Source organism: Carassius auratus, unplaced genomic scaffold (genome assembly GCF_003368295.1).
Source record: "Carassius auratus strain Wakin unplaced genomic scaffold, ASM336829v1 scaf_tig00030951, whole genome shotgun sequence".
Classification (NCBI taxonomy): Eukaryota; Metazoa; Chordata; class Actinopteri; order Cypriniformes; family Cyprinidae; genus Carassius; species Carassius auratus.
In genome coordinates, this window is record NW_020525886.1 from 1 (window position 1) to 144,179 (window position 144,179).

Here is a 144,179-nt window from a genome sequence, read left to right on the forward strand (position 1 = left end):
TGTGAAACTTCATTTTACTTTTTAAATTGAAATATTCTTTACAGCCAACACTGATTGCTTTCTCTACTGATTTCTCTTCACAGACTGGACCGTGAACAGCCTATTCAAACATTAACTCTTTTCTTAAACTTCTTTAAAAAAAAAAAAAAAAGAATAATAATCATGTGCATGAATGATATTTGATATTGAATGGTTATTGTTGGATTAGTGTTTATATTCATTATTAATTGTTATATTCACAGGTTGTAAGGTTTATGGACATATCTCTCTGTGTTTTTTAGTTTTGTTTTTTCTGTCTCTCTGTGATCCAGTTTCTTCCTCATGTCGATTTGTTAATTTGATTCAGGTGTGTATCCTTCTTCCCCAATTATCCTGTGTTTAAAAGCCCCAGTCGTTTTAGGGGGCTTTCACAACTGGCGGTTTAATGCCGAAGAAGATGGTCTGAATTCGGTTGCTCCCGAACTTTGGTGCGGTTTGCGTCAATGTGCAAGCAACACGGACTCGGGTGCGCACTTGTTCAGGAAGTAAAGTAACCTGTGCATGCATAACACTGTCGATATCATTGTTCCTCAACACACGAGAGAGCCGAGGTTGATTCCACACACTCCTGAGAGTCAAAATTAAATTAAATAATTAAAATGTATTAATATGCTGTGCATAATAGCACCAAAAAAAAAAAAAAAAAAGAAAATACAACTATGCTCAGTTGCGTTGTGTTCTCGTTTTCCGTGTGTGCGATGATGTAAGTTGACTGCAAAGGCACCTGGGTTTGATACAACTATGAGTGTGAAAGCAGACCAACAATCCGGGTGACGCCGGGAAAATAACCATGGTTTTATTATAGTAAAAACTGTAGTAACCCATGTTTTTTTGGCGTGTTGACTACCATTTGTATAACCACAGATTTACTACAAATACCACGGTTAAACTATAGTTTAATATAGCAAAACCATGGTTATTTTGTGGTTACCATGGTTTAACTATAGTAACCATGGTTTTTTTTGGTTTTATTTGTAGTAAAACCATGGTTAATTTTCGTAATTGCGCTCGGGCTCGGACCACAGCAAACAAGCCCAGTGTAAAAGCCCTCTTAGTTTGTGTTTGTTGGTTCTGAAATTCCTACCATATATTCATATGGTCCCTTTGTGATTGGAAGACTGTGATATTGAAGAGCTCCTCGTTTCCTTGTCGTCCTAAGTGAGTTGTGAGTAAAAGTGGAGCAGTGAAGGGTGGAGTCAGTGGTCAGAGCAGAGAGGATTCTGGGTCTTCAGTATAGAGTCTATAATCATAATGATTTTGGGATTAAACTGCGATTAATGCTAATCATAATTCTAATTAGCACATTTTGACTCTGATATATTTTTACATTTAGATATTTTTTAAATTTTGTATATTTTATAATGTGAGACAAAAGATGTGTTTGCTGTAAACAAAGACATGATAGTTTGCATGTCAGTTGTACTTTTGTACAGTTGAGTTTGAATACAAGTTTGAACTAAATACTAAATTGTGTTTTGTGTATTTCAGCAAAAATGCAGAAAAAACACATAATCTCAAACATTAGCATAAGGAAATCAAATGTCAAATTTTTAGTTTTATTGTTCTATGATATAATGGAAATGTTACCCACAGTTTCTCAAAATCGCCATGTGAAGTTTATGACCATCAGCCGTAATCAAAAACTAGAGAAGAATGAATATGCAGAATATTTATGTATTAAGATAGGTAATGGAGGTAATGCATTTACAATTCAATTTGCAAAACTGCAAGACCTGTTAACCTCAATCAACTTCAACAAAAAAGTACTGGTTTTCACATATCTGAGAAAGGGGCACTCTAATTAATGCTATGTTATGCGTCATGAAGAAGAATAAAACCGGTTTTGAAACGCCAGAATATCCACGCTCCTGTTCAGTAGGTGGCGGTGTAAATCTGTTAACAAAGAACCAGTAAAACCCACGAGGAAGACGGAAATGAAAGTAAATGTGTTAATTACGAAAACGCATAGGGATGGCAAGAGAAATGGTAGACGGCTAGCACTTTTAGTGAATGTCAAAATGTTACTCGCTGGATTTGATCCATTTGATGTCCGTCCTAGAAAATCGTTTTAAATATTTTAAGTTATCACAGCCACAAGTTGCAGTATATTTAATCATATTTAATCCACAGTCCATCAACGCTCATCTCAGGTCATCCCAGCTAACAAATTTATGTTGTGAGAACGTTTTGCTAACGTTCCCTTTTGGTTGTGGAAACGTTATTTTGAACGTTGCAAATAACGTTGAAATGTCCAGTTTGTTTAATGTTCCCAGAACGTTTTTTTATGGTTAGTATAACGTTCCTACAACGTTCTTGAAACTTACATTTCATAAAAAATATAACGTTCTATGAACGTTTATTTAGAATGTTCCAAAAACGTTGAAATGTCCAGTTTGCTTAATGTTCCCAGAATGTTTTTAATGGTTAGTATAACGTTCCTACAACGTTCTTGAAACTTACATTTCATAAAAAATATAACGTTCTATGAACGTTTATTTAGAATGTTCCAAAAACGTTGAAATGTCCAGTTTGCTTAATGTTCCCAGAACGTTTTTTTATGGTTAGTATAACGTTCCTACAACGTTCTTAAAACTTACATTTCATAAAAAATATAACGTTCTATGAACGTTTATTTAGAATGTTCCAAAAACGTTGAAATGTCCAGTTTGCTTAATGTTCCCAGAACGTTTTTTATGGTTAGTATAACGTTCCTACAACGTTCTTGAAACTTACATTTCATAAAAAATATAACGTTCTATGAACGTTTATTTAGAATGTTCCAAAAACGTTGAAATGTCCAGTTTGCTTAATGTTCCCAGAACGTTTTTTATGGTTAGTATAACGTTCCTACAACGTTCTTGAAACTTACATTTCATAAAAAATATAACGTTCTATGAACGTTTATTTAGAATGTTCCAAAAACGTTGAAATGTCCAGTTTGCTTAATGTTCCCAGAACGTTTTTTTATGGTTAGTATAACGTTCCTACAACGTTCTTAAAACTTACATTTCATAAAAGAATATAACGTTCTATGAACGTTTATTTAGAATGTTCCAAAAACTTTGAAATGTCCAGTTTGCTTAACGTTCCCAGAATGTTATTTTATGGTCACCATAACGTTCCTACAACGTTCTTGAAAGTTACATTTCATAAAAGAATATAACGTTCTATGAACGTTTAATTAGAATGTTCCAAAAACGTTGAAATGTCCAGTTTGCTTAACGTTCCCAGAATGTTATTTTATGGTCAGCATAACGTCCCTACAACGTTCTTGAAACTTACATTGCATAAAAAATATAACGTTCTATGAACATTTATTTTGAACATTCCAATAACGTTAAAATGTCCAGTTTGCTTAACGTTGCTAGAACGTTATTTTACAGTATGGTCAGCATAACGTTCCTGCAACGTAATTTTCATTTAAACACAATATTCTATTAACATTTATTTGGAAAATTCCAAGAACGTTAAAATGTTGGAACTTTATTTTATGGTCAGCATAATGTGCCTACAATGTTCTTTCCACTTAAATTTTATTAAGAATAAAACATTGTATAAACTTTAATTTGAACATTACAAAGTGTAGCTTAATAAAATTTTATTTTCAGGTTAGCACTGTTGCAACATTCTCTTTCAGCATAACATTTATTAACACAACATTCCAGATCCAAGCAAGCATTCAATTACATGTGCATTTCAACAGGTATCTGAATTATTAAAGATAATCACTTTCACTTTCAACACATTGAACAGACTGGTGAAAATTTCATATCTTGTAAAAAAAAAAATGTAAGTCCCCTGTAGTCAAATATTAAATCTAATTTTTTTGCTATAATTTGTCTTTAGCTTTGTGCTTGTGGGCTGGTATTGGCATGCTATAGGAAATTATTCTTAGATGTGATTGGTTATTGGATTGTGATGTAGCAATATTTAATGCCACAAAGACAAAAAAACAGCATAAAAACTTGATTTTCACTACAGAAGAACTTTAATATTTAGTTTAATATTTATGACAATAAACTATTGCTTCATAGCTAAATATAAACTATCATATGAACTTTTTATTATTAAAAACTTCTATCTGAATTTGTGTTGGGGGTGTGGGTGCTGAAAAACTAGCACTGTGGGAACTGTCCGGTCTCTCCGCGCTCCATCTGTAAAGTAAACAGATTAGCTGATGTTACAAACTGTGTTATTACAAAATTCCTATGAAATAATAAGTCTACTGCCTAGACTTTCAATGGAAAGACAAAAATGATGAAAGATTATAAAAAAATACAAATAATTGTCTAAATGGGTGTGAACAACATGAGGGTGACACAGTTAAACTTTCTACTTGGACAATGCAGCCACACTGCTCAGTTTAAATATGCAGTAAAATCAGTGCTGTTAAGTGTTATTACCGTAGCCTGGTAATACCAGACTCTGCTACTTCACTTTGCTTCGTAGACAGAGTCTGGAATGGCATAATAGAGAAGTGTTTTCTCTCTCGCTAGGGGGCGCTTGTCTGAAGTTTAAAATCATTGGTTACCCATAAGCCAATCAGATACGTTTAGTTAAGACGTATGTTATGCGCCTGTACAGCCGCATCGAAGCACAGACATCATGCATCGAACTCAAATCTATGATTGAACTTCCACTGTAAACCTGTTGTAAACACATGATGATGCGAGCGAAATACCAGAGTGAACATGGCTGTAAACGACTTTTGCAGATTATGCGAAGTTAATCTACGCATCTACGTCACGGCTCTCAGCCCGCCCTCTGTTCGTTGATTGGCCCGGCTGTTTCCAGACCGGTGGCAAACAGAAAGCTCTGACGCTGTATCAGACTGAGTACAGAAGCGAAATGAAATTGAGCGGAAGTAGGAAGTCTGACGTAGTCAGGCTATTATTACCGTACCAGCGTAATGTTATGCTAAACTTATTTGATATTAGAATTAGGGATGGGTCACGATTTTTGAATATTCGATTAGTTGATTTAATGATTTAAGGATGTGAACCGTGCCCGAGCATCTCTTACCCCCAAAGCCCAGTTCGGGTGACTGTGATTGCTCTGTGCTGCGCTCGGACGCGGTTGGTTGGAAGAAGTGGGCCAGAACGCGGTTCAGTTTAATTAGTGTGCTGTACACCTGCAGTGTGAGCAACCGCGCGAGGGAACTACTGACACGTGCAGCATGATTAATTGAAAATTTTGGAGGGGCAAACGCCATAGAATTATAAAGCAATATGTTGTGAGAGGGTCTTCTGTCTCACCGCATCCCAAACGACTCAAAATAATGAACCACAAAGTTAACAGAATGATGCAGTCCACTAGTGTTCTCAAAAGACCCGGTACTTCGGTACCAAGTCGGTACTAAAAAATTTAAAAGTGACGGTACCAGGTTTCTTTAAGTACCCGTAGTCCCGAGGTCCCGTTCAAACCCAGTTCAGCGCTATGATTTCCGCGAAGCAGACAATCTCAATCTCAAAATTGGAATCTCAAAATCCAGTCATGAAAATGAAACTTACATTTTAATATGGACAGTCATGGAATTTGTCAAAGTTAGCATAAATGAATCAAATCAAATCTCCATATGGACCAGTGTCTGTAAATGTTAAAACGCAAATGTTGCTTGAAATATGAATCCGTGTTCTGCGCGTCTCTGTGTGTATTAATGAATGGCAGAGACGTGCGGGTTTGTTTACTACATAGACTGAAGCGCATAATTTCAGCATCTGAGCTTCAGAGTTCTCTCTCCATCAAGAGATCTTTTCAGTTTCTCACACATGCAAAAGAGAGAGCGAGAGTCTTACCACGCTGAATCGACACGCTATATGTAAACTATTCTTTATTGTCTTTTCCTGTAATGGAGTAAATTTAGAATTATTCATATTCATTTTTGAACAAGCAGAAGACATACCGGTTTCTCCGGTAGTGGGCGGAGCTAATGCGCAAATGGCAATTTCATTGGCTGGCGCTGATCTAGTACCCTCCCCTGTTTTGATTTCAGCAAATCAGTTTGACCGAACGCAGACAACGTGATTAATACTCATGAACCCAGCAGCTCATCAATTCATAGTGCATTGTAATACATTAGTATGATAGTAGAATTAGTAGTAGTATTATCTTTTAATAATAATTAATATGATCTATTACTATTTTTTTTTACAGAAACCATCAATGACCAAAAATATCTTAAGCATCACCACCAGTCTTAAGTTCAGTTAAAATGACAAATATGCATTCATTAGGCCTAAAAGTTAATTTTTACATAAAGACATTGTGCTAGAAATATTACTATTATTTAGTAAAATGTATGTGATACTACTACTACTGTTGAAATAATTTATAAAACTTAATTTTTTAAAGAAATAAATCACAATATTTCTTCCACGTTTTAATTTGACTAGAAAATCCCCTTTATTTACCAGAAATAAAATGTGTTTACATTTCATAAATTAAAAGACAAATTAAATTTGGGTGAAACTTGTTTACTGTTTTTCATAATTATATAAATTGTAGAAAAACTTTAAACCAAATTGTAAATAAGTAAAAAGAATGGCATTGGTTTTATTTTTAGTGCTAAAAAGTTATTTTTTTTTAATTAGAATATTTTTGTGTTTTGCTTTGGTACGGATAACCGTGGATTTTCACTGGTATCGGTACCGAATACTGAAATTTTGGTACCATGACAACACTCCACTCCACTGTGCAGAGCGAGAAACTTCCTGTCTCCCACGTAATTCGTGATTACGAGCTAGCTGCTTTAAAATTATTTGTTATTTGTTGAAGGACTAAAATGTAATATTCCACTGGTTTGATAACCATAAAATGTTTCTAAACCATTTAAAAATTTGACTCGTTATGTTGATTTTTACATATGAACATGTTATGTTTTTATGTTCACATAACACGTTATGTGACTATTCGCAAGCTTTTAATTATGGTAAGCTTGGAAATAATATGTAACGTTTTAATCTAGGCCTGTAGCTATCGAATATTTAAGTAATCGAGTATTCTACCAAAAATTCCATCGATTAATCGAGTAATCAGTTAAAATGCGTTTTTGCTTAATTAAAGTGCAATATTAATTATGCAAGAGAAAATAAGACTCCTGGGTCTCTTAAAATGAACAACTAAGTTTCCTTTTATATAAAAAAATATTTTTATTTTTTAAATGCATAGAATGCAATGCATACATAAAAAATAAACATTTAATCACTACCCATTGTTTCTCTGTCTGTACTTGTACTGTGAACAATGACAATAAAGTTATATATAAAGTTAAATTAAGTGCATTTAAGTGCCATTCAATTGGGGTTTTAAATAGATGCACATTAAACACATAAAACATTAATTTAATTAATCTTTTAATTATTGAAAATTAAGCAAACTTAACTTTTCAGTACTAACCCGCAATAACTTAAATAAACTGGACTTTTATTTTGACGGGTTGACATACCTTTACAGTTCTGTGTATGTGATGTGACGCTAGTTTTAATCAAATCAAATGGTCAAATGCTCATGAAGTGATTTTCAGTGCAGTTCTTGAGATGTTCTTCATGTGTTCACGTCCTTATTTGGTGAGACAGCAGACGCTGAAATCACCGCTAGCGTCATGCGCGCTTCCGTGTGTTTAATGAATGAAGACGCGCTTCTGCTCCATTCATTACCAGAGACACGCAGAACATGCAGGATTCATATTTAAATAGACTGTTCCGGCTTAATATTTACAGATATTAGTCCATACTATGATTTGATGTAAGTGCAATGACCTATTTTCGATTATTTCATTCAAAATTTGGCAAATTCCGTGCCATTCCGAGTTAAACTGTAAAATCTGTTTTTATGACTGGATTCCGTGATTCCCTCCACGTTTTCTGCGTCGCGGAAATCATAGGGCTCTAGTTGTGGTATGCCAGCTCTATCTTGCAATGGACACACGCCACGACGTTCTCTTTACGTTTGCCCGCGCCCTCAAATCAAAACACTACTGACTCCTTGTGTCTCCTTTCGCTTTGTGGGTGACGTAAATGCGTTGTGTCACATAAAAAAAAAATAATTGAGAAAGAACCTGACGTGAGATTTTAAAATAAATTAAAAGAGGCTTCGAGGCAGAGGAATTTGCTTCGATAATTTTTTTAATCGAGTTACTCGAGGAATCGTTTCAGCCCTATTTTAATCGCAATAAGCTTTGGGCTTTGTTACTTTTTATTATAACACAAAGCCTCAGGCTTCTGTCAATTTTAAGATAAAATACAAACAATAAATGTTTTTTACGCTCTTTAATCTGTAGTGAGATATTCGCCTCCTTTCATGCGGCATGCATGTGAATCAAATATTTGCAGCATGAAAATAATAACGGATAAATATTTGAGTGCATGTTGAAAAAAAAATATAGAACAATTTAATACAAACCAGTGTCTCTTGAAATAAATCAATTTGAGTTTAAAAAATCGTCAGTAAGCCTATTGCTGTTTTTCGTTTTTAACGTGAAGCATGACAGGTGCCACTTCCTTTTTTTTAAATTACAGGTGTAATATTCAATTTTACTTCATGCAATGTAACATGATTTCATTGTCGTAGTTTTGACTTAATTACTAAAATATTATGACGCTAATCTTTTTTCTTTTTTTTTGAGAAGGATAAACTGATCAAAACTGCTCAACTCACGGTCTTGAGCTGGTCGCTTTGTAGGCTATTTAAAAAACAAACAAACTTGAATTTAACAAACATAAAATGTTCCAATCATATTTCTGAATTAAATTAATAAAGAATCGAAACGACCAGCCATGTAAGGCTCTATAATTAGTTCTCTTGTTTCAATTAAAAGCTCCCCCTCGGTTTGTCGGGCCCATATAAGTACTACCTACTTTTTTCATGGAAGAGGACAGAATCTGACAGGGTAACAGAGATGGACAGAGCAATGGCCCGGAGCGTGAAGCGCAGTCTACAGGCCAGCGGGGAAAGGGAGACATAATCAGAGGGTAGTGCTGCCAATAACTAGAACTGTGGACATGCTAATTTTTTTTTAATAAAAATATGAAATAGGTTATTGTTATAAATACATACATTACATTTAATATTCAAATTAGTGCCTTCATTCAGGCTGTTCACAACATGTTTTAACGCATACCGTGTTTTATGACATTCTGTTTAACACGTAATGTGTTTTAAGCCTAATAATCATGTCTGAATTAATCTGTTCTAATCTTAATCTGTAAACTTCATTTAAAAATGCTATGAATGTTCATGCTCATTTTAAAAAAACAGAAATGTCATAGGCTCCTACAATCTAGTGAGCAGTTGATAATAGACGGACTGTTATGTTATTAATTGCCATCATTCGGATTTATATTAATATGCTTTAGCAATCATACAACCATTAATTGGCTTGGGTTAGGATAGACCTTTCTCTAATATATTCAACAGTTTATCATCATACAGACTAAAGGCCTGAATAGTCTCTCTCCCTCTCTCTCTTTTTATGTGTGTGTGTTTATGCGTGTGTGGGTGCATGCGCAGGAGGGGGGCAATTATTGACCACTAATCGAATAATACAAAGCGATTATCGATTATTACTTTTGCTTGAAATGTACATCCCTAAATAGAATGCAAACTAAGTACATAATAAATATTATTTATTCAAATACATTGTGAATATGGAAACATTTTAATTTGTGTTGAATAAATACATTTAATTGAAATGATTTGTTGGGGAGTGAGGGGAACTAAAATAGCCTTTAGGCCTATTTCTGAATGAAATAATAAGTGACTTGTGTTTTTTTCTCTCTCAAAAAATAAAAATAAAATAAAAATTATACGAGTAGCATATTTTAAATATGCAGCAAACCTTTTAAAATATTTTTTAAAAAATTACTTTGTAATTTAATTTTGTCAAAATCCCTAATGGTTGGTTAACGTTTAACCGGTTAAAATGAACATCCCTAGATCAACTATTCAGTAATTTCTGCTGATTTCAGAAAAATGTTGCCAAGTAAATATAAAGTTGTCCTGAACTGTGTCCTACCTAGTGTGTCTTGAAAAGATCTGCTGAGTCTTCTTTTCAGGAAGTAGATCTGCCAGGATCATAGCTTGAATGACTGATAATGTTCCTGAAGACAAAACACAAAATTAGAGAAATTTAACTCACAATTAAGTAACATTTATGGACAGCTTATTTTTATAATCATGTGTTAAAACATGGCAATGTGTAATTACTTATAGGAATTAAATTTATATTATCTATATATATTATATAAAATATATAAAGATATATATTGAATATCACAAAAAATTTGCCAATATCAAGATTTTTTTACATATCGCTGAGCCCTAATCTGAATCAAACATGACTGGTTCTTAGATGTCATGATGTCATTCTTGTTGGACTTTAGTTGGTTTGTTATTTTTCATCTGTGTATTAATGATTTGATTAATCTAATATTCAATTAGATTAGAAACATAGAACTTATAAAACAAAAGTATAGAATTGCTTCAGAAGACTTAACATTTGTGCTGCTGGTCATTTCTGGTCACCATTACATCTGCATTAATAGCAAATCATCAAAAAATAAAAACAAAAGTACAATGTATTTAAATAACTGTTTTTAACGTGACAAATTACATCTGGTACAACTCTAAAGCCCATCAATTTGTTTAATGTGAATAGTACTTACCGGTACTTCATTTCAGGCCCATATTATTGCAGCCTTCTTGCTGCCAATACCACCACACCTTCACTCTCTACCTTTGCACTGAAAACATTGATTTCAAAGTATGACAGCAATTTGTTAGTATGAATTTTAAATTAGACAACGTGAGGAGCAAATAACTGTAAAATGTTAACTAACGTTAATCAGCCATTATAAACGGTCTCCAGCCCATTTGTTAAACATTCGGCGGATTTAATAAACTTGATCAGCATCAGATGGGACATTCTAGATGAAACCTACAGATATTCAGTAATACTGAACACAAAGGTTAAAGGGGTTTTAATGCAGTGAATGTGTGTTCGCTTTACCTCGCTTCAGATCTGAGGCTGGAGTGACGGTTAGAGATCAGCGTCTCTCTAACGGTAACATTAGTTTGAAAATAACGTTACACTTTTGCGGGACTCGTCTTACGCTGTGTTAATGTGATAAACCACAAAAATACTTCTTAATTTACCAATGACGAACTGTTATTTAACACTTAACACCGTTGATAACTTTTATATAACTTAATGGTGCGTTATCACCTTGCTCCTGTGCTAACCTTAGCTAGAGTTACACACATTTTGATAATTAAGCTTGTTAATTTTCAGATAAAGTTGACTTTAGAGTGCTTTAAATGGGATTAAAGAAGCTCGAAATGCTTAACGTTAACGTACCTGTATTTTTTACCATGACCGCGTCGTGTCTCGCGAATAACGTTAATCCTGCTGTGATCCCATCAGCGAGTGAGTGAGCGTGGTAGTGTGGATGAGCGGAGTGCACGTGACATGACTGACTGAAAAATGCGCGCGGTTTTTGAAAAACACACCATAGACAGTAAAAGAAATGGACACAGCGACCCCATTGGAACTCAATTGAGACAAGTGAAGTCCATTTTTAGCGTTTTTTAGCACTTCCGTTTCTGACGCGCAGACTCAAACGAAGCTTGACGATGTCAGCAACCTGTCTGACAGATGTAAATCTTCTAAGTGGCTGTGCGTGCAAACTGCCATCGTTAATCTTGCAGAGACGGCGAGCTTGAGCGGGGATTTCTTTGGCGTGAGTGAGCAGGAGTAAGTATTCTGATTAATTATTTTGTATAGTATTTTAAAATGTAACGCCACTACGCCATATTAAGTTAATTGCCTGCGAGCTTCTCCTCCTGTCTGTACGGTAATGCGACAGAGAGACGAGTGGTTATGACGCAATCGTTAGCCTATTTTTTACAAAAACTGTTTATACGGGGCCATAATGTAACATAGAAGGTAATGGAGCCCTTTATACATTGTCGTGTATCTTTAGAAATAAATAATGGACAAACGGAGTCTTTAAACGTCTCAGATGTAAAGTTATTCGCTGTCAAAGTGACGCAAAAATGAATGGGAGTCAATGGGAATGCTAACGCAAGTGAAGTTCTGCTAAAAGATGGCAGCCCCCACCCGACTTCAACTTCCGGTCGAGTTCCTTGCCCCCTGAAACACACAGATATTATTTTGTCGAGTAAAATAATTACTTTTTTACTCTGTTTGAAAACACGAATTATGTTCATTATTCTTTTAAATATTTTGTGGTCAGCCATTTATACTTAAAAAGAATAGATTGTATGGTAGATTCAATAAATTAATATGTATTTTTTTAGCTTGAGTTCTGCTTAACCTAAATAGCTTTTGAGTTCAAATCACAAATTAAGATGAAATAATCTTTTACATTTTTGAGTTAAATTAATTAACTTCAATTGGCAAATTTCACTTTTACAGTGTATGCCATTCACGTAATACCCCGAAGTGACTTCAATAAATTCAAAAAGATATATAATTAATAATTATAAATTACATTCAGGCGATTAGCCACCACATACTCAAGGTTGTAGTTTCATATTTAAATACATTTATTTTTCTATCCTAATGTATTCCATTGTATTCTATTCATGTTTTATATAGCCTATAAGAAAGAAGTTTCTCTCAACATTATGATAACGTTCATAATAACCTGAAAATATAAGGACATGCTGTTATCATAATATTTTAGGATAACACCATAACAACATTTAGCAATTAATTAATTTAGAAATTACATTAATAAAATTGAAAGCTCTAAGAATATTGTTCTAAAATTGTTTTCTCTCAACATTGGGAAAATTAATTGAGTACAAATAACGTCTTAAAGATGTTCAGATATCATTGTGCTAAGAACATTATCTATCAACCTTACAAGAACATTAACAACGTTATAAGAACATTCATCAAGTACAGATAACGTCCTAAAGCCATTCAGAGAACGTTGTTCTAAGAACGTTTTCTAGAGACCCTATAAGAACATTCATCAAGTACAGATAATGTCCTAAAGACGTTCCGAGAATGTTGTTCTAAGAATGTTTACTGTCAACCTTATAAGAACATTCATCAAGTACAGATAACGTCCTAAAGACGTTCCGGGAACATTGGTCTAAGAACGTTTTCTAGAGACCTTATGAGAACATCCATCAAGTACAGATAACGTCCTAAAGACATTCCAAGAACGTTGTTCTAAGAACGTTCATCAAGGACAGATAACGTCCTAAAGACGTTCCGGGAACATTGGTCTAAGAACGTTTTCTAGAGACCTTATAAGAACATCCATCAAGTACAGATAACGTCCTAAAGACGTTCCGAGAACGTTGTTCTAAGAACGTTTTCTGTCAACCTTAGAAGAACATTCATCAAGGACAGATAACGTCCTAAAGACGTTCTGAGAATGTTGTTCTAAGAATGTTTACTGTCAACCTTCTAAGAACATTCATCAAGTACAGATAACGTCCTAAAGACGTTCCGGGAACATTGGTCTAAGAACGTTTTCTAGAGACCTTATGAGAACATCCATCAAGTACAGATAACGTCCTAAAGACATTCCGAGAACGTTGTTCTAAGAACGTTTTCTGTCAACCTTAGAAGAACATTCATCAAGGACAGATAACGTCCTAAAGATGTTCCGGGAACATTGGTCTAAGAACGTTTTCTGTCAACCTTAGAAGAACATCCATCAAGTACAGATAACATCCAAAAGACGTTCCAAGAACGTTGTTCTAAGAACGTTTTCTAGCGACCTTATAAGAACATTCATCAAGTACAAATAACGTCCTAAAGACGTTCCGAGAACGTTGTTCTAAGAACGTTTTCTGTCAACCTTAGAAGAACATTCATCAAGTACAGATAACGTTCTAAAGACGTTCCAAGAACGTTGTTCTAAGAACGTTTTCTAGCGACCTTATAAGAACATACATCAAGTACAAATAACGTCCTAAAGACGTTCCGAGAATGCTGTTCTAAGAACGTTTTCTGTCAACCTTAGAAGAACATTCATCAAGGACAGATAACGTCCAAAAGACGTTCCGGGAACATTGGTCTAAGAACGTTTTCTGTCAACCTTAGAAGAACATCCATCAAGTACAGATAACATCCAAAAGACGTTCCAAGAACGTTGTTCTAAGAACGTTTTCTGTCAACCTTAGAAGAACATTCATCAAGGACAGATAACGTCCTAAAGACGTCCCGGGAACATTGGTCTAAGAACGTTTTCTGTCAACCTTAGAAGAACATCCATCAAGTACAGATAACATCCAAAAGACGTTCCAAGAACGTTATTCTAAGAACGTTTTCTAGCGACCTTATAAGAACATTCATCAAGTACAAATAACGTCCTAAAGACGTTCCGAGAACGTTGTTCTAAGAACGTTTTCTGTCAACCTTAGAAGAACATTCATCAAGTACAGATAACGTCCTAAAGACGTTCCAAGAACGCTGTTCTAAGAACGTTTTCTGTCAACCTTAGAAGAACATTCATCAAGGACAGATAACGTCCTGAAGACGTTCCAAGAACGTTGTTCTTAGAACGTTTTCTAGCGACCTTATAAGAACATTCATCAAGTACAGATAACGTCCTAAAGACGTTCCAAGAACGTTGTTCTAAGAACGTTTTCTAGCGACCTTATAAGAACATTCATCAAGTACAAATAACGTCCTAAAGACGTTCCGAGAACGTTGTTCTAAGAACGTTTTCTGTCAACCTTAGAAGAACATTCATCAAGGACAGATAACGTCCTAAAGACGTTCCAAGAACGTTGTTCTAAGAACGTTTTCTGTCGACCTTAGAAGAACATTCATCAAGGACAGATAACGTCCTAAAGACGTTCCAAGAACGTTGTTCTAAGAACGTTTTCTAGCGACCTTAGAAGAACATTCATCAAGTACAAATAACGTCCTAAAGACGTTCCGAGAACGTTGTTCTAAGAACGTTTTCTATTAACCTTACAAGAACATTAACAACGTTATAAGAACGTTCCAAAAACATTATTTTAATAACGTTTTGTACTAACATTTACACAACTTTTAAAGAACGTTAGTGAATGTTGTGGGAACGTTCCCTGTTAGCTGGGATGTAGGATCATACTACTATGACAAATGAGGACGTCAGAACGGCCGCTCGTCGCTGTTAATCGTTACCAAAGTCTGCAAACACACAGCAGTCTAACAACAGGAAATCTTTTACCAGAGACTTTACTTCTGAATCGCACCGCGAGACAAACAAGCAATAATATAGGCCTACTTCTAAATATCTGCTGTAGTAAACAAGACTCGAGGTAAGTTTTAATACATTTTCCGATTACACTCAGTAAAAAAAAAAAAAAAAAAGGATTTATTTCATACAGTAAGCTTGATTTAAATATAATTTGTGTTCCGAAGATGAACAAAAGTCTTACGGGTTTGGAACGACATGAGGGTGAGAACTTAATGACATTATTTTTATTTTTGGGTGAACTTTCCCTTTAAACCTCAATTCAGAATATAACAATTAGGGGTGTAACAATTCACTTGTTTTCTCGATGCATCGATTACAAACCCTGACGCTGCATACTCATCGATCTTGAAACATGGATTTTTGAATCGTGAATTGTTGAAAAATATATACACATTAAATTACTACAAGCACAAATTAATTAACAGCCCTAAACCAACTGGGTTCAATTTTCACACTCAAAAATGTAAGCAGATTGTAAATGACTATTCCCAAATGAGCTTATATTTTGTGCCACCTGTCAGACAACTTGGTTATTCTTTATGGCAATATATTTGTTTGTTAACAACTTTAGTTTATATAGTGTATATAGTAGTTGAATAACTGCCTTGTTATTGACCTCAGTAACATATTATCATATCCAGGTGATACTGATCATCTGACTATTTTCACAAAACAGTGTTGAAGCTTGAACTGAGAGTTTAGCTGAAGTATGTCAGAGGAACAAGGAAAATACTTTCTGTCTGAGATGAGTCTCTCAGAGAAACAGAGGTGAGTCTGAATCTATTTTCAGAGAATCATCTTAAACACTACTAAAATTTCTTTCTTTCTTTCTTTCTTTCTTTCTTTCTTTCTTTCTTTCTTAATTTGCAAATACATTTAAACTATACATGAAACAGGGGCTTTATGAAGAATTCAAACTTAATAGAAACTAACTAATAAACAGAGCTTCTACCACGACTGCAGATGTTTTGGGACTAGAGTATGAATTAATTTCATCAGTGCAATTTAACAGATTTTTGAACATTCAAAAAGTATCCAGTAGATGCTAAACATTTAAAATATGAAAGGCAAAATCATTATTAATGTATTTGCAAAAGTACAAATTCATTCACTCTCTCACAGCATTTTTTCGGTCTGGGTGATACAACACTAGTGTTATTGTAACAATAAAGTGTTATTGTACACAACTTTTTAAATTACACTGAATAAAATGTTTGTTTTGTTTTTTTAATTGTTGTGCAAATGCCACAGTCAGTCAGTGTTGTTCTTTCCCCTCCTTTGTCTCCTCTGTATCACTAGTGTGAGACCAGGCTCTCATGTGTCCAGCTCTGCGTCTGTGAAGAGTGACCGTTCAAAAGATAACATGCCTTACTTCAGTGAGAGAAAAACACCACCTGCCAAAAGGTATTTCATTTATTTTATTAACATAAAAGTCACACATAAACTGTGATATAAATGTTATAAGCGAATATCTAATTTGAATTTATTTTTTAGTTTGTATTATAGAAACTCTGAAAGGTTTATCAGGGTGTTTAACCTTTTCACACATGAGTTTCAAATATTGCAGCAGACCCCCCACAGCTTTTTAAAATTATTATTATTAGGTGACTGTTATTTTAGAATGTATCATCTTATTGTTTACATGGCGACATGTCATGCTTGTCACGTGACTCACCACATTCCTGAGACAATAGCTGAAAATCAGTGATGTATCAATTTTATTTAATTGTTCCTGTTTTATTTAAAAATATTCACAAATGTGTTAAGTATATTATGAAATAACTGATATTCCAATTCTCAAATATGTGTTAGTACATGTATTTGGTAGTTCAAACACCTTTATGATAACGTACCATATTAGTTGATCTATAACGGGTGATGAGTGCCACCATGTTAGTTTGTGCTGAATCCGAGCTGTGGGAATAACATCACTTAAATTCATTCTCTCTTCCTAAAATTAAAGTAAGTTTCTGGTGAACAGAGAGAAGAATAGAGAAAACTTTATTGTTAACTACACTGTGTATATGATATCAATAAAATGAGTTGTCAAATTAGTTTCGTAAGGATCATTTTTGTCGCTTACCCATATGTCAGTGTGTATTATTTTACAAACTAGAAATTTATATTTTGCTAATACTTATATGAACTTAAATGCCAAGTGCTGAGTGTGTCTCTGACTCAGTGCCAAGAAAAAAACGAAAGCAGATTTGAATTCAGCAGCTGATCACATGAGCTGAACATTCTAATCACACTGGTGTGATCCTACGTACTAAAGGTTTACTTCACTACCAAAATCAAAATTTCCTGATAACTTATTCACCTCCATGTCATGCAAGAGGTCTTTCTTTTATGGAAGCAAAATAATGACATATGTCTTTGAAACAAAAAAGCATGCTGAATAGCACAAACTGAAAAAAAAAAAAGAATTGCGTTAACAGTTCTTGCATTTTAATGCCTTGTATTTCCATAGCTTGCATTTTAGGTCCTGAAATTTAACATAGTTGTTCATTTAAGCTGTCAATATTTAAATTCAAAATATTTCACACACCTTTTCATAATAATAAAAAAATCAATAATTCAAATTCACATTCCAGAATCCACTTCCAAAATATTCAATCTGTTTTAAAATATGATGTATAATATTCGACAGGCAGATTTTGGTCCATTTTATTTCACTTTCCAAATTCGCTTCCACAAATTCAGTGGTTAAAATTCGGCAGATAATTCGCCATTTCACATCCGGGAGCTGCAGGAATAGCAGTAGAGCACAGAGGCATGATCTCCATCTGCTGTCAGTCGCTCACCAGCAGGTGGTGCAAGCCGCTGTTGATTAAGACCAAAACAAGTAATTCAGTTAGTTCAGTGTATGTTTAATTCAACATCTTCGCTGTTACCACAAACGAGATTATAATGGCGTTTTACCCAACGCTGAAGTACAGAACTGACATTACATTTAAGGAAAACATATATTGCTTTGGTTGTTTAGTTTCCGTAAATTTGAGACATGGCTTGTGTGACTCTGTGCTGTAATACTGGGGATCCCCTCAGGTCACACTCCAGTATTCCCCAATGATGAGGAACACTCCTCAATCAATTAATACTGTGATATAAGACGTCAGATCTCAGAATACACTTTATTGATGATTATGCGAACTATATACAGGCAAGCAAATGAGGTCAATAGAATGCAACACGCTGCATTTTCTTTATAATTGCTTTCCATTTCCACCGATCTATAAGTCGACAGTCCCACAAAGATATCAATACCATGATTAGTTTTAACAATATGCGTCCACTTTATATCAACATTAAAGAATGAGTTATCGCACCCAAGGGGCTGTCTGACAATTCCACTGACTGAGTTAAAAGGTCCAATGTGTTTTAATTAAAATTTTAAATGGCACACTGTAAAATTCTAAACCTTGTATTTCTCATAGTGATTTTCTACACGTGAGATTTTGCCAATACCTCCCTTCATATATGTACAGTACACAATTATATACATATTAAAGAACCCTGGAAAGGGTTTTTCATGTTCCAACAGTTGTAGTGCATTGCTAAACACAAGACTAACTTACTACAGGTTAGATTTAGCCAATATCTCCCTTACATTACGTACAGTACATACTTTTTTTTTTTAAACATTTACCCAAAGGGATTTTTTCATGTTTCACAGGTTGTAGTACGGTGTTTATCATGTATTTCATGTACATTGCTAATATCTGCCTTAGTGTATGTGCCATTCACAATTATTTAAAACAAAAAAAAATGTGTAAAACCCCAAAAGGGATTTTTCATGTTCCAAAGATTGTATTCTAAAATATTGATGTACTTTATTTACAGCAAGGGAGGTATTAGCAAAAATTTACCTATAGTATGTAGTGTTGTCATGGTACCAAAACTTCAGTATTCGATACCGATACCAGTGAAAATCCACGGTTCTCGGTACCAATTTCGGTACCAAAGCAAAACACAAAAATATGCTAATTAAAAAAAGAAAAAACACTTTTTATCACATTAAAATAAAACCAATGCCATTCTTTATACTTATTTACAATTATGTTTAAAGTTTTTCTACAAGTAATATAATTATGAAGAACAGTAAACAAGTTTTACCCAAATTTAATTTCTCTTTTAATTAATGAAATTTAAACATTTAATTATTTTTTTGTAAATAAAGGGGATTTGCTATTCAAATCTAAACATGGAAGAAATATTGTGTGATTTATTTCTTTACAAAATAAAGTTTTATTAATTTTTTGAAGAGTAGTAGCAGTATCACATACATTCTACTAAATTATAGTAATATTTCTAGCACAATGCTTTTATGTAAAAATGAACTTTTATTTTGATGGGCTACTTTTATTTTGACACTGGTTTTACTCATATGAAACGGTAAAATGCTTGTGAAGTGACTCAGAACAGTTATGGTAATTAGGACTGTCACTTTTAGTTCGAAAATCGATTGCACAATCGATCGGACCAACCAAAATATGTTTCAAAAATGAAAATAGGAAATCGATTTTAACCAAATATGTACACTATTCATTTTAAAATAATTAAACAATTAAAAAATATAGATGTAACAAACTCACAAACAAGGATAAAAAGAAAATAAAGAATTCCGAAAGTGCAGTATGCGTTGCGAAAGCTAGACAGAAAATACCAGCAATTTTATGTGCCTATAAGACCCAGTGGCGTCGAAAGTCTGGAGGTCTCACGACACAGTAGACACGAATTCGCCTCATTTGTGCATCTAGTTACAGGAGATTCTGAGTTATGAAAAGGACCATTGACCACTTTTGTGGTGGAAAACTGGCAGTAATACCCCCACCTTGCGCAGCTGTACCTGAGTGTCCCTGAGACATCAGTGTGGTCAGAGCGCGTTTTCTTTTTGAACAGTTGTTTGAAATGGATTGAATCATTATTTAAAATAATCTTGGAGATTTTTGAATTGCTTAAATCATAAATGCAGTCGGGTTGAAGCCTGCAGTGATGTTTTTCTTTTGTTATGGCAGCCGTCCCCTCTGCATATATATTTTTTCCAGAATGTTGCACTCATGTTGCTGTTTGTTATTCAGCACGAAACTTCATGCCAATAAATAAGAAATATTGCTGACTTGTGCGTTTCCAGCGCTCTCTTTACGTTTGTCCGTTATTTGACGTTGAAAAAGGAAACGTCTTTTTTTTTTTAGACAAGGAAAATCGATTTTACAATCGATTCAATGAACACTTATGTCTTAAAATCGAAAATGATTTTTTCACAAAAGTGAGAGCCTAATGGTGATGTTGTTTATGTATCTTTGTCCTCACTGAGACAGCAGATGCTGAAATTACCGCAAGCGCCATGCGCTTCAGTCTATGTAGTAAACAAAACCGCACATCTCTGCCATTCATTCATTCACACAGAGACACGCAAAACATGCAGGATTCAGATTTCAACCAACTTTTGTGGCTTAACATTTACAAATACTGGTCCATATGGAGATTTGATTTGATTAATTAATGTTAACTTTGACAAATTCCGTGACTGTCCATATTAAAATGTAAGTTTCATTTTCATGACTTTATTTTGAGATTCCGTCCGCGTTTTCTGCTTTGCGGAAATCAAAGCGCTGTATGCATCAAGAACCGGGTTGACCGGGTCCTCGGTACCACCAGTACTTACAGAAACCTACACTGTAAAAAATTTTGCCGTTAAATAACAGTAATTTTCTGGCAGCAGGGGCGCCAGTAAAGTACTGTTAATTTACAGCTCTTAACCATTAATTTACCACTCTTATTTTTTAACAGTATTTTACCGTAAATTCTACCATGGAAATTAACTCCACTCCCACTGCTTCAAACAGTTCTAGTTTTTAAAACTAGCATTCCTATGATGTTAGTACTATGAACTTATTTCATTTGAGTCCACTGAGAAGGAACATTTCTTAATATAACGATGCAAACACTTAATGTGCAGTAATAAAGTAACTAAATACATGACTTTTACTCAAATCACTGCAGCTCATTGTCATCTACACCGCACATGTATGTGCTGAAGTACTTAACACAGAGATCGTCACTGTATCAGCAACTCCACATTTACTGCCTTTATATAAAACAGCAGAAAATCAGAATTTGTGGCTCATCATTGACTGAAGCACCGGCTCTACTCTCCAGCACAATGGTGAACAACAAAACTACATTAAACTAACAGATCTCTCTTGTGCAAACACACATTAATACAGTCAAGTTCAGTATTTACTCTCATTATCAGTGTATGACTTTGCCTAATTTTTTTTCTATGGATGTTCACAATTATTTTAGTTAAATTAACTTTTTTTTCATTTGGTAAATCTGACGTTTACATTTTACAGTATATTACTGTTTTTCCTTGACTTAACGGCAACAAACTGTAGAAAAACACTTTTTTTGCTGGCAACCATTAATTTACGGCAAGAAACAGTAGAAAAACAGGTATTTACTGGCAGCAGGGGTGCCAGTAAATAACTGTTTTTCTACAGTTTGTTTCCTGTAAATTAATTACAGTTTATTACTGTTAAATTATGCTTCATGCCGTTTTTTCTTCATCTTAAATCTTTAACCCTTTAAACCCCACAAGAAAATCCTCAGTTTTAAATGAAGACTTATAATGTGTGCACACTACAGAGTGCTTGAGTAACACTGAATCAGTGAAGTTAATGAGATAGTTCGGTGATTAATTGATGATTGAGCATTAGTGATAAACACCTGCAGAATCACTGAAGGAAAGAGAAACACAAGATCTACAAATGACTTCAGCCACAGGCTTAGATGAAATCAACTGAATAAAAGAATACATAAAATCTCTCAAGATCTGATTAAACAACTACTAAAACAGCTTCACCAGATTCACATTACTAACCAGACTGACTTTATTTCTGTCAGATGTCTACAGAAGATCTTATGGAGAGTTAAATAGGTTTAGGTGTTTTTTTTCACTACCATGATGGAGATCAGTGTTTACTTTAGTTGGGCTCTTGAACGTGACTTTTCAACAACTAAGGTTTTTTTTTTTTTTTTTACATGCTGTAACAATGCGCCTTTGGAATCTGTTATAGCAAAACAAAAGTACACAGAAGAGAAAAAAATCTGATATTGTTGTTTATAGATTGACAAGAACAAATACTATTATTTCTGATCTACTCCCGTGTCTCTTCTCTTATTGATACTACAGCATAAGAAGGAGCAATGCTGAGCCATAAGTTATGAAAGACTGTTAAGAAAACTTCACTCATAATAAAAAAAAAAAAAACCTTTGCTGAAGTTTAGACAGAAACATCAAGAATCAGCGTATGAATCACAACAATGGTGACAATCCACAAAATAAATAAACATATCAGTTCTGAACATCACAACACATGCTACTAAAACTTAAAACAAATGCCAAATGATAAGCACATAAGAATTCAAGAAAATAAGTGAACAATTCAGGGGCATAATTTATTCATGCCGCAATGCATGCTGGGAATCATGGATGAGTTTTATCCTGCGCTGGTACCCAGCATGCATTGCATCATGAACCTTTTGATTGTCACCATTGTTGAGATTCATATGCTGATTGTTGATTTCTCTCTTTGAGTGTTGTGGAGACTGCTGCCCGAAATATTTTTTAACTAAAACTAGTCATTAAATCCATAAATACTGGTTATCACACTACTTTTCAATCTTACAAAATTGAAGAAACAAAAAAAATTGTGTCATTCACTCAAGTATTCCAACACCAAATTAATATTTGATATATTATTAATATATATATATACTATAGCAACACTTTAAGTCAGTCTAGTAGATCATGCCTGACAGAAACAGCCATAATCACTTGACTATCAAAATTAATATTGCTGTAACAGATGTATCACGAAGATACAAATACAGCAATGAAACAAAATGTAAAGTGCAAAAGTCAAGGGTCAGGAGACCAACTACAGTAAACACTGATCTCCACAATGGTAACATCAAACGAAACAGTAACATTATCATCTAAATCTCTGTAATTCTCAGTAAGATCTTTCGATCTCTGATCTCTGATCTGATAGAAATAAAGTCAGTCTGGTTAGTAATGAGTGAAGTTGGTAAATCTTCAGTTGATTTCATCTAAAGCTGTGGCTGAAGTCAGTTGTAGTTCTTGTGTGTGTCTTGTTTCTTTTTTCTTCAGTGATTCTACTCATTAACAGCAGCTGTTGATCAGTGTCTGAATTCACTCATTAATTTTCATTCTCTGTCAGGTGGACTATATTAGTTAAATCATGTAGGGAATAGTGAATGAGGGTGTAGGGTGTGATTTGAAACACAGCCGCTGAGTGTCGACTTTGAACGTTGTTAATTTACGATATATAGCAGCAGGCTACCTTCTCGAAAATGATGAATATTACCCAGAATGCACTGTTTTAATGAAAAACAGTATGTTACTGTCGAAATTTGGCCGTTTTTTTACAGCGATTTTTAACAGTGTACTGTCACATTTTCATTTTTTTTGTACCGACTTGGTACCGAAGTACCGGGTCTTTTGACAACACTAATAGTATGTCAGTCTAGTCACTAGGGATGTACTACAACCCCTTGGAACATAAAAAAAAAAAAAAAAAAAAAAAATGTGAATTACAGTTATTTCTTAAGATTAATTATATACTGTATATACACTGAGCAAAATGTAAACTGTAGCAAGTCAGTCTGGTCACTAGCAACATACTAGTTACATACAACATTTTGAACATGAAAACCCTCTTTTTTTTCCTTTTTTTCTTTTTTAAGTATTGTAATTTTTTTCTCAAAAAATATTTGTGTAGTGTCAATACATACGGCAATAAATGTCGAAGGCGAGTTATTGGCCATATATATGTAGTCAGTTTGAGTAAATAATTAATTTACTGTAAACTGATTAATTTGAATAAATTATTGTACTTTGTTTCGTTTTGAGGTAAATTTGCAGATGGTCCCTAAAGCAGCTTAGGCGAATATGCATCAAATATCAAACATAAAACTACTGCGCTTGGTTTTCTTTTTACGAAAAAATGGTTTGGTGAAACTATGTGGGTTGTTGGCTCATATACTGGGCTCATGTGCTTAAATGTACATAATATACAGTAATATACTGTATTTATTAGATGCCGAATTTAAGAATTTAATATCTTGAGGCAATAAAAGATGTTCATGTAATTTTTTTTTTAAGGGGAATATTTTTAATGCAATTTTTCTTGTTCCGTAACTTGCGTTCATATGCTCATCTGTATGTAGTTTGCAACATCAGTATGATCTGAGTTTGGTCTTTTAATTGCTGTCACTGCATTTGTGTGCTGAGCCATGTAATGCGTTTTCTTTTCTTTAACAGATTTCGGAGGGAAACAGCGTGAAACCTTGAGCGTTCGTTCATATCTGTGTAACTGTCCATATAGTTCGCATAATCATCAGTAAAGTGTATTCTGAGATCTGACATCTTATATCACAGTATTAATTGATTGAGGAGTGTTACTTGTCATTGGGGAATACTGGAGTGTGAACTGAGGGGATCCCCATTATTACAGCACAGAGTCACACAAGCCATGTCTCAAATTTACGGAAACTAAACAACCGAAGCAATATATGTCTTCCTTAAATGTAATGTTAGTTATGTACTTCAGCGTTGGGTAAAACGCCATAATAATCTCCTTTGTGGTAACAGCGAAGATGTTGAATTAAACATACACACAATCAGCTTTTCCACATGTCCTGATAATCAAAACTTCTACTTAGCGCTTGCTTCATTTCAGCAGATCAGTTTTTGTAACTGTATTACTTAATCCACCTGTACTGAAAGCACTGTTAATGCAATGCATTATTTTTTCAGTTTGTGCTATTCAGCATGCTTTTTTGTTTCAAAGACATATGTCATTATTTTACTTCTATATTCTTTCTTCAGGCAACAAGAAATTAATGTTTTTGAGGAAAACATTCAAGGATTTTTCTCCATATAGTGTACTTCAATGGTGCCCAGAATATATATTTTTTTAATATTATTATTCTGGAATAATAAAACTCTATTAAACTCTTTTAATGTAAGGATGCACCGAATTGAAAATTCTTCACTGAGTGGAAGACTGAATACCAAACACTGCTGTTCTAATTATTTCTCCATGTATTTTACCAATTGTTTTTTTTTAACCATTGCATAAATTAAATAGCCAAAATGTGCTTTTTACAGTTTTGTCTAGCTTTTCAAAATAAATAAATAAATTACAAAACAACTTTTTTTCTTTTTTTTACTGTACAAAGGGAGCCTGACTTAGCAGAAGATAATTATTTTAAAACATTAGTTACAAGTTAAAATATTACAGATCACAGTTTGAACACTATGTGTAAATGTGTTATAATAAATGTATTAGCTGTGGTTATTATAATTATCATTATTTTTATATTACTTTATTTTATTTTGAAAATGCATACATATGTTACTGAGCAGATGACAAGTAACACAGTTTCATCTCAGATTTTCGTTGCGCTTTGGACTTTGAACCCTGCCTAACAAACAGATCTGCGGAGCTCAGCAGCTCTGTTTGAATTTCTGCAATTTGTGTGTGTATTAGAAAACATAACGTTCTGAATTTTATTTACTAATTGTATGAGGCCATTTCATTATTTTAATCATCATAGAGTAACCAGCAACAACCACCATTCTTCTTCTCATCAAGATATTCAATGCAGTATATACAGTCTTTCTCTGCCTATGCTTGTAATGATTTCTGAGTCTTTCTCTGACAGTTTTAAATGCTTCCACACTGCTGACATGTGTGCTGCATTAGTGCATCTCTGTATTTGATCATGTCATGTCATTGCCAATTTATTCTGTCTTTCTGCTTATTCGGCCGAACACCGAAAGAGCTTTTTTGTTGTTGTTATTTTTGGCTGAATAATTTTGGTTGTAATATTTGGTGTATCCCTATTTTAAAGCTAATGCTTTCTTTTTATCATTGTTAAATTTTTTTACAAGAGATTTCTGTAATATTTTGCCTGTAAATGCAGTATTTTATTTTATTTATTTGTTAACAGGCTTCAATATGAAAATTCAGATTTCCAGACTCACAGGAAGCACGAGACTTTCAAAGATCATCTTCTAGTGATTTTTCAGGTAAGAAAACATGGTAACACTTTAGAATAATGGTCCATTAGTTCAAGTTAGTTAACTACTTAACATGATCTAAGCAAGATCAATCCTTCTACAGCATTTATTAATCTCAGTTGATGTTAATTTCAACATTTACTAATGCATTATTCAAATCAAAAGTTGTGCTTGTTAGCATGAACTAACAAAGAATAACTGTATTTTCACTAACTAACATTAACAAAGATTAATAAATACAGTAATACATGTATTGTTCATTGTTTGTTCATGTTAAAGCTGCAGTAGGTAACTTTTGTCAAAATATATTTTTTACATATTTGTTAAACCTGTCATTATGTCCTGAAAGTAGAATATGAGACAGATAATCTGTGAAAAAAATCAAGCTCCTCTGGCTCCTCCCAGTGGTCCTATTGCCATTTGCAGAAACTCCATCGCTCCCGTTAAGAAACAACCAATCAGAGCTGCGGTCCGTAACATTGTTTGTGTTCAAAATGTAGAAAAATGTATATAATAAGCGAGTACACCATGAATCCCTTTTCCAAACTGTGTTTTTAGCTTGTCCTGAATCACTAGGGTGCACCTATAATAAGTGTTTATATTCAGGCTATTTTAGATTGCTTCGGGGTACCGCGGCGGAGTAACCCAGTACCTTTGTGATTCTTCATAGACATAAACAGAGAGAAGTAGTTCCGGCTACAATGTTCTTCCGCAAGACGCAAGCAGTTCTGTTTATTAACCGTTAGAGCATCAAAAGTTAACGACTGAAGCTTTTATGAATAATTAACTAAAATTAACTAATGGACCATTATTCTAAAGTGTTGCCGAAAACAAGTGTTTAATGTTTCTAAATGTTATCAAACACACATTTTTTATTTTTATTTATTAATTTATTTTTGCTTTCTTTGTAGGATCTTGAGAGCAAAGTAATCACATTCTTGAAGAATGAGTTCGAAAAGTTTAAGAAAATCTTAAAAAATGAGAACTTGCAGTCTTTAGTGAAGGCCTTTAATGAGAACAGATGCATTATCAAAGAAGCAGCTCTTGATCTCACACTCTACTTCCTGAGAGAGATGAAGCAAGATGAAGCTGCTAATACTCTAGAAGGTAAGAGACTCATGACCATCTGTCACTTATGAATCTATTAGAGAAAGTGGACTGAAACTGGTTTATTTATTTTTTTCCTGTTTTTAGATGATCTTATCTTCATTCATCAGCTAAAATGCAGCCTGAAGAAAAAGTATAAGTGTGTGTTTGAAGGAATTGCAAAGCAAGGTGACTCTACACTTCTGAATAACATCTACACAGATCTCTATATCACTCAGGGTTGTAGTGAACAGGTCAATACTGAACATGAGGTAAGACAGATTGAAGTTACTGCCAGACGTCATGAATCCCAGGAAATACCAGTTGATTGCACAAAGATGTTTGAAACACCTGGACAAGAAAAGCAGATCAGAACTGTACTGACAAAAGGAGTTGCTGGCATTGGAAAATCCATCTCTGTGCAGAAGTTTGTTCTGGATTGGACTGAAGGAGAAGAAAATCAGGATATCAGCTTCATATTTCCTCTTCCATTCCGAGAGATGAACTTAAAGGAGAGCGAATCACAAAGTTTGATGAGCCTGATAACTCAGTTTTTCCCAGAGACAAAAGGACTGAATCTTTCAAGGAGAAATAATTTCAAAGTCATGTTCATCCTTGATGGTTTGGATGAATGTCGTCTTCCTCTGAACTTTGAGGGTAATGAGACATGGTCTGATGTATCATCACCAGCATCTCTGGATGTTCTCCTCACAAACCTGATCAAGGGAAATCTGCTTCCTTCTGCTCTCATCTGGATCACCACCAGACCAGCAGCTGCCAGCAAGATTCCTCCTGACTGTATCGACCGAGTGACAGAGATACGAGGATTCAATGATGCGCAAAAGGAGGAGTACTTCAGAAAAAGATTCAAAGAAGAGAATCAAGCCAATTAAATCATTGATCATGTTAAAAAATCAAAGAGTCTTTTTATCATGTGCCACATCCCAGTCTTCTGCTGGATTTCAGCCACTGTTCTCCAGAACATTTTAGAGGAGAAAAGGAGTAATGATGTGAGAAATCAGGCTGATGACTCCTCTAAAACACTGCAGAAATCAAATACTGAAGACACTCCTAAGACTCTGACACAAATGTACACACACTTTCTCCGCTTTCAGATCCAGCAGAGCCATCGAAAATATGGAGAATATAAATCAAATATTTTCTGGGATGAAAAGGCAATTTTTTCACTGGGAAAACTTGCATTTCATCAGCTGCAAAGAAACAACCTGATCTTCTATGACACAGATCTGGAAGCCTGTGGTATTGACGTCTCTAAAGCATCAGTGTATTCAGGCATGTGTACCCAGATCTTTAAGGAGGAAAGAGGAATCATTCTTGGTACCACTTTCTGCTTTGTTCACTTGAGCATTCAAGAGTTTATTGCAGCCCTTTATGCACATCTGTTTCTAGACATCCAAAAGCAAAGTGTGTTTGTTCAAGACTCTATGAAACAGGAAAATCATGGAACCATGATTGATTTGCTAAAGACTGCAGTGGACAAGTCACTTGAGAGTGACAATGGACACCTGGATCTTTTCCTTCGCTTTCTTCTTGGTCTGTCACTCCAGTCCAATAGACTTCTCTTACGAGGTCTGTTGACACAGGAAGACCACAATGATGAGAACTATAAGAAAATAGTTCAGTACATCAAGGAGAAATTTGAAGCTAATCTGTCTCCAGAGAGATCCATCAATCTGTTCTACTGTCTGAATGAACTGAATGATCAAACTCTGGTGAAAGAGATTCAGACCCACCTTAACAAAGTAAGTCTCTCATCTTCTGATCTTTCTCCTGCTCAGTGGTCTGCTTTGGCCTTTGTTTTGTTGACATCAGAGGAAGAGATGGAGGAGTTTGAGCTTCAGAAATTCAAGAAATCAGACGAGTGTCTCATTAGATTATCATCAGTCATCAAAACCTGCAAAAGAGCTCTGTAAGTAATTAAAAAGTTTTTATTTTTTATTTTTATTTTTTTATGATGATATGTTATGGTTTAATTTGGAATATGCAATCATCCACATTTCTCTATAGTGATTCTTTAGTGATCATGCTTTACATATAAAATATGTAAACATGTTTCATGCTATATTTTTTCTTATTTCTATTTTAAGCTTGTTTTATGGGTAAAGGGGAATTTAAGTGCAAAGCTAATTATTTTTAAATTTTTAGTAGCAGTGCCATCTTTCCATCTATGTAGAAATGTATTATTGTTTTCAAATGTTTTCAAACATTTCATTGAACTCTTAGACAAAATATAAAAGAGGTGTAAATTTTTTTTATTATTATTTTTTATATATATAACAGGCGTTTGTTTCCAATATAATATAACATATTAGCTCATAGTCATATTTGAGAAAGAAAAAACATCAGTTGTATTCAAATGCCTAAACTAGGGGTGACCCCAAATAGTTGAAGAGTCAATGCTTCGATAGGAGGAGCCCAATTCGACCTATCTCACTATCGAATATTCACCAGCTATTATGATCATGCCATTTTGGCTATATGGGGGTGCTCAACCGTAAGGTAGATTTTTCAGGTGGGGTACAAGTGATTTCAAAGCATTTCAGCCAGTTTATATTTATTGTGTATATACAGTCCAGGCTATTATTTATGTAGTATACGATGCATTTAATTGAGTTGTGCTGCAGTAAAGCATTGTAGTGCTACAGTGATTATCTCTTCAATGCGAAGTATGAGCAGGATGAACAATAATGCAGAATATTAATAACTATGTCTGAAACTGTCATACACTCTTAAGCAAAATACCAGAAAAGGGTTCTTCAGCTTGTAACAATAGCAGAACCCTTTTTAGTGATAAATAGAACCTTTTTTATAGGATTCCATATAGAACCATGCTTTGAAAATGCTATATATGACCTTATTGGTTTTATAAATAACCTTAATGATTTAATGTTTTTCATTAATATTGATATGTTAATATTAGTAATATTAGTATTATGATATATATAATTAATTTTATTCATTTTTCCCCCTCTATCTGCCTGGTCTTATAATATCTTGAAGTGTCTATTAAGGTTTTATGCCTAAAAATAAACCCTTAATAATAAGATCAGCAACAATGAGTCAATTAGGTACTGTTTTTAATGACATAGAATTGTAACAAAAATGACAGAGTTCTAACAACAGTTAATAGCAGAATACATTAATGAATGACTATGAACAGAAATAAATGCTTAAAGAAATAAACAAAATAGAACATAAAATAGTGTATTGATCAAGCTCCAGTGAAACATCTTCACAATCCTCTATGATACCTTTAAGTTAGTATTTATCTGTATTTTGGTGTGTTTGAATGACAGTTTCTCTCTGCAGATGACAAGGTTGTAGGATGTGACAGCATCTGAAAAGCACAGTTGAGTTTAGATATAAAATGTGTCTCCTTTCATTTGTTTATGTGAAAACAATTGTTTATGAAGGCTAAAAGTAGCATGTGAGCACTTCATAATGTTAAAAGGAAAAAGTGATATAAATTCAAGGGATAGCTGGGTATGTTTATGCATAAACCCTAGTAATAAAAAAATCTAACAAAATTCAATTTCTTTGTTACTTACTGTACTTGGTGAAGAAGAGGAGAATATCCTTAACTGAATAGAGCTGGTCAAAAGAGAAGAGACATAGGAAACCAGTTAGCATTTGGAAGTTATAATTTATAGACATTTTTAGAATCAAATTATTTACCTTTTGAGAGTGTGTTGACAGTCTGTGTAATTGAATGACTGAGCTCCAGAAAATCAGTAATGAGGCATCTTAGAGTCGAGCCTCGGTTATGGTTTACATTAAAATAACAACAACCACAATAACTACAACAGCAGCATGTTGTGTGAATTAGGTGTGATTTTATTGACATGCAAATTTGTCAGTGCTCTTAACAACAGCTATTATCTGAATACATTAATGAATGACAACACTGAACATGAATAAATACTCTACATAAAGAAGTAAAACATAAAATAAGAAAAAAAAATAGATGTGATGAATATAAACTTTTAGCAAAACAATCCAATCCATATGGTACCCCCATCATTTGGGTGTAATTATGTAGCGACCTTTCTCTGCAGATGATGAGGTTGTGGGATGTGATCTGAAATACACAATTGAGTTTAGAGTTAGAGTGTGTCCGTGTTTATGTAAAAACAATTATGTTTATGAACGTCAAAAACTAAAATGGACAGTATGTGAGCCTTTCACAATCTTAAAGTAAAAAGTTATATAGAGTCATGGGATATTTTTAATATTTTTTTTTTTTTGTGACTGGGTATGTTTATATCCAGTCACATAAACCCAAGGAATAATTACAAAATCTAAAAGTATGAATTATACATTTATTATCTCTATCACTTAGTGGAGAAGAGGAGATAAGTTTCCACTGCTTAACAGAGCTGAACACACCTATATATGACCAAAAACTAAAGAAAAAAAAAGACCATGTTTGTTTGGAAGCCAGTTACATATGTTTTAAGTTAAATTTGTATTTAAATTTTAATAATGAAATCATTAACCTGTTGAGAGTGTGTTGACAGTCTGTGTAGTTGGATCTCTGAACTACAGGAAATCAGTAAAAATGTCAGTTTGTTTGAAAAAACAAAAGGGTTAGATAAAGAACCCTAAATTCTAACACAAAGAACCATTTCAGAATGAAAGGGTTCTTCAGAATGTAAATAAAACCATTACTGCATGTAAATAACATTTAAAGACCCATCTTTTTGTAAGTGTATACATAACAATTAAAATGAGAGCAATATCGTAAAAACTTTTTACATGTTTAAAAAACATTTTTCCCTGTGTTTTAATGTAATTAACTGTCTTGACCCTTAGTAATATATTTTGCCCCCAAAACATATGATTTGACTATCAGTTGAATAGCTGCAAGATTTAAAAATGTCAATTCAACTATGAAAATCCTAAGTCAGGGAGACCCTCTAGCCTATACTAAAACAATGTTATTTCAGTATTTCCTTTTTCCATCTGTGGTGGCCCATAGACCACGCGCCCTCCCCACCCAAGAAATACTTGTACTCAAACTAAGAAACTAATTTATTTTAGCAAAAAAAAAAAAAAAAAAAACACAAGCAAATAGTAAGTAATAAAATAAGAAGAAATAAATAAATGGCAAGCAATAACACAAACAATAACAATATACAAATGAAATAATAAATTATACAACAATACATTATTTTTTTCGGGTAGGTCTAACTATAATATTTAGGTACATAATTACTTCAGAAACGGAATAATCATCATCCCTGGCTAGTCTTCACTGTACAAATAAACAGTAATGACAGACTGCAGCAGGTTTATTTAAGCTGATGTCTCTTTAAGACCTCATGCATAGTTCTAATATACTGTTAATGGTTTACATTCACTTAATAGCCTATATACCAACCATTTAAAAAAAAACAAAAAAAAAAAACAACTATCTACACGTAAACACTTGCCAAGACGGGCGTTTTGGGAGTGGGCACACAGAAAATGGTCTATAAAGAGTGCGAGAGTACTGTATTGAGTTCTCTTTCACTTTAAATTGGCAATGCTCAAAACCATGTGCAAATTATACATTCTGTCATCTTCCTGTCAGAGCAGCACCTGCAGGAATGAATAGAACTATATGCAGTAGCCAAAATCCTTTGCTGAAATTCAAGCCCTGCTCTGTCTCCTCAGCTAATTCCTCAACTGGGAATGAAGTGAGCAGGGTCACTTTGATGTCACTGAGAAAGCTGCAGCCGTAGCAGGGATGAAATTTGGTGTGGTGGCCCACCACGGCAGAATGAATGCAGCAGAAACACTGTAATTGTATCTACAGTAAATGCGATTGAATAAAAAATACTAATATACAGAGATTACTGGTTTTTGAAAATATATGTTATTGTGGGTCACCCTATCCATGTAAAATAATATAAATATATTAATTATAATATAAAAAATGATTGTATACATTCCACCTAATTCTTTGATGTGATTTATTTTCCCTGTAGGTTAAATGATTGTAATTTAACAGACAAAAGCTGTTCTGCTCTTGCTACAATTTTTGGATCAGATACCAATCTGAAAGAGCTGAACCTGAACAATAATAATCTGCAGGATACAGGAGTGAAGCTGCTCTGCTCTGGACTAAAGAACATACAGTGTAAATTGGAGATGCTGAGGTAAGTTCTATGACAACAGACATTCAGCTTAACCAGAATTTACAAGTTGTGTGGCAACAGATAATTAAGATATTTTTACTTTATAAAAATTTATTATTCAGGTGCGGTTCGTCTATATCTATAGTTAAGCTAAAATCAACTAACTAATAATGATTAACGTCATAAAACCAGGCCACATATTACAAACCCAATTCCAAAAATGTTGGGACAAATTGTGAATAAAAACAGAATTCAAATGATGTGGAAGTTTCAAATTTCAATACTGAGAAAATGTATCATTTTAAGGGGAAAATATGTTGATTTTAAATTTCATCAACACATCTCAAAAAAGTCACTCACTGTCAAACAATTTCAGAGATTGTTGGGTCTGATGGCAGCTGCGTCCAACGTGATACCTCTTGGCCTGCTGTACATGAGACCCCTACAGTGGTGGCTCAAGACCAAGGGATTTTCCCCGAGGGGCAACCTACTTCGCACTATCAAGGTCACGCGGCGCTGCCTCCATGCCTTAGACATGTGGAAGAAACCTTGGTTATTGAAACAGGGCCCGGTGTTGGGAGCTCCTTGTCGCCGTGTAACACTAGCGACGGACGCATCCCTCACCGGCTGGGGTGCAGTCATGAGTGGCCACCCTGCCCGTGGTCTGTGGAGCGATCGCCATCTAACATGGCATATCAATTGTCTAGAAATGCTAGCAGTTTATCGTGCACTGAAGCACTTCCTCCCAGACCTAAGGGGTCACCATGTGTTGGTGCGCACCGACAACACATCGGTGGTCTCTTATATCAACCACCAGGGAGGTCTGCGTTCGCGCCCTTTGTACAAGCTGGCGCACCAGATCCTGGTGTGGTCCCAGAGCAAACTCCTCTCATTAAGAGCAGTATATATTCCTGGGAAACAAAATATGGGAGCAGACATACTGTCGAGGCAGGGGCCGAGGCCCGGGGAATGGAGACTTCACCCAGAAGTAGTGAAGCAGATATGGAGAGTATTTGGCAGGGCTCAGGTAGACCTATTTGCATCTCAAGAGACGTCACAATGCCCCCTTTGGTTCTCTCTAGTTCATCCAGCTCCTCTGGGACTGGATGCTATGGTACAGACCTGGCCGAGGCTTCGTCTGTACGCATTTCCCCCTATCGCTCTGCTCCCCGGGAGTTCTGGTGAGAGTACGCCGGGACGGGGTCCGTCTGTTGTTAGTAGCCCCGTTCTGGCCGGGCCGAGTATGGTTCTCAGATCTAGTCTCGGTCCTCAACGGCTCTCCGTGGGAGATACCGATCAGGACAGACCTACTCTCGCAGGCGCAGAGTACGATAATTCACCCTCGCCCGCAGTTGTGGAAGCTGTGGGTGTGGCCCCTGAGGGGGCACAATTGTTAGCAGCCGGTCTCTCAACCGAGGTTGTTGAGACCCTTCTCCAATCCAGAGCTCCCTCAACGAGGAAACTGTACGCCCCGAGGTGGAAACTCTTCACCTCATGGTGCAGAGACCGCCAGTTAGACCCAGCAAACTGCCCGGTTGGTACAGTTCTGGAGTTTCTACAGGCTAGGCTCTCTGCAGGGTTGACCCACTCCACGTGGCGGCTATTGCAGCCTACCACGCCCTTCTCGATGGCCAGTATTTGGGAAGACACCCCCTAGTTACACGTTTCCTCCGCGGTGCGCTGAGGCTGAGACCTCCAGTACGGTCCCGTATTCCCCCATGGGACTTGGTTGTGGTGTTAGAGGCAATGTGCAAACCCCCATTTGAACCTATTCAAGATATCTCAGACAGACATCTCACACTTAAAACCACTTGGCTATCACCTCTCTGCGGAGAGTAGGAGACCTTCAGGCCCTCTCTGTGGCCCCCACTTATCTTGAGTTTGCACCAGGCATGACTAAAGCGTTCATATACCCTCGAGCGGGATATGTTCCTAAGGTTCCCTCTGTTACACCACAACCTGTAGTGCTGCAGGCCTTCTGTCCTCCTCCCTTTCGGGAGCCCGACCAGGCGAAGCTAAATTGTATGTGTCCAGTTTGAGCGCTGGACGCATACGTCCACAGCAGTGGCGATTTCTTTAAGACTGCAAGGGAAGCTCGGGTTCCCTTATAATGTCACAAAATTAATGGTCAAATATGTACTATTGTATTAACATTTTATTGACTAAAAATGCGTTCGAAAACGTTCATCTCAAAGACGAGTTCATTCAGAATCAGTTACATATAGCAGGTTGGCCGACTCGATTTCCTTCTCATACATTCCCGCAGGGTCACAGTGCATTTCCCTATAGAAGCCCAGCGTCCATTGACTTCAGTGTGGCTGCTTTGAACATTTTTTTTCAGCGCTTCGAAACTAGAGGGTCATTGGATAAACACTGCGATTATGTCCCGCCCACGGACGCTCAGCGTCTCTGGGGGTGAATGGGGAGTGGGCTGGCCCGGACTCCGAGTTTCTGCGTGATGATTGGAGGGTCTGTCGAAAGACTGCATCTCCTTTTGACTGACAGCGATTCTGTACTATAAGGAATCACTGAAGCTATTCGCGCTCAGTCCCATCGCGGATTTCTCAAGTTCAGTCGAAATAAAAACTGCTGCAACCTATTTCTTTGATATTTGCTTGGCGAAATTGCTTGATTTTCATCATACATTTCACACAATTATACACCACATTCCTTGTTTCAGTTTTACAGAGTTTAATATTTTTTTTTTAGATCTTTCATTCATTCCTTCATTCATTCATTCATATAACGTTAGTAGGCTAGGCTAGCGTCGTGGGTGAAACTGCGCACGATGGCAGACGGTGCTAATATTGTCGACCTGATTTTGGCGAAGCCATTTGAAAGTGTTCCTTACGAGGAAAAACTTAGAATTAAACAGCAGGGCAGATCAACACCTAAGATTGATTTAGTGCAAAAGATAGGGAAAAATAACAGGTCTTTTCAGCTCTCCTGGTATGACAAAGTTAGCTGGCTGACTGGAAGTGCTGTGACAAATAAAATGTACTGCTGGCCATGCCTCTTGATGAAACCATCTCACGGATGTGTTGTTTGGTCAAAGGTGGGGTTTGGAGATCTGTCTAACTTTGACAGGGCATATTAAAGACATGAAAAGAGCAATGAACATGTGAGTGCATGTGCAAGATTAAGTTGCATGGGCAGGATCAGGGTTGAGCATGCAATAAATGAAGGTGCTCGCATTCAAGTGACTAAACATAATGAAATAGACAAACAAAACAGGGCCTTCCTAAACCGCCTTATTGATGTGACATCCTTGCTTGGCCGGCAGGAGCTGTCATTTAGGGGACATGATGAGAGTAGTGAATCATCCAACAAGGGGAATTACAGGGAGTTCACAGAAACATTAGCTAAATATGACTCTGTCCTGTCCACACAATTCGAGTCCTCAACTGTGTTTTCTGGTATGTCCCATACTATTCAAAATGATTTGATCTCTGCTCTTTCAGCCACAGTTTCTGATCAGATCAGAGATGAAATTCAGGATGCTCCCTTTTTTGGATGGCAGGTGGATGAAACAACTGATATATCCTGCTGTGCCCAACTCTCTGTCATTGTTCACTATGTGGATAGTGCAGGTAAAATTCAGGAGCGCTTTAATGGATTTTTTGATGTTTCGGGGGGGCGAGATGCCCAGTCCGTTTTTGAAATATTAAATGAGAACATACAGGGCTACAATTTTAAGGACAAGCTTGTGGCACAGACCTATGATGGGGCTGCTGTCATGGCTTCAGATCTCAATGGTCTGCAGGCCAAAGTGAAAGCAATAGCCCCCAGTGCAATGTTTGTGCATTGCTATGCACACCGACTGAATCTGGTGCTGTCACAGGGGGCTAAATGCTTGCCTGAGTGCAGAATTTTTTTTTGCATCACTCTCTGGATTTGCCACATTTTTTTCAAAATCCACAAAGAGGACATCTTTTCTGGAGTCTGCAGGCTGTTCAAGGTTGCCCAGAAATGCTCCTACTCGATGGAATTTCACATCACGGATAGTGAGCACTGTGGCAAACAATTATGATGGCCTCCTGCAGACATTTGAGAACATCATTGCAGATACAACAATGGATGATGATACACTGGATTGAAGGCTTTGTGAGGAAACTGGAGGATTTTGAGTTTGTGTTCATGTTGTACACATATGAACAAATCTTCTCTGAGACTGATGTGGTCTTTGATATTGTCCAGCAGAGGGTGATGGATGTTCTTTACTGCAAGAACAGAATTGAATCTCTTCTTGCATTTGTCAAAGAGAAGAGGTCAGAGGGGGCTTTCCAAGCCATTAATGCCCAAACAGCAGATCTCACATCAGACCCACGAGATGAGCCCATGAGAAAGCGCTGTCTGACCCAATTGCAGGATCCCCAAGTGCGATACAGAAATCTGTACATGGCCATCCTTGATAACATCTTGGAGCAGATTCCTCGACGTTTTTCAAATTTGGAAAGCATGCTCTTCTTAGAATTAGTCAATCCAGGGAAATTTGATGACATGAAACAGGTATTTCCAGAGGAGGCCTTCCAAAGTGTGCTGAAAAGTTATGGCCATCACTTTGATTCAGGAAGACTGAGGTCAGAACTTCAAGTCCTGTATTCAGATCAGGACTTGCAGGGTAACAGGGTAAAGCTGTGTGATTACTTGGTGTTCCTTAAAGACATGGAGTTGGACAGTGCAATGCCTCAGCTTTACAAACTGTTCTCATTAGTGGCAACAATTGGAGCTACACCTGCAGGTGTAGAAAGGAGCTTCTCCTGTTTAAAGCGACTCAAGTCCTACACCCGAAACACAATGGGCCAAGGCCGTTTAAGCAGCCTAGCTCTGCTGGCCATTGAGAGGACACTGGTCAAGTCACTTGAAAAGACTCCTATTTGGTACGACAGGGTCACAGACCATTTTTCTTGAAAAGGAACGTAGGGCAGAATTTACTTTTAAATAAATAGACAATTTTATGATGTAGGCCGAAAATGAGCTTCCCCTCTCTGACAGACCAGTAGCCGCCACTGGTCCACAGAGCTGCCCTGTGGAGAAAGACAGACCAATTGCTTGTATGCTATGGTCCCCCCAAGAGGGGTTCTCCTGCTTCTAAGCAGACTATTAGTCATTGGATAGTCAAGGCTATCAACGCGTCCTATGAGTCCTCTGGTCGTCCCCCACTGTCGGGAGCCAAGGCTCACTCTACTCGGGGTATGGCAGCCTCCAAGGCCTTCTTAGCAGGTGTATCCATGCTGGACATCTGCAATGCTGCGGGGTGGTCCACGCCCTCTACGTTTGTTACATTTTATGGCCTAGACATGCCAGTCACTCCAGGCACTTCCGTCCTCCTGTCCTAAGCTGTGCTCTTCGGATACACACTAGGCAGGGGTATGGTAGTCTGGTGGCGTTGGTACTCGTTCCCCAAAGCGCATTGACGCAGCTCGAGTTCCTGAAGAGGAACGTCTCTGGGTTACATATGTAACCCTAGTTCCTCGAGGGAACGAGACGCTGCATCTCGGAGCCATACCCCCGGCACCCCTGCCGGCGCTTGCTGGTACTCAAAGCTGACGCCAGCTGCGTGGCACGTGCTTTTATAGCTTCCTGGTCGCTTACGTCCCTCCGCCGGTGACGTCACGCTCTTCCATTGGTCTGATTTCACACGATATTCAGAGTCGCGCACACTGGGTGGGTTCCCCAAAGCGCATTGACGCAGCGTCTCGTTCCCTCGAGGAGCTAGGGTTACATACGTAACCCAGAGACGTTTTCACTGCTTAACAGCGCTGAACACACCTATATATGACCAAAAACTAAAGAAACTAAAAAAAAAAAAAAATAAGAATGAAATCATTAACCTGTTGTGTTTGTTGACAGTCTGTGTAGTTGGATCACCGAATTACAGGAAATCAGTAAAAATGTCAGTTTGTTTGAAAAAAACAAAAGGGTGAGAATAAAGAACCCTACATTCTAACACAAAGAACCATTTCAGAATGAAAGGGTTCTTCAGAATGCTATTGTTTTAAATAAAACCATTACTGCATGTAAATAACCTTTAAAGAACCATCTTTTTCTAAGTGTATACATAACAATTAAAATGAGAGCAATATTGTAAAAAAAAAGTACGTTTAAAAAACATTTTTCCCTGTATTTTAATGTAATTAACTGTCTAATATCTGACTTGACTCTTAGTTATATATTTTGCCCCCCAAAAATATAATTTGACTATCAGTTGAATAGCTGCAAGATTTAAAAATTCCAATTAGATTATGAAAATCCTTAGTCAGAGAGACCCTCTAGCTTATACTAAAGAAAGAAAAAATTAATTTCAGTATTTCCTCTAGGACTTTTTCTAGCTGTGGTGCACCCCCCCAAACCCCCCCCCCCCCAAGAAATACTTGTACTCAAACTAAGAAACTTAATTATTTTAACAAAAAAAAAAAAAACACAAGCAAATAGTAAGTAATAAAATAAGAAGAAATAAATAAATGGCAAGCAATAAAACAAACAATAATAATATACAAATGACATAATAAATTATACAACAATACATTATTTTTTTCGGGTAGGTCTAACTATAATATTTAGGTACATAATTACTTCAGAAACGGAATAATCATCATCCCTGGCTAGTCTTCACTGTACAAATAAACAGTAATGACAGACTGCAGCAGGTTTATTTAAGCTGATGTCTCTTTAAGACCTCATGCATAGTTCTAATATACTGTTAATGGTTTACATTCACTTAATAGCCTATATACCAACCATTAAAAAAAAAAAAAAAAAAAAACACAACAACAACTATCTACACGTAAACACTTGCCAAGACGGGCGTTTCGGGAGTGGGCACAGAAAATGGTCTATAAAGAGTGCGAGAGTACTGTATTGAGTTCTCTTTCACTTTAAATTGGCAATGCTCAAAACCATGTGGAAATTATACATTCTGTCATCTTCCTGTCAGAGCAGCACCTGCAGGAATGAATAGAACTATATGCAGTAGCCAAAATCCTTTGCTGAAATTCAAGCCCTGCTCTGTCTCCTCAGCTAATTCCTCAACTGGGAATGAAGTGAGCAGTGTCACTATGATGTCACTGAGAAAGCTGCAGCCGTAGCAGGGATGAAATTTGGTGTGGTGGCCCACCACGGCAGAATGAATGCAGCAGAAACACTGTAATTGTATCTACAGTAAATGCGATTGAATCAAAAATACTAATATACAGAGATTACTGGTTTTTGAAAATATATGTTATTGTGGGTCACCCTATCCATGTAAAATAATATAAATATATTAATTATAATATAAAAAAATGATTGTATACATTCCACCTAATTCTTTGATGTGATTTATTTTCCCTGTAGGTTAAATGATTGTAATTTAACAGACAAAAGCTGTTCTGCTCTTGCTACAATTTTTGGATCAGATACCAATCTGAAAGAGCTGAACCTGAACAATAATAATCTGCAGGATACAGGAGTGAAGCTGCTCTGCTCTGGACTAAAGAACATACAGTGTAAATTGGAGATGCTGAGGTAAGTTCTATGACAACAGACATTCAGCTTAACCAGAATTTACAAGTTGTGTGGCAACAGATAATTTAGATATTTTTACTTTATAAAAATGTATTATTCAGGTGTGGCTCGTCTATATCTATAGTTAAGCTAAAAGCAACTAACTAATAATGATTAACGTCATAAAACCAGGCCACATATTACAAACCCAATTCCAAAAATGTTGAGACAAATTGTGAATAAAAACAGAATCCAATGATGTGGAAGTTTCAAATTTCAATACTGAGAAAATGTATCATTTTAAGGGGAAAATATGTTGATTTTAAATTTCATCAACACATCTCAAAAAAGTTGGGACAAGGCCATGTTTACCAATGTGTGCCATCCCCTCTTCTTTTTATAACAGTCTGCAAACATTTGGGGACTGAGGAGACAAGTTGCTCAAGTTTAGGAATAGGAATGTTGTCCCATTCTTGTCTAATACAGGCTTCTAGTTGATAAACTGTCTTAGGTCTTCTTTATTGCATCTTCCTCTTTATGATGCACCAAATGTTTTCTATGGGTGAAAGATCTGGACTGCAGGCTGGCCATTTCAGTACCCAGATCCTTCTTCTATGCAGCCATGATGTTGTAATTGATGCAGTATGTGGTCTGGCACTGTCATGTGGGAAAATGCAAGGTCTTCCCTGAAATAGACGACGTCTGGATGGCAGCATATGTATTTTTTAGAACTTGGATATACCTTTCAGCATTGATGGTGCCTTTCCAGATGTGTAAGCTGCCCATGCCACACGCACTCATGCAACCCCATACCATCAGAGATGCAGGCTTCTGAACTGAGCGCTGATAACAACTTGGGTTGTCCTTGCACTCTTTAGTCTGGATGACATGGCGTCCTGGTTTTCCAAAAAGAACTTCAAATTTTGATTCAACTGACCACAGAACAGTTTTCCACTTTGCCACAGTCCGTTTTAAATGAGCCTTGGCCCAGAGAAAACACCTGCACTTCTGGATCATGTTTAGATATGGCTTCTTTTTTGACCTATAGAGTTTTAGCCGACAACGGCGAATGGCACGGTGGATTGTGTTCACTGACAATGTTTTATGGAAGTATTCCTGAGCCATGTTGTGATTTCCATTACAGTAGCATTCCTGTATGTGATGAAGGCCCGTCTAAGCGCCCGAAGATCACGGGCATCCAGTATGGTTTTCCAGCCTTGACCCTTACACACAGAGATTGTTCCAGATTCTCTGAATCTTTGGATGATATTATGCACTGATGATAACTTCACACTCTTTGCAATTTTTCTCTGAGAAACTCCTTTCTGTTATTGCTCCACTTTTTTTCGCTGCATTTTGAATTGGTGATCCTCTGCCCATCTTGACTTCTGAGAGACACTGCCACTCTGAGAAGCTCTTTTTATATGCAACTATGTTGCCAATTGACCTAATAAGTTGCAAATTGGTCCTCCAGCTCTTCCTTATATGTACATTTAACTTTTCTGGACTCTTATTGCTACCTGTCCCAACTTTTTTGGAATGTGTTACTCTCATGAAATCCAAAATGAGCCAATATTTGGCATTTCAAAACGTCTCACTTTCAACATTTGATATGTTATCTATATTCTACACAGCAAAATCTCCAGTGTTAATTTAACACTCTGAGTGTGGACTCATATAAACACTGTAGCAGTGTTAAAAGTAACACTGAAGCAGAGTTGAAGTTAATGAGATAATTAAGAAGTTAATGGAGTTATGATTAACCATTATTGAAGACACCTGATGTTAACAAGCAGACTCACCAAACGAGAAAATCACAATTTGTGTGTCACCATTATAGTGGTCAGTGTTTGCTTTAGTTGGGATCTTGAACCTTCAGTTATTTACTTTAGACTTTGTGAGGCAGTGGTAACAGAATTATAACATACAGACCAGAGCAAAGGCAATCATGTGTGCTATTGATTGTGGTTTGAACTAATTGTCATGTAGTGACCTGAGTGCCCGAGTTCAGGTTTCTTTAATGTATACATAAGTTAAGTGGAAAAAAAGGATAGCAATCCAGCATTTTTTGGCATAATTTGACATGTTTTTAAAAGTTAGTTCTACATAAAGAAAAAATATTTAGTTTAGACACACAGACATCAAGAATCAGCGTGAGAATCACATCAACGGTGACCATCAAAAAAGCATGTTGTAGCCAATAAAAACTCATTAAAATGCTGTTTTTGTGGCAAAGAAAGACAAAATTGAACGAGCTCAGGTGTTATCAGCTCTTTGTTGGTGTTAATTTGTCTCTCGCTGTTGAAACTGTGCTATAAAACACTCTTATTGTGGCAGCAAGAGTTGAGACCAAGCGTATACTACACATCTTGCTTGTAATGGTGAAAAATTATAGCAAAATAAGATGTTAATGTATTATTGCGACTATGGCTTTATTTTTATTGATAGAAACCTTGTAAAAAAAAATAATGTACTTAATTTTAGAAAACTAATCATGTCGTCACAAACAAACGTCAAGATTTTGGATATGCATCACATCAATGGTGACATTCAGAACAAAAAAGGCTGTAAAATAAGGAGGAGTTCGTGCTATAAAGCGCTTTTGTTTGTCACCGTTGTTGTGATACATATGCTAAATCTAGAAGTCTTTGTGTGTGAATGCATGACCCTTTTACTCAAATTATTTAAAACGCATTCATTTTGTCCATCTTCAAAATAAGTATTTCACTCTTGGTGCCTGTTAAAAATATCAAACAAAACTTATTTACTGATCTCAAACGCTTATTATGTGATGACTTTCTCATCACCAACAAAGAGCTGATAACACCTGATTTTGTTTAATTTTGTCTTTCTTTGCCACAAAAACAGCATTTTAAAATACACCGTTACAGCAGCAAGAGACAAGCTAACACAAGAAGTAACTGGACCAAGATCCCAACTAAACCAAACACTTTCCACCACAATGGTGACTTCAAATGAATCAACTATCAACATTTAAACCTCTGTTAATTGTCAATAAGAGCTTCTCTAGATGTCTGAAAGAAATAAAGTCACAGAACCTTGTAAGGAGGATCTGTGAACGTCTATATCGGACGTACACAAGACATAAAAAACATGAAAAAAAAAGACATCATAAAAACATTCTGTTTCCTCAGTGGACGTCTTTTCAACGTCTGCAAAGACATAAAAAGACGTCCACTGGACGTAACTTTGCCCAGTGGATTAGGTTGATTTTAAAAAACGCAATATAGTAATTTTCACGTAATAGTTCCTTTAAAAACAAACAAAAATGTTAAATACATGTGACTTCATGCCACAAGACTGCTAACGTATTAAGGTATAATTAACACTGGATTATTTAACATGCATTATGTACCATGTGTTGAGTTCAGTGTAAAATGCATTGAGTAAAAAAGTTAATATACAAGACTTGGTATGTCCTTGTGCTTTGGACACAAACTTTCAATAATAAAAAAAGTTATTTGACCCGTGTTATGGTCTTTTATCTATTTAGACAACTTGAATAATGTAAAGTTGTGGCCTAGTGGTTAGAGAGTTTGACTCCTAATCCTAGGGTTGTGGGTTCGAATCTCGGGCTGGCAATACCACAACTTAGATGCCCTTGAGCAAGGCATCGAACCCCCAACTGCTCCCTGGGTACCACATTATAAATGATGAACACTGCTCTGTGTGTGTGTGCACTTTGGATGGGTTAAATGTAGAGCATGAATTCTGAGTATAAGTCACCATACTTGGCTGAATGTCACTTCACTTTTTTTCACTTTAAAATTGTGTATGCTTATAGATAATAGGCCTTGTGTACAGTAAACAAAAAATATTTTGTTCTGATATTTTTTAGGTTAACATGACTATTTATGTTGTGACAACTTGTGATATTAAGTTATTATTTTAAGTTGGGTGGACTTTAGTCCCCGTTTGTTAAGTTGCCTTATTTTTTTTAAGTTGACGCAACTTTTTTTTTTTTTTTTTACAGTGACATTTGCTAGAGAAGTCATTAATCTAAAAAAAAAAAAAAGAAAAAAAAGTCTTCGTTCATGGTAGCTCATTAAATAACACAGTTGCAACTTTCAGTTTTAACAGCGTACTATTAAATATTGGAATACCTTAAATTAATAAATGTTTAGAATAATTTTTCATTGGCAGTTTGTTAATGAACCCCTAATGTAAAGTGTGAATGAACAATAAAGAATCAAAACACTTTCAAACAATATCTAGGGCATGTTGTAGTCCAGATTAAAATGTGAATGTAAATGTAATAAAAAATACTTCTCATGCGTGTTTGTTTACATCAGAGTGCACTTGCGTCTTTCAAACAGTGTTGTGCACTTTGACTAGTTGATGAATTCTTAAAATGCATCCCAAATTCGGAATAATTTGTTATATATAATTATTCATGGTATTTAGAAATGCCCACGATGACAACATCGTGCATATTCATTATCGTGATATACCGCAATAACGGATACCGGCACATGACTAGTATGGCTATAATATTTAAATAAAGCTACATGTGTGAAATGGACAATGAGTGAAACTTTTTACTGCTTATTGTAACGGGTGAGACTAGACATAAGATGGGGTTCATGAGAATGAGGGGAGGAAAGATTGTTACTAAGTGTTTTTGTGAAAACCTTAATGATGAAATGCATGAACTGAAAAATAGTCTGCAGGTGCATTTTAATGGAAGCAATATTTTTCTTGGGGGGAGTTTGGTTTAGGTGAGTTTACACCAAAGGTGTAAAGGTAAATCATGCATAAGAATATGGTCTGCAACAACCGCTATCTCTACTGCATGCATCAAAGTGAACTTTCCATATCTATTTGCCTAGTTATCAGTAGAACAAGAGCATGGAGTGCATCAGAAATAGAATGAGGCATATTCAGTATTTACTGTTGGCGACTTAGCACGTGTTTAGTGACAGACTAATTGCTTGTTTATAATTGATTCTATGGGCTTTGACACAAAGTGTGGTGCTGTTCTCAACTTATGTAATGATGTGCCCTGCCAGTTTACACAAATGTTACTAGTCAACACGGTGTATCATTTTCTTAGCAAGAATTATTTACTTCATTGTTTGCTCTGCTTTCTGCAGTGCAGCTACCTAATTTCTCATGAAAACTGTTTTTTTTTTTTCTTTATAAGAATGCTTATTGTTTCAGGATTTGATGTGGTTGGTTTGAATGGCAAATTTCTAAAGAGTTTATTTACCACTCATAAATATTATTTATATATATTTTTTCTTTCTCCTTTCAATTTCAAATCCAGCCAAAACAAATATGTCATGAAGCAATTCTAATTAATCTTTATTTGGAGTTATTTAATATTAAGCCTAAAATGTGTTTTAATGTCATTAATGATGAGAGTTGTATGATCTTTGAATAATAATAGTCTTTAAATGCAAGATATTTAAAGTGTAGCTGAAGTAAATGCTTTTAGACACTTACATTGTTTTGGCTCCATCCACGCTATGGTTGGACTCGATAGACGACTGCTCTTTCTTAGATCACTCTGTGAATATGACAGAAAGGTTTGGAAGTAGTCGGTGAAGAGACGAGAGGTGTTGTGTTACAGTGTATTACAGAGACACTCCCATGCAAGCTAAACTTGCTGGGTTTTACCAGTCATAATAATATTAATAATAAAAACTTGTTCTCTTTCTCCTAATCCTGGTCCTATTTATCGCCTGGGCAAAATTTGCTGGCTTTCGCAGCACATCATCTTACAAATGAACACATAAACACTTCAGTAGCCTCTGTGTTTACTTCCGTATGACAGTGCGCTTCATGCGATCTTATTTTTATTCTCTTGAACAAAAAGGTCAGTTCAGCATTCGTTTACATTGGAATCTGATATTGGCCACATTTAAAAAAGAAGAACAGCCATATAAAGATCTGATCTGAGCCATAAAACAGAATTGAGCTCTAATGCTTGAAGTGTGAACGTAGCATAAGAGAATGAATGTGCAGTGTAGAGTTTCATTGATAACAATGGACCTGTGTGAGAACTGTGAACTGAGATGAGTGACAGCTTTTTAATGATTATAAAGGGATGCTCTTTCCATCATAAAAAAATGGATGGGGAAATAGTTCAAAATAAAAAAGCACCCTTTTTCAGAATCACCCTCAGTCATGTGGTTCTGGAATCGGGTTTGTTGTCAGATACATTAGAAGAGCTTGCACCGTGAAAGAAAATAAAAATGAACACAAAAAATGTGGCTTACAGAATAGAAAGTGGGCTTGCGCTCAAATATAGTGCAGATGAATTAACCAAGAGAAAGGGGTAATTTTGTTTTTAGAAAGAAAACATCTAATGTAAAATCAAAAATATTTAGGAACAATATAGATTTGTGGCCTACTTGCAATTTACATTTAAAGTGTTCATTACAAATGAATTACTAAATACTAAAAATGAACTAAAATTTACATTGCATTTACAATCCTGTAAAACAGGTTGCTGCAGCACCCCTACTTCTCTTATACCCCTATTAGGGGCCGTTCACATATCGCGTCTTTTGTGCGCTCAAGTTCGTTATTTCCAATGTAGGTGCGTGGCATGCGCATGCGCACGCGGTGCGACGCGCCCGTTTTTTCCAGGCGCTTCCGCACCGCATCGAGTTAAAAACATCTCAACTTTCAGATGGTGCTGTTCTTCTTTATTGTAAATTATAATTTGAGTTTTAATCAGTTGCTGTCCTACTGTCTGTTGAGTTAGAATTTAGATCAGGAAATATATAGCCCTAGTTCTTCTGAGGGAGCAAAATGGGGATGATCCTATAGTTGTTTATTAGTGTTTTACACCACTGTGGGGGATTGTAATTTATTTATTTGTTTATTTATTTAGTTTTGTCCCATTTAGTTCCAAAGCTTAAATGTTAAATCATTTCTAGGTTGTTTGTTTGTTGTGGATCATGCAGACCAAAGACTTTTAGATAATTGAAACGCTGAAACTGATGTTGATACTTATCTAATGTTATCTATGCCTCTATAGTTTTTACAATTAACTTTCAATACATTTGTACAACAAATGAAATTTAATTAGTATTATTCAGGTACTTTTTATAATAGATGTAATTTATTTTTGTTTCTGTTCTAGACTCTCAAACTGCAGTGTCACTGAAGAAGGTTATAAAGCTCTGTATTCAGCTCTGAGATCAAACCCTTCACACCTGATAGAGCTGGATCTCACAGGAAATGATCCTGGACAATCAGGAGTGAAGGAGCTCAGTGATTTACTACAGGATCCAAACTATCAACTGAAGACACTGAGGTGAGATGTGATGAAATAATACAAAAATGAAATGCAGGTGAATTATTCATAGAAATGTTATTTAACTAATACTGTCTTTTGAATACAAATAAATTCAAGAAAAACATTTTGCACTTTTTTCCCCCCATCTGAATCGGATGCTGTTATTCATTTTCATCAAAGTTGATTAATCTTTTCTTCTGCAGGTTTTTGGGTCCTGATGCAGATGAAGCCTGTCAGTATGTGGAAAGAGTTGTGGGTAAAAACCTGTTACTCCTTAGAGAACTGAATCTGAGTGGAAGTAAACTAGAAGACTCAAATGTGAAGAAGCTTGCTGCTCTACTGCAGGATAAACACTGTAAACTCAACAGACTGAAGTGAGTTTTTTATATGATTATATGCTCTGCAAAGCATCTAATAATTTTTAGAGTCTCATCAAATGCTGTTATTGCTGTTCTTTAAAGTTTTGAGGGCTATTAGATGAACCATCATTTAGATGTATCTTTGTTACTTTAGTTGTTTATGGCTAAAACAAACTAAATCATGTTTTCTGTCTTTGTTTTCTTTCTCTGCAGACTGAATAATAACAATATTACCGCAGAAGGTTGTGCTGCTCTGACTTCAGCATTTAATTCAAATCCTTCAAACCTGACAGAGCTGGATCTGAGTGGAAATAAACTACAGATCTCAGGAATAGAAAAGATCTGTCCTCTCTTAACAAATCCACAGTGCAGATTGGAGAAACTCAAGTGTGTATTTATATTTTCTGAATGTTAATACACATTTGTTAATGTTTCTTTAGCCAGAATAATTGAAAATGAAAACAGTGGCTTAAATTTCAGTTTCACTCTTTGGACAGTTTTGGACTTTTCACACATCACTTATTTTAAATATCGTAATAAAATACTTAACTGAATAAATTATTTAAATGTGGTTTAGTTCATGTTGATCTCAGTAGTTTGTTGTAATGCATGTTAAATCCACTACTAATCTATATCCAAACAAACAATAAACAGCTTATTTTTGTTTAACAGACTCTCAGACTGCAGTATAACTGAAGAAGGTTATAAAGCTCTGGCTTCAGCTCTGAGATCAAACCATTCACACCTGATAGAGCTGGATCTCACAGGAAATGATCCTGGACAATCAGGAGTGAAGGAGCTTCTTGATGTACCACAAAAAACAGAGACTAATATTAAAGTGAGTGTCTTAAAATTAATTTAGTTCAGTAATTTGGATGTACACTAAAAAATAAATTTTTCTTAATGCTTATAAGTGGTCCTGACCCCCATCAGCACCATGGTCCTGACACCCCCCCCCCCCACCCCCCTTCAATTCAAACATTGATTAAAATGCCACTTAGCCATTAAAGGCAGCAAATACCCCTAATGTTGTCACTGTGGGGAAGGCAGTGGTGAAAGTATTATTCTGGTTGAGTACCATTTTACGTACATTAGCTGGACTCTTTAAAGAGGAGCATGGCTACAAAAGGCATACAATTTTAAGATTATGTGATATAAATTGTTAATCTATTTTAATTTAGATTTTTGAAAAGTGCTGCTGCAGAGCAAGCGTGTGATTATCTCACTGAAGTTCTGGGTACAAGTCCATTATTACTGAAAGAACTGGATCTGAGTGAAGATAAATTAAGAGATCTGGATGGAGAGAAGCTCTCTGCTCTTTTGATGGACTCTCATAGCAAAGTGGAGAAAATTAAGTGAGTCTACATTATTTTATACATTATAGATAATGGTTGTTTATTTATTATTAAATACTGTCTGTCATGTGTGATCCAATATAAAGAGATATTGGTCTGATGTATGTAGAAAATGTGCAGAATAAAAAAAAATGTTTTTTGTGTTTAGGCTGAACAATTGTAGGCTGACAGAGAAAAGCTGTTCAGTTCTAGCTACTGTTCTCTCCTCCAAAACCATCCTGAAAGAGATTAACCTGAACAACAGCCGTCTGCTGGACTCAGGAGTCAAAGAGATCTGTGAGGGACTGAAGAATCCTGTGTGTGAGCTGAAGATACTCAGGTGAGGACATTTCACCAACAGATACACTCAACACAAAAATCACATATCACATACTATATATATATATATATATATATATATATATATATATATATATATATATATATATATATATATTATTTTATTTTATTTTATTTTTTTTTTTTTATTTTTTTTTTTGAAGACTCTGTAAGTGTGAGCTAACAGAGGAAAGCTGTTCAGCTCTTGCTTCAGTTCTCAGTTCAGACTCCAGCAGTCTGAAGGAACTTGATCTGAGCAATAATAATCTACAAGATTCAAAAGTGAGGCTGCTCACTGATGCACTGAAAGAAAACTGTAAACTAGAGAAACTCAAGTAAGTTGATTTCTAACCCATTAAAGGTGTCTGGATATTTTATTTGTGCTCATATTCATATTTTTTACATTAATTTGTACAAGGAACAAAATTCACTAGCTTTTCTTCTTAGCAGTTATTATTAGTCAAGACATTTCTAGAATAACTGTTAAATCAGCTGATTGTAACATTTTATTTTCCTTTTCTAGACTCTCAAACTGCAGTGTCACTGAAGAAGGTTATAAAGCTCTGGCTTCAGCTCTGAGATCAAACCCTTCACACCTGATAGAGCTGGATCTCACAGGAAATGATCCTGGACAATCAGGAGTGAAGGAGCTCAGTGATTTACTACAGGATCCAAACTGTCAACTAATACTGAGGTGAGATGTTTTGAAATACTTAAAATTTATGCAGTTTATTTAATTATAGAAATATTATTTCAGAAATACAATATGTTGTTGCATGAAATTAAAGTGATGTTATAATAAACTACTAGGGATTTAAGCATTATTTTTAGATTGTCATTGTACCTTAAAAGGTGAGAGCTGAACTGAATCCTGCTTCATCTTGCATTCTGCAGGTTTTTGAGTTCTGAAGCAGAAGAAGCCTGTCACTATGTGAGAAGAGTTGTGAATAAAAACCCATTACTTGTGAGAGAACTGAATCTGAGTGAACATAAACTGAACAGCACACATAAAGTGAAGCAGCTCGCTGCTCTACTGGAGGATAAACATTGTAAACTGAACATAATTCAGTAAGTATATATGTAATTTTCATTTTTGTGCAGTTATGTGTCTTTATAAAACATCTTTCAAATGTAAAATTTGTATTGTGTTGCATTTTCATAAACTGTTGAAGATTAACTCTTGTAATATATATATATATATATATATATATATATATATATATATATATATATATATATATATATATATATATATATATATTCCTTTAACAGACACTTTTACCCAGAGCAGCTTACAAACTAGACTCATACATGAAACTTCGTAAATATAAGAGTAAATTCAGACCAATAATACTGGCGTTCAGAATAATTCATCTACAATAAAAAAGAAAGTGGTTTATGCAGCTGATTTCATTTTTGTTAATGAATGAAATTTCTTACATTTAACTTACTCGTTAACTAATACATTTTGTTATTATATGAAATTCTGAACACAGTGTCAGGTGGAGTGAACTCCTCTAAAGTTTGAGTTTACTTGCTGTATATAAGCAGTCACTTACCTTGCTCCATCATCAGCTGTTTTGACATCTGTCCACTTCCTCAAGACCACCAACATAATTCAAGTATATTGCAATCCACACTTATCTTCTAAGCACTAGTAGTCCTGATGGTAAATCAGAGCTTGAGTTGAAGCTACTTTCTTGAGTCACAATATTTAGTGTTTGATACTAAAATAATGTTATCAAAATGCAACATCATCGGTTCACCAGAAGAAAAAATAAGGTTTGGAAATTTTAAACACTATTTACATGTGGTTGGAAGCAGAGACATACACTTTCATGAATCCAATTTACTTTTATGACCAATTTATTATTTACAAATAAAATTAATTCTGCTTCTGTTTCATGAATGAGGCTCAATGTTATCAGCAACAATCAAAGATGCCATTGCTGAAAAGTAGGTCTTAAGATAAATTGAATAATGTTTCCTTTATTGGTTTTCTTTCTCTGCAGGATGAATAAAAACAGTATTACTGAAGAAGGTTGTGCTGCTTTGACTTCAGCATTTAATTTAAATCCTTCAAACCTGAATGAGCTGGATCTGAGTGGAAATAAACTAGGAAACAAGGGAATACAGAATATTTGTTTGCTTTTGGAAAATCCACAATGCAAATTGGAGAAACTGAAGTGAGTATTTTCTATTATCCTTTTTATAGGTATTTGTGTATTTAAACAATCTGTAAAGCATGAAATCCATGCCAAAGGGAGTTAATCTATCCAGTAGAACATGCCTGCTTGATTAATTGCATCATTACATGGACAAAGGCAAAGGAGTTTAAAACTGTTGATTTTTTTGTAATCACTTTTTGAGAGTAACTCAGTGGGAGCAATATTGAGTACAAATGTTTTTTAATGCATTGATCAGTTTTGTTAGCTCTTCATGTACTCTAGGGGTTGTGATTCTATATCTGCAACAATATTTAAAGAGCACTTGTAGCTTTTCTGAGATACATGTGTGAGTATATATTAGAGGTTGAACAACTTCTGATTTTTTTTTTAAGTCGACTTTTATGTGAAGAAAGTCGAGTCGAAATCATTTGTCATTAATGAAAAAAATAAGTTTGGAGCTGTAACAAACCCCCTGTGCACAGCTATGGCAAATGACACAGTGCTGCCCACATGGCTATTGCTCCTATAACAGCTCATTTTCATCAGTTCTTTTGCCTTTGGTTCGCTTTATTTCATACAGATAATATCTCACAGTAAAGATTACATTTATATGAATGCATTAGTGAGAGCGATTGCATGAGTAAATTATTTCTACATGGCAGCATCTCTCTACACTGAAAAAAGTAATAAGTAAATTTACTTAATTTTTATTTGGCAAGTTTTTGCACAAGCATTTTTCAAGTAAATTTAACACATTTGGAAATTAAGTAAATCTACTTAACTAAGTTAAGTAAAAAAAATTAATAATAATAAGTACATTTTATTGAGTAAAATTGAATTAAATAATATTAAATTAATGCATTTAGCAGACACTTTTATCCAAAGCAACTTACAGTGCATTCAGGCTGACAATTTTCACCTATCATGTGTTCCTGGGGAATCGAACCCTCAACCTTACACTTGCTAATGCAATGTTCTACCACTGAGCTACAGGAACACTTCAAGATCTCGTGAAAAATAAGTGAACATTTCACTTACTTACTTTTTTATTTTGGAAAAGTTTTTACACTAACAAAAAACCAGAAACAGATATTCTAGAAATTTCTAAATGTAAAATAATTTTTTTTTTCAAAACAGTTTTATCAAATGAGGGTAAATAAGTCTCTCACTTCTGTCCCTTTAAACCAGTTTACAGCAAAGACAGCACGAAGGACTGGATTCACGTGATAAATATTCTGCAATTAAGAAAACAGACAAAAGAAATAGCACTGTAAAACCCGATAAGTAAACTTTACTCAAACCGTTTGAGTAAATAGATTGCCTTGATTTAAACCATGTAAGTTTTAAAACTTTGCATTCAAGTAATTAAGTGATTAACTAAGTGCTGATTGAGAATTAGTGATGAACAGCTGCTGTTAACAAACAGAATCACTCAGGGCCGTGCACAGACCTTTTGAGGGGCATGTGCTGAAACTGAAAAAGGGCACGCCCCTCCCTTTTTTTTATATCAAGATTATTAAGTAAGCCTGCATAAAAGGAAGAAATGGTCACATCTTCATGACAAATTCAATAACACAAAATAATAGTCTCAAAAGCTTTAGATTTATTCACGATTAATAACAACCATAATAATAATATTAGATAATATATAGATAAAGGGGTTCTTTAAACCTAATTACAACAGCAACCTTCTGTGAGCCATGTACCTGGCAAAATATTTGATACTGTGGTGGACCAGGGATGTTGGTCTCTTGAATGTCTCTTATTCACTACACTTTCCCCTAAAATAAGCCAGCAATGAAAAAATAAATAAAAATAGTGTGAAAAGTACAGTTGCAGTGAAAAACATTTCTGAAGGATCACGTGACACTGTAGTGTAAGTAATGATGCTGAAAATTCAGCTTTGATCACAAAAATAAATTACATTTTAAAATACATTCAAATAGAAAACAGTTATTTAAAATTGTAAAAATATTACACAATTTTACTGGATCAAATAAATGAAGCCTAGGAATGAATCATGAATTACATTCTGCATGATAAAATATAAAGATTTCACAGTGGTCTTCCGTTATTTTTTTTATTTTTTTTAGTTACTACTACATTATTGTAGTAAACCATGTTTTACAACATTTTATACATGTGAGGATGAGCGGAGAGTATACCATAACATTATTAGCCTAAATGTTAATAAATTAAGTGTATCAGCAATTATAAATCAAAGAAGAAATTTCTTAGAAATATATGTTATCTAGGTGACGAGGATCACTCGTCGCTTTGTGTAAGTTCCCGTACGAAACAGCGCGGGGGCGCACCTGTTATGATTTCCGATGGTAAAAACAATTGTGTTGTTGTATTACAATATATCGTATTTGACCAGCGAATGTGTGCAAATGTGATTTTTTTTTTGTCCGTCATTAAAACGGCGACAGTGCCTGCCGCTGCCGGCATCACATTACATTTTCATCTTATAAAAGATGAAATGCAACTGTATGCACAGGCTATTTAAGTGTTGGCTATGTATTGGCTATGACTAGTTGGCAAATGCTAGCCCTCTCTCTCAGGCTACGTCCCACATGTCTCAGTCAGTGAGTCAGTCAGACATCAAATAAATAAAATATGAGCCTTTATAGACATAGTGTTTAGTAGTACTTATTCAAACAACAAGATTTACCCTTCGCAAAACTTCGTTCAGCTCAGCTGTTGTCTACTGTGCGGCTGTGTGGAACTTCAGTTGATTCAATTAATATAGAGGGGGCGGGGTTATCAGCTTACTGACAGCTTGAGGATCGAATAAGATTTACACAAGCTCGTTTTAAGAACTTTCATTTGCTAAATATTTGTAAAACAGACAGACAGACGTAAAGGGTGACCAATAGCATCGATAAAATAAAATAAAAAACCACCAAAAAAAAGGGCACTTCGGAGTGTAAGGGCAAAAAGGGCATGTGCTCTGCACAGGTTGAGCCCTACCTGTGCACGTGCCTGGAATCACTGAAGAAAAGAGAAACACAAGAACTACTACAACTGACTTCAGACACAGACTTAGATGAAATCAACTGAAATAAAATACATGAAATCTCTCAAGATCTGATTAAACAACCCCACAAACAGCATCACCAGCTCCACTTATTAATAACCAGACTGACTTTATTTCTGTCAGACGTCTACAGAAGATATTATTGAGAATGAACTAAGGTTTAGATGTTGATTTATTGTTTCATTTGAAGTAACCATGTTAGAGATCACTGTTTGCTTTAGTTGGGCTCTTGACCCTTGATTTCTGTCTTTGTGTTTTCTCTGGCTGTTATAACCGTGTGTTTCTAAAACACATTTGTTGTAACTCAAAAGCCCAGAGGAAATGCCATCAGGTGTTAACCTGTACCTAGGTGTAGATTGTTATACTTTGTGTCAGTGATGATAATCATCAATTATTGAACTGTACGGAGTCTATAATCTCTGATGAAATATGTGTTGTGTAATATGATTGATTATAGTAAAAGTGATTCTAAGAGCCAGCGGTTCTGTGATAATAAGTTAATCTGAATGACTTTTCAAACAGTGTGGTCTTCTACAGTGTCAAACAGTCACACACAGACATCAATAATCAGAATATGAACCTCAACAATGGTGACCATAAAAAAAAAATATGCTGCAGAGCATGCTGGGAGCCATGGATGAGTTTTGTACTACAATAGTACCCAGAATGCATTGCAGCATGTTTTTTCGTCACCATTGTAGAGGTTCATATTCTGATTATTGATGTCTGTGTTTGACCAATTACTGGCATAGAAGAAAAAATGTATGTGTACAAAAGTGTTTAGAAAGTCATTTTTATTTTAACTGATTATCACAGAATCACTGGCTCTTATTGTCACTTTTACTAGAATCACTTCCACTAATTACACAACACCTACTTCATTAGACTCCGTACACATAAATAATTGATGATTATCATCACCAATGTAAAGTATAACAACCTACACCTAGGCAAAGTTTAACACCTGATGGCTTTTCTTCTGGACTTTTGAATTGCAACAAATGTGTTTTAGAAACACACGGTTATAACAGCCAGAGAAAAGACTGAGACAGAAATCAAGGGTCAAGAGCCCAACTAAAGCAAACACTGATCTCTAACATGGTTACTTCAAATGAAACAATAAATCAACATCTAAAACTTAGTTCATTCTCAATAAGATCTTCTGTAGACGTCTGACAGAAATAAAGTCAGTCTGGTTATTAATAAGTGGAGCTGGTGATGCTGTTTGTGGGGTTGTTTAATCAGATCTTGAGAGATTTCATGTATTTTATTTCAGTTGATTTCATCTAAGTCTGTGTCTGAAGTCAGTTGTAGTAGTTCTTGTGTTTCTCTTTTCTTCAGTGATTCTGTTTGTTAACAGCAGCTGTTCATCACTAATTCTCAATCAGCACTTAGTTAATCACTTAATTACTTAATTGCAAAGTTTTAAAACTTACATGGTTTAAATAAAGGCAATCTTTTTACTCAAACGGTTTGAGTAAAGTTTACTTATCGGGTTTTACAGTGCTATTTATTTTGTCTGTTTTCTTAATTGCAGAATATTTATCACGTGCATCCATTCCTTCATGCTGTCTTTGCTGTAAACTGGTTTAAAGGGACAGAATTGAGATACTTATTTACCCTCATTTGATAAAACTGTTTTGAAAAAAAATATTTTACATTTAGAAATTTCTAGAATATCTGTTTCGGGTTTTTGTTAGTGTAAAAACTTTTCCAAAATAAAAAAGTAAGTAAGTGAAATTTTCACTTATTTTTCACAAAATCTTGAAGTGTTCCTGTAGCTCAGTGGTAGAACATTGCATTAGCAAGTGCAAGGTTGGGGGTTTGATTCCCCGGGAACACTTGATAGGTGAAAATTGTTAGCCTGAATGCACTGTAAGTTGCCTTGGATAAAAGTGTCTGCTAAATGCATTAATTTAATATTATTTAATTAAATTTTACTCAATAAAATGTACTTATTATTATTTTATTTTTTTTACTTAACTTAGTTAAGTAGATTTACTTAATTTCCAAATGTGTTAAATTTACTTGAAAAATGCTTGTGCAAAAACTTGCCAAATAAAAATTAAGTAAATTTACTTATTACTTTTTTCAGTGTACTAGTAGTAGTGACATTGTGGGATTTAGTTAAGAAATATATGCTTGAACTTTTATGTTTCAATGCTATTTTATTGAGAAATCAATTTCTGCGCTGAATGATTCTGTGCACATGTGATCTGCGTGTGACGTACGAGCTGCTGTTTGTAGCCTTCGAATGTGCATTACAGTGAAGCAGCACATTAGATTAGAACAGCGATTACGTTTTTTTTTTTTTGTTAAATTTGAGTATTTTTAACATTGTTTTTCAGTAGTACTGCCATAACTTCTGCTGTGTTCTCAAAATCTTTTCTAATGGCTTCTTCTAAAATAGGTATCAAAAGATGTATAAAATAATTGACACTCTGAAATGTGTTGCACAAGTCATGCTTGTGAATGTGGCTCAGGATGATAAGCTTCTTCCTGAGTATCACTGTCAGACTTGTGCTCGGACTGATATGGCAAAACTGATACCATAGAAAGTTATTACTTTGTAAATGAACATAAAAGGGGCCCTTTAATATACTTTTGTAAATACATTTTTGATTAACTGAAACACTACTACTAGTGAAATGGTATTTTCAATGTATTTTTATTTTTTAACTACTTATTGTTATCTTTAAATATCGTGTTCAATATTTGGAAATTCAAATTAAACAAGTCTTACTTTAGTATCATTAATATAATATTATAATTTTATTACCATTTTATATTGGTATTTATTCTATACTTACCTTTGAAATATTTTAATTTTAAAGTAAGGTTGTTTTAGCAAACAACAAATAAGATAAGTTTAAGTTTTCTATTCTATTTTATTAATGTAATTATTCTTTAATTTTACTTGATGTTTATTTTAATTCAGGGAACAAAATGGTTCTAAAAATAAGCAGATGTTATAATGGCATTTATAAGTTTCGCAAATATCAATATGAAGGCACAAATGCACTTTTTGGAAGTTTTTATGACAATATATTTTTCTACTTAGTTATGGATTTTTTAAAAGCAACATTTTTCTTTATGGATTTGTATTTTATTTAGAGTAGAACATGCTGTACTTAATATCAATCTTTTTTTTTTCCATTTACAGACTTTCAGACTGCGGTATCAATGGTGAAAATTACAAAACCTTGATTTCAGTTCTGAGATCAAGCCCTTCACGCCTGACAAAGCTAGATCTCACCGGAAACTATCCTGGAAAATCAAGACTACAGTGGCTCTTTAAATTACTAGGGGGTGCAATGGGTAATTTAATGACAGTCAGGTAATAAAAGCATTCAATTACTTCAAGAGACAGAAATGTATTGAGCTGTTTGAAACATATTAAAGGGGGCAGGTTAGTTGATGTGACGAGTTGCTACAGTCACAAACTTGAATTTCATGAGTCTGACAAATTTTGTGACACAAACGTAATGTAAAACAATCATTACAATTTTGACAGATAATTAATTAAATAATTCATTAATTTATTACCTGATTTGGGTATTTTCTCAGTAAAAACTAAATTGAATTATAACAATTGACTTAATTATTACACTGGACCCATGATGAGGATTGAGATGCAAAAGGTATAAAATTATAACAGTTATCTAATCTAAACTTCTATTCTAATTTCTGTAGCTTTTTGACAAGTCCTGCGGCAGAAGAAGCATATGAGTATCTCTTCAATGTTCTGGGTACAAATCCTTTACTGCTCCAAGAACTGGATCTGAGCACAAATAAACTTGGAGACCTGGACTGGGAGAAACTTGCTGCACTTCTGCTGGACTCTCTTTGCATAGTGGAGAAAATAAAGTAAGGGATTATGATTTTAGACAATAACATTTTCTAATCTATTAAGTGTGTATCTGCAAACTTCTGTGATTTAAGGAAGTTATGGTAACTAGTGTTGGGCAATATGGTAATTCTTCAAATAATCATATCATGAGCCTGTGATATCGACGATACACGATATTATCGTGCATGTGTGGAGCAAGAGAGAGACTCTTTGTTCTTGTCATTGCATAAATATTTGGTGTTTTAACCTGCGCAGGTTCATGAGAGAGAGCCTATGGAATCACCAATAATCGAAAAAATATAATTTGAAACATACTGATAAACTAATGTTAAATATAAAAATACTGTATTTAAAACAGCTAGTTCATATAGTCGGACACAACTGTCATACCCCACGTCCTGTGACAAATGTACCGCATCTGCGCACAAATTCAGTTTCGAGCATCCAGTAATATAATCACACATGTCTTGTGGAGCTTTCGGAGAATACTTTCATTTGTCATTTTAACTGTTTGGAAACAGAGCGTAAATGTGGAAGTCCTTCAAACCTTTATTATCCTATTGCGACCTCTATTTGTTTGATAGGTCTGACGTCACGTAGTCCTGCTTCCATGTCCAAACGCTCTATCAGTAACCATGAGAAAACAAAAAATGGTGCTAATATAAACTCACAATGTGATATAATACTACAGAGAAAGTTATTATCTTAACCTTTTACTCCATTCCAATGTCCCAGATAGCCAGACAATGAATGTGCAACCCCTAGTATATATGAATATCTGATAATAACATATAATAATGTTTTTGTGTTTAGGCTGAATAATTGTAAGCTGACAGAGAAAAGCTGTTCAGTTCTAGCTACTGTTCTTTCCTCCAAACCCAACCTGAAAGAGATGGACTTGAACAACAGTCGTCTGCTGGACTCAGGAGTTAAAGGGATCAGTGAGGGACTGAAGAAATCTAAGCTTGAAATACTAAAGTGGGTACATTGCACATCATGGAAACACAAACAATTACTTTAATGGCAGGAATATAATAATGTAGTACTGTGTGATTTAGTTATTTGGACAAATTTGATCAGCACATATATATATAGTTTATTATTTTTTTAACATTTTCTGTAGACTCTCAAACTGCTGTATCACTGAAGAAGGTTATAAAGCTCTGGCTTCAGCTCTGAGATCAAATCGTTCACACCTGATAGAGCTGGATCTCAGAGGAAATGATCCTGGACAATCAGGAGTGAAGGAGCTTGTAAATGTACTGCAGGGTCATTTGTGTAAACTGAGGTGAGTATTTTTAAGATACATTGTAGCAGTTAGAAAATGAAACCATTATAAAAAAAATAAAAATCTATTAAAGCTTTGTTATGACTAAAGGGCCTTTTACCAGCTTGGGGAAAAATACTGATTGACTGGAAGGGATGTTAAAGGTTAATCGATTAACTAACCTTAAAAAAATGATGGCACTGGCTAATTACACATGTGATTGTTTGACTTTTAGAAATTCTACTTCAGTTACAGTAGTGTTAAAAAATAAACAATACAAATATGTTAGTGGTTATTTGGAGCTGATGAAGTTTAATTTCACATCAGATCTTGCAGCTTCTCTACACTCTTAAAAATAAAGGTGCTTCACGATGCCACCTTTTTTGTCTAAATGGTTCCATAAAGAACCTTTAACATCTTAAGAGTCTTTCTGTTTCACAAAAAGGTTCTTTGTGGCGAAAGAAGGTTCTTCAGATTATAAAAAAGGTAAGAAAGAAGGGTTCTTTAAAGAACCATTGACTGAATGGTTCTTGGTGGAACCAAAAATGGTTCTTCTATGGCATCGTTGTGAAGAACCCTTTAAGCAACTTTATTTTTAAGAGTGTATTTCTTTCGCTGCACATACAGAAAAATGTCCTATTGCAAGTTAAGCAATGGTATATTATTCTTGCGTCTTTGTTTTTCATTATTCTGCAATAATTTAGAGCCTGTATCACTATCCAGTCATAGGCTTTGTTTGACACTATATTGATCTGAACTTGCCAAAAAAAAGAATACATAAATATAAAAAAAATAATGAAAACCTGAAATCATGGACAAGCACAAGTCTAGAGAAGCAGGTGTTCTGTTTATTAGTTCATGTTGAGGAACACACGTTACATGTCTGTTACTAATATACATCTGTTTGATCATGTGATTTTCCATGTTTATGGAAAATTAAACTAGTTCTAAAATATTAATATCTTATTGCATGTAATGTTACTGTTATTCCTCCGGTGTTCCCAGGTTTTTACAAAGTCCCGCAGCAGTTGAAGCCTGTAAGTATGTGAATAGAGTTCTCAATATAAAAGACCCATTAACCCTGAGTGAGCTGAATCTGAGTAAACATAAACTAGAACTAAAGAATGTAGAGCAGCTTGCTGCCCTGATGCAGGATAAACACTGTAGACTCAACAAACTTCAGTAAGTATTATTTCCATTCATTGTACATTCACAGTATCTTAAATCAGATGAAGTGTAATCACTGAATGTTGGCATCAAGTACCTCGTGTTGGTAAATTCTCCTCCTGTCACATTTTAGGCTGTGTGACTGTGATCTAACAGAGGAAAGCTGCTTAGTTCTCGCTACAGTCCTGAGATCAAACTCCAGTCTGAAAGAACTTGACATGAGCAACAATAATCTGCAGGATTCAGGAATAAAGAAACTCCAGAACGGATTAGAAAATAAAAACTGCACACTGGAAAAACTCAGGTGAGTAAAATGAAAATTTTATTTTAATAATTTATTTATTTTTAATCAGAGTCAAAATCTTATTGTAGCGAACAAAAAAAAGAGATGTTTCATTTTGATAGAAAGACTAAATAAAATCCATTTGAGATTTTTTTCAATATAAAACAATTTAGCAATTAATTATAATAATATTTTTCCTGTAGACTTTCATACTGCAGTATCACAGAAGAAGGTAATAAAGCTCTGGCTTCAGCTCTGAGATCAAACCCTTCACACCTGATAGAGCTGGATCTCACAGGAAATGATCCTGGACAATCAGGAGTGAAGCAGCTCAGTGATTTACTACAGGATCCAAACTGTCAACTGAAGACACTGAGGTGAGGCGTGAAGAAATGAACAATATACAAACTGCTTGTTTTTTTTATATAATTTTTTTTATATACAATACATTAAAGATTTAAGGATTAAAAACAATAATTACTGGTAGTTTTAGCAGTATTTTACATTACGTCACAAAATATGAGTACTGAATTGAATCCTGCTTCAAATTCTGCAGATTTTTGAGTCCGGATGCAGAAAGGGCTTCTGAATATGTGCCTGGACTTGTGGGTAAAAACCTGTTGCTGGTAAAAGAGTTGAATCTGAGTGATGTTAAACTAGGAGACACACAAGTGAATCAGATCGCTGCTCTACTGCGGGATAAACACAGTCAACTCAACACGGTGATGTGAGTATTTCACATGGTTTATTGTAACTTTTAATATGTAATATATGTAACTTTAACAGATATGATGTTATATCTGGATCATCTTACCTGTGCCAGAAAAGTAAACCTAGCCGAATTCTGACCTATAGCTTTAATTTGCAGGAAGACTGCATGCTATTACTTATCTTAACTTCTCTATCCACCATAATGTGGTTTGATATCCAAACATAGATATTATTATTTATGTAACTTAAGACAGCACAAGATTCAAAACTGAAAACATAGATAGGCTATCTAAAAAATAAATCAATAAAAAATAAATCAGTTTGATTCAGTGTCTGTTCTCTCTCTGTTTTCAGTCTGTGTGGATGCAGTATTACAGAGAAACAGTGTCTCATCCTGACTTCAGCTCTGAAATCAAACCCATCACACCTGAGAGAACTGGACCTAAGTGGGAATAAAATAAATACAGGAGTGAATCACTTATGTGACATACTGATGCATTCACACTGTAAACTGGAGAGACTGAGGTGAGGAACATGCATACAGAACAAAAATATATATATATATATTTAAAGGAAAGATAATGAGTTGTATTTTAAACTAATTTCTCTGAATCTAGGTTCAGTGGATGTGAAATGACAGATGAAGGATTTTCTGCTGTGACTTCAGCTCTGAAATCAAACCCATCACATCTGAGAGAACTGGTCCTGAGTGGAAATAAATTAGGAGACTCTGGAGTGAAACACCTCTGTGATCTACTGATGAACCCAAAATGCAAGCTGGAAATACTCAAGTATGCAACTTTATGCTGTATAGAAGTTACAGTGTGATTAAAGTTTATAATTCTGTTGGTTATTTGAAACCATTGGAGCCAAAAATAATAGTGTTTATAGCACTACAGCGTCTGGAATTTGCCTTTTAGTTTATACTAGCTGTTTTTAATTACATGCTGTAGCACTTCAGTAAGGTGGTCATTGTAGATTAACCCATTTTACTTTTTCTGTCTTCAGTTTGTGTAAATGCAGAATTACAAAGAAATATTGTCTCAGCTTGACTTCAGCTCTGAAATCAAATCCATCACACCTGAGAGAACTGGACCTCAGTGTGAATCAGATTAATAAGACAGGGGTGAATCACTTATGTGACGTACTGAAGGATTCACACTGTAAACTGGAGAGATTGAGGTGAGGAACATTTGCATACAAGACAAAATAAATGTTTGTGGTATTTAAACGAATAAGATTGAAGAGGGTTTTTTTTTTTGTCTCATTGTTCCAAATTTAGGTTCAGAGGTTGTGAAATGACAGATGAAGGATGTTCTGCATTGACTTCAGCTCTGAAATCAAACCCATCACATCTGAGAGAGCTGGACCTCAGTGCAAATCAACTAGGATACTCAGGAGTGGAAAACATCAGTGACCTACTAATGAACCCACAATGCAAACTTGGAAAACTAGCGTTAGTAACATTCCAAAATAGCTACAGAATAGTAATTTTGCACTTCCACGTTAGTCATATGGTCATAATAGCTAATGCCCATAAACTTTAGACAGCATTGAATTTCCACAGCCTGAGTTGTCTTCTCTAGTTCATCTGTCAGTGTCCATGATTTACATACAGGAAGATAAAAATAACTGGAACATGAATATGCCTAGATTTAATTTAAGGTTGATGTTCTTGTCCCTTTATATTGGCTTCAGTCTTTAAGTGCTATTGTAGTCTGGGCTATCGTGGCCATAATTTCTGGTTTGGATCTCTTATCAGATATCAGAGGTATTTGAATTGAGACACTGATTCCAGACACTGGTTCTGGATGGTTTGGGACAATCAAATCTTTCTCCATGAAATAATACCCAAGGTTTAATGGTGTATGACATATGTACTCAAAAATCTGAGTCTTTTTTTTTTTTTTTTTTGTCTTCAGTCTGTGTGGATGCAGTATTACAGAGAAACAGTGCATCATCCTGACTTCAGCTCTGAAATCAAACCCATCACACCTGAGAGAACTGAACCTCAGTGGAAATAAAATAGAAAACACAGGAGTGAAGCACTTATGTGACGTACTGAAGGATTCAGACTGTAAACTGGAGAGACTGAGGTGAGGAGCTCTATATAATTAGAGTCAAAATGAATAACAATCAGTTTAAAACAAGATATTTTATACTCAGTATTTTGTGAAGAGCCTGAGTTTACAGTGTATTTATTGAAAGTTGTTTGTTATTGATATTTGTTTTTAAGACTTCTCTTTCTCTGTCTGTCTGTCTTCTTCTAGTCTAAATGACTGCGGCATTACAGATGTTGCTTGTTTGGCTCAGTCTTTGGATAAGAAGACATCATTACGTTTTCTAAAAGAGCTTGATCTGAGTAACAATAAAATAGGAAACTCAAAGAAGCAGCTCACTGAGGTGCTAAAAGAATCAGGCTGTGAACTGAGGTGAGTAAACACCACTTTTGACTTCAGAATAAATCATAGATGGATTCAGTCACGACAAACAGTAATGCTATCAGGATGTGCTCTCAAGGCAATAATAATGGAAATGTTTGGTTTAGGTTTGGGTGTTAGTATTTGTTTAATCTTTGTGTTGATAATTAACACTGCAACTGACATAAAATCAGAGTCAAATCATTGAATCAGGCTGGGTTTGTGCTAAACTGGTATGAGGGAAATCACTCGATTGATAAAATGTTGAACACAAAGAAGATGAGGATAGAAACAATGCAACTACAACAATAGCTTTATTAAATGCTTTAACAGAAGAAAATGATTGTACTGAAGATAGACTGATAATTGTGGGCCGACTGTAGGAAAATGCTGCACTCCTGGTAAAATCAGTGCAGATACTAGGCTCAGCTCACAGTCGTCCACCATCACATGATCAATGTCTCTGTCTTTTCAGTCATGTTCAACATCATTTATTTTACTTTCAGTTACTGTACATTAGAAATCCCCAACACACAAATGGACACTTTTGTCTAATAAAGTGCATGCTCCTGAGATCACATGTGCTAATAAATAACTTTTCATGTTCAGGCTTACAGAGTTTTGAGTTCAAAAGGTTTATGTTTTTATTAAAAATAATATGTTTTTGCTCCTTGACATTTATCCTATGTAAACTGTGGGATATAAGATCTGTTTTATTCCTAATTTGTAGGAATAAATGTAAACCATACACTCATCCTCGTCTTTTTCACTTACAAAGACTGGATTTATAGATCCTTTTGTAGTCACACTTACACAAAGACAGAAATATATGAATGTTATTTGAATCAGTCACTAGTCTGATTATAGCAATGTTAATGTTAGTGTAATCTGTTACCATTTTTGTAGAAAAGTAATGGCAGAAATGAGGTAACGAATTTGCAACTTGTTACAGCCAACATTGATTTTTTTTTCTCTTATCCAATTCCTTCTTACAGACTAGACAGTGAAAGCTTGCTAAAACGATTTGATGGATGGCTTGGGCTTTAAGCTCAAGAAGCTGTACAAACAGAACCTGTCAACTTCAGGTAAGAGATCCTCAAAAGAGCCTCACTATAGTACTGTGTCTATAGTGATAAAGTAATCTCCAATGTACATGATGTATTCATTATCTCTGAGGTTGATGTCTTTGAGAACAGCACTGTGTAAGTTTGATAGGAAATTTAAGCAACTTTAAAGGATTAGTTCACTTCTAGAATAAAAACATCCTGATTTTTATCCACAAATGCTTGTCTTGCACTAGCTCTACTTGAGGTATTATGTGATCACGTTGGAAAAGTTACTCGAAGTGCCAAACCATTGTTTATAATGTGAATGTGCAAAGAAAGTCAAAAGCCCTTTACAAAAAGAAGTAAAACAGGAAAAAAAATTTTTTTTTGCCCTACCCTACTGTTGTGTTTTCTGTGGAGTTCTGTCATTTCTGAAGTTTGTTATTTCTTATTTTATGTTTAATCAAATGGTAACCTTAAACTAGAGCTACAAATGTTGTAAGTAGCATTTATGGAAAATGTTTGAGGTTTAGCAGCCCAATAGTGTAGTGTTTCTTTAAGAGAGGAGTGTGCTGTGAGTACATGTGACCGGTGTCTATTAGTGAAAAGGAAGCATGAACTTCATTTGTTTGTAATGACTTTCAACCCAGTGTGCAGCCACTTGGTAAGCTCTCTTAATTTTAAATGGTTTCTTGTCTGTTATGATGTACGCTTCATGTTGTTTGCTGTCACCATGCTATGTTGTTGTTGCATGTTAAAGATAACATTATGGTTTGGTAGATCTAAGCAGTTTAGTTAACTGTTAAAGATAATGCTATGTTCAAATGTTATAATTGGACGGGTGGCGAAGCCTTGGGACATAGTCAACATTTAGACTTCTAACATTGTTAAATCATATGTGTTTATTTGTGTTTACTTTCTTGAGTTTTGTAAATGTTTGATAAAGTATGAATCGCAGATCGGTATTTAACATACTTCCTGGTTTGCCGTGGGGTATTTTGGAAGCTGTAGTTTTCTGCTTTTGATAAGATTGTATGCATAGGTTCTTTGTAGGATTTGAGTATGTTGAATAATGTTGTGTGAAGTGTGAAGCTTGTACATGAAAATGATGATTATGATATTATATATTTGTATTTGATTAATGTTGCTTATTGTTATTGGGCTATTGAGGTAAAGAACAGAAGTTGTTTGTAGTATGCACTTGAAAAGTGAAACGTTGTATTTCTTATTGTTTCAGGTTTATTACCTGGTTACTTGATTATCCTTGTGGAAAAAATAAACAAACAAATGTGGAATACCGAGTAATATCCTTTTGTACACTGGGTTGCCCTTTCCGTGGGAATAAAACGGAACACCTACCTTTCTGAACTGAAGTACACAGACAAAGAACTAACCAAGTTTGACTGCATATGCATCGCAGACTTAGTGCAAGATGAGCATTTGTGATTTAAAAAGTATAAAAAATATATATATTTTAAATGTTTTTTAGAAAATGACTGATCATTCCGCTAGCTAAGGCCCTTATTCCTCGGTTGCGATCCATGTCAAGCTCTTTGAAGCTGTTTTGAAACTGCAAGTTAGACTTTCACTCCACTGGTCGCCATTAAAGTCCACTAATGGAGAAAAATCCTGGAATATTTCCCTAAAAAAAACGTTTTTTTTTTTTTTTTTCGATTGAAGAAAAAGAAAGACATGAAGTAAATGAACAGGATACTTTTATTCTGGAATTGAACTAATCCTTTAAATTGAATGTAGAGTTTATTTTGCAAGCTTTTATTTGTTACATTTTCAAATTATTAGGTTTAGACCTTCAAATGAGACAAATTTGTTTTAATGAAACTAAGCTTATGTGATTGAATGACAGCTGTTGGTTTAGTGTTAATTCAAATGGTCATTTTGTTTTATTTACAGGTTGATCGGAGAACAGATGTGTACAGTAAACAGGGGACTGGCTCTTTAGTATAAATTCTCCATCAATCATGTAGTGGACTGTAGGATGGTAACACTTAAAATACACCTTCCACTCAACAATGAGGAAAGTTTCATGTCAATGTGATCAGGTTTATGTGGACAGTCAGGCAGTTTCCACCTCTTACTAGCATGCATCTCAAATGTGTCTCTGTTCAAACTTTGTCAAGACTCTCTCTTCTTGTTTCTTCCCCTCTACATCACTTTCACAGCAGTGCTAGTGTTGTGAGTTGACAGTATAGTAATACATAATGTTCATTTATTCAACCTCTTTTATTGTATTCATAGTATAATGGGGAAATTCATTAGCTGGTGTGCCAATGTTATTCATAACTGGATACTAATGCTTTGAAATTGAATATGAATTGATATGGAATGTATTTCTATGTAAATAAATACTTTATACTAAATGTTATGCACAAATGCTGCATCGACCTTAAACATTTGGTACAAGACCTGTATGTGATTGACTATTTAGTGGATTTTTCTGGAGACTAAAGGCTAAGAATTTTTAACTTTACATTGTTGTATCTATTATTAGCTTATTATTATTATTATTAATTGGGTGTTTGGTCAAATCATGACGCATGAGATCCTTCTGTGCATAAGTGGTATTTGTAATTAACAGATCTTTGAGACATAAAAATATGAGATCCTCTCATTGTTATTTATAATTTCATTAAATGGTCAAATTTTATAGTAATTATATAAATAGATATGTCTGTACTATGTAATCTATCATTTAACATAACTCTCAATTATGACTTTAATTTTAATAAAAAAAAGATGCACATATGAAACAGGTCAAGTAATTCTCCGCTCAGAATAGACCGTGACACTGAATATGTCGAGTGGCTTCTCTGTTCTTCTTCTGTTACTTCAGAAAGTCCAAAGTCTTTATGATTTTTTTTCTCATTTATTTGAGTTATGACAATGTCTTAAGTCCAAACATCCTCAGTATCGGATAATTTGTCTGTCCTTTAACTCCAGTGTGTAGAGACAGAATCTCTCTCGGTCAGTGACATTGACTTGACTTCATCAGAAACACCTAATTAAAGGAACAGTTTTAATTTGTCTATCTCTGTCAGTAACCGAATTAGTTGAGGTTAGTGAACATTTTAACAGTCTGTTATCAGTGTGTTTGAGGTGCTGTGAAGGTTTTGGGGATCTTTTGGTTTTGTTATGTCTTGATTTTTTTTGTTCAGACTTGTGCTTTTATTTTGAAGTCTTTGGTCTCCTGCCCTGTATTTTCTGTAAAGGCAGACTCTTACTGTAAGAAAAGACAGTATGGAAAGCAAATGAACTGAGTAATTGTCAAATCAATTTATTTACATTTAATTTTTTACAAATTAAAAAAATAAAAAAAATAATTTGTTTCAGGAATACAGTGACACACATAATGATATTCTGGTATTTGTGTGACTGTTCGGAAGGAATTTGTTGCCAAAGCCGTGGGCATAGCTTGACATTTGAGTTATAGGACAGTATTTCTCACTGAGCGTTTTATCACAAAGGATTTTGTGATAAAAAAGAGAGACTTAATGGAGTAAAAAAAAATATCTCTCAGCGTTACCGTCTGGGCAGAACTATTGTTCCAGCCACCAAAGACAGATTCGCAAATAACCTGCCTGATCTATCTCACCTGCTATTTGTACCCAAAAATACACATGAACTAGACAAAACGACTGGCAACATGGGCACTATTTTCTCTACATTAGAAGCTGTTGCCCCCATCATACTGAAATATGTTTAGAGAAAAAAGTTTAGAGAAAAACGTATTATTCTTTAGCTTGGGTTAAACTAATTTTACTTTGTTGGATCAGCAGCTATGCTAATGATGTCTCTGTTTGTTTCTCTGTTTTCCCACAGGATTTACATCCCGTGGTAACTAGGATTTATACAAGCTCCAGTCTGGATCCAGAACACCTGAGAAGAGATGATCCTGACCCTCAGAGGACCTCAGATGATGCTAACCCTGAATCAACAAACAGAACTAACAAATATTGCTACAAGTGTGACTAAATCATATAATAACTGTTGTTAATTATGTTCATCGTCTGACTTACTACATCTTGTATTTATTTTTCTGAAAAATCCTGTCATACGTGCACAAACTGACAGTCACCACTTATAAACTACTACTAAATATTGTAGAAACTTAATTTTCTGTAAAGTTGCTTTGTAATGATTTGTATTGTAGAAAGCGCTATACAAATAAACTTGAATTGAATTGAATGTGCAACAACTCCCTGCAGAAATACATATGACTGTCATTGCCAGCAAACACAACCACATCATTATTATTATTTATTTATAAAGAAATTTTAAAATGACAGTGATGGAATCAAATATAGCCTAGTCTTGACATGCATGGTACATTATTTTCTGCACTAGCTTATTGAATGTTTGATTCTCTCTCTCTCTCTCTCTCTCTCTCTCTCTCTCTCTCTCTCTCTCTCTCTCTCTTTCACACACACTTCACACAGAAGCAACACTCTGTAGAGCAAGTTGAGAATCTATTTCTGGTCTTCCAACTTTTAAAACCAATGGCAGTAACGGACAGATACTGACCCCACAACAGCAGCAACAAACAGAGCAAAGATGAATTAGAAGGTTTTTTTTGTTAAAACACCCCAATACTATAACAAAACTGTTCAAACTGTTTTAAAGGTTTTTAGTAGTTATAACCTTATTTCACAGACTAAAATAGTCGTTTGAATAAATCAGCATCTTCTTTGGCTTCAGATCTCCAAACTGCTCTCGTCTTCTCACCCCGTCTGCGTCAATGCCTCTCGTTTACCAATGAACCAAAACCCTACTCTATAGTATGCTACGGTTATAGCATTGGTAGCACCTCATGCCAGAAAGAATTACAGTTTGTTGTGACTTGGTCCATGGCTTTTTAATTTCATGAAAGGTAACTATGTAATTAAGGTAACAAATAAATAGATGGCAGGGCAGGGTGTGTGCTTTTCATTCATCTGGTAGACTTCATGCCATATGATCTATTCCTAACACTGATCTATAAAAAAAAACCTTTCACACAAAGCATTGTTAAAAGAAAACTGGTATGGGGACCTATGTTTCAGAACTCTTCACATATGACTGTCCCAGCACTGATCACTGTTGTGTCATCTACACATCATTTTAATGAGGGAATCCGAGCAGTAAAAAGTGAATCCAGGACAGAGTTTGGGACACCACTGTGGTGCTCTAGTATTCAGGGTCAGATTTCTTAGTCTGATAGTCTTTGACTGTGTTCATCACTGTGTGTTTGTGTGAAAATGAAATAAGAACAATATCATAATTTAATGCTGTCATCATACTATTTTCAAACCAGTGAACTGCTATCAGATAGATTTCCCCATGAAGGCCTTGGTTCAGACAGAACATGTACTCTCCAGATCAGGGCCTGTCCAGACTCTGTTGGTACCCCTTGATACTAAAACACTTGTTTTTCAGTTGATCTCAACACTAAAACAATATTATATAATATGAAATAATTAATTAAATTTGTAAATTAATTACCTTCTTGTTGAAATTACCACTAGATGATATCCCAACTCCATTTGCTAATTTGAAAACGTAACACATTGTAACTTATGAATGATGAAGACTACTGGCCTCACACGATTTTTACAGAGGGGACCAAAGTAAATATGATGCTCAGGGGGCCCATAAACCATAGAGGCGCCCCTGAACAGAGTATTAGTAGACTGATCGGATTAGGGTTAGAATAAGTTGACATGTAGATTACTTATAGTCAGTATCTGCTGGGAGACCATCACAATAAATTGTCAAACGAATGCTCAAAAGGGACAATCAAAATAAAGTGTTTCCAAAGACACTAGAATTATATTGTCATATAATTATTATAAGTCACAGATGCAGGGCTTAAGCAAAGGCATCTAAAGTCACTGATGTCAGTGTTGTTATCTGTTCAGTCACTAGAGGGAGCTGCAGTTGTGACATCTGCTTTGGCTGAGAGTTATACCCCCCATCAGACTTCTAAAGTCACGTAGACCTACAAATATTGATGTTTTAACAAAGAATCAGTTTTACTTGTTCAGAATAATAATGCTAGAACATTTTTATTAGATTTTTTTCAGGCAGCCCTAATCAAATATGAAACATTTTAACGAAAAACAGAAAATAATATTTGAAATCATTCCATACAGAATAAATACACAACTCAGTCTGTCATTTGAGTCAAATATAGCCTCTACCCTGCACTATTTTTTAAGTCGATGTGTGTTCAGTAAAGTATGTCAAATTGTTTGCTGAGTTCTGCTCTGTTATTTAACATCCATTAACATGTTTGCAAATCCACTTATGAGCCAGTGGTGAAATTGTAATTTTGTATCTCAATTTTGTTTTGTCCTGTAAATCCTTTTTATTTTATTTAATTTTTTATTTTTTATTTTTTTACAGAACTTCCACTGTCTCCTCAGGAGGATGGTGGTTTTCTAATTTTATCAATAAAGCTTTTACAATCCTTTCTGAGAGTTGTCATGAGTGAACTAATGTTAAAGGATTGAGCCTTACTACCTGTGTCAGTCATTAACATGCTGACTCACCCAAAGCTCAATACTGTAACAACTTTATGCAGTTTCCTAAATTTTAGACCTATAGTTCAATGCAGAACTCAGTTTCTTTTCAATTACATTAACATGCATGTTTACCCTCTCATCTAGACTGGGTCATAGGATCTCTATAGAGCACAGAAGAAGAGACTGAGTAGCTGTGTCTCATCTAGGCTGGGTCCACTGGAGGTCACATTTTAAGGCTGCATACATCATCGGGGAAGTCTCATTTAAGAAAAGTAACCATTCAATTGCAATAGTATATAGTATTACAGTGATGGAATCAGAAGGTAATGCCATGATACTTTGTTGGCACCTTAGTACTTAGATGGCGCTACGATTATGCCATGGTACAAAAACAGTGCTGTGATGTTTTATTTTCTGAAATATTCTTTATTATTATTCATTGGTGGCCAGTTGAATTCACAACTGTTGTCAGCAGGGTAGCAAATATATTTCACATGTTTTTTTTATAAATATGTTTTATAAGACGTACACTAGTGTTAAATAGAGTGAATATATACACAAAGAAGTATCTTTCCAGAAAAGTTTTTAAGCTTGTTTTAAGTTTTTATCGCCCCCGCGTATGGCAAGCCAAATTAACTTTTATTCATTCGCAGGATATGTATTCTTGATATCAACAATTCAATTTTCACTAGTAACAATGTTAATTCTTGATATCAACAATTACATTTCCACTAGTAACAATTATACTTTTTGATATCAACAATTACATTTCCACTAGTAACAATGTTAATTCTTGATATCAACAATTACATTTCCACTAGTAACAATGCTAATTCTTGATATCAGGAATTATATTTCAACTAGTAACAATGTATCGCAAGCCATTTTAACATTTAAAAGTTAAGTTTGACTATCCGGAATTAACATTGTAGATATCACCAACGTCTTTCTGACTAGTCGTAATTACATTTTGGATAGTTGGAATTTTAATTCAAGATATCTGTAACGTAATTGTGACTAGTCGAAACGACCGATAGAGATATCTATAATGCAGTTTTGACTAGGCAAAACTGAATTACAGATATCTGCAATGACGTCATTGAAAACGACATTTAACTCGTCACACATCTTAAATGACAATTGCAGATATCTGTAATTCAGTTTTGCCTAGGCAGAATTAAAGTTAAAGATATCTCAAACGTCATTATCACTAGTGTAAATTTTTGTGCATGACGTTGCTCTATTTTAGATATCCATAAATACGCAATTTCCCTTAAATGGGAAGGGGATCATTTCCTTATTTCTATGAACAGAAGAAGAAAGAAGCAGTCATGGCGTTGGCTGTAATCGAAAAAAACACCAGAAAATGGCATGAAATTCAACGAGCCCTCACACAGGGGATTTGTGGAGAGAGAGAACGTCGTTCTATTGAAAACTGTGAAAGAAATCTCGGAAGAATTGAGCATTTGCTATCACCAGACACAAACAATGAACTCAAAAGCAGTTTGGCTCAACTGAAAACTCTAATAGACGCAAATTTCCATGCTGGGGAACAGAGACGTTTCTCTGTCAGGCGCATTAGTTCAGGTGAGTCTATCACTATATTCATGTTTTATCATATGCATTAACATTAAAGGGGAAGTCCGGCCGTTTTTAACATCTATGGTTTTCAGAGGAACACGTGAATGCTTTACTTTGCGCGGAATGTTTAAACACAGAGCTCTACTCTGCGTTTTTTTTTTTTTTTATGTTTAAGTCCATTTACTAACTTTTTTATATAGAAGAATATATGATCATTTAACATGGGCCATGTTAGATTATCATATATTCTTTTGCCATAAACAGTATAGAAACCATAAAATAATTAGACCACCATTTACTTGCATTAAGCAACTCTATTGTTATTTTTATAATTAGCATTAATATAATTGTTATATAATGTATTGCCACACTTATATAGCCTATGTGAAATATATTCTCAGAAAACTGAACATTTGGCGTTGTCAGTCTTTTATTTGTGCTTAATGGATAAAACAACGGCGCCGCGCATTTATGGCTATACTAATTAGAAATAATTCTTTATGTTTATTAATATTTGCTTATTTGTGCAATCATTAAATGTGTTGGTCTTACACCACTGTTATGTCCACTGGTCACAGCAATAAATATTTGCAATTCCACAAGTCTCTCCATTTCCAGTGTATCTATTCTATTCATTAACAATATGCTATATCAGTGCATGTATGAGAATTGGTATGATGATAAATTACAAAAAATAAACAGTCCAATGCTGCTTAAACGCTTAAACTTAGTTGACTTTTTCTTTTTGTAGGGAGAAGAGGCCGACCAGCCATTGATGTTACCAGAGAACACATTGAATTTCTGCTGAAGCAAGGCCATACAATTTCAAAAACTGCTGAAATACTGGGATGCTCCTCATCATTTTTGTACAAGAAGTCAAAGTTGTTGGGTATACCTGTTAGAAGTATGCTGTCTGCAATAGATGATGGTGAACTAGAACAACATGTGAGGCAACTTCAGAGCCAATATCCTAATTCTGGAAATGAGGTAATTGGAGGTCTTCATCTTTAGGCTGTATTTAATTCACATTTGTGTGCTATTGTTTTGTGAATATCATGCCAATTTAGATATTTTGACAAATCTGTTGCAGATGATAAGAGCCCTGTTGCGTGCACAGGGTGTGCTTGTTACACGGTCCAGGGTGCGTGAGATGTTGACACGGGTCAATCCTACTGCTGCTGCAAGGAGATGGAGCCAGACAGTTGCAAGACGTGTTTACCATGTACCTTACCCCAATAGTTTGTGGCACATTGATGGGAACATGCGTCTCATAAGGTTATTATTACCATACTTGTCATACTTTTTTAATATTTTGAAAATAACTTCAGCAAGTAAAAAAAGTTTACAGCTATATTGTTTCCAGACGACTGTCAATGGTATTATAATCTTCAAGTAATATTTGTTTTTCAACCTTTCTAGATGGGGTTTTGTGATTCATGGTGCAATTGATGGATACTCCCGTCTGATTACTTACCTCAACTGCAGCACAGACAATCGTGCCACAACAGTGCTTTCTCAGTTTTTGAAAGCAACATGCCTCTATGCCCTACCATCAAGAGTCAGATCTGACCATGGTGGTGAAAACATCCTTGTGGCTTTATTCATGCATCTAGTTCAAGGACTTGAACACAGAGGATTCATAACCGGACGATCAGTTCACAATCAGAGAATTGAACGCCTTTGGCGTGATGTATTTTTGCATGTGTTGCAGCACTTTTACCTTATGTTCTACTCCTTAGAGGATTCAGAGGTTCTAAACCCAGATGATGATGTCCACAGACTTTCACTGCATATTGTTTATCTTCCTGAGATTCAAAAAAGACTGGAGCAGTTTAGACAGGCCTGGAACCTCCATCCGTTGCGAACAGAAAATAATCACACACCATCTCAACTCTGGACAGAGGGTATGCTCAAAAACATTGCAACAGACAGCACAGCTGTCAACAATGTCTTTGGGGAAAATCCCTACAGCGACCAAAACATTGATGCCATCCTAGCACAGTATGGAATTCAAACACTGCCTACACTTGATGAGGAAGAGTTCCCAGCTGTTAATGTAGAGCCACCTCAACTCATCCTCACTCAGCAACAACAGACATCTGTACACAATGCAATCCAACACCTTTCTGATCTAAAGTTAAAATATCAGGCTTGCTGTACTGCTATTATCAGTATTTTGCAAACACAGGTATAGTCCAATTCCAAGCCCAGAGACAAAAGTTAATTGGCTGCATCTATTATCCAGGACTGAAAGACATTAAGTTTAAACCTCTTTAAGTTTTATTTTCGGTTAAAATAAGGTGGTATGGGCAGTGCAGCTGATGGAGCTAATGCCAGGTATGCTAGATTTAGCACACTTTTGGTGCTGTGTTATGTTTTTTTTTGTAGTACTGTTGGCTGACAATATTTGTATTGTTCCTTTCTACTCCCGTGGTGTTATAATTTGTAGAAAAAGTGGAAAAGCATCTAATTAGTATGAATGAGATTTAAAATGTTGAACAAAACTCTTAATGTATTAAAAACTTTAAACATCTTAAGGTAAAATGGAATATTAGTTAAAAGACAAGATTTAAAAATGCATGAAAAAGAAAATTCAATATGAATCCTTGGAAAAATGGAGAAGGATCCAACTATTTTGAATGGGGATTGAAAAGATGAATAAAAAATTTGAATAAACTGGTAATGTATGAAAAACATAGAATGTTTAATGGCTTGAATGAGAATTTTAGATTAACAGTGGAGGAGAGAGGTTTAACTGCCAAAAACACCCTAACTTCAATCCACTAATCGGAACAGAGACCGAGTCGTGATGGGGACAGTTTACTATGATAAGCAGTTGAGGTTGACATCCAGCCAGACTTTTTGTTTGCCTTCTCTGTATTCATTAACATGTACATTAACCAAACATACTGGCTGTTATGAGTGATTTCAAACTCACTGAATTATAAGCCCAATAATTTCTTACAGTTGGTTAATAAAGGATATCTAATTCATTAGATCAACCTCAGTGTCATCATAGTAAACATGAACCATAAGCCCAATATGTGTCTTGTAAAATCTAAAGAAAAAAAAAAAAAAAAAAATACATTTTCAAAACAAAGATAAACATAACTTAAAAATAATAATAAATAAAAAAAACTACACAAGTTTGAGCTAGCTCAAAAAGCTCAATATTGAATAACCGCCATCAACTGAATCGAACTGTTACTCATGCAAAATGAACAGGATTACTGCACCTACATTTTTTGTTGAAGTGACTTGCTTCAACAGCATTCTGTTCAATAACTTTCAAGCAGAAACATAGCTCAAGTGAAAACTGAATTTCCATTAATACGTTTTACACACAGTGACATCATGCAAGTCCAAAGGTTGGAGCTTGCAAAATTCCCTCAATCATGTGTTGTTTGAAGGCTTCATAGGAAGAGTGCAGTGGCAGGCGGAGTACAAGAATACAAGTATTTGCTTCTGGGAAGATTCTGTTGCCCTCATGAAGGAACTGAATTTGTGGACGGTGTGGAAATCCCAGTGGAGGCACTGTTGAAGCTCCAGATGTAAACTCCAATACCTTCTCTAGGGTGACTGGACTGCATTCTCCTTCTGTAACACAAGAAAGTGGTGAGAAACACGCATGTTGATTTTATGTTAAGGCCATAACGTCTAGCCCTAACCTTTTGTATGCGTTACTTTGGAGCAATTTGCACGCTGACAGAGGACCACAAAAGCCTCAGTCAAGTACATTTTTGGTAAAATATTACAACACAATATGAAAAGTTTAAGGGAGCTACCCACGTTCAAACAACCAGACTTCACAATGTCACTTCAACTATTGCATTTCAGCATTCATTTTCCTGCCAACTAGGACAACATAAGGACCACTAATAATGATATTTATGAAGTCTGTTAATATAACTTGTACAATAAATAGCATACCTTCAATATCAATTAACCAGTCACGCCAAAAGCATATTGTCATGTTTTCTCGGTCTCTCCTGTTGCTGCCTTGCACAGAGAAGTCCACATCAAATAAAGTGCATAGGTCCTTCGCCTGCAGTGGAATCTCCTCACTGACAAACATGTAGTAGAACACTGCTGGATTCTTCCTCAGCTCCTCCAGTAAACCAAGTGTTTTTAACCCCTCAACAAACCTATAAAAACCATTTTAGAATGTGTGAATCGTCCTGGGCAAATGACGGTTTCATTTTTCAGACAGGTAAGAGAGGTGAGGCACTTACTGGTCCAGGGCAGTCGCCAATCTTCCATTGACGAAGAAGTCTGCAGCTGACTGGACAAGGGAGTCCTTCTCCTCCAGGCTGGACACATGTCTTAAGGCACCTATAATGCTGAGACTATCTGCTGCCTCTGCAATTGCGCTGTTCGCCTCTCGGACTGTTGTTGCTTCCTGTATCTAAAAAGACAGACAGAGAAAAAAAAAAAAAAAAAAAAAAAAGATAGTGAGTGGCTTGTAAAGATACCTTCCCTATATAAATTAGATGTTTAAGCAATAAAGCACTCGTGTTCATGAGAATGTTCATAGATATCCTCATGGCTGTGGTTTGGCCGCAGCCATGAGGCTGAAGGCCAAGTGACAGAGGTAACATGAATACGTTTGAAGCGATTCATAAATAATAGAAAATAAGGCTGTGTCACTGTACTGTACATTCAATGTATAACAACTTTCTCCTGCTTACTTTTATTAACTGTTCCCTGAAAGCATGGTCACAAACTTCATCCACCCTGGCCGGTGGTGTTGGTATCCCACAGATTTGATTGAAAAGTCTTTCGGAAAAGAAATGTGGACCGACTCCTCCATGGACCACACACACAGCAATCATTTTTGCCACCCACATGTACAGTTTAGTCTGCAGAGCTAAAATGAAAGAAATAACAGTAAAATCTTGCTCTGCTGTAATGCTTGTTAATTTAACACCTTAAAATGCTATGATTAATATTAGTGCTACTACAAATAACTTTTTATTGCACATTTCAAAACATGTTTCAAAAAGGTGATTCAGTACATTAAAGAAATGAAGAACATGGAAAAATCCTAACCAAGAGTTAACAAATTAAGGCAAAATAACTAAACAAAAGACGATACACACAAACACATGAAGAAACCTGCCCAATACATAAAAAACAAACAGAATAAACAAATCAGACAGGAGAGATAAGGGAGCAATCATGTTTCAGTGATGTACATTTCTAGAATTGTGCCAGTTGAAGGAGTACAGTCCTAAGAATTTGGGCTTCCCTACCTTGAGTATCAAGAGACAACTGCCGGTCTTTCTCGTGTCCCTCAAAGATATTTGACTGGTGGACGGCCCTCATCAACAGCCTTAGGTACTCTCTTGTCGGGCCGCCTTCATCAACTGCCCCTTCACCATTGTCATCTTCATCCACAAACACAACATCCAATTTTGCTTCAGGGTTGAAGAACCTACGCTTGAATGCCCGCAGGCTACAAAGTAAAACATTATCCCTGCACACATTTATTTGGTTGCTTGTTGGACAGAATCTCCCATCAACTTTGCTGACCATTTTTTTCAATATGGTCTGTAGATCAATCCTGCAAACAAAGAAGTTCATGCATTTTATTTTAACCACCTGATTAAATGTAAAATGATATAGAAAATGAAACATCTACATACACTAGAAAAATATAAAATCAAGTTAATGAGAAAAACTCACTCATCCACAGGTCCTCCGAGGTGATGTGTTGATACAGGAGGCTGATTTTGTGAAACCGACTCATCTTGTTCATCAAGAATAATGATTGGTTCTTGGACAGATGAAGGAGAGAGTGATGGTTCATCATAAAGAGTCAGGATTTCTTGTGGTTGTGAGAACAGAGTGAGCGGTGGCTGGGTGGAGGGCTCAGGCAGCAGAGGGCGGGTGGAGGGCTCAGGCAGCAGAGGGCGGGTGGGGGGCTCAGAGAGACTTGGCTGGGTGGAGGGCTCAGGCAGCAGAGGGCGGGTGGAGGGAGCAGGCAGCAGAGGGCGGGTGGAGGGCTCAGGCAGCAGAGGGCGGGTGGAGGGCTCAGGCAGCAGAGGGCGGGTGGGGGGCTCAGAGAGACTTGGCTGGGTGGAGGGCTCAGGCAGCAGAGGGCGGGTGGAGGGAGCAGGCAGCAGAGGGCGGGTGGAGGGCTCAGGCAGCAGAGGGCGGGTGGAGGGCTCAGGCAGCAGAGGGCGGGTGGAGGGCTCAGGCAGCAGAGGGCGGGTGGGGGGCTCAGAGAGACTTGGATGGGTGGAGGGCTCAGACAGTGATGACTGACCGTGAGATGTATGGTGTAGGGCATAAGCTCCATTTGGTTGATCTGAGAGAATTTCCTGAAGACAAACATGCATAATACATGAGCTTGCACAAATCAAAACACATTCAGTTTTCATTCGAGTCAGGAAATAAAAATGCAACACATTTACCTGTACATCCTTATTTGAAAACCAAAGCACATATAGAGTTGAGGATGCTTTAATGCCATGATCCATTATTGACCCGGAGGAACTACTCTCAACTGATCTTGATGATGCAGCTTCTTGCACCACAAAGATTTCACTGGCAATATCATCTTGTCCCACAAAGTCAAACAAGATCTAAAAAGATGTGAAAGTCAAGTTTTACAACCCATTGAACCACTGAGAAGACACTTGATATTTTCTTAAGCTGAACACACATCACCTGGATTGGCTCTGACAAACGGAATTTCCTCATATTGGTGTGTCCATTTGGATATTTAAATTTGATCAACACCCCATCTGAGGGTTCCTCACATGCAGACATTCGCTGACGTCTTGCCTCAATAGCCTGAAATGTGATCTCATTAAAAAAATAAAAAAAAAAACTTCCGCTAGTTTATCAAACTAATTTATTATAGACAAACCTTTTGACGTCTTTCCTCACAAGCCTGATAGACTAGTTTCTTCCTCTCCTATTAAAATACCACATTAAAATGTACACATGCATTATGTAAGAGAACGTAAACCATACATAAAACTTGGAAGCATTACCTTCTCCTGATCCACCAACAAACTTGTATTATACTCCTGGTCTTGCTGGGCACGTATTGCTCGCCATTCTTGAAGAGCCTAAAGCAAAAAATAATATAAAATGAATAAATAAAATAAAAAAGGCATTGCTCACAAATCACCATTAAATAGTAGGCTACAGGCACATAAAATTAATAAATACTATTCTATACAGTGTCAAAATTGGTTACCTGATTTGCAACCACACTTTGAGCTTGGGTACTCTCAGCCACAGGCGTGGTCTCATCTTGTACCGGAGCAATTGAGAGTGGTGGGAATGAATTTATGGATATGGCAGAGGATGTGGATGCCACCTGGTAGTACACAGAAAATCCAAATGATTTCACCTTCAGCAAGAGAACACACACACTCATAGTGGAAACAAAATACATCATTAGAAAATATCCATAGGTAGAAAAATTACACACATATACACATCCAATCTAGCTTTTAAATGTTACACACACACCACTACAAAATTCATAGTGGACATAAAATGGACCTGATCTGAAACCACTTGTGAGGTCTCATCTACTGCTGGAGCTGCGAGTGGTGGGAATGAATTCAGGGACATGGCAGAGGGTGGTGATGTTACCTGACCATAGAGAGGGTAACTTCAGTTATAGGTATAGACATTACAGAGAACACATTTATATGATTGTAGTATGATATAAATCCCTGTGTATAATTCCATACCTGCAACACAGTGGCTCGTGGCACGATGTAAAGCCTGCTTTTGCCAACAACAGCTTTAAGTTCCTTCACAGAACTAACTTGCAATTTCTGGATCTTGCGTCCTTTGCCTGTCCTTGCCAATTCAAAGCCTACCAAATTTAAACTGATGCGAGGGTAGCTTTGGCAAACAAAGTTGTTTAATTCAGATAAACTCCAGTTTAACCCAATCTTTGAGTTGGTTCGTCCGGCCTCCATTGACTCGTGCACAGGTTTTCCTAAGAATGGAAGTGTAAACATCAGTATAATCGGTTCCTAGTGGCAAAGTAACATTCATTAGTTGCTACAAGATCTTTCAGGACTCATATTTTCAGACATAAACCACAGTGTTGCCAAACCCAAAAAGTAGATATGTGTGACTACCACAGTTAACCTAAAATCATTTGTGTTTCTACTAAGTTTACAGCTTTGAAACTAAACGAACCCTACACTCCTAAGAAAATTGCATATGAAAGAAGAAAGAGCCTGGTCTCACTCACACGGCAATCACACATTTGACCATATGTGAAAGAACATTAACATACAATATACGGTGTAGCTTACGGTCTGAATGCACCACCCAGATCCTCACACTAACCATAACCACCATTGACTAACTTCAGATAGCTGATGCAAAAGGATTCATTGGGAGGTATTCCTGGACACTTTCAAAGTGACGCCTTGGCATGAGAAAGTGTTGCATAGGTGTAACTATTAAAATGGCTACATGGAAACTTATGGAAATGCATCAAAGAGTAAACTTCTCTGCAATATTTCTTTAAAACAAATGCTAAGTGTATAAATAGTTTCCCAATTCCCCAATATAGACACAGTATAACAAATCGGACCATACAGGCTCAAGCAAACATAAAATCCAAAGCAGCTCATTCCATAGCTTTCTTTGCAAGAAGGTTAGATAATAAGGTGTAAAAGTAAATAAAACAATTCTTATCTGCTTCAATCTCATGTTTACCTAATCCATGTTTAGCCAGTTCCTCAAGTTCTGTTGTGGGGGGCAGAAAACCATTATCTGGCCCTGGAAGGAGGAAAAGTTTTGCTTGCCAAATAGGGTTTTCTCTGCGGCCACCAGATCCTTCTGTAAAACACAAATACATAATGGTCAGCAGTGATTCTTGGTTAAAATGTTCCTGTGCGCCTATTTATGAGAGAGATTCACACTAATACACTTTAATAATGATGCTGACATGCATGATATTCTTGTGATTTTAAATGTACAAGACTATCTATGAAACTTTCCATGTTATCATGTCATGGAAGCTGATCTTTAAACACAATTTTTTTTGTTTCAGACTCAAACAATAGGGGAGACTTTTATTCTTATGAAGATGTTATTGAACTATATGGTTTAAATGCATCAAAACAGAACTACATTAAGCTTACAATGACTATTTGAATATGAATGTCCCTCAACTATAACTCATATATATATATATATATATATATATATATATATATATATATATATATATATCTTATGATTTAGTTATTATTGTCATCACTTCAAAAAAAATCCCCTCCAATAAAAAAGCTTTACGTTTTATAAATGTAAGCTTTAGTTTTTCCTTTTCTCTGTATCCCCACGTCCATGGTTCTGTATTCTGTAAAAAAAAATAAAAAATACGTGGGGTAGCCACATACTGTGCTAACAAAAAAAACGTCTTTTAGGCAAACTCGTTGTACACGAACAATGTTTTCAATACTCGAGTTCATGTGTAGGGACCCTTATAATACTACAAGCAAAGTGTCATGTTGTGTCGAGCCTTCTTGATATTTGAAAAAAAAAAAATAGCCATTTAATGTGTATTTGCAGTAGTTCTAGCCCCTAGCGAACCCATTCAAAAAGTCATTAGACCGTGAAGACAGTTAATCTTAAAAGTACAGTTTTTGTCGTCAATATCATTTTAAATGAACGTTTGACTCCAGTACATTCACACAAAGACCCTATAATGCATTTTGGCAACTGTTTTGCTTTAAGTTATTAAACAACTACCCCGAACTTCTGATAGCACATTAGCAAATATGATGTTAAAAAAGAAAAAAATACCTCGAACACGATGTATTCGCCGGCGAAATAGTCGTCTTGTTGTGGAAAGTAAGGTTGAATCATTACTCGCCGCCAGCTCCTGTCTTGCACGGGCTGCAGCATTAAAAAGACGATTAAAAATTGCTTCGCCAGCTGGCTGCTCCGACATGGTGCTAATCAGTGCTAATTACAAGTTAGCAGGTGCAATTTGAATGATTAGAACAACACGCTCTGCTCCCGCCTAAAGTGCGATGCGGGCCTAATTTGCATAAAGATATCTGCAACGTCATTTCGCCTAGTCAAAACTCTAATTCAAGATATCTGTAATTACATTTTGACTAGGCTGAATGAAAATTACAGATATCTCAAATTTCAGATATCTCTAATCAAATTTCATTTCAAGATATCTATAACTTGATAATAGATATCTACAATTAAATTATGACTATCCCTAACTCCAGTTTGAGATATCTACAATGCCATTTTGATTAGTCATAATTCCAGTTACAGATATCTACAACGTCATTTCGCCTAGTCAAAACTTAATTTAAGATATCTGAAAAGGAACATGTAGATATCTTGAATTGACTTGAATTAAAGATATCTTGAACTGGAGTTATGACTAGTCAGAATCAAATTGTAGATATCTCAAACTGGAATTACAGATATCTACAATTCAGTTACAGATATCCGTAATTCACAAAGTGGATATCTGCAACTGAATTGTAGATATCTGTAATTATAAACCCCATACAAATGAATGGTGAAAGTGATGTCATTTGTCCTAGGAATAATATCTTTAAGGATATCTGAAATTACAATTATGGATAGGAAGAATGTAGTTGCGGATATCTGAAATGTTCTTTTTGACGAGGCAAAACTGAAATACAGATATCTGCAACACACATCCAGTCTAGCTTTTAAATGTTAAAACGGCTTTCCATAAACAATGTTAATCCTTGATATCAATTATTTTTAACCTGGGAATGCCAATAGGCAAGCCAAATTAACTTTTATTCATTCGCAGGATATGTATTTTGATATCAACAATTCAATTTTCACTAGTCAAAATGTTAATTCTTGATATCAGGAATTAGATTTCTACTAGTAACAATTGCTATTTTTGATATCAACAATTCAATTTCCACTAGTAACAATGTTAATTTTTGATATCAGGAATTAGATTTCTACAAGTAACAATTGCTATTTTTGATATCAACAATTCAATTTTCACTAGTAACAATGTTAATTCTTGATATCAGGAATTGTATTTTCACTAGTTAAATGTCACCATAGGCTTCCATTCAAATTTAATTGTTGATATCAAGAATTGCTTTCTTACTAGTTGAAATGCCGACTTCACATATCAGAAATACAATTCTTACTAGTAAAGACCTTTATTTTTGATATCAGTAATCATATGGTTACTAGTAAAGACGTCTATTCTTGATATCAACAATTTAATTCTTGATATCAACAATTTAATTCTTGATATCAACAATTTAATTCTTGATATCAACAATTTAATTGTCACTAGTGACAATGTTCATTTCTGATATCATGAATGTGATTGTTACTAGTAAGAAAGCCATTTTAGATATCAGAAATTATATTGATATCAGAAATAATTTTTCAGATATCAAAAATAACAATTGTAACATGTTGAAATACATTTACTGATATCAAGAATTAACATTTCAACTAGTAACAACTAAATTGTTGATATCAAGAATTCACATTGTTACTAGTAACAAAGTAATTATTGATATCAACAAAGGCAGTTGATATCTGAAATTGTCCTTGCAACTAGTGAAAGTAGAATTACTGATATCTTAAATAACATTTTAACTAGTAAAAATACTTTTACAGATATGTAGAAATGCTATTTATACATGTAAGAATAGCTATGGTAATGAGATCATGAATATTAATGAGATTTTCGACACTCCTTTTTCAGCATTTGCCAAAGATGGCAGAAGAATGTCCACGTGCAGAAACGGCTCCTCCTTTATTTATTTTTGTCAGTGAAACTTGAAAAATTATATTATGGCTGGATTCATTTGTAAAAAAATGTTGTTAATTGTAAAAAAAAAAAAAAAAAAAAAAAAAAAAAAATTACATTTATGCTGTTTCCTTTTATTGGCCACCAAGTCCTTCGGATAATTAAAGGAAAAGTGAACAAGGCATTAATTTAGTTTTTAAAATAACTTCATGTCGCTTTTTCAGGTGTTTATTTTTGTTTTTATTACACATTCTTCTAATACATCAAATAAAAAATACATCTAAAGGAAAAAAATATAACAGATAACAATGCATCATACAAACGGTTTACTGGATTTTTTTTTTATTTTTATTTTTTTTGAATATCGTTGGCTACATGAATGAGTCGTGTCCTAAAAGGAATAATTTTTCATATAACATGTTATCCGGTTCTTGAAGCATCGGTGGACAAGAGGAATGGTATATATATGTACGCTGTTATACAAGCTGTATACTCACTACTTTACATTATAACAAAGTGTCATTTCTTCAATACTGTCATATGAAAAGGTATAATAAAAATACGAAACGTGTGAGGTGTACTCAAAGCCAGCCAGTCCAACAATCCGTACAATCTGAAATGTAAGACTCTAGATAAAAAAAGCAAAGTACTTATTTTTATTACATCCACAATCTATACAAGCGTTCCAGTTATACCTTGAAGTTATAGTAATGCACAGAACCGATTAAACAAGGTACAATTCACAATGACGGTGAGAAAAAAAAATACATGTTTTATTAAAAGAATCATTCTGAATAATTCATACATGACAAACAGCTGAAAATGATAATAAATACAAACACAACTGTATAAATAAAAGCGGAAAAAGATTAGAAACATGCACATCAGCACCACACTCTATTTAGCATAACACCGCCTGCAATAGGCTGCTGGGTGAACTGGAATGTAGTAACATATTCCTAGTACACAGAGTCCACATATTCCACATAACCATTTCTCTCTAAATTGCTTTCGATATATAATCGAAAAAGTGTCTTAAATAAATGTTAAGTAATATAACGTCATAAGTCTGGTTAATTTGAAATTAAATGCCATGCAAACGGTAATTTTCCGGAGCTCCTACAACTAGCCGTAACCTTACACAATATCCATGTTATTTTTCACTTTTCGATAATTTCGTTTTATTGAAAATACATGCATTTCCGATGAGATACGGGACGTGAAAAGGATAAAGAAAGAGCTCGGCAAAAGGCGGAATCGAACCCGGATCCGTCGGGTCAAAACACATTTGCTTGGCGTTTAACCATCTGCGCCATAGCAAACTATAGTATCCTAATGTCTTTTGGCATCCTTGACAAACACTACCCTACGTTTGTAGGCGGAGTTAAATAGTCCCTGTCGAAATAAAAACAAAATAATTATTAAAAATAGCCTACAGGAGCTTTTTATTTTCACGAGAGGGCAATCGAATGTGCCCATTCTCTTTTGTGCTCTGAATCTTGAAGTTTATCCGTCATAAACATTCATAAAAAATCAGGGTATCTTCCGTCCATTTCAAATCCGTTTACAATTAAAAAACAGAAAACGAAATACTCCAGAGGATTCAAGTGAGAGAACATGAATTCAGTAACGAGAAATTGAAAAATGGCTCGTTTGTTCGTTATTCCATCTAGGTTAACAAACGGAAAATGAGTTTTTGACTTGATTTCTCATTTTGTCGTTTGGGGATTAAAAAACGGTTTATGGCTTCAATATTTCATTCGCACTTGTGGGCGGAGCTGAAACGCCTTTCATCTGATTGGTCGAATCGCTCCGCCTTCAGCTCGGGCTCTACATTCTTTCAGGCAGAATAAGAGTCTTATAGGCGTAATGTCTGAAATGCCGCTCACTGTTAATTAACATAATATTTGAGTCAGATGTTGCTGCGCACATAATTCGTGCTGCTGTTGCTTGCAAGTCACCCCTTTAAATTATTTCTAGGTTATAGTATTGTATGAATATTGTCCCACTGATAAATACAGTGCAAATAGTTCTGTCTCCATAGATAAAAGTAAAGTGGAAATAAAAATCAATAATAGACTGAATAGTTCCATGATAATATGTCTGTAACATTTACCTCTCTCGTCTTTTAAGTCAAAAGGCACTAGACATTAATAATTAATTGTGGAAATTAATATAGTTAAATTTATTGAATAAATTAGAATTTTTAATTTTATTACAAACTAAATTGAATGATGTTTCTCTTTTAGTCTTCTTTGTTGGCCTTGAGAAAGCCAACATATATTTGAACATAATTATTATTATCTATTATGAGAGTAATTGAAATCGACTAAAATTTTAATGTTTCACCAAATTCAGCTCAGATCTTCAGACTCGTCTGACTCGTTGCTGTAACTGGTCAGACTTTTTCCTTCTCAAAAAATCCTAGCGACTTTCATTATATGAGCAATGAAGGTCTTACACTTAATGTCCACTAGAGGGGGAGACAGTATTTCTATTTACGTAAGTTTAAATGACAAATAAAAACATTACCATGAATATGCCATATCTGTGTAAAACAGGTTCTTCAATGATAGATGGTGTGGTGGGGGGTATACCTTAGCCAAATTATAGCTGTATAATAGAAAACAACATTAACTACTGCAGCTGGTGCCAAATAAAAATGATTATGTTTTGGAAAACTGCAAGTCAAATGTACTTGCACAAATGACAACCCCTTATGCGTTGTTGGGGACGTTTTCGTCCAATAGAAGTTGAGCCTTATTTTGGCCACAACTTTCTCTGTGTTTCAGCTAATGGAATGATTTTTGGTGACAAATCTTATTTTTACATATATTTTGGGAAAATGCTTGAAAAGTTTCAAAAATCAACAGTACACTGTGGGCAAATTCACTACCCTTTTGTTATGTTCGGGATGAGGCTTCATATACAAGTCAGAAACTAAGCTTTTTTTGCACAGGCCTATCTAAAGGGTTGATGGTCCCACCTAGTGATCAACTGTAAAAATAAAATTTTTTACCTCTTCCCAAAAGGGAAAACCACAAACAATCAAGAATGCATGATTATGTGTCATGGCTTTGCAATCAAAAGTGTCATTATAATGGAAGTCAATGGAGCAAAAAACAGCCACCAACAATAAATTAGGGAAAACAATAAATAAATCTAATGCTGCACAAAAACTAAAAATGCATCAAAGCCAATCTTGTTACTAATTTTTGACATGCCCAAGACTGTGATAAAAAAAAAAATCCAGCCACAATTACTTTTATATTGAAAATAAGTCATTTTGTTATTTTTTCCCCCTAAATCAGTGACATCATTTATGAACTTGGCAATTAAAGAGTTAAAATCTTGGATTTTTTTAAAAAACATTTGGTAGTTTTGATCAGGACTGAGGTTGATGAATAGATTTATGCAAAAAAAATATTGACAAAAAAAATTATCTGATACATTTTTATAGCAGTTTAATTGAGTGGATGTTTTCATCCCGAACAACTCGAAAGGGTAGTGAATTTGAACAATGCACAAGGGATACATAATAATTTTTATTTGGCACCAGCCGCAGTTAATGTTGACAGCTAGCAGGAGTTTGATGGGGTGCAAGGTTTGTTTTGACCAATGGATGGAGACCTCAAGGCAGTGGCCTAAATGCTTATCTGAAGATTTTGTCTTTATAGATTACAGTTTACATTGTACTTATTGAAGTTCACCTCTGCATGCAGACACCCAACTGTAAAAATGCATTTATAGATTTAAAACCTAGTCCTGAACCTGGAGAACCATGTTCTGCCGAGTTCAGTTCCAACACACTTGCTTGGACATTGCTACTGATCCTGAAGACCTTGCTTAGCTTAGGTGTGTTTATTTGGGGTAGCTAAACTTTGAGGACACTGGCCATCCAGGAGGAGGACTGAGAGTCCTGACATTAGCTCTTTACATTCAGTGCATGTGATTTATCAACACAGAGTACATCTTAAAATGTACAGCTCATGAAAAATAAAAGTTCTAGATGGACAAACATTAAATGCATAAACCAGTGTGAATAAAAAATATCTTAAAATAAATTTGGAGGTAGGTTGAAAAAGCCAGAATGGGAAGTTTTAAAGTACAGCTTGAAGTGTGAAGTTTATTCTTGTACACAGATATGGCATATTCATGGTAGTACACATGGAATTAATGTATTTATTTGTCATTTAAACTTACGTAAATGTAATCTAGTGGACATTAAGTGTAAGACCTTCATTGCTCATATAATGAAAGTCACTAGGATTTTTTGAGAAGGAAAAAGTCTGACCAGTTACAGCAACGAGTCAGACGAGTCTGAAGATCTGAGCTGAATTTGGTGAAACATAAAAATTTTAGTCGTTGTCAATTACTCTCATAATAAATGATAATAATGTTCAAATATATGTTGGCTTTCTCAAGGCCAACAAAGAAGACTAAAAGAAAAAACATAATTCAATTTAGTATGTAATAAAACTAATATTAGGCTACTAATTTATTTAATAAATGTAACTATATTAATTTTCCCAATTAATTATTAATGTCACACACACACCTACCTAGTGCCTTTTGACTTAAAAGATGAGAGTGGTAAATGTTACAGACATATTAACATGGAACTGTTCAGTCTATTATTGATTTTTATTTCCACTTCACTTTTATCCAAGGAGACAGAACCATTTGCACTGTATTTACAGTGGGACAATATTCATACAATACTATAACCTAGAAATAATTGGGGGTGACTTGCAAGTCACAGCAGCACGAATTATGTGCGCAGCAACATCTGACTCAAATATTATGTTAATTAACAGTGAGCGGTGGTTTCAGACACTACTCTTTTAAGACTCTTATTCTGAAAGAATGTAAAACCGAGTTGAAGGCGGAGCGATTCGACCAATCAGATGAAAGGAGCGTTTCAGCTCCGCCCACAAGTGCGAATGAAATATTGAAGCCATAAACCGTTTTTTAATCCCCAAACGACAAAATCAGAAATCAAGTCAAAAACTAATTTTCCGTTTGTTAACCTAGATGGAATAACGAATAAACGAGCCATTTTTCCATTTCTCGTTATTGAATTCATGTTCTCTCACTTGAATCCTCTTGAGTCTTTCGTTTTCTGTTTTTTAATTTAAAACGGATTTGGAATGGACGGAAGATACCCTGATTATAAAAGGTTGCACTCGTCATTAAATTATGCACACATCCAAAAAGGAGTTCATTGCTATGCACATATCCAAAAAGGAATTCATGATAACTAAAATAACAATTTTTACTAGTGAAAATGTAATTTTAACATGTAACAATTAAGTTAAAGATATCAAGAATTATGTGTATTACTAGTTGAAATTTCATTTTTGATATGATAAACGCATTTTTGCGTTTCTGATGACCTCATTTGTGATATCAAGAATACGTGTCGTTACTAGTGGAAATTCAATTGTTGATATCAAGAATTGACGTCTGTACTAGTAACCATGTGATTACTGATATCAAAAATAAAGGCCTTTACTAGTAAAAATTTTATTTCTGATATGTGAGATCGGAATTTCAACTAGTAAGAAAGTAATTATTGATATCAACAATTAAATTTGAATGGAAGCCTATGGTGACATTTAACTAGTGAAAATACAATTTAATACAAAGGCTCCTCCTTTATTTAATTTATTTTTTCGTTTAAACTTCAAAATTATATTATGGCTGGATTATTATTATTATTATTATTTGTTAATTGTAAAAAAGTAAATTGATGCTGTTTCTTTTTATTGGCCTCCAAGTCCTTCGGATAATTAAAAGGAAAAATAAACAAGGCATTCATTTAGTTTTAAAAGTGACTTCATGTCGTTTTTTCAGGTGTTTATTTTTGGTTTTATTACACTTTCTTCTTATACATCAAATAAAAAATAAACAATAACCAAAAGGAAAAACATTAAAGGGGATAATGCATCATACAAACGTTTTACAGGACCTTTTTTTTTTTTTTTTTTTTGTATTATCGCTGGCTACATGAATGAGTCTTGTCCTAATATGCATTATGAAGCAGCGGTGGACAAGAGGAATGATAAAGTCTATTGAACCTCTTTCTCATGTCTGTCTCAGCCATTTCAATGTTATGAAAGCCCATGAAACCTTGGGCTTGGATTTCACCAGAGCTTCACATTTTGCCACTGGAGTCCTTTTCCAGATCTTAGAGACCTTGTGCTCTTCCACCTTCCATTTGAGGATGCCCATGCTTGACCAATCCATCACCTTTCACCTCAGCTTCTTTAGCAATGCAGAGGTTGTCTTGAAGGTGTGTTTGGGGTTGTTATCCTGTTGAAATACTTCCCTGTGGCCCAGTCTCCAAAGGGAGGGGATCATGCTCTGCTTCAGTATTTCACATTACATGTTGGTATTCATGGTTCCCTCGGTGAACTGTATCTTCCCAGTGCCGGCAGCACTCATGCAGCCCCAGACCATGACATTTCCACCACCATGCTTGACTGAAGGCAAGACACATTGTCTTTGTACTCCTCACCTGGTCGCCGCCACGCCACACGCTTGACACTATCTGAAGGGAATACGTTTATTTTGGTCTCATCAGATCACAGGACATGGTTCCCGTAATCTATGTCTTTAGTCTGCTTGTCTTCAGCAAACTTTTTGCAGGCTTTCTTGTGCATCATCTTCAGAAGAGGCTTCCTTCTGGGACGACAGCCCTGCAGACCAATCTGATGCAGTCTGAGCACTGACAGGCTGACCCCCCCCCATTCCTTCAACCTCTGCAGCAATGCTGGCAGCACTCATACGTCTATTTCCCAAACACGACATCTTGAAATGATGCTGAGCACATGCACTCAACTTCTTTTGTTGACCATGGCGAGGCCTGTTTTGAGTGAAACCTATCCTGTTAAACCACCATGCTGCAGCTCAGTTTTCAGTGTCTTGGCGATGTTCTTATAGCCTACGTCATCTTTATGTAGAGCAACAATTCTTTTTTTCAGATCCTCAGAGAGTTCTTTGCCATGAGGTGCCATGTTGAACTTCCAGTGACCAGAATGAGAGAGTGAGAGCTATAACACCAGATTAACACACCTGCTCCCCATTCACACCTGAGATCTTGAAACACTAACGAGTCACATGACACCAGGGAGAGAAAATGGCTAATGGGCACAATTTGAAAATTTTCACTTAGGAGTGTACTCACTTTTGTGGCCGGCGCTTTAGACATTAATGGGTATGTGTTGAGTTATTTTGAGGGGACAGTAAATTTACACTGTTATACAAGCTGTACACTCACTACTTTAAATTGCAGCAAAGTGTAATTTCTTCATTGTTGTCACCCATTTCTGTCAAGCAAAGAGTTTGAAAAATATATTTTTGGGTCAAAAAATTTTAACTATTGTTGTTTGAGGTAGGATTTTCAGTAATAAATGACAAAAATCTCATTTTCATCTTTGAAATTCTCTAGTTTATTGTACAATTTTTCACTCATACTTCCTTTATAGACATATTGTGTGCATGCTTATGGTAGCTTAGGGTCTTCTGAATCCATTGATACCAAATACATGGTGGTCCATCCTCATTACATATGGTTTGTAAGCTGAAATGTAAAAATAGAGAAAACGGACCAAAAAGGGCTTAGTCCCCTAAGGGTTAAGACTCATCTTTTTCGCCCGCACTTAACCAACTAATTCTAGCACTTTTCTTTCTTTTCATATTTAATAAAAAAAAAAACCCTGGCTTTGCGTTCTGTTCTAGACTAACTGAGACTTATCATGGCACTTGTATACTGTTTTTGTTCTCTTGTTGACCTGACTGGTTCTATTGTTCTCATTTGTAAGTCGCTTTGGATAAAAGTGTCTGCTAAATTATTAAATGTAAATAAAACTGAAAAAGGCTTAGAAGAATCCTTATAATCTAAAAACTTAATACTACAGCCTTAATCTTCCAGTTGAATTGGCTGATAGTTTAGAATTTGATTTCGGCAGGGGCTATTTGAATACAATGAATTATATTTACACTAAGTGAAAATAGCATATTTTATAAGCAATAGATTCTATTTACACTTTTTAATAAATATGAGTATTTTCTTACAGTAATAGTTTGATGCTGTGAATGCTACTTAGTGCAAGTAGTGACCAATATGTGCACCTCATTATTGTTGTAGGCCACATTATAAAACAGTATAGGCTACAATAATATGATAGTCTATTGAGTGTAAATTATAATTTTTATTTACAAATGATTAAATGGACACTGCCCCTACAACTAGCCCGAGCATTACAAAATATCCACGTTATTTTCCACTTTTCGAAAATTTAGTTGAGTTTTATTGAAAATATTTGCCTTTCGATGTGATAGGGGAAGTGAAAAGGGTGAAGGAAGAACTCTGCAAAAGGCGGAATCGAACCCGGATCTGTCGCCTCCAAAAGCAATTGTTTTGCGCTCTACCATCTACACCACAGTAATCGATGTCCTACACACGTCTTTTTGCAGTTTTGACAAACACTACTTAACGTTGGTAGGCGGAGTTAAATAGTCTCTGTCAAAATAAAATAAAAATAATTATTAAAAACAGCCTACAGGAGCGTTTTATTTTCATGAGAGGGCAATCGAATGTGCCCATTCTCTTTTGGGCTCTTTATTTTGTCGTCTATCAGCAATAAAAATTCATAAAGGGTTGCACTCGTCATTAAATTATCCACATATCCAAAAAGGAGTTCATTGATATGCACATATCCAAAAAGGAGTTCATGATATCTAAAATAACAATTTTTACTAGTGAAAATGCAATTTTAACATGTAACAATTAAGATAAAGATATCAATAATTATGCGTATTACTAGTTGTAATTTCATTTTTGATATGATAAACGCATTTCTGCATTTCTGATGACGTCATTTTTGATATCAAGAATACGTGTCGTTACTAGTAGAAATGTAATTGTTGATATCAAGAATTCAATTGTTGATATCAACAATTAAATTGTTGATATCAACAATTAAATTGTTGATATCATGAATCGACGTCGGGTACTAGTAACCATGTGATTACTGATATCAAAAATAAAGGTCTTTACTAGTAAAAATTGTATTTCTGATATGTGAAGTCGGCATTTCAACTAGTAAGAAAGCAATTCTTGATATCAACAATTAGATTTGAATGGAAGCCTATGGTGACATTTAACTAGTGAAAATACAATTCCTGATATCAAGAATTAAAATTGTTACTAGTGGAAATTTAATTGTTGATATCAAAAATAGCAATTGTTACTAGTAGAAATCTAATTCCTGATATCAAAAATGTACATTGTTACTAGTGGAAATTGAATTATTGATATCAAGAATTAACATTTTTACTAGTGGAAATTGAATTGTTGATATCAAAAATAGCAATTGTTACTAGTAGAAATCTAATTCCTGATATCAAGAATCAACATTCTAACTAGTGAAAATCGAATTGTTGATATCAAGAATTAACATTTGTTACTAGTGACAATTAAATTGTTGATATCAAGAATTAAATTGTTGATCTCAAGAATTAAATTGTTGATATCAAGAATCGACGTCTGTCCTAGTAACCACGTGATTACTGATATCAAAAATAAAGGAGATCGTGAATATTAATGAGATTTTCCGACACCCCTCGTTCTAGCGTCAGCATTGGCCAAAGATGGCAGAAGAACTTCCACGTGCAGAAACGGCTCCTCCTTTATTTATTTGTGTTGTTTTGAAACTTGAAAATTATATAACCGCTGGATTCATTTTTGTAAATCGATGCTGTTTCTTTTTTTTTTGGCCACCAAGTCCTTTGGATAATTAAAAGGAAAAATGAACAAGGCATTCATTTAGTTTTAAAAATAACTCCATGTCCTTTGTTCAGGGTTTTCTTTTTGGTTTTATTACACTTTCTTCTAATAGTCTACATCAAATAAAAAAAAATACAACCAAAAGGAAAAAAATATAACAGGTAATAATGCATCATACAAACATTTTACTGGACTTTATTATTATTATTATTTGGAATATCGTTGGCTACATGAATGATAAATAAATTTACACTGTTATACAAGCTCTACACTCACTACTTTACATTGTAGCAAAGTGTCATTTCTTCAGTGTTGTCACATGAAAACGTACAATAAAATATTTACAAAAATGTGAGGGGTGTACTCACTTCTGTGAGATACTGTATATTTAATCAAGTTTGTTTTATTGGGGTAAATGATCTACAAGCATTAAACATTTCTACGACACTAATAATGTTAAACTACTGTTGCTACACTACGGTGATACACATTTATTGCATTTATTTTCAATAAATAAATCCTTATAATCTGGCTCCCTCTAGTGGTAATCCATCTAAACGTAATATCACAGCCTTCATCTTCCACTTGAAATTGGCTGATAGTTTAGAATTTGATTTTGGCAGGGGCTATTTGAATACAATGAATTATATTTACACTTAGTGAAAAAAGCATATTTTATTAGCAATAGATTGTATTTACCCTATTTAATAATATGAGTATTTTACAGTAATAGTAGTTTGATGCTGTTTGTGCTACATAGTGCAAGTAGTGACCAATATGTGCACCTCATTATTGTAGTAGGCTACATTATAAAACAGTATAGGCTACAATAATAACATATTGAGTGTAAATTATAATTTTTATTTACAAATGATTAAATGGACACCGCCCCTACAACTAGCCCTAGAATTACACAATATCCACGTTATTTTCCACTTTTCGATAATTTCGTTGAGTTTTATTGAAAATATATGCCTTTCGATGTGATAGGGGACGTGAAAAGGGTGAAGAAAGAGATCGGCAGAAGGCGGAATCGAACCGAGTCCGTCACGCCAAAAACCAACTGTTTCTTGATTTACCATCTGCGCCACAGAACACATGAGAAAACAAGTGGTTCTGTATATTATTGTTTAACACTACCACACGTTGGTAGGCGGAGTTAAATAGCCTGTGCCAAAATAAAAACAAAATAATTATTAAAAATAGCCTACAGGAGCATTTTATTTTCATGAGAGGGCAATCGAATGTGCCCATTCTCTGTTGGACTCTTTACCTTGTCGTCTATCAGCAATAAAAATTCATAAAGGGTTGCACTCGTCATTAAATTATGCACATATCCAAAAAGGGGTTCATTGATATGCACATATCCAAAAAGGAATTAATGATATCTTAAATTACAATTTTTACTAGTGAAAATGCAATTTTAACATGTAAGAATTAAGTTACTGTTATCAAGAATTAAGTGTATTACTAGTTGTAATTTCATTGTTGATTTAATAAACTTATTTCTGCGAGTGATGACGTCATTGTTGATATCAAGAATACGTGTTGTTACTAGTGGAAATGTAATTGTTGATATCAAGAATTCAATTATTGATATCAACAATTAAATTGTTGTTATCAAGAATTAAATTGTTGATATCAACAATTCATATGTTTAAATGTTAAAACGGCGCCAAAACTATTACAGATATCAAAATGCATTTGTTACTAGTTACAATTCTAAAATCACATATCAGCTTTGTATTTCTTACTAGTAGAAATATAATTTTTGATATCAACAATGACATTTTTACTAGTAAAAATGTGAATTCTTGATATCAACAATTTAGTTGTTACTAGTTGAAATGTTAATTCTTGATATCAAAAATGTAATTGTTACTAGTGACACTGTTCATTTCTGATATCTGAACATGTATTTCTGATATCAACAATTGGGAGGGTAATTTCTGATATCTAAAATGGCATTCTTACTAGTAACAATTACATTCATGATATCAGAAATGAACATTGTCACTAGTGACAATTAAATTGTTGATATCAAGAATTAAATTGTTGATATCAAGAATTAAATTGTTGATATCAAGAATTAAATTGTTGATATCAAGAATAGACGTCTTTACTAGTAACCATGTGATTACTGATATCAAAAATAAAGGTCTTTACTAGTAAGAATTGTATTTCTGATATGTGAAATCGGAATTTCAACTAGTAAGAAAGCAATTCTTGATATCAACAATTAAATTTGAATGGCAGCCTATGGTGACATTTAACTAGTGAAAATACAATTCCTGATATCAAGAATTAACATTGTTACTAGTGGAAATTGAATTGTTGATATCAAAAATAGCAATTGTTACTAGTAGAAATCTAATTCCTGATATCAAAAATTAACATTGTTACTAGTGGAAATGTAATTGTTGATATCAAAAATTCTTATTGTTACTAGTGGAAATGTAATTGTTGATATCAAGAATTAACATTGTTACTAGTAAAAATTGAATTGTTGATATCAAGAATACATATCCTGCGAATGAATAAAAGTTAATTTGGCTTGCCATACCCGCGTGTCCTGATGTGAGAATGTCTGATTCATCAGTAAAGGACAGACTTTTACCTCACAACTATATATCCATGACCAATCAGAACACTGTTTCCTGTTCAGAATGTTTTTAAAAAAAGGTTACAAATAGCTGTGTCTCATTTAGAAGGCAACGTCCTTCGGAGGGCGCATTCTAAATGAGACACAGCTATTGTTTCAAAGCATTGTTTCACAGACTAAACTACTCATTTGAACACAACAGTGTCAGAGTATATCGTTCATTATTTCCATTCGCAGTTCAGAAATAATGGGTGGAAAAAGTTAGATACATAAAATGAAGGTTAAACGATGGCGTCAAATAGGTATTATACTGATCCTAGGAAAGAGGAATTTGGAGGCGTCCATTTCCGTAAATCACAACCAGATGTTCCCTCTTACTAAAACAAAAACATTTCTGTTTGGTCAGGATCTAGATTACTGTATAAGATTTATAGCGTCATGTTTTATAGCGTCATGTAAATTGATTAAGCTGACAGAATTATATGAACTTGATCTAAAACAGTTTAATTCAAGACTCAAATGTGCTGCATTTTTGAGCTTCAAGGCAAATTGAGAATGTTGAAACAGCCAGTTAACGTTTAACCATGAACAAAGTCTACAAGCAAGAAAGATCGTAAATGAAAAGAATTGGAGTCACATCACGTGAAAGTGTCTTAAAGGGGAGAAAGAGAAAGCATTCTGCACAGTGTTCTGGCTGCTGAAGACCGTCGTACTACAAGTAAGTTTTAAGACGTCATTGATTACAGTTAGTGGTATGTGAATGAACAGTTAATGTTTTTTTTTTTTTTTTTTTAATTATGTATGACGGGTATTTTTTATTTTATTTTTTTTAAATTCGCTTTTTATTTTCCTGATGATGCAAAATCGAAAGTAAGTTTACAGTTAGGCGGGAAAGCACGTGGTGAATGTTTCTAATGTCTTTTAATTTGATTCAAAAGAGAATGTAATAAATCACCATTGATTAAGGAGAATGTTTCAGTTCACTTAGCAGTTGAAATTAATAAAATGCATTCTGACGTAATTATCCAACGCTGTATAATAATTGTTAATTTGTTGCGTAAAAGTGAGTCCAAAATATATAAAACTGCACAGAAAGTTCAGTTTCCCCCTCTGTAATATTTCCAATGCTAAAATAATGTAAAAATGATGTAGTTGTGTTTCTACATCTATAGCTATATATTATGAAGAGTTGTCTGAAATTGTTACACTACAGGAAATGTAATAGGAGACTTGTTATAGCACTTATATATCATTGCTCTTTTGTTGTTTTTGATTGCTTCCATTGTCCTCATTTGTAAGTCACTTTGGTTAAAAGTGTCTGCTAAATGACTAAATGTAATGTATTATAATGTAATATTAACAGTAAGATTAGTTTCAGAGCCTGTGTTCTTTTTATACAGCTTGTTTGTTGCCAAGTCAACACCTCTCAATTTTTCCATCTCATGTGCAGGTTGTGCTGAGCATCTGATAGTCTTCAACACAAAGATAACAGTGCTGTTTTTCAACGGCAGTTTATCTGCAGTATGTCAGAGGAGCGAGGAAAGGACTCTCCGTCTGAGATGAGCGTCTCAGTGAAACAGAGGTAAGACTGAGTCTGTTACTGTAATCATAAAAGTTCAGTGGCGGGTGTAAAAAGGGATAAAATGATCTGTTCCTTCCTCTATAACAGTCTATAAAATTCAAGCACTTCTCTAGAGTCCAGAGTCGAATAAAGACATTGTTTGCCCCTCAGTTACAACATTAAATTTCTCTGAAATGAAAAGTCATGTCACAGCAATGCGGATAGTGACAACAGTCGGTTAGCTGAGGTATTTAACATTGGTGATCTGCCAGGTCTCACAACGTTGTTTTTGTTTTTGTTGCTCTAACTCAGAAGAGTAGAGCATGTTTTTGTTCAAACTGATAAAATAAACTGTCTGTTAAATTGTACTTATTCTAATTACCATCTGAATGAAGCCTCTTCAAATGAGACTGAGATTTTTTTTGTTATTGTTGGTGAAAATGTGGGGCTACATGTGTCCTTTAGTGATGAAACACCATCACAAGCTAAAAGGTATTTAATGTGCTTTACATACCCTATTTACATTCCTTCACTGTTGTGTCTGTGATTGAACTTGACTGATTAAACAGAAAACCAAACATAAACACATTCTTCTTTTCATAGTCAGTAGAAGGGCAAATGCTCTTCAAATGAGACTGAAGAAGCTCCTTTAATAGTGATTTCTCTGTTCTTGTCATGGATTCGGTTTTCCTTCTCTCCTCCCCCCCTGCTGTTTTTCTTCGCTACACTCACACTCCTCTTCAGCAGTTTCTCATTATCTCTCCTCTGTCTCGCTAATAGATTCACACCTTTTCTCGCTTCTCCCTAATCACCCTGGCTATTTCTAAGTCCCCTTTTTGTGTGTTCTCTGCTGGATTATTTTGTTTGCTGTAGATGCGTCGCAATCATCTTGTGCCAGTCCTGTCGTGTCGGACCCTATTCTGCCTTTCGTGCTCCAGTCACAGGTCAGATCTAACGGTGCTCTGGGTTAACCTATTACTCTGCTCTCTGTCCAGTCATGCTGGTGCGGAGTACTCTGGACAGTTACCGTACCTGCCGCCTGAGTTTATCCAGCTAACGCTAATCTCAACACGCTGCCCGAGCGCCGGCCTGTTTATCTACAAGAACTCTGTTTGTCACGTAAAAGACTGTGTTTACCTTTTGGGTACCGGCTCATCGGCTGCCTTTTGTTGTTATTTCAAAGACTTATTTCGGTTACAACGCTACTCTATTAAAGACGCTTACTTTTTGCATAATCGCTCTTGGGTCCTCATCTTTCCACACCACAGAATAATCCAGCTGAGAACACACAAAAAGGGGACTTAGAAATAGCCAGGGTGATTAGGGAGAAGCGAGAAAAGGTGTGAATCTATTAGCGAGACAGAGGAGAGATAATGAGAAACAGCTGAAGAGGAGTGTGAGTGTAGCGAAGAAAAACAGCAGGGGGGGAGAGAGAAGGAAAACCGAATCCATGACAGTTCTTGTCAGTGAAAGATCAGGTTCAAGGGTTAGTTCGCCCAAAAATGAAAATTATGCCATTAATAACTCACCCTTATGCTGTTCCAAACATGTAAGGCCTCCTTTTATCTTCGGAACAAAGTTTAAGATATTTTAGATTTAGTCCGAGAGCTCTCAGTCCCTCCATTGAAGCTGTGTGTACGGTATACTGTCCATGTCCAGAAAGGTAAGAAAAACATCATCAAAGTAGTCCATGTGACATCAGAGAGTCCGTTGGAATTTTTTGAAGCATCGAAAATACATTTTGGTCCAAAAATAGCAAAAACGTCGACTTTATTCAGCATCGTCTTCTCTTCCGTGTCTGTGTGAGAGATAGTTCAAATCAAAGCAGCTGGATTTCCGGTTCGCGAACGAATCATTCAGTTCACCAAATCGAACTGAATCGTTTTAAACGGTAATATATAAATAAGTTATTACAAACATTTGATGCTGAACTGAAGTGAGATTTGAGTAAAACGTACTATTAATTTTATAAAAACTCTTAGCTTGGTGCCAATGTTAGCTCTAATGCACCTGTTACCCTAGTGAGATTGCATTTGATAATGTATCAGAAGAATTCACCTAAGCTTGTAAGAAAATATTTTGTTTTCTAGAAAGACACTTTAAGTGTATAAATGTATTTTGGATCAGTGCAGTGTAATTTTGAGCCAGGAAAAACCCTACAGGGAGAGAGCTTTGAGAACTTAATTAAGTTTAATTAGAACATCAAATTCGTTCAAATGAAACTTCTGTTCTCATTAGTGAAATATCAGGCTCTGATGTGGTCAGCTCTGTGTCTGTGAAAACTGACCATTCAAAAGGTTATGGACCAAACTTCAGTAAGAGGAAAACCTCTACCAAAAGGTATTTAATGTTTCCTATTGTTGGTCACACATAGACTGTTAGAAAGTATTTCAGTAAGTATTTATCATAAATCCCTATGGTTTTGGTTCTCAAATTTGCAATATTGTGTTACATTTTCTCTTTCACAGTTGAGAAAATTGTAATAATGCATGGTTTAACTAGTTTTTCACAGTGAACTTTAACTAATTATCAACTTAAAGGGATAGTTCACCCAAAAATGAGGATTCTGTCATTAATTACTCACTCTCTAATCTTTTCAAACCCGTAAGACCTCCGTTCATCGTCGGAACACAAATTAAGATAAGATAATTTTGATGAATTCTGAGAGCTTTCTGACCCTCCCATAGACAACGATCAGGATTCAGAAACATAGGAAGGAGATCGGTAAAACAATCCATGTGACATAAATTATTCAACCATAATTGTACAAATCAACAAGAATACTTTTTTGCGCGAAAGAAAGAAAAAAAAAGAGAAAAAATTTCAACAATTCGTCTTCGCCGCATCACCCTGGCACCATTTTGGAGAGAATCCACTGAATGCAGTGTGTGCATTTTCTGCGTTGTTTCTGCTCTGAATAAAAACGACATATCCATGTGAAACAGCTGACACAGAACAGCATACACTGTTTACGTTGGATACTTTCCAAAATGGTGCTTTTGGGTGACGTGGCGGAGACGAATGGGCTAGGTGCACAAGATGGTGCTGGTGAGCTTCAGCGACGTGAGTGTGTGCATACTTACTTTCGGTCTTGTGATCCTCGCATTTACTGTAAGGGAAACTTACATACGAAACTTGGCTAGATGTACAGTCTTGTTCAAAATAATAGCAGTACAATGTGACTAACCAGAATAATCAAGGTTTTTAGTATATTTTTTATTGCTACGTGGCAAACAAGTTACCAGTAGGTTCAGTAGATTGTCAGAAAACAAACAAGACCCAGCATTCATGATATGCACGCTCTTAAGGCTGTGCAATTGGGCAATTAGTTGAGAGGGGTGTGTTCAAAAAAATAGCAGTGTCTACCTTTGACTGTACAAACTCAAAACTATTTTGTACAAACATTTTTTTTTTTGGGATTTAGCAATCCTGTGAATCACTAAACTAATATTTAGTTGTATGACCACAGTTTTTTAAAACTGCTTGACATCTGTGTGGCATGGAGTCAACCAACTTGTGGCACCTCTCAGCTGTTATTCCACTCCATGATTCTTTAACAACATTCCACAATTCATTCACATTTCTTGGTTTTGCTTCAGAAACAGCATTTTTGATATCACCCCACAAGTTCTCAATTGGATTAAGGTCTGGAGATTGGGCTGGCCACTCCATAACATTAATTTTGTTGGTTTGGAACCAAGACTTTGCCCGTTTACTAGTGTGTTTTGGGTCATTGTCTTGTTGAAACAACCATTTCAAGGGCATGTCCTCTTCAGCATAGGGCAACATGACCTCTTCAAGTATTTTAACATATGCAAACTGATCCATGATCCCTGGTATGCGATAAATAGGCCCAACACCATAGTAGGAGAAACATGCCCATATCATGATGCTTGCACCTCCATGCTTCACTGTCTTCACTGTGTACTGTGGCTTGAATTCAGAGTTTGGGGGTCGTCTCACAAACTGCCTGTGGCCCTTGGACCCAAAAAGAACAATTTTACTCTCATCAGTCCACAAAATGTTCCTCCATTTCTCTTTAGGCCAGTTGATGTGTTCTTTGGCAAATTGTAACCTCTTCTGCACATGCCTTTTTTTTAACAGAGGGACTTTGCGGGGGATTCTTGAAAATAGATTAGCTTCACACAGACGTCTTCTAACTGTCACAGTACTTACAGGTAACTCCAGACTGTCTTTGATCATCCTGGAGGTGATCATTGGCTGAGCCTTTGCCATTCTGGTTATTCTTCTATCCATTTTAATGGTTGTCTTCCATTTTCTTCCACGTCTCTCTTGTTTTGCTCTCCATTTTAAGGCATTGGAGATCATTTTAGCTGAACAGCCTATCATTTTTTGCACCTCTTTATAGGTTTTCCCCTCTCTAATCAACTTTTTAATCAAAGTACGCTGTTCTTCTGAACAATGTCTTGAACGACCCATTTTCCTCAGCTTTCAAATGCATGTTCAACAAGTGTTGGCTTCATCCTTAAATAGGGGCCACCTGATTCACACCTGTTTCTTCACAAAATTGATGACCTCAGTGATTGAATGCCACACTGCTATTTTTTTGAACACACCCCTTTCAACTAATTCAACTAATTGCCCAATTGCACAGCCTTAAGAGCGTGCATATCATGAATGCTGGGTCTCATTTGTTTTCTGAGAATCTACTGAACCTACTGGTAACTTGTTTGCCACGTAGCAATAAAAAAATATACAAAAAACCTTGATTATTCTGGTTAGTCACATTGTACTGCTATTATTTTGAACAAGACTGTATATAAGTAATGATTTTCAAAACAGCGGATAGTGGTATATCAAAGACATGGGGAAACATCCTCCCTACATTTTTGCGTACCTTTGTGTGGAAATTCATCAAGATACAAAACGGAGATTGCTTTATTCTTCTGTTGATTATGCGGATCAGCATCAGCTTCAGGTAAATCAGTCCACGGGGATTTCTTCTTTAAAACACAAACCACTCAAATATGCAATTTTGTTCTGAATGTAATGTAAGATCGAGGTTTCTGACTGTCAAACGAGACGCACAAATATTTCTGATAAAGCATGTTTTATTAATCTTATTTGATAACAATTTATAACTGTAACTATACAATTAAATCTAATATAATAATGGTAGGTTTGCATTAATTAAAAGATCATTGTTTGCATTCATGTGTGTTTTTTTCAATGTTTATTTGTTTTGTGAAAGATCTGCAGCTTAAATCATCTGTCTATGAGCAGCGCATGTATAGTTATTCTTTTGCATTAATTATCAGATAAAACAGGCATTAAAATTAGTAATATATGAGTTTACTGTGTAAAATAATAAAATATGTTGTGAAAATAATGATGAAACAGACTGATGTATTGTGCACAATTGAGAAATGGATACTTATGAAGATAAATCGCAGCCCATGTCTCACGAGGTAAATATTTCATTTAAAAAAAAAATCTATGTAATACAAACATTTTCGAGAAATAATTAATTTGTACATTTACATAAATGGTTAGATAAAAAAAACATTATGTATCTGTGTGTACACACCATGAGTTCAACTTTCATTTCGTGAACATTAGTGAACATTATGTCTGTATCCAAAAAAAACTAGACCCTTTACAGATTCGATTGATGTATTGCTCTTATCTGTACAATTAAAACTGAGAGTGTAATTTAAGTTATTTTCGGGGTTATCAGGAGAAGATTACTCAAAACGCATATATGCGTTAATCGACTCGAAAGGGTTCAATTAATTCACCAGACCCAAACATACACAAGTTTCAAATCCACTGGCTCAGTTAACATTTATAGTATAGTAATAATAGCAGTGTATATCTTATTTGCATTTGAAGTGATATTATAAATCCTGTAAACATATAGAAGGTAATTGGATTTCTCCGGTTCTCTGTACTGACGTTTAGCAGAACTGGAAATATCTACACACACACTCGCAAGACCGGAAATCCAAGATGGCGGAGATTTGCAACTAGCCCACTGTTGAATAAAGTCTTTTTTTCCTTTCTGCATACAAAAAATATTCTCGTAGCTTCGTAAAATTACAGTTGAACACCTGATGTCACATGGATTATTTTACCAATCTCCTTGCTGAGTTTCTGGACCTTGATCGTGGTAATTACTTTGCTGTCTACGGGAGGGTCAAAAAGATTTCAGAAATCATCAAAATATCTTAATTTGTGTTCCGAAGATGAAAGGAGGTCTTACATGTTTGGAACGACATGAGGGTAAGTAATTAATGACAGATTTTTCATTTTTGGGTGAACTGTCCCTTTAATTGCAAAATATCGAAGACATAAAATTTTCTTTAATTTTTGCTCTTTGTGTTGCTAGTAAAAGATCAGGCTCATGTTTGTCATTTAGTGAGGAAACACCATCATGAACTAGAAGGAATTCCACATGCTTTGTTACATTCTTTAATTTGTGCATATGCTTTTAATTTACTGTTTAATGTGTTCTTCTTTTTTTAAATGTGTATTAATACACTGTCTGTTATCTACTGTATGGTGAAGCCAGAAACAATTGTCTAATGAAGACAAAGTAAACTGAAACCATTAATGTTTTCACTGTGTTGTATGTAATAGATCTTAAATGAATAATACAATACATGTACAGCCATACTGCATTAATTACCATTTGTAACTCATCTTCAACTGAGACTGAAGTAACCCCTGTACTTCTTGAAACATTTTCTTTTTCTTTTTGTCATTAGTGTAAGATCAGGCTCAAATGCATCCAGCTCTTTGTCTGTGAAGACTGACTGTTCAAAGGGAGATGGACCGAACTTCAGTGAAAAAACACCATGTAACAAGAGGTATTTAATGTGTCTGAAAGCATTTAACAGTGATCCTTAAATATTTAATCATATTATTCATCATTATTAAACAATCCATATCTCAACCCCAACCCCATAATCAAAGTGAGTGATACAACAATGTATCACAAGGTACAGTAGATTATTTGTTCATACAGTGACTTGAATATGTGAGCTGTTATGTGAATGCTTGGCTATGTAGCTGGAAGAATCTCCAGTAATAGTGTTTTTTTCTCTCTGTTCTTTGTGTCTTTAGTGTAAGATCAGGCTCACATGTGTCCAGGTCTGTGTCTGTGAAGAGTGACCGAATAAAAGGAGACAGAGCGAACTTTAGAGGGGAAAAAACATCAACTATAAAAAGGTATTTATTTTGTTTTACACTACGGTGATGTTAACTAATCTCTTCACTGTGGTGTATGTGATGGAGATTGACTAAATAGAAGAATAAATCAGAGAACACAATGTCTGCTTTACTATTTACTGATCTCAGTCTGGAGCCTTATTACTGTAATACAGTTCAAGAGGGTCTGGCTGCAGACTTGCACTCTCAGACACTTACCGCTATCACTGTAAAACCTGACAAGTTAACTTAACTTAAACGGTTTGAGTAAACCGATATCCTTAAAAACCTGACAAGTTATGTTAACTCAAACCATTTGAGGAAACCGATTGCCTTAAACCATTTAAGTTGAAAAAAACTAACAATTATGAGTACTCTGAACTTAATTCAGTTGAGTTCACTGAAAGAAAATATACATTGCAATTAAGTGATTAAGTGATTAACTGAGTGATAATTGAGAATTAGTGATGAACAGCTGCTGTTAACAAACAGAATCACTGAAGAAAAGAGAAACACAAGAACTACTTCAACTGACTTCAGACACAGACTTAGATGAAATCAACTGAAATAAAATACATGAAATCTCTCAAGATCTGATTAAACAACCCCACAAACAGCATCACCAGCTCCACTTAATAATAACCAGACTGACTTTATTTCTGTCAGACGTCTACAGAAGATCTTATTGAGAATTAACTAAGGTTTAGATGTTGATTTATTGTTTCATTTGAAGTAACCATGTGTTACTTTTCATGTGTGCATAGGGTTCTGATTCATACCCAACATTTATGGTTCATTGCTCATTGTATACTTATTCTAATGCATGTTTTGCACACACAAATAAAAATAAATGAGCATAAATGAATAAGTATACGACAGTATAAAACAGAATAGCCAAAGCCTCAAGCACCACATTGTAATCGGTAATAAATCTGATTGAAAAACAAAAAAAGGAAATAAAATTCAAGTTGAAAAACCTCTCGTCTTAAAACTATTTTCAAGTTTAGGATTTAGGATGGTATTTTGAACCATTTGACTTGCCGTACATCCAGTCGTGCTTCTTGCGCATGCTAGTTCTGATCGTACGTATAGTAACTCGGCAACTACGCAATAATTTTAGTATGTTTGCGTAAAGGGGAACAGACATTCCGAGGGGAACAGAATCGACTGCTACACCGGTCTTGTCTTTTTCTTGCAGGACCCTGTACGTTATAGTACTAAATTAGGTTTAATTGTTTAATCACCACCACAGCTTCTTGTCTCCATTAGCAACATGCACAATTTCTGTCGATCGCAAGTGTGGAAGGTAGCAGAGAGTGCAAGTAGCGATTGCAAGTGACATCATAATTTAGTTTCTTTTTTCTTGTCTTCACCACCTGACTGCTGTTGCAAAATGTTGAGAGATTCAAACAAAAATGTATCAATAAATAGAACAAAATAAAAAAATAAAGACTGCAAGTGACGTCGCTAGCGGAAGTGCAAGTGCAAGTCTGCAGCCAGACCCTTTTCATACCACAATGAGGCATAAATTCACCAAGGAAAATGATCTTTCAACCAAACATGAATATATCCTTCAATTTATTATTAGCTTTTGCAACATTATACTGAAGAATCTCCTTTTCCTTCTGTTCTTTGTGTCATTAGTGTAAGATCAGGTTCACATGTGCTCAGCTCTGTGTCTGTGAAGAGTGACCATTCAAAGGGTAATGTACCGAACTTCAGTGAGAAAACACCATGTAACAAGAGGTATTTCATCTCTTCCTCCAATCATCTTACAGTGATCCATTGTTTATTTATTACTAAATTATTCAAATCTGTCATCATGCATAACATACTGTAGAGAATTAAATTGAGATGTATGATTTAATTCTGTAAGATTTTCTGTAATATTAGTCATTGTACCCCAATATCATCAAAACAACTAACAAAAGTTATTTCATATCTTTTGCATTATAGTGATGTTATTTTCTCACTGTTGTGTATGTAATAGAACTTGATTAAATACAAAAATGAATCACAGAACATAATGTATCGCAAACTGTTTAATCTTTAATGAACATATTCGTTTAGGTTCATACACTCAAAAAAATAACTCTTTGAACGAACATAAAAAAATCATGGAAAGGATTTCCACATGATTAATTTGCTTTATTTCAGCATTATGCAATTCTGTTACTCCAATTTAATGTACTTACGTTGGGTCAACTTAATTTATTAAGGTTGATTCAACTTATTTACTATGGTTGGGCAAAGCTTAATTTAATAGTGTCAGCCCAACTGATTTGCAATGTTTTGGACAATGTTTTCAGTAATTAAGTTCATTTTACAAAATAAGTTTAAGTAAACTTAACAAACCTTAATAGAGTCAACAAACAACAATTTAGTTAAATGTACCTGAAAATGTTAAATAATGATGACATAAAATTTGAATAATGCCATTTCAGTAATGCGACACCATTGCATCAGGATCATGAGCATATGATTAATATTACTCTTAATTCAGACTTTGCTTAAATTACAGCTTATCAAATATCTTATAAACATATTTGAAACACAAACCAACATTTCAAACTGTTTGTTTTCTTTATTTTGTTCTAAAACTTATTAGAACAACTTCATTGCTATGAATTGTATTACTCATCTACCTATCTAATGGTGCTACACTTCTCCAAGAGGGTGACAGAAAAACAATTACCCATAATACACTGCAGAAATCCTCAGCCAATGAGATGCAAGTCTGTGTTGGTTTCATTAATCTTTTACTTTTATGCAACAATGTTATGTTGGTTGAACAAATAATTTTTAAGTAAAGCTGACAATACACACTTTTATGTTGAATGAACTAGATTAAATCAAGTTCACATTGTTAAATAATTTTTTTTAAGTAATCATAACATGAAAGGATTAAGTAAAATTGGCAAAGGTGAAAGTACATTTTTTTGAGTGTACATTCACCATGAAAATACAGAACAGTTACTTTGCAACACAAGACCTTTAAATATGACTGAATTACCTTTGTTGTTGTTGTTTTTTTCTCATTAGTGTAAGATCAGGCTCACATGTATTCAGCTTTGTGTCTATGAAGAGTGACCATTCAAAGGTAGATAGACCAAACTTCAGTGAGAAAACACCATCACCTTCCAAAAGGTGTTTCATGTTTTATGTTTTGTTTTGTTTTTTATCATAAAACTGTATTTCCCATCAACCACTTTCCTGTGCTTATAAAGTACTGTAAGTAGAAGTGAGCAGCTGGTTTAGCAATGGTTTGATCATATGATATTAAGAGCTGTGAATCTGTTATTTGTTATGTGATTTTCTTCTTTTTGTGTGTGGTTTAGTAACAAAGGACATAAGTCCACAGTAAATATTGGTGAAGAAATTACACGATGGGAAGCTCTGAAAGCACAGAAGGGTTTGAAGAGTGATGTGGAACTGGCAACTTTTCTTCTCAACAGGTGAAAACAAAACATAACAGTTGATTTGTTTTTTCAAATTTATTAAAATAAATTACAAAATAAATGGATCTACTATGCCGAAATTTGTAATTACTTTTTTCCTTAAAATAAAGCCAAAAAGTTTTGAAATGTAATGTGCTTTTTTGAAGTAAATTGATTATGTGCATTGATCCATATAACAATGAAAATATGAAATACAATACCATTTTTTAAAAGTTAAATTCAGCACCATTAAATAAGATCATACATTAGAGTCATCAGGTTCATGAGGAATTCATATGCAACTGTATTAAAATCCGTTATAACAACCAAGAGGATAGTGTCTCCACATAACTCTGTCCCTCATGGTAACTGAGCCAATAGTATGCAGTAAAAAAAAAAAATAATACACAAATCCACCTTTATTTTGCTACCAGGGTTCAGTTTGATAAATCAGACTCAAACTACAAGAATTACCGCAACCGCAAGAATTTCAGAGAAAATCTCCTCTGCATCTTCAAGGCAAGTATAAATTCTACAATTAATAATTAATTAACAGACTAATATGTTATTGAAAGAATAGTATTTAATTTGTATTTTTTAAACACTTTTTAAAACTTAATATAAATAGATTTTTTTTTCTCTTGTTAACTGATGTCCTAACAATTTCTCATTTTTGAAATCTAAACTCAAAAATAAAATATTACTCATGTTTCAGCTGTGTGACAAATTAATGGCAGTGAATAAAAAAGCACATTAATCAAGACACAAAAAATTCCTGTTGATTATTGGATTTGATCCATACAAGATACTCTGTATCTCTGTTTGTGTGTTTGTATTCATCAGCACTTTACCTTGCTGATAGTCAGTGCTGGGAAACTTCACAAGTTTAATTTGTAGTACACCTAAATTGTTTATTAAATGTATAGGTATAGGACTTATTTTTGCTTGCTTCGTTTTCAGGATCTTGAGAACAAAATAATTGTGTTTATAAAAAGGAGCTGGAAAAGTTTAAGAAAATATTAAAAGGAGAGAGAAGACAGTACTTTGTGCAGGGCTTCACAGAGGAGATGCGTGATATCAAAGAAGCAGCTCTTGATATCACACTCTTCTTTCTGAATGATATGAAGCAATATGAGGCTGCAGATGATCTACAAGGTAAGGGGTTCATAGGCATAACAATCTGTCAGTCACTCTTAAAAAAATGTAAAATTATGCATATCTTTTTTTTTCTTTTTTCTTGTGTTAGATGAGCTGGTCCTCGTTCAACAGCAACCACTAAAATCAAACCTGAAGAAGAAATATCAATCTGTATCTGAAGGAATTGCACAGCATGGTGACTCCAAGCTTCTGAAGAACATCTACACAGATCTCTGTATGACTCTGAGTGTTAGTAAACAAGTCAATATCCAAAATGAAGTAGGACAAGTTCAGGCTGCTGAAAGACTACATGAATCAAAAGAGATTCCAGTTGAATGCAAAAATTTGTTTGAAGCACCTGAACCAGACAAGAAGATCAGAACTGTACTAACAAAAGGAGTTGCTGGCATCGGAAAATCCATCTCTGTGCAAAAGTTCATTCTGGATTGGGCTGACGGTAAAGAAAATCAGGATATTACTTTCATATTTCCTCTTCCGTTAAGAGAGATGAACTTAAAGGAGAAAGAAACACAAAGCTTGACAAGTCTTTTACATCAGTTTTTTTCCAGAGATAAAAGGAGTAAACCTTGCAAGATATTATAAATTTAAATTACTGTTCATCCTTGATGGTTTGGATGAAAGTCGTCTTCCTCTAAACTTTGAGGGTAATGAGGTTTGTCGTGATGTAACATCACAAGTCTCTCTGGATATTCTTCTGACAAACCTCATCAAGGGAAATCTGCTTCCTTCTGCTCTCATCTGGATCACCACCAGACCAGCAGCTGCCAGTAAGATTCCTCCTGACTGTATCGACCGTGTGACAGTAGTAAAAGGATTCAATGATGCACAAAAGAAGGAGTACTTCAGAAAAAGATTCACAGATGGGGATCTGGCCAGTGAAATTATTGATAATGTTAGACAATCAAAGAGTCTCTTTATCATGTGCCACATCCCAGTCTTCTGTTGGATTACAGCCACTGTTCTCCAGAACATTTTAGAGGAGAAAAAAAATAATGATGTGAAAAACGATCATGCTGATGACTCCAAAACACTGCAGAAATCAAATACTGAAGACACTCCCAAGACTCTGACACAAATGTACACACACTTTCTCCACTTTTAGATCCTGCAGAGCAGACGAAAGTATGATGGACAATACACACCAGATGTTTCCTGGGATAAAGACGCCATCCTTTCACTGGGGAAACTGGCATTTCACCAGCTGCAGAGAAACAATCTGCTCTTTTATGACACAGATCTGGAATCCTGTGGTATTGATGCGTCTAAAGTATCAGTGTATTCAGGCATGTGTACCCAGATCTTTAAGGAGGAAAGAGGAATCATTCTTGGTACCGCTTTCTGCTTTGTTCACTTGAGCATTCAAGAGTTTATTGCAGCCCTTTATGCACATCTGTTTCTAGACATCTGCAAGAAAAGTGTGTTTAATCAACATGAATCTACAGAACAAGAAAACAAAAATGAAACCATGATTGATTTGCTCAAGACTGCAGTGGACAAGGCACTTGAGAGTGAAACTGGACACCTGGATCTTTTCCTTCGCTTTCTTCTTGGCCTGTCACTCCAGACCAATCGTCCTCTCTTACGAGGTCTGTTGACACAGCAAGACAACAATGACGAGAACTACAAGGAAATAGTTCAGTACATCAAAGAGAAATTAGAAGATAAGAAGATGTCTCCAGAGAGATCCATCAATCTGTTCTACTGTCTGAATGAACTGAACGACCAAACTCTGGTGAAAGAGATTCAGACTCAGCTTAGAGAAGGAAGTCTCTCATCTGCTGATCTTTCTCCTGCTCAGTGGTCTGCTGTGGCCTTCGTTTTGTTGACATCAGAGGAAGAGATGGAGGAGTTTGACCTTCAGAAATTCAAGAAATCAGACGAGTGTCTCTTTAGGCTAATGGAAGTTGTGAAAATCTCCAAAAGAGCTCTGTAAGTAATATGTCATGTTTTTTTCTTCTGAAAAAAAAAATCTCTATAGTTCTTAATCATTAATTTATATTGGGAGAAATTATATTTTTACTCTTTACTCAGGATACTTTGTATTTTTTTTTTTTTTTTTTTTTTTTTTGTCCTTCTAGGCTAAATGATTGTAATTTAACAGATGAGAGCTGTTCTAATTTGGCTAAAGCTCTCGGATCAGATAACAATCTGATAGAGGTGAATATGAGCAATAATAATCTACAGGATTCAGGAGTAAAGCAGCTCTGCATTGGACTGGAGAATATTACCTGTAAATTGGAGACACTGGAGTAAGTTGTGACAACAGACAAATGTCATTATTTTTCTAGATAATCTTTAACAATTGTGCATAAACAATGTATTGTTATACAAATATATATATTCTAATGACTGTTGATTTTTTCACTGCCTGATCTCCTTTGTTCAGAAACATGGGCAAAATGCTTCATTTACATATTTTATTTTATTGATAAGGATGATAAATTATTATAATGTATTAATGGTGGTGTTGATCACCATGTGAATATTTGCCTGCTCTGTCTTTTTCTTTATTGTGGAAAACACACATTTTGTGGTAAGGCTCATATTGAGAAAAAAATAAAAAATAAGACCCAGAAAACATTACCCAACCATACTAGCTATACATTAGCCAATCATAAGACATGTGAGAGACAAGACACATGAGACATGAGAGCATGAAAGACAAGTGGATTGGAAAATTAGTGGCAGCAATATAGTTACTGTAATCAATAAATATTACAGCTGCACGACCACTACAGCAAAGTTTAGAATGTAAATACTTTGACAAGCTGTTTATTTCCAGGCTCAGTAACTGTGATCTAACAGAGGAAAGCTGTTCAGCTCTTGCTTCATTTCTCAGTTCAGACTCCAGCAGTCTGAGGTATCTTGATCTGAGCAATAATGATCTGAAGGATTCAGGCATAAAGCTGCTCTCTGATGGACTGAAAGAGAACTGTAAATTGAAGAAACTCAGGTGAGTTGATATAGTCTTGTAAAGTTAAAAAGTGAAAAGTTAAATTAATTTAAAAAAAAATCATACATTTTTATTTCTGTAGACTCTCAGACTGGAGTATCACTGAAGAAGGTTATAAAGCTCTGGCTTCAGCTCTGAGATCAAACCCTTCACACCTGATAGAGCTGGATCTCATAGGAAATGATCCTGGACAATCAGGAGTGAAGGAGCTCATTGATTTACTACAGGATCCAAACTGTCAGCTGAAGACACTGAGGTGAGAGAAATATTATTTCAGTAAAACAATCATTTTTGAAAAAAAAAAAAAAATCAAATTACATTTAAAAAAAAGTTAATCAAAATAGACCGTTTCTCTCTCACACAACAATCCAATGCTGTTTTTCATCATACCATGTTCAGTAGAGAACTGAATTGAATCCTGCTTCATCTTCTCTTCTGCAGGTTTTTGGGTCCTGCTGCAGATGAAGACTGTCTATATGTGACTGGAATTGTGGGTAAAAACCCGTTACTCCTGAGAGAACTGAATCTGAGTGAACATAAACTAGGAGACACACAAGTGAATCAGATCTCTGCTCTACTGCAGGATAAACACTGTAAACTCAACACACTGATGTGAGTTTTTTATATGATTTAAAATGTTACATGAATTTTAACAGTGATGTTACTGTAGTTAATAATACTATCTCCTATTTGTGTGTGTGAACACAGAACCAAAATAAGGTGATGTATTGAAATTAAACAAGCCCAGAGTTCAGTGGAAAAGAGTTTAAAGTTTTACACAGCTGACTTAACAAGACAATAATTATTTCAATTATCAAGCCAGTAATTACCTCAGTTATTGTAGAGGGAGAAAACAGATTGTAAAATTGCAGTAGTTTATTCTGAGAGATACTTTTACTTGTGATGCTGAATTCGGAGCTTCAGGAAACAAAATTATGATGAAAGTGAGCAGAAGTTTATTGAAAAATCTTAGTTGTGTCTTTCTTAATTTTCAGTTGGACTTCATCTGATCAGCAAAAAATTAAACATTACAATACTAAAGCAAAAGCACTGCGAAATTACTGATTTAATTTAAAAAATTTGTGTCATGATGATAAAAACCATATGATGGGGAGATTTCTTTATATCTTTAACTTATTCGTGAAGATTAAATGGCAACATAAATTACTAAATTAAATGGGTAAATAGAGAAAAAAGTAACTTGAAAGAGATAACGAACAAGCATAAATGAAATGCAACGTGTGTTTGCCCTCTTGAAGTGGCACACACACAAATGTTTTTTTTTTTTTTTTTTTAAATGGGGACATGGGTTATGTCCTCATAAGTCACCCTCTTCTTGTAATACCTGTGTCATACCCATGTCATTATACAAAGTTGTGTCCTGATATGTCACAAAAACAAGAGCACACACACACACACACAATCCTTAAATGTAGTTTTTCATAGATCCATTGTCCTTCTCTCTCTGTCTTCAGTCTATGTGGATGCAGTATTACAGAGGAACAGTGTCACATTCTGGCTTCAGCTCTGAAATCAAACTCATCACACCTGAGAGAACTGGACCTGAGTGGAAATAAAATAAAAAACACAGGAGTGAATCACTTATGTGACATACTGAAGGATTCACACTGTAAACTGGAGAAACTGAGGTCAGTAACTTTTACATACTGAACTGAAATGTTTAAAATCACTTTAATTTAAACCAAAACAATTCATGCTCAATCAATTGTGAAGAGCCTGAGTTCACAGTGTATTTGTGGAAAATAATTAAGATTTGTTCTGTGATCTGGTTCTAGTAATATCACACATTAACCCCTTTCACACAGTAATACCATCACATTGCAATAAAATAACTGGAACAACTTTACTGGTAAATTAAAAAATGAGCTGTTCACTGTTATTCCGTATTTGTATGCGTTCCTGCTCAAGACGAGACGACAGAAAGCTTGTTTGTTTTCTATATATATTATGATATAAAAAAGCATGCTTTATCTTGCACTCTCTGCACAAAATATTGGATATAGTGCACATGTATCTGGGTTTAACGTGCTTGAACTGTTTTATATCTTTAGATTTTATTTTAGACAATTCGTGATGATTTGAGAAGGCTAAATTCATCAAACATAGGCTATGATCAACTCTCTGTGCTGGCCACTTGTTACTTTAAAAACAAAACTTTTAGGCCTATTTAACGATCAAAAATTGAACTATTTTAATAGCTGAAACAGTAGTAGGCAATATTGATGACCTGACTTTGTCCTGTGAATGCATTGCTCTCGGAGACAGTTAACAGTTAGTTATTTTATAATTTATCATACGTCACTGAATCACTAAAAGTTCCCCTAAGATGACGGCAAATTTCTTCATCGGCCCGTAAAGGAGAAGCGTTTTAATTTCACTGTCGCTCCAGTTGGATGACATTTCTTTTATTTTATCGTAAACAGTGCTTTAATGCATCACATTGTTATGATTGGTCTTACGTCACCGCGTTCTGAACTCATACGTGTTCATACCAGTAATTTTCCTTCTGCATTCACACACAGCAGAATTCCGGCAATTTACTGGTAATGTTACAACTTCTTAAACCAGTAAATTACCGGAACGATTTTACCGGTATTTTTTAAAAGATCCTGTTCACACATGATCTCTTTACAGCAATTTACTGGTCATTTTCCAGAAAGGTCTGTATGTGTGAAAGGGCTTATTGTCTGTTTCTTTTTAGTCTGAATGACTGTGGCATTACAGATGTTGCTTGTCTGGCTCAGTCTTTGACAAACACGAAAGCACTGCAGTTTTTAAAAGAGCTTGATCTGAGGAACAATAACATAGGAGTCTCAAAGGAGCAACTCAGAGATGTGCTACGAGACTCAAACTGTAAACTTGAGGTGAGTAAATGACCCTTGTGGTATAAAAGAAAGATTTATTATTTACCACTGATATGTGGAACTCTTGAAACTCATTTAGCTTTATTGAAACTAAGGGTTTGGGTCAGAGCAAACCAGTTAAATAGATGTAGATAGATCGTAAGGGGAAAAAAAATCAGTGCAGATTCCTGCTTCAGCTCAGAGCATCACATGATCACTGTCTTGTTGGTGAGATGCGTCTAAACTGTACTTCATAAACGAAAACCCGTTAAAACCCACAGCTATTAGGAATTCAGTGTTTATACACACATAATTTATTTCATAGCAAATAGAAACAGCTTCAAATTGCATTATTTTAACAAAAACAATGTGAAGTTTATTATACTGTGTTACCGTTTAAAATAATTATTAATGCATACAGCTGGAACCATACATGTACATGTGGATTAAACTGAATGACGAATGTTTGTTTAGTGTTCATATAAATGATCGTTTTGTTTTATTTACAGGTGAACTAGAGGAAGATGTGAATTAGCAGGAAAAAAAAGCACTGAATGTCTTCAGTAATAGGCCTGATAATCATAATGATTCTGAGAATAAACTAATCCATAATGAACTAATTAAAATATTGCAAATCATAATTGTGATAGTCAAATTGAGATCTCAAATATATCAAATGCAACACAAAAGTGTAGGTCTGAAATGTTTTTAATGTGAAACTAGCCACAGCTAGACTTTCTTCTCAAACCTTACAAATGGTAACTTAAATAACACTCATACTCTTTTTGCCACAGTTGAGAGACTGACAAACCCACCCAAGTCAGATTCCCAGTGAAATGCTCTCAGACAGCAAATACAATGAGTTTGCTACCTTCTTTTCTGAGAAGATCATCAATATCAGGAAGGCGATTAGCACATCCTCAAGTAATGCAGAGGTCAGACAGATTAGGCCACAATATCAAAAAGATACTATGTCTATTTTTGAAGCAATTGATAGCAAAATTCGGGAAGAAATAGTGCAGCACCTAAAATCGACAACCTGCTGTCTTGACACACTTCCCACATCTTTTTTCAAAAGTGTGCTTAACTGCTTAGAAGCAGATCTTAGAAGTCGTGAATGCCTCACTTCTTTCTGGGACATTTTCAAACTCCTTAAAAACTGCAGTTGTTAAGCCCCTTCCTAAAAAGAGCAATCTTGATAACACCATTTTGAGCAATTTTAGGCCAATATCTAATCTTCCTTTTATAGGCAAAATTATAGAAAAGGTAGTTTTTAATCAGCTGAACAAATACTTAAACTCAAATGGATACCTGGATTATTTTCAATATGGTTTTCGACCGCATCACAGCACAGAGACAGCACTCATTAAGATAATAAATGATATTTGCTTAAATTGTGACTCTGGCAAAATATCGGTGCTGGTATTGCTAGATCTCAGTGCTGCATTTGACACTGTCGATCATAACATACTTCTACAGAGACTGGAAAACTGGGTGGGGCTTTCTGGGATGGTACTCAAATGGTTCAGGTCATACTTAGAAGGGAGAGGCTATTATGTGAGTCTAGGAGAGCATAAGTCTAAGTGGACATCCATGACATGTGGAGTCCCACAAGGCTCAATTCTTGCACCGCTCTTGTTTAGCCTGGATATGCTCCCACTAAGTCAAATAATGAGAAAGAACCAAATTATACAGCTATGCAGATACCCAGATTTACCTAGCCTTATCTCCAGATGACTACAGCCCCATTGACTCCCTCTGCCAATACATTGATGAAATTAATAGTTGGATGTGCCAGAACTTTCTATAGTTAAACAAGAAAAACTGAAGTCATTGCATTTGGAAACAAAGATGAAGTGTTCAAGGTGAATGCATACCTTGACTCCAGGGGTCAAACAACTGAAAATCAAGTAAGGAAACATGGTGTGATTCTGGAGACAGACCTTAGTTTCAGTAGTCATGTCAAAGCAGTAACTAAATCAGCATACTATCATTTAAAAACCATAAAATAAAAAAAAAAACTGTTTAGCTGATTGCACTATATTCTCACTGTTTTTTTATGTAAAATCATTTTCTAACGTTTTTTTTAATTAATTTTAAATAAGTACATTATTTAAATAATTGTAAAAGTTTTAAAATTGCTTGTTTTATTCTTGTTATTATTTTTCTTCATTATTATTTTACTTTCTTTTATGTAAAGCACTTTGAATTACCATTGTGTACGAAATGTGCTATATAAATAAACTTGCCTTGCTTTGCCTTGCCTTGAAATGGAAAGCATTGTGGGCTGCATATATAGATTCAAATCATTACCATCAATGTTATTTGTTTATGTTTATGCTATTGTACCTGTGTATATTTTTCCATTATATCTGTCTTATATATATATATATATATATATATATATATATATATATATATATATATATATATATATATATATATATATATATATATGATTAACTAAGCTTCAGTGTTTCTAGTCTTCCATGTTTCAAGTTGCTTTCTCTTGCATTGGTCCAGGTAGTTTAATGTTTTTTGTTTGATGATTGCAATCTTCTCTTTTGCTATATTGTGTGACTCTACAATTTTCATAGTCATGAAAATAAAGAAAACTCTTTGAATGAGAAGGTGTGTCCAAACTTTTGGTCTGTACTGTATGTACATGTGTTTCATTTTGGAGGCTGCGTCCTCCGGAGGTCGCATTTGAAGGCTGCATACGTCATCGGGGAAGTCTCATTTAAGAAAAGTAATCATTGAATTGCAAAGTAAAAATAAACTATAGCATTTTTAACTACCCTTTCGTTATGTTCGGGAAGAAAACATCTACTCAATTAAACTGCTGTAAAAATGTGTCAGATTCATATATTTTTTTTATTTTTTTTTTTGCATAAATCTGTTAATTAACTTCAGTCCTGATCAAAACTACCAAATGTTTTTTTTTTTTTAAATCCAAGATTTTAGCTCTTTATTGCCAAGTTCATAAATGATGTCACTGATTTGGGGGAAAAAACACACACAAAATGACTTATTTTCAATCTAAAAGTAATTGTGGCTGGATTTTTTTTTAACTTTTTATAACAGTCTTGGGCATGTCAAAGATTAGTAGCAACATTGGCTATGATGCATTTTTAGTTTTTGTGCAGCATTAGATTTAAAGTTTTGGTTCGGTGTTCATCTTCAGTTCTCTTTTCACAGCAGTTCAGTCAGTGTACTGTTTGAGTACATGAATTACTCCGGGATATTGGTTTGTTTGAAGTGTCAGCCACATTAAAAAAAGTTACAGCTTAAGTCATTTGTGGATTAATGCGTATTGGAGACGCGAACCGTTTAAAACGATTCAGTTCGATTTGGTGAACTGGTTCAAAAAGATCCGGTTACATCGAATGATTCGTTACTTTTCTGGACATGGACAGTATACTGTACACACAGCTTCAATGGAGGGACTGAGAGCTCTCGGACTAAATCTAAAATATCTTAAACTGTGTTCCAAAAATAAACGGAGGTCTTACGGGTTTGGAACAACATGAGGGTAATATATTAATGACATAATTTTGCAAATTGGGCGAACTAACCCTTTGTGCAAGCAGCGTATTAAGACCTATTATTACGTTTTCAAATCAAGCGCCCTCTAGCGGCCTTATTAAAACAGTTTCGTTTGTCGGGTGTGTCGTAATCAAATGACCTTTGACTGTCGTTATCATCGTTACCACTCACGAAAAGGAGGAGTGACCACTGATCTATAATATAGAACAACATTTTACCGAGCGTCGTTGTCCAGGTATGTAAACTATTTTATTATATGGTTTGTTTTTTTAAGGTACTGTTCTGATTGTCTGCAATTAATGTCAAAGTAAGTGCAGTTTGACGTTTTCTTTACAAATCTGATGCGAATACCAGTCAACGAATGTGTGACAAACGCAACTAATGTGAAATGCCGATCCTGTCCTCCAACAAAAAACGACCATACCTATATTTACGTTTTAAAGTTAAGTGCCCTCTAGCAGGCATAAAAATAATGACAGTATCACGTTGCGTCTGTTGTCATGAAATTGCGTATAACTTCATTACCAATCAAAACGCACGTTTATTTAAATGCATCGTGTGGGCTTTTTACACAGATCTCACAGTTTTTCATACATATTTTACTAGGTTACTTATTGGTTCGAATGACCACACCTAACCCCACCCCTAAACCTAACCCTCACAGAAATCATGCTAAATTATGATTTATTGAGCATATATATTTTCGTGCAGGTCCGTTCCCTGGGATCGAACCCATGATAGCATGATTACTTATCAATGTATAACGCAATAATCTACCAACTGAGCTACACGAAACGCAAACCAGAGTGCAAATAAAAGAGTAAACAACAATAATATGAAAACTACCTTTTGCCGATAGGGGCGCAATTGTAGTATACACTCTGATGGGTCGTATTTCAGGGATTTGGACAAACGACCTATACAAGGGTATTGGTTGGAGGACAGGTTGGAAATGCCCAGTGACCAAAACACTTTTTTTTTACCATGATAACTGTTTTATTGTGGTATTTATAGTTAAAACACATTAACCACAATTCCATGCCTTTAATAACTTTTTGTAATGTAATTGTAATTCAGTGTTTCTTTCTTTTCTGTTTTGCAGTTTCTTCATATCACATACATCTCCAGCTCCTACAACAACATTCAGTGTCCAGCAGCTCTTTATGAAGCCCTCTCTCACTCTCTCATTTTCCTTTCCTATTTTTCTGATCTGTGATTCCTATTTCAGTCACACGTTTCTTCCTTTCTCTTGTTCATCATGACATTATTAGTTATGTCAGAAAGCTGCTAGTATTAACAGGGAATTGGACTCAAAGCTCAATGCTGAACTTGAAGAACTTGTCAGGGAAGCTGAAGTCCTTCAAAAGTTCAACACTTGACAGGTAATGTTGAAGACATTTAGTTATAACTGATTTACTTTAATTAATGTATCCTTACTTTATGTGTTAATAGCCTTCCTTATAGTCCTTCCTTTCAAATATTTTGTTCACAGATCATTTCTAACACACTCTCAACATGTATGTATTAAAACAACAACATTTTACTTTTTCTTTATTTCAGCTGAAAAGGAAGACCAAAGGACCTGTCAAACTCTCGTCAAACCCATCTTGTTTGTGTAGAGGGATGAATTTGACCATCTTGTGAAGCCCAAAAGCTGCAAAGGCAAACATTTCCAGAGGTACGTCTGTGTCGGTCTGAGCACCTCGACAGAAATTTACTGCAGTTACATTTTGCACCGAATTTGATGTTTGTTTTTTTTTACTTTTTTACATACCCCTGAGCTGTGAAAATATGTCATGAAGAACAAGAGAAAGGAAGAAACATATGTGTGACTGAATTATGAATTACAGTTCAGAAAAATAAAATGATAGTAACCACGACCCCATCAGTACAAGTCCTGTGCTACGTCAAAGTATTAATAATTCAAACAATTTTAGCAAACTGATATGATGTTGTACAAGCGTACTCTCCAGCTTTTCCTCCTGCTGTCATTGACCATCGCCTCAGCTCTCATGCAGACTGTGCTCATTGTAAGTAGTCAGAGCGTTTATATCCTAAAGTTTATATTGAGTCCACTGTATTCTTTATTAGCGCCGTCTTAACCCGTTCTAACAGTACATGATATCTGTCCACACCTCACAGTCTGCCTTTATTTCCATGTTGATTTTAATTGAACACATCTGTCTAAAAGCAAGTCTGGAAGTGCTGTTTAACTTGTCATGTGACACATCAGATATTCAGTTAATTTGTCCAAATTAGATCATTTAGGGCTGTTAACACCCAGAATAGTACACTGTAAAAAATTTCTTGTTGTTTTTACAAAAACTTTTTGGCAGCTGTGGTTGCCAGAATAATTTTGTAAAAATACAGAAAACTGTAAACACATTTACGTCAAAAACTGTTAATTTTACAATATAAAGCTGTAATTTACAAACAAGAAAATGTGAATATAAACCAGTAAATTCAACAACACACAAAATTAAATCTGTTTTGTACCTTGAAAATACTGACAACCACCATAATAATAAAGATGGTACTGTATAAGAGAAAGCCACATGAAGTATCAAAGCTCATCACAAGTAGCTTCTCCACAAGCAGAAGTATATATTAACATATAGAAGGTGCACATTTATGGAAACACAAAACACCATCATGGTAACACACGTGATACTTAAATAATGCAAAAAACTTTCATTAAGCAACAGAAGATGTAACATAAAGCTCAAATGTACATAACTGATAACAAGAACTATTTAAAAACATGATTATTTAAACAAAATACTTTCAAACGTGGAGTGTCACGCAGGGAATTCTGGGAATATCAGTTTACAGTTTTAGACTGTAAATTATACATTGATTTGTTCTTTTTTTACTTCTAAAAGCTGTATAATGAACAGAATTTTACTGTAAATTTACATTAAATGCTTTGTTAGATCTTTTACAGTTTTTCCCTGTATATAGTACGGGAACTTACTGTTAACCTATTATCAGTTTTTTTCCGTAGCGTTTTTACAAAATTTTACAGTTAAAATTACACTTATTTTTTACAGTGTAACTAAAATAACTATTTTAGCATCCACACCAAGATAAAATAAAGTTATGTTTATTATACACTCTGCAGTAATGTTGTTGTCTGGCACTTTAAATGCTCAAGCTTGTTAAACTCAGGTGCATTCTGATTGGATGATTTTATTATTAATCAGCTGGAAAATATATTCCAATTATGTTGTTCCTCTGATTCATTAAATGTTACATGAAAATGAAACCTGATACAATGATGTTGTTCCTTTGTGTCATTAAATGTTAAATAGTTGCAGTATGTACTCATCCTTGGTGTGAAGAGGTCTTACAAACTGGTTACAACAATCCTGCTAGCATTTTATCATGTATAACATAATTGAGAATAATATAGCTTGAATTAGGGCTGCACGATTAATCGCATGCGATTGTCATGCGTGTCTTTGTCAGTAAAGCCGGTTCTGTGATTAGCAGTAAATGTCCACCACCTGGTTTCAAATGGAGCGGCACTTCCCAGCTAGAATTTTCTTTGTTCTAAAATGTTCTAAGAACATTCCCATGGATTGTTCTAACAATGTTTTTAGCGGGTAGCTTTATTTTTGTTCCCAGAACGTTCTCTCAAAAGATAGGATAACGTTCTCTAAAAACATTCTACAAATGTTTATCAATAACATTATTAGAACATTATTCCATAACATTCTAATTAAGATTTAAGTGGATGTTTAGATGTGGATGTGTCTGTTTAAAAGTAATAGCTTGGTTTGATGTCACCATAATGCTGGTAAGTGTTGGCTTTAGTTGTGCAATTTGACACTTGACTTGACGGTGTTGTTTTTTAGCTGCTGTCATCTTTATTGTAGCTAAAACAGCAAACGAATATGTGGTTCAATGGTGCTGTTTGCTTGCTGATGATTGATATGTCTGATTACTTGTTTTCACCCAAGCTACTGTGTGGTGTTAGTTAAGTATTATTTATTAAAGGGACTCAATGGTCAACAACCTGACACCCAGTTGAATTTAAAGCAGATAATTTCAAAAATTAAAAAAAAAATTTGTCACACAAACATCAAGATTCAGTGTATGAATCTCAGCAATGGTGACATGCTTTATGCTGCAATGTATTCTGGGTACATCATGCAAAACTCATCCATAGCACCCAGAATGCATTGCGGCATGAAGCATGTCACCATTGTTGAGATTCTTACACTAATTATTAAGGTCTCTGTATGTCTAAGCATCCTATGGTTTGAAGTGATTCTAAAACAATGTAGTTTAAAAAGATCAGATAAAAATAAAATAACATAAATTGTCAGGACCCTGTGTATTGCATCACATCTGCTATAGTCACTAATATTAAATTAATAGCGTAGAACAGACTCCTGGTAAAATCAGTTGATCAGATTGTTACATTAAGACATCTCTAATTTCAGCCAGTAACCAACATTATCGAATGACATCTTTTTCTCAATGTTTTTGCTGTAATTGATTTAATTACAGCAGCTAAATGAATGCTAACACTGAAAAGACTCATACTTCCTAAGTACTGATCAGCATAATGGTGACATCAAACTAAACTATAATTTTCAATAAACCATCAACATCTCTGTTAATCTCAATAAGAACTTTTTTACATTTATGACAGAAATAAATCTTGTTTATAATAAGTGAAGATTGTCATGTTTTTGGAGTATTTACGCTAGAGTTTGACACCAAACAGAGGTTGGGTTTTCACTTTCAACCAACATCTGACTTCTGAGCAATGTCAGTCCACATCTAGTGTGATGGGAAGCCGTAATTCACTGACAAGCTGTGCAATATCACGTTCATAATCGCAGATTAATCGCATGCGGTTATGAACGCGATATTGCGTAGCTTGTCAACGATCTGCGGCTCTGTATATTAGGTGCGGCTCCATTTGAAAGCAGCTGATGGACATTTACCGCTAATCACAGAACCATCTTTACTGATGAGACACGCATGACAATCGCATGCGATTAATCGTGCAGCCCTAGCTTGAATATACAGCTTTCTTTCCTCTAAAATAAATGAGATTTCATAAATCAATATGATGATTGTTTTTTTTCCAAAAAAAGTATAGTTTTTTTAGCCGCGAGTATCGATACATACGTCCCATTCAAATCCGCTTGGGCCTTGTTTACCAAGAAAGGTCTGTCTGCAGACTGCAAGACGGGGGTGTAACTTGAAGTGGGCGTAACTTGACGAAAGAGGCGTAACTTGAAGTTGGTCAAATCACACAGAACCATGCAAGATGTCAAAATTAGATTTTGTCGGGCTGTGTTCGAAACCGCATACCCTTTAATTAGGCACTTAATTTCAATAAGTACTAACTTAACGAGCGCTAAAAGAGTTCATCCTCTACAGCCTAAATGCTTATGTATGAATTATGAATGCAATTTGTACACTGTAAACCCGACAAGTTAACTTAACTCAAACCGTTTGAGTAAACCGATTGCCTTGATTTAAACCATTAAATCAAGAAACACAAGAACTACAAGTCTTCAGACACAGACTTAGATGAAATCAACTGAAATACATGAAATCTCTCAAGATCTGATTAAACAACCCCACAAACAGCATCACCAGCTCCACTTATTAATAACCAGACTGACTTTATTTCTGTCAGACGTCTACAGAAGATCTTATTGAGAATTAACTAAGGTTTAGATGTTGATTTGTTTCATTTGAAGTAGCCATGTTAGAGATCAGTGTTTGCTTTAGTTGGGCTCTTGACCCTTGATTTCTGTCTTAGTCTTTTCTCTGGCTGTTATAACCATGTGTTTCTAAAACACATTTGTTGTAATTCAAAAGGCCAGAAGAAATGCCATCAGGTGTGAAACCTAGGTGTAGATTGTTATACTTTATATAGGTGATGATAATTATTCATTATTATTCACAATTATTGATCCGTATCGAGTCTAATCTCTGATGAAATAGGTGTTGTGTAATTAGTAGAAGTGGACCTAGTAAAAGTGACACTAAGAGCCAGTGATTCTGTGATAATCAGTTAATATGAAAATAACTTTGTAAACATGTTAAGTTTACTTGTCGGGTTTTACAGTGATCATCATCCGCTATGTTGATCATGTGACCTACAAAGTTAAAACAAGCACAAAATCTTAAAAGATATAAGTTACAGGTTTAATTAATGTATTTGTAAGTATCTTGATAATGAAGAACATTGCCCATGTTGTTGTCTTGTTGCAGAAACGGTTGACTTTTTATTTTGTGATTGTAGTATAGCCAATACTGTTGATTTTATTTTTTTATATTTTTAACTCCGCTAATGTGATCAAGTGTTATCCTTAAAGCATTTTTCATAATTAGAAAACCCCAAATCGTTATCTCTTGAATATTTTTTCAATTATTTAACGTGAAAAATGTTTTTCTTGTATAGTATCTCATACTATGATGAACACATTTTTTTTTTTTTTTTTTACTGTTTTATGGCATTATGTTTGTTTATTGTTAGATACAACCGTCTTACCATGATCTTTAATGTAATAATTTGGCAACAATAATAAAAAAGAGGATTAGGTGCACTAACACCTCACAGCGACTCTGTGTTATGCCTCCTACTTCAAGTTACGCCTCTTTCAAGTTACGCCCCTGTCTTGCAGTCTGCAGACGTACACGAGAGTCAAAGATGAGATGCTCCCTCACTCCACCTGCCCTTTACTGTCTCATCAGGACCAGATGCTGCTGTGGTCTCTTCATCCTCAGTGACCCCAGAGCAGCGAGAGCATCTAGAGAAAGACCACAAGACACTGAGGATGTGATTTTGGTAAAGTTTGTTCTGCTGGTTTCTGTTTATACAAATGAAGGCTGACTTTCAGAAGCTTCAAAAGCATCATCAAAAAATGTGATAGAGCTTTTATCTGAAGTGATTGACAGTGCTCTCATTACAGGGGCCTACAATCCCCTGATCAACCTGGAGAAGAGAGCCTTGCTCAAGGACACACTGGTGGTAGAGCATTGCGTTAGCAGTGCAAGGTTGTGGGTTCGAATACCAGGGAACACATGTTAGGTAAAAACTGTTAGTCGCTTTGGATAAATTTATAATTTATTTATACAGTACAGACCAAAAGTTTGGACACACCTTCTCATTCAAAGAGTTGTCTTTATTTTCATGACTATGAAAATTGTAGATTCACACTGAAGGCATCAAAACTATGAATTAACACATGTGGAATTATATATATATATATATACACACACTGTAAAACCCGACAAGTAAACTTAACTCAAACCGTTTGAGTAAACAGATTGCCTTGATTTAAACCATGTAAGTTTTAAAAACTTTGCATTCAAGTAATTAAGTGATTAACTAAGTTCTGATTGAGAATTAGTGATGAACAGCTGCTGTTAACAAACAGAATCACTGAAGAAAAGAGAAACACAAGAACTACTACAACTGACTTCAGACACAGCCTTAGATGAAATCAACTGAAATAAAATACATGAAATCTCTCAAGATCTGATTAAACAACCCCACAAACAGCATCACCAGCTCCACTTATTAATAACCAGACTGACTTTATTTCTGTCAGACGTCTACAGAAGATCTTATTGAGAATGAACTAAGGTTTAGATGTTGATTTATTGTTTCATTTGAAGTAACCATGTTAGAGATCAGTGTTTGCTTTAGTGGGGCTCTTGACCCTTGATTTCAGTCTTTGTGTTTTCTCTGGCTATTGTAACATGTTTCTGAAACATGTTAGTTGCATCTCAAAAGCCCAAAAGAAATTCCATTAGCATTTTTTACATAACCCATTGATGATAATCATCAAATATTCAACTGTTTGCAGTGTATCCTTTGATAAAATGGATGTTGTGAATTTAGTTAGATAATATAGTAAAAGTGATTCTAAGAAGCAGTGGTTCTGTGATAATCAGTTAATATGACAAACTTTTCAAACACTTTGATCTTCTATGGTGTCAAACAGTCACACACAGACATCAACAATCAGCATATGAACCTCAACAATGGTGACCATAATAGAAATAAAATGCAGCAGAGCATGCTGGGAGCCATGGATGAGTTTTGTACTACAATAGTACCCAGCATGCATTGCAGCATGTTTTTTTTTTTTTTTTGTCACCATTGTTGAGGTTCATATTCTGATTATTGATGTCTGTGTATGACTAATTGCTGCCATATAAGGTAGATGTCTGTGCATAAAGTGTTCCATAGTTTTATGTAAGCAGATTATGAGAAATCCACCAGCTCTATGAGAGACTTCCATAATAATAAACTGAACTAATTACGCGTCAGCTCTTTAGTCAGATTTTGAACTATGAGCAGCTCCATAATTGATTATTGTCATCACCAGTAAACTGTGTAACAACCAAAACCTGTTAGCATTTTCTCTGGGTTTTTGAGTTATAACAAACATGTTTTAAAAACACATGGTTATAACAGCCAGAGAAAACACATAGACAGAAACTACATAAATAGTAGGGCTGCACGATTAATCGCATGCGATTGTCATGCGTGTCTCATCAGTAAAGATGGTTCTGTGATTAGCGGTAAATGTCCATCAGCTGCTTTCAAATGGAGCCGCACTTAATATACAGAGCCGTAGATCGCTGACAAGCTGTGCAATATCGCGTTCATAACCGCATGCGATTAATCTGCGATTATGAACGTGATATTGCACAGCTTGTCAGTGAATTACGGCTTCCCATCACACTAGATGTGGACTGACATTGCTCAGAAGTCAGATCTTGGTTGAAAGTGAAAACCCAACCTCCGTTTGGTGTCAAACTCTAGCGTAAATACTCCAAAAACATGACAATCTTCACTTATTATAAACAAGATTTATTTCTGTCATAAATGTAAAAAAGTTCTTATTGAGATTAACAGAGATGTTGATTGTTTATTGAAAATTATAGTTTAGTTTGATGTCACCATTATGCTGATCAGTACTTAGGAAGTATGACTCTTTTCAGTGTTAAGCGTTCATTTAGCTGCTGTAATTATATCTGTTACAGCAAAAACAGTGACAAAACGATGTCATTAGGTAATGTTGGTTACTGGCTGATATTAAAAATGTCTTAATATAGCAATCTGATCAACTGATTTTACCAGGAGTCTATTCTACGCTATTAATTTAATATTAATGACTATAACAGATGTGTTGTAATACACAGGATCCTGACAATTTATGTCATTTTATTTTCATCTGATCTTTTTAAACTACATTGTTTTAGAATCACTTCGAACCTTAGAATGCTTAGATATACAGAGACCTCAAGAATTAGTGTAAGAATCTCAACAATGGTGACATGCTTCATGCCGCAATGCATTCTGGGTGCCATGGATGAGTTTTGCATGATGTACCCAGAATACATTGCAGCATAAAGCATGTCACCATTGTTGAGATTCATACACTGAATCTTGATGTTTGTGTGACAAAGCAAAGTATTTTTTTTTTTTAAATCCTTGAAATTATCTGCTTTAAATTCAGCTGGGTGTCAGGTTGTTGACCCATTGAGTCACTTTAATAAATAATACTTAACTAACACCACACAGTAGCTTGGGTGAAAACAGGTAATCAGACATATCAATCATCAGCAAGCAAACAGCACCATTGAACCACATGTTCTCTTGCTGTTTTAGCCACAATAAAGATGACAGCAGCTAAAAAACAACACTGACAAGTCAAGTGTCAAATTGCACAACTAAAGCCAACACTTACCAGCATTATGGTGACATCAAACCAAGCTATTACTTTTAAACAGACATCAACATCCACATCTAAACATCCGCTTAAATCTGAATTAGAATGTTAGGGAATAATGTTCTAATAATGTTATTGATAAACATTTGTAGAATGTTTTTAGAGAACGTTATCCTATCTTTTGAGAGAACGTTCTGGGAACAAAAATAAAACTACCCGCTAAAAACATTGTTAGAACAATCCATGGGAATGTTCTTAGAACATTTTAGAACAAAGAAAATTCTAGCTGGGAAGTGCCGCTCCATTTGAAATCAGGTGGTGGACATTTACTGCTAATCACAGAACCGGCTTTACTGACAAAGACACGCATGACAATCGCATGCGATTAATCGTGCAGCCCTAATAAATAGGTAAAGCAAAACAAATATTCGGATTGTCCCTTATTTTTTTCCTTGTTTTCTTAAAGAATAAACATGTATTTTTTACAAGAATAAACATGATAACATATTATTAATTAATAAAAATAATTTAAGCAATTAAAACCTTTTTTTTTTTAACTTGAATTTAAATACTATAAAAAATAACTTTAAATTCTCAAGGAGTTTATAAGTAAAAAAAAAAGTTCTAAATGAACTTGCGTTAACAATACAATTAGAACTAACAATATAATTCGATTTTTTTTAAATGAACAATTCCTGTATAAAATGGGACAGCAACCTTTATATCAGTGGTTCTCAACCTTTTTTTCCAGCGGGCCGCACTATGGTCTAAGTGCAAGTCTACGCATATAATTTACATATTAAGTCAGCAATACAAACCAACCAGATTTATAATATTATAGCCTAACTATTATGATATATAATCTATTACATTCATTTAAATAAACAATTCTACTCCCCATAAATAAAACACCTGATGCTGTCGGTAGCTGACCAGTTTTGTGAGATTCATCTTGAAAGGAGTAACACAAAGAAGTTGCGATTGTAACGCCTATACTTTCCGCATTAGCAATCCGGGCGCAGACACGGCCAGCGCGGACGCAGACTTCTTCAATTTATACTTCTGAATGCGCAGGCTGATGGCCAGCTCTGCAATTGCCCTGAATTATTGCACATCGCTGTCTTTATATTCTTTTATTGACGGATTGCACAGGTTCGAGTAGCAATGAGCTTCTTCACTCTGCCTGCACATGTGCAATTTTGCTTTTGAAGCCTGACCATACGCACCTGTCCGCGCGGACGATGCCAATATTCTTTAAACGAAACGCGTGATTTTTGACCGCGTCAACACGCACAGTTTGTACGCGTTTTTTTGGTCCGTGTAAACGCGAACATTTTGTACGTCTAAACGCGAAGTTTTTTGTCATGTTATTTAAAGACACGATCGTTTGTATCGCCTTAACGCAACATTTTTGGTCGTGTATTTTTTGTTACGTGTTTCTAGACGAACGTTTTCGTCGTGTAAACATGACATTTTTGAACGTGTAATATTTCTGAGTCTTATTTGATGTGCGACATACACATTTTTCTGTTTTAGTTAAACTGGTGATAATTTAGAATCAACGATTAAATACATTCAATGACTGCATGAATTAACATTATATTATTTTGTAACGTTAAAGGAATTTGTCCTGTAGGTAAAGTGAGTGGTCTCTGTGATCCAACGACCATATTTCCCCTCTGGTTAATACAGGTTAGGGGTAGCTCTAGGTCTTTAATATCTCAATAAGTTGCCATGATTTTAATATTGTTTTATAATGATTTACTGTCAGTTATATTGCAGGATGTTTAATGCACTGATGAGCAAATAGTAATGTTATCTGTCACTATTTATAAGTAAATAGCATCTAAATGTCTACTGAATCCACAAATGTTGCTATTTACACTTGGACTTGGACTGGCTGCCCCACAGTTTACGTGGTCCGCCTGCTGTAGTGATTCTGTAATGTTTATGTGTCGTATGATTGTGTCTGTGTTTAAATGTTGAATAAAGATTTGTAAATTGTCATAGGCTACTGGTGCTTTGTTTTCTGCTTTTGTATTTGCCTTATTGTTATAATATAATTGTTAAATTTGTGATTGTTACAATATATTGTTGTTATTAGATTATTTTTATCTGACATATACAGTATACATACAGTATATGTGTATTATTTCCAGTCAAACTGACATCCCGACTTCAAGCAGCATTCCAGAGTCTCTCATACCAGATTGATGCTGGCCCACTCGGAGATTACTCCAGTCATTTTGAAAAAACAATAGCCACAGTATTTAGTATTTAGCCCTTGCTAACTTTATTATTCATTGTATTTATTAAAGTTGAATGATTTATGGTATTTATAGGCACTATTATGTATAATTATTGACACCCCACCGTGGACCTCACTAATTATTAAACCCTGGCTATGGCCGTATCCAGTGTTGTGTGTTGTATACATATGTTAACATATGTTATACATATGTGTATATAGCCTATTACATCACTCATGTCTTATATAAGTTTTAACATGAATTTTTAGATAAATGTTTTCAACTATACACATTTTTTACAGATCTTTAATAAAAAGGGTTTCAACTTTTCATGCTTGTTCAATGAAACCATTATAATATGCACATATGTGGACAAGGCTGTGTATAATGGCACAATTAAAGTCGTGGTTATGGGGCATTAAAGAGACCCTTCTACTTACTCAGAAAGCAGATGAACAGCCCATAAACATCTTTCACCCTCATTAGCTTCAAAACTTTTAGCTTGCTTTGAAGAGAATATTAAAAACAAGAATAAATGTGTGGGGTTTATTATATATTTTTGCATGATATGGTGGTCAAAACTTTACAAACACCTTGCAGAATATTAAAAAAATGTTCACACAAATAAGTGTAATTTTGAAGATTTGTTTTAATTTAGTACTGCCATGAACAAATAATTTCACAGAACTGCTCCTGTGTAATGGAATATTGTGGTCGACCAGAGAAACCCTCACCAATGGAGCACTGTAAGCCTGGGGAACTGAAGTTAACAGAAGAATAAAATGAATTATAACACAAAAAATTATATTAAAATTACAGTCAATCTGACTATTTAGAGCATACCTTGCGGTTGAGGCAATGTTTCCAGAATATCCATGAATTCAGACAGACTATTCAGGATACTATTTGCCGTTTCTGGATCAAGTAGTTGCACTCTAGATCATGCCACACATCTGGCCATTGTCTGCATTCTGTAATTCATAAACATAACTAGTTGTAGTAAAACTTGCAATCTTTATGTTGGCTTGAGAAAGAGAGAGAGGGAGACAGAGACCACAACCAGGAAATAACCATGCAATAAAATGTATGTGTTTTAAACATGGTTTCTGAAGCGAAAGTGTTCTGTGACAGTACAAATTACCATGCAGCAAGCAAATATACAGTAACGTTAATACAGTTTTTAAACGTGACTTCTTGTCCCCAGTTTATGGTAACACAGAACGTTTAACATAATTTTGACATAAAAAACACTGTTGTTGTAAGGCAAGGCATTTATCTTCTATTATTTCATTTAGCATTTCAAGTAACTAGTCAGCCATCTTGTAAATGTAATATGTTTTGGACATACTTTATGATGATATTCAAATCATCCTCCGTGTTATAAGAGGATGCCAACTTAACTTTTAACTACGGAGTATGTTTTGGACATTATTTAACCGTGTAAAAGACGAACAAAAAATTTAACAAAATTTCTCACTTCAAGTTTTAGGGGTGCTGAGCTCCTTTGACTCTAAAGTTTTACGCTTGCCTATGTATATGCCAACGTAAAATTACGATCTCATTCACGAACAAATGTTACGTGTGACGTTTGCATAGGTATTTGCTTACCTAACAGCACATCATCCCTCACGGAAAGAAATGTCGTCTGACGTATACAGCAACGTGCCATCGCATCACAAATGCAAATGAAATCCTAAATAGAGCAACGCTATTGGCTGTTGTGCGGTCTGACGCGACACCCGAACATATACTTCGTATTTACGCGTACAAACTGTGCGTGTTAATGTTGGACGGTGCCAATATTCCTTAAACGAAACGCGTGATTTTTGACCGCGTCAACACGCACTGTTTGTTCGCGTTAACGCTGTAATTTTTTACGTGTTTCTTTTGTATGTGTAGACACGCACATTCTGGTCGTGTTCGAACTTTAGATAATATAAAGGTAAGTTCCACATATTAATAATTTAGTTTATTGTGGCCTTGTTCTAAAGTACTGATATCTTAAGTGCTTGAGTAAATTAATAAATGTTACATTGTAAATGAATGCTGTTATCCATATTATAAATTATAATTAATCTAAATGGGTTATTACATGTTTGTTTTAAGTTATTGGCCTATCATTTTAAAAAGTATTACACAGAATATATATATATATATATATATATATATATATATATACACACACACACACACTTTATTCACTTTCACATAATAATGTTTTTGTAATTTGGTGTGTACTATAGTTGGTTGTATAGCTTGTTTATGCTGTATTGTCTCTGTGTTGTTTCCAGGAACATAATCTTGGCTGCTGCAGGCTGATGAGTGCTATAATAAAATTACTACATTATATTTAAAGCTGCAATATGTGATTTTTGTAATTCACCACAAGAGGGCGCATTTCCAACAATAACAAAGGCGAAGCTTGACGATGGGAGATGTCGTTTTTAATGCGTTTTCACCATAGCAATGTATCTAAATTGGATAAACGAATCATGATCACGGATGAGGTAATTTATTCTTTTTTGTATTAACTGTATATCTGATCGTATTATTTTATGTAATAATACCCCTCTCTCTCCGGGTCCTCCCTGACGCTCCTCGCACTCGCACTCGCTCCGAGTGGGGCTCGAACCCGGGTCTTCGGCATGGGAGGCGGACACACTAACAAGGAGGCTAAACGGCCACAGCCATTAACGTCTGTTGCTAGTGCGTCCCTTGAGATCGGGGAGTGAGGTGTACCTGCACAGCACCACTCGCTGGCCTCCATTACATATATTATCCCGTTACAACTTACAGCCAGAGGTGGGAAGTCCAGGGGCCAAAGAGTAAAAGTCCTGCCAGATTTTTGTTCCACCCATGAACTCACCAGCCGATTTCACCAGAGGAGGAACCAAGTCATTCCTTCCAAGTCACAAACGAGTCTTGAGTCAAGTCCCACGTCCTCAAAGAGTTAAAGTTAATGAGATAATTAAGTGACTAATTAAATGAAGATGCATTAGTGATGAACACCTGCTGTTTACAATCAACATCACTGAAGAAAAGAGAAACACAAGAACTACAACTGACTTTAAGCACAGCCTTGGATGAAATCAATTGAAAAAAAATATATATATATTTGCTTCTATACAATTGCATTATTGTTTTGCAGCAAACATTTTGTGCAATGCTTATACAACTCTTGATCTCGCAGGTGACTTATGCTTTTGATGACTGTATGATCTTGATTAAATTTCTTGATTATATGAGAAGAGTTCGTGGTTTCGTTGTTAGAGAGAACTGCCATGAATTCACTGCTCTGTCTGTGCACTTTGGATGGGTTAAATACAGAATATGATTTCTGAGTACGGGTCACCACACTTAACTGTATGTCACTTTCACAAAAAAGAGAGAAATCTCATGATGCAAATGCCACCATATAATGCTTTATAACACTTCAATATTAAGAAAAAAAAAAAACTTTTGGATTTAGGCATTTAGCCATGAACATTTATCATGTGATCCTCAACAGTGGTGAAAATTATTATTCATACTGCAGTGCATTATGGGAGTAATTTATGTATTGCAAAATGAAGCATTTTGTTGATTGTCACCATTGTAGAGATTCATATGCTGGTTTTTGATATCTGTGTGTGTGTCTAAAAAGCACTGGAGTTCAAACTTTTATATGTGTTACAAATAAAAAAACCATACCATGTAAATATTAGAACAATGCTTTTTTTGTGTGTGTGTGCATGCTAGAGTTTCACTGGAATTATTCAAAACCTAGACATGTGATAAGAAAGAAGACAAAAGCATTTGAAATATAGTTAAACCAGCTCATTGTGACTATATGTTTTTCATATGTCACAGTTCTGTCTTCTCCACAACACCACATGCAGAGCCACAGAGAGAAATCTAGCACAAGTCAAGGGTCAAGAGCACAATTAAACCAAACACTTATCTCCATGATGGTGGCATCATTTTAACCAATAAAACATCAACATCTGATCCTCCGTAATTCTCAATAACAGCAGGTGTTCATCACTAATGCACAATCAATAGTCACTTAATTATCTCATTAACTTTAACTCTTTGAGGACTTGGGATTTAACTTGAGAATCGTTTGTGACTTGGAAGAAATGACTTGGTTCCTCCTCTGGTGAAATCGGCTGGTGAGTTCATGGGTGGAACAAAAATCTGGCAGAACTTTTACTCTTTGGCCCCTGGACTTCCCACCTCTGCTTACAGCTATTTGTTAAATGATTTGTTGGGTTAATGTTGTGCAGTGTTACGTGTTTATGGTTAATGCCGTGTTGTTTAACATGCTCAAACCAATCGTTCTAAAAGTAAATTTGAACGAACATTTGCAAGTAATGACTAAATATATTTTTAGCAACACATATCCGATTGTATTTAATTGTACTGCCATAATCTCGGTCACCACACGTGATAAAAATCCTTACCTTAGTACAAAGAGCAATATAACCATTATGGCTGTTTATAAGTGCTATTATTGAAACTGAAACAGTCCATTTGCCACGTTATGTTATTTTCTCACAGGTAACGTTATTGATAAAAAATGCTACAGTGACAGAATGTACAGGCATGTGGTGTAATTCATATCTATTAATCTTTACTGTAACTATTACGTTACTTGTACAATAACAAAATAAATAATTGATTTGCTTACCTGTCTATCAATACACTCACGAGAGCAGAGTCTCTGTCAAGTCCAAGATTTTCGCGCAGCTCTCTCCATCTCGTAAATGTCTGGCCAATATTTATCCTGGGTTTATTCCTCCGTTTGTCACACAGTCTGCGTGTATCCGAATAACGCTTACGTTTTACTGGCACTTCAATACTCGCCAAAGAGTAATCGTGATCCATAACAATAACATAACCACCACTTCCGCATTTGACCATGTGATATTCCGGTGTGGTGGAACATCACATGGTCTACACCGGAAACAAAGTATAGAGCGGACATTGCGTCACTGAGAGGCGACATTTCTTTTCCGGGACGGCCAGTTATTTAAAATCAGAATTTCTCTGAAATAAAAAATCTTTGGAGACTTTTGAGATATTGTAAGTACACAACTGGAGGAAATATATCACACTGTGCAAGTTATTTTCGGAAATTTTATTACAAAATTCCTCCATATTGGAGCTTTAAAATGTGTTTTGATAATCATTATATTTCTATTATTAATATTTTAGAAGATATAGTGGCAAGTATATATATATACTTGTGTGCAATGCATACCAGCTTTTTGCTTTGGAGCCGAGCGTTAGTATCATTCTGCTCAACTGTGTCTGATGTGAACTACGAGTTCAGCATGCTTTCGGAAGCTTCGTGTTTGCGAGACGGCGCTTCAGCGGCGGTCATTCCTGTGTCGAGTGGATTGCACACTTCAGGCTGCACTACCCAATTCGTGTTGTAAGCGGCCAATTCCCCTGTGCACCTCAGCACTAAAAGAGCATTTCCCAAAGAGCAAATCTGACGCGATCTTGGGCTCATTCTGGTGGCCGACAGACAAGAACCACTTCTGGCAGTTGCACCGGGGGTTTGAGGAATACAGTGGTGACAAACCTCGCAGGGAACCAACCCTCTGGGGACCATCAGTTGATGGCAGCTATGCTTTCTCAGGCTGCCGAGATGGTAGGGCTCGAGTAGAATCCTCCACTGAGCCATCCAGCGAAGAGGTATTTGGCAATTCCGCTGGTTGAGCATGCGGTAGCAATGAAATTGTGTCCTAAGTCCGCCTCCTCCTGGCGTGGAGACCCAGTACTGCCTTCCCGGGCATGTAGGGATTCTTTGGGTCTAACCAGCGGTGCCTATGCGGCTTGCGGGGAAGCTGCTTCTGCCTTACATGGCATGACGTTATTGCAGGTGCATTAGACTCAGGCACTGAAGGACCTGCACGATGGTGGTCACGATCCAGTGGTTCTGGAAGAACTCCGAATGGCCACTGACCTGGCACTTCGAGCGACGAAGGTCACCACTAGTTCGCTGGGTAGTGCGATGTCCAAATTAATGGTCCAGGAGCACCATTTCAGGCTAAGGCAGACATGAGGGACACCGACAAGGTCCGGTTTCTCAATGCCCGTGTGTCCCAGACCGGCCTCTACGGCGACACAGTTGAGAGCTTTGAAAGTCACAGAGGCGGCTCTTGTTCCCCTCAGAGAACAGGGTGTTCGCATTCTCAACTATCTAGACGATTGGTTGATACTAGCACAATCTCGGGATCAGTTGTGCGAGCACAGGTTTTTGGTGCTCCAGCACCTGAGCCTGTTGGGCCTTTGGGTCAACTGGGAAAAGAGCAAACTCACCGAGGCAGAGGATCTCTTTTTCGGTATGGAGTTGGATTCGGTCGAACAGACAGCACACCTCACAGAGGAACGTGTGCGGTCGGTGCTAGCCTGCTTGAATACGTTCAAGGGCAGGACAGCGGTCCCACTGAAGATTTTTCAGAGGCTCCTGTGGCATGTGCTGTCCGTGGCGGCACTTACACTGCTCAGCCTGTTAAATATGAGACCGCACCAGCACTGGCTTTATGGCTGAGTCCCGAGGTGGGCGTGGAAGTGCGGCACTCACCGGGTCCAAGTTACACCGGCCTGTCACCAAAACCTCACCCCGTGGTCATATCTTGTGTTTCTATAGGTAGGGGTGCCCCTAAAGCAGATTTCCAGGCATGCTGTGGTTTACACGCATGCCTCCACCACTGGCTGGGGGTTCACGTACAATGGGCATGCAGTCTCAGGGGTTTGGACGAGCCCACAGCTGCAGTGGAACCTTGCCTTGAACTTTGCCTTGAACACCTTGTCTCTTACGAGGCAAGCATGTGCTGGTACGAATGGACAACACATCGACATTGCATACATCAACCGACATAGTCGTAAGGTATACTGGTATGCACGTATGCAAACATCAGACGTTATAATTGTTCACAAAGGATGATGCATTGGTACGTTGCATGTGGTGTCAGCCTTATGTCATGATTTGTCATGCCCTTTTTTAAGTCCTACGGTCGTTCTACAGATTCAAAAGTCAACAGCCATAACCATGGCTCTTAGAAAATTTTTAGCAAACTGCCAACCAACATTTTCAGACTGCGTGCAGCTGGCTTCTTCTAACCACAATGAAGATTTGAATCTTGTGATATTACGGTATGTCCAAAATGCATTACATTGATAAGAAAGCACGATCTATGGCTGACTTAATGCAACTTGAAATCATTACATGGTAAGGAAAAATGTCCTCTTACAATACCAGTGGATGTTTAATGGATAGCTAATAAAATGTATGTAATTATGATTTAAATTACATTTAACTTTAGGTTACATTGTTCAGTTTGCAGTTTTCCAAAGCACTTTGTTTTATAATGTCCTGACAGTAATATATATATATATATATATATATATATATATATATATATATATATATATATATATGAATTAATAAAAATTTAACATGACAATCTGATTCTTTGTAATTATTTTGAATTAATTGTAAGAACTAGGCTCATAGTTTATGTTAATGAAAGTGTTAGTCAGCCACCACTGAAGTAGAGGAACCTAGAATTTTTTATTATTATATTATATTATTATATATTTTGTCTTTTACAGAATGCAGACAATGGCCAGAAGTGTGGTATGGTCAAGAGGGAGAATGCTGGATCCTGAAACAGCAAATGAAATGCTGGACCAGGTATCTGAGTTTCTGGATCATTTGGAAACATTGACTCAGCAGCACGGTATGCTCCAAAATGTGTTAATATTGATATGTGTCATATTATTGTGTTTGAGATGTTTTGAATACTAATTGTGAATTGTTCTTATTAATTGTTTTTTTTTTCCCTGTTATTCTTAGTTCCCCAGGGTTATAGTGCTCCCTTGGTAAGGGGCTCATCTGGCCGTCCACGATTCTCCATAACCGAAGAACAGTTGCGTTTTCTGATAGAATATAACTTTTCTACAAGACAAATGGCGGATATCTTGTGTGTGTCCAGGCGAACTGTGAAAAGTCATTTAAGGTGAGGTTATTTTTCTTAGTTGTTCATGCAGTCTCCTTGTGCATTTAAATTGTACAGATAAGTAATGCATCTTAAATTTGAATGCAAAATTCATGGTTAATTTTATGTACAGTATCACCTAAAAATCTAGATTTGAATGTACTTGTTATTTAAGTTGCACATAAGCATGATGGCTCAGTGGGTAGCGCTATCACCTTTGTCAGTGTGGGTTTCCTCTGGGTCCTCCAGTTTCCCCCACAATCCAAAGACATGCTGCTTAGGGCAATTGCAGGTTCAAAATTAATGTCCAGGGTGTTTCTCCCGCCTATGGCCTGAGATGCTAAGATAGGTCCCAGCTGTCCCATGAGCCTACAAAGCATATGTGGTATAGCACATGGATAAATGAGTCTGACTCTGAACTACTCAAAAACATTGCGTGACTATATGCTTCAATGTTCCATCTTAAAGTGTGAAACCCACATAACCCCTATTTCAACAAAGATTTTGAAAAAGTTTTAAACATCAACTGTGTTCAGTACTGAGCAGAAAATATTTATTATATAAACTATAAAGTGATAGGGATAAACCCTAAAGTTAATGAATTGATTGATTGATTGACTGATTATAAACAATATTAACTTAATATACATAATAGAGGAGAATTTGAGTACAATTATCTTGGGTTTTAATCCATGAGTCTCACTTTTGCTCTTTTCTATCAACAGGGAATACAGAATTTCACTCAGAGACAGATACACTGATCTGTCCGACTCTGACCTTGATAACAGTTAGAGAATTAGTTGGAGGAAATGATGAACTTGGAGCAGAATCAGTCTGGGCACGTCTGGCTGGTCAGGGTATTGTAGTGCAGCGGCACAGGGTCCGACAAAGTTTAATCAGGACTAATCCAGTGGGAGCAGCCCAGAGAGTCACCACACGTAGACTGCACAGAAGAGTGCAGGTTGCCGGGCCAAATTCTTTATGGCATTTGGACGGTAATCATACGTTAATCAGGTAAATGGTCCTACTATTATTTTTATTTAATGTAAAAAATAGACAGTGGCAAACTGCTAAAACAAACTTTTATTTTTTATCATTTTACTTGGGTTTCAATGAAATGTCAATATTATTGATGGCACTCGAGATGGTTTCTGCCAAATACAAATAAATCCAGTAACATTCATTTCCATCACCTTCTGTATACTTAGCTTTAGATCTTTAGAGATGACTACCAGAATAAATATTACATAAATTGATCAGGTTTCAGTGTACCTTAAATACTTTTACATAATTATTACTTTTTATTTTTTTTAGGTGGAGGATTGTCATACATGGTGGGATTGACGGGTACAGCAGGCTTGTTGTATTCTTAAAAGCTTCTTCCAACAATCGGAAGAGAATTGAGAGATTGTGGCGTGACGTTTGGTGCGGCATCTCCAATACTTACTATGCCTTATTCATGCTTTTGGAAAGTGAAGGTAAAATTGACAGTACCAATGAAATGCACCTTTGGGCATTACATTATGTGTATATACCTCGAATCAACAGGGATCTCCAAATGTTCATTCATCAATGGAACCACCACAAGCTGAGAACTGAACGGTACATGTCTCCCCATCAACTCTTCATTCGAGGATGTCTCTCACAGCTAACTCGAAACCAGACAGGGATACGTGGAATCCTTGGAGCAGATGAGGAGCCTGTTGCAGATGTAAACATCCCTCCAGCTTCAGAAGAAGTTACACCCCAAGCTTTTCACACAATTTTCCACTGGCCAGAATCTGTTGAGGTTCCTGCCAACCACTTTAACATTCAAGCAGGAGTAATGGGACAACTTGTGCAGCAGGTCAACCCTCTTGGTGGAAGACGTGATGATTTAGGAACTGATCTTTTGGAGCAAGTTGTTAACTTCCTTGGAAATATTCCTCAACCCATATAGATTACACATACACTGGAACAAATGTTTGGAATATTTAAGATTTTTAATGTTTTTTCTTATGGTCACTTAAGCTGCATTTGTTTATATAAAACAGTAATACTGAAAGTAATTCCTGAAAAAGTATCATGGTTGATCACAAACATATGATGAATCACAAAATTATTGAGCAGAACAACAGTTTTCCACATTATAACACGAAGCTTCCGAAAGCATGCTGAACTCGTAGTTCACATCAGACACAGTTGAGCAGAATGATACTAACGCTCGGCTCCAAAGCAAAAAGCTGGTATGCATTGCACACAAGTATATATATATACTTGCCACTATATCTTCTAAAATATTAATAATAGAAATATAATGATTATCAAAACACATTTTAAAGCTCCAATATGGAGGAATTTTGTAATAAAATTTCCGAAAATAACTTGCACAGTGTGATATATTTCCTCCAGTTGTGTACTTACAATATCTCAAAAGTCTCCAAAGATTTTTTATTTCAGAGAAATTCCGATTTTAAATAACTGGCCGTCCCGGAAAAGAAATGTCGCCTCTCAGTGACGCAATGTCCGCTCTATACTTTGTTTCCGGTGTAGACCATGTGATGTTCCACCACACCGGAATATCACATGGTCAAATGCGGAAGTGGTGGTTATGTTATTGTTATGGATCACGATTACTCTTTGGCGAGTATTGAAGTGCCAGTAAAACGTAAGCGTTATTCGGATACACGCAGACTGTGTGACAAACGGAGGAATAAACCCAGGATAAATATTGGCCAGACATTTACGAGATGGAGAGAGCTGCGCGAAAATCTTGGACTTGACAGAGACTCTGCTCTCGCGAGTGTATTGATAGACAGGTAAGCAAATCAATTATTTATTTTGTTATTGTACAAGTAACGTAATAGTTACAGTAAAGATTAATAGATATGAATTACACCACATGCCTGTACATTCTGTCACTGTAGCATTT

At 35.3% G+C, this 144,179-nt stretch overlaps 6 protein-coding genes, 4 long non-coding RNA genes and 1 pseudogene across 10 annotated transcripts; 7 read left to right on the forward strand and 4 right to left on the reverse strand.

Annotated features, from left to right (window-relative positions):
• Window positions 1–4,037: 4,037 nt before the first annotated feature.
• Window positions 4,038–11,468, reverse strand: LOC113080341 (uncharacterized). Its single transcript, XR_003281840.1, has 4 exons — window positions 11,393–11,468; window positions 10,701–10,778; window positions 10,052–10,136; window positions 4,038–4,193 (listed from the first exon to the last, which is right to left on the reverse strand). It is a non-coding gene; the product is annotated as an uncharacterized LOC113080341 (long non-coding RNA).
• A 3,719-nt stretch (window positions 11,469–15,187) lies between these two features.
• LOC113080332 (NLR family CARD domain-containing protein 3-like) lies at window positions 15,188–29,405 on the forward strand (annotated as a pseudogene).
• A 20,643-nt stretch (window positions 29,406–50,048) lies between these two features.
• On the forward strand, window positions 50,049–68,580 carry LOC113080336 (ribonuclease inhibitor-like). The gene is made up of 13 exons (XM_026252503.1): window positions 50,049–50,080; window positions 50,229–50,399; window positions 50,922–51,092; window positions 51,293–51,466; window positions 62,024–62,194; window positions 62,377–62,550; window positions 62,730–62,900; window positions 63,239–63,409; window positions 63,502–63,675; window positions 63,893–64,066; window positions 65,155–65,316; window positions 66,300–66,389; window positions 68,262–68,580. The coding sequence occupies exons 1-12, from the start codon at window positions 50,049–50,051 to the stop codon at window positions 66,349–66,351; spliced, it is 1,797 nt and encodes a 598-aa protein (XP_026108288.1). The 3' UTR covers window positions 66,352–66,389; window positions 68,262–68,580.
• Window positions 68,581–75,205: 6,625 nt separating this feature from the next.
• Window positions 75,206–76,701, forward strand: LOC113080333 (uncharacterized). The gene is made up of 3 exons (XM_026252501.1): window positions 75,206–75,436; window positions 75,540–75,724; window positions 75,869–76,701. The coding sequence occupies exons 1-3, from the start codon at window positions 75,356–75,358 to the stop codon at window positions 76,641–76,643; spliced, it is 1,041 nt and encodes a 346-aa protein (XP_026108286.1). The 5' UTR covers window positions 75,206–75,355; the 3' UTR covers window positions 76,644–76,701.
• Window positions 76,702–77,785: 1,084 nt separating this feature from the next.
• LOC113080337 (G2/M phase-specific E3 ubiquitin-protein ligase-like) lies at window positions 77,786–78,524 on the reverse strand. The gene is made up of 2 exons (XM_026252504.1): window positions 78,380–78,524; window positions 77,786–78,046 (listed from the first exon to the last, which is right to left on the reverse strand). Exons 1-2 carry the CDS (start codon window positions 78,522–78,524, stop codon window positions 77,802–77,804), a joined length of 390 nt encoding a protein of 129 aa, XP_026108289.1. The 3' UTR covers window positions 77,786–77,801.
• A 2,787-nt stretch (window positions 78,525–81,311) lies between these two features.
• On the reverse strand, window positions 81,312–82,471 carry LOC113080338 (uncharacterized). Its single transcript, XM_026252505.1, has 5 exons — window positions 82,165–82,471; window positions 81,971–82,063; window positions 81,660–81,782; window positions 81,451–81,528; window positions 81,312–81,371 (listed from the first exon to the last, which is right to left on the reverse strand). Exons 1-5 carry the CDS (start codon window positions 82,438–82,440, stop codon window positions 81,312–81,314), a joined length of 630 nt encoding a protein of 209 aa, XP_026108290.1. The 5' UTR covers window positions 82,441–82,471.
• A 26,528-nt stretch (window positions 82,472–108,999) lies between these two features.
• LOC113080340 (uncharacterized) lies at window positions 109,000–112,561 on the forward strand. The gene is made up of 6 exons (XM_026252506.1): window positions 109,000–109,097; window positions 110,394–110,498; window positions 110,690–110,806; window positions 111,223–111,307; window positions 111,784–111,943; window positions 112,035–112,561. Exons 2-6 carry the CDS (start codon window positions 110,431–110,433, stop codon window positions 112,526–112,528), a joined length of 924 nt encoding a protein of 307 aa, XP_026108291.1. The 5' UTR covers window positions 109,000–109,097; window positions 110,394–110,430; the 3' UTR covers window positions 112,529–112,561.
• A 498-nt stretch (window positions 112,562–113,059) lies between these two features.
• Window positions 113,060–115,108, forward strand: LOC113080334 (NACHT, LRR and PYD domains-containing protein 3-like). Its single transcript, XM_026252502.1, has 4 exons — window positions 113,060–113,875; window positions 114,025–114,195; window positions 114,729–114,899; window positions 115,077–115,108. The coding sequence occupies exons 1-4, from the start codon at window positions 113,232–113,234 to the stop codon at window positions 115,081–115,083; spliced, it is 993 nt and encodes a 330-aa protein (XP_026108287.1). The 5' UTR covers window positions 113,060–113,231; the 3' UTR covers window positions 115,084–115,108.
• A 13-nt stretch (window positions 115,109–115,121) lies between these two features.
• LOC113080335 (uncharacterized) lies at window positions 115,122–116,432 on the forward strand. The gene is made up of 3 exons (XR_003281839.1): window positions 115,122–115,155; window positions 115,341–115,511; window positions 116,375–116,432. It is a non-coding gene; the product is annotated as an uncharacterized LOC113080335 (long non-coding RNA).
• Window positions 116,433–116,466: 34 nt separating this feature from the next.
• Window positions 116,467–118,302, forward strand: LOC113080344 (uncharacterized). The gene is made up of 3 exons (XR_003281842.1): window positions 116,467–116,548; window positions 117,622–117,784; window positions 118,273–118,302. It is a non-coding gene; the product is annotated as an uncharacterized LOC113080344 (long non-coding RNA).
• A 15,198-nt stretch (window positions 118,303–133,500) lies between these two features.
• Window positions 133,501–135,227, reverse strand: LOC113080345 (uncharacterized). The gene is made up of 3 exons (XR_003281843.1): window positions 134,886–135,227; window positions 134,121–134,248; window positions 133,501–134,037 (listed from the first exon to the last, which is right to left on the reverse strand). It is a non-coding gene; the product is annotated as an uncharacterized LOC113080345 (long non-coding RNA).
• Between the last annotated feature and the right edge of the window lie 8,952 nt (window positions 135,228–144,179).

Coding starts and splice junctions, on each gene's coding strand:
- LOC113080336 (XM_026252503.1), top strand. CDS start 50,049: ATGGACTCTCATAGCAAAGTGGAGAAAATTAA. Junction 51,467..62,023: donor TGTAAACTGAACATAATTCA/GTAAGTATATAT, acceptor GTCACATTTTAG/GCTGTGTGACTGTGATCTAA. Junction 63,410..63,501: donor TGTAAACTGGAGAGACTGAG/GTGAGGAACATG, acceptor CTCTGAATCTAG/GTTCAGTGGATGTGAAATGA.
- LOC113080333 (XM_026252501.1), top strand. CDS start 75,356: ATGCTGTCTGCAATAGATGATGGTGAACTAGAACAACATGTGAGGCAA. Junction 75,437..75,539: donor ATCCTAATTCTGGAAATGAG/GTAATTGGAGGT, acceptor AATCTGTTGCAG/ATGATAAGAGCCCTGTTGCG. Junction 75,725..75,868: donor GGGAACATGCGTCTCATAAG/GTTATTATTACC, acceptor CAACCTTTCTAG/ATGGGGTTTTGTGATTCATG.
- LOC113080337 (XM_026252504.1), bottom strand. CDS start 78,524: ATGTTTGTCAGTGAGGAGATTCCACTGCAGGCGAAGGACCTATGCACT. Junction 78,047..78,379: donor CTGGTTAATTGATATTGAAG/GTATGCTATTTA, acceptor CTTGTGTTACAG/AAGGAGAATGCAGTCCAGTC.
- LOC113080338 (XM_026252505.1), bottom strand. CDS start 82,440: ATGTTTACACTTCCATTCTTAGGAAAACCTGTGCACGAGTCAATGGAG. Junction 81,783..81,970: donor CACAAGTGGTTTCAGATCAG/GTCCATTTTATG, acceptor GTGTACTACCAG/GTGGCATCCACATCCTCTGC. Junction 81,372..81,450: donor TGTTGGTGGATCAGGAGAAG/GTAATGCTTCCA, acceptor GTATTTTAATAG/GAGAGGAAGAAACTAGTCTA.
- LOC113080340 (XM_026252506.1), top strand. CDS start 110,431: ATGAAGAGTGACCATTCAAAGGTAGATAGACCAAACTTCAGTGAGAAA. Junction 110,807..111,222: donor GCAACTTTTCTTCTCAACAG/GTGAAAACAAAA, acceptor TTTTGCTACCAG/GGTTCAGTTTGATAAATCAG. Junction 111,308..111,783: donor ATCTCCTCTGCATCTTCAAG/GCAAGTATAAAT, acceptor GTTTATAAAAAG/GAGCTGGAAAAGTTTAAGAA.
- LOC113080334 (XM_026252502.1), top strand. CDS start 113,232: ATGTGTACCCAGATCTTTAAGGAGGAAAGAGGAATCATTCTTGGTACC. Junction 113,876..114,024: donor AAAATCTCCAAAAGAGCTCT/GTAAGTAATATG, acceptor TTGTCCTTCTAG/GCTAAATGATTGTAATTTAA. Junction 114,196..114,728: donor TGTAAATTGGAGACACTGGA/GTAAGTTGTGAC, acceptor GTTTATTTCCAG/GCTCAGTAACTGTGATCTAA.